General features: G+C 39.3%; 1 protein-coding gene across 8 annotated transcripts; it reads right to left on the bottom strand.

Annotated features, from left to right (window-relative positions):
• Positions 1–12,323: 12,323 nt before the first annotated feature.
• Positions 12,324–92,012, bottom strand: NFX1 (nuclear transcription factor, X-box binding 1). 8 transcript variants are annotated; one of them, XM_041471210.1, is made up of 25 exons: positions 91,903–92,012; positions 83,117–83,187; positions 82,141–82,561; positions 78,118–78,279; positions 66,945–67,022; positions 64,597–64,702; positions 56,681–56,752; positions 54,817–54,956; positions 53,508–53,607; positions 53,154–53,371; positions 52,335–52,432; positions 50,974–51,004; positions 49,748–49,830; positions 49,103–49,211; positions 43,881–44,000; positions 43,182–43,261; positions 42,618–42,848; positions 42,264–42,337; positions 39,168–39,269; positions 33,659–33,700; positions 33,202–33,300; positions 28,695–28,761; positions 21,726–21,871; positions 17,641–17,742; positions 12,324–16,168 (listed from the first exon to the last, which is right to left on the bottom strand). In XM_041471210.1, exons 1-25 carry the CDS (start codon positions 91,925–91,927, stop codon positions 16,093–16,095), a joined length of 2,853 nt encoding a protein of 950 aa, XP_041327144.1. In that variant the 5' UTR covers positions 91,928–92,012; the 3' UTR covers positions 12,324–16,092. The 8 variants fall into 8 exon arrangements, 4 of the variants coding, with proteins under 4 accessions (XP_041327144.1, XP_041327140.1, XP_041327142.1 ...); XM_041471206.1 differs by having other exon boundaries at positions 82,141–83,187; XR_005955440.1 differs by lacking the exon at positions 21,726–21,871 and having other exon boundaries at positions 82,141–83,187.
• Positions 92,013–126,788: the final 34,776 nt, after the last annotated feature.

Here is a 126,788-nt window from a genome sequence, read left to right as displayed (position 1 = left end):
GAAGAAGCATGAAGAAGAAACCCAGGAAAACACCCTCCATCTTGCTTCCATCCATAACATACTAAAAATCCCAAAACCTAAATTTCTCACCAAGTGATACACCTACACTTCTCTCTATAATCTATTTCACACTTTTGTGGACTCTACTCTATCTTGAAGTCTAGGAAACTTTCTCCATGAATGAGGGTCAAAGTCAGTGCTCCCCTGGGGATCAGGACACCCTAGAGCAGAAAGAGAAATATTCCCAGTGCTCTAGGTTTCCACAGTTTTGCTTGTGTACGTGGCTTTTGCTTTCCATATTAAAATATGAGTTTTATGAGTTTTCTAGCTTTTACCTGTCCAGCTCACTCCCTGATCCCACTGGTAGGGGAGTGAACGAGCAGCTGCGTGGGGCTTGGTTGCTGGCTGGGGTTAAGCCACAACAGTCCTTTTTGGCTCCCAATGTGAGGCACAAAGTGTTTAAGATAAAGACAGATTTGATTTGGATGTGCTAAATTGAATGTATAGCTATCAGTGCTGTTTAGCTGGTAATCAGCAGGCTCCTGTTCTTGCCATGGGGCTCCCTTCCCTTAATATACTAGACTGTATATTAGTCTAGTGCTCATTAGTGGTTGTTTTTTGCTTTTGCTGCTTGCTGTATTGCTGTACTGCATATCATTTCCCTGTATTGTACCTGGGAATATTTTGATAACAGCCTTAGTGATATACCTGGACTGGCAGAGGCCAGGGTGTTGCTGCTGTTTCTCTGTTGCTGTACTGGACAAGTGGAATTCCAGTGTGAACTTCAGCTGAATAAACTACGACATGAATCAGTCTAGATGGAGCAGAGACCCACCTGCAGCCTATGGAGGACCTTATGCCTGAGTAGGTGAATGCCTAAAGAAGACTGTACCCCATGAGCTGCTGGGATTGGAGCAGATTTGCTGACAAGGACTTGTGACCTCATGGGGGGCCCTGCTGGAGCAGTTAGTGAAGAACTGGAACCTGTGCAAATGCCCCACACTAGAGAAGTTCAAGGACTGTCTCCCATGGGTGTGGTCCCACATTGGAGCAGGGGCAGCAGAGATTCCCTCACAGACTATGATGAAGACCATGGTGAAGCAGTTATCTCCTGCAGTGCATGCAGGACTGTGAGGTGGACTACACTAGCAGCGGACTCCAGTGGGAACCCTTTGTTTTTAGCCAGACTGGGGACAAGGGGAGGAGTTCATGGCAATGATAAAAACACTATAACTTGGCTCAAAAGGACTAGGGATGGAGATTGTAATGGATATACCTTTAAATTGACATAAACTATGATTTGAATTGTGTGGTACAGGAATTAGTACAGCAGAAACCACCTGAGGCAGTGGAGGAGAAGACTTACAGGAAGCAGTGACTTGACCTGAGTTGGCTTTGGCACCCAGTAACAAGCAGCAAGAAATAGAGCCCAAAGCAACCGACTAAATGAATTCAATAGACATTTTTAACATATTTTATAGACATTTTGCAGGAGTGGTCTATAGGCTAAGGGAATAATATCTCTGTATTATATCAAAGAGTGGAAAGGGAAAAGTGGTTAATAAGGTTGTATAGAATAGTGTGGGACTTGAGTATGATGTAAATGGTACTAAATAAGAGTTCGAAGTCCCAGTTTTATGCATATACTTTATGTTATCAAAAACATAGCACTTCTCTGGCTCTTGTTTATTTTGACATGGGAATGAAGCACGGGTTTTGTTTAGGTTACAGATCAATCCATAATATGTTTCACTTTTTTAGCATTTTTATCTTTGATGTTTTCCTTGCAAACTTTTCATTTCTCATTAAAAAATCATAGCCAGATTAACAGTTTGTTTTCTAACAGCCAGGAGCCTGAGCTTCTGCAAGCATTTCCAGACATCAGTCTACAGCTTGGGCAAATTACTTTCACATTTACATTAGTTATATATGTGATAAGCACAGCTGGCAATATGTCTTTACAGACAGTTACTACCTGTAATACAAATACAGCACAAAAATTTCCTGCCCTAAGTAACCTTCTGACATCCCTAACCCTGTGATAATTTTCATCGTGTGAAAGGAAGAAGGAGGTCTTGGGAGATTTATGGTGTTTGTTTGGCTTAAAAATACCCCAACACTTCCCTCACCTATGATATAACATGCAGTGGGTCTTCAGGCAAGGAGATATCAATAAATATGACCTTCCTATGCACAGACCACCCCAATTTGTGAGACAATTCTTTTGCACAAATTTACATATGTACATGAGATCCATCACTTCTCTAAGTCCAGTGAGACTCTCAGCAAAACAAAGGTTATTGTTACCATTATCTAGCTCAATTAAAAAGTACCTCTGTCTATGGTTAAAGTGGCAGATGAACTACAGTCCTGCGTCTTATACTTCCAACTTCCTTTATAGTAATGATAGCCAAGAGGAAAATCTGATCAAAACCACAACTCACTTACTCTGTAGGAGAGGTACTGATGCAGTCTAAAACTCTCTCTGCTTTCATATTGTTTAAATTAGTAGTGGAAGAATATGGAGGATTGCACATGTTGAGAGCTTCAAGATGAAGCTGAACATAATCACCAGGTTTGAACAGTCGGCATGAATGGTTAAAACATCTCATATAATTCCAATAATGATACCTAAACGATAGCCTAAATGTACAAATCTGTATTCTTCTCCACATTGCCTAGCTCCAAACACCTGGATGTGTTTGCTGCACATATCCACCACAGATGCCTCCTGCTCTACCTCTTCTAGTACATTTGGGTATAAAAGTAACACTGAGCTTTTAAATACCCCCTCAGAAATAGTGTATGCTGCCAGTGGCCTCTCCTGGCAGACATATAGTCATTGTAAACTTGTGGGTATAGCCCCCTGTTCTATAAGGTAAGCACTGTATCCGGGGTGTTCCTTCCAGGAAGGAATTCCTGTCCTAGAAGGACACATGTCCACTGCCCAGCAGACTCAGAAAAGCAGTTTACACTTCTGGGAGTTACAGTTGCCTCAAACTCTCTCTTTCAAGATGCAGATTTTTTTAGCCTTAACTAACGACCAGTCTTTGTTGTAACAATATTATATGTTTTGCTGGGCCAGGAGTATTTGCAACACCAGCATTTTTATGCCTTCCTCCTTGCCTGCTACTCCTCCATACCCAGTAACAACCATGATCTTCAGCTCTGCAAAATCCCCACTACTTTTTTTGGCACCCTTTGGTTTTCAAATGTAACTGTAGTCTCCGGACCGTGTGTCTGTAGACTGCAACCCAGAGCCTCAGTCCTGCTGCTTCCACAGTAATTATGCTGTGATAATTAGTAATTATGGTCTAACAGTACAGTCTTTTTCATTCTTAGTCTTCTTAGTCTTTTCATTTGAAACATCAAACAAAATCATAAGCTCCCAACACAACTATTATTAGTCCTACAAGCTGTCATCTCCCCCACAGCTGTGTGTAAAGGATGCTTCCTCACAACCAACATTCTCAGAATGAAACTTGAAATTCAGTTCATGGCCCCAGCTCATGTGGTGTTTTATGAGAAGCCCTTCAGGTCTCATAACGATATCTGTAAAACATACAGCTCTCCTTGAGCAACAATCCGACTTTTCAGCCTCAAGATGGCCCAGACCACTGTTGTAGCCTATACTGCATGGTTACTAAGGTTGCTACCCGTGGCAGCAAAACTAAAAAATTTCATAGGAATGCTAATTGTGTGCAAATGTCTGTTCTCTCATTCCAGTAATAAGAGTGAGGAATGTCCTGGGGTTCTTCCCCTCCCTGTGTATTCAAACAGTACAATTTGTTTTCTTTTCTGTTGCCCTGTAAATACCAGAAGTCCAGGCACAATTCTATTGTGTTGCACAGCAAATAGAAAGTCATTAGGACAATCCAAAACATGAGCAGTCTTTTGAATTTGTTAATTCTAGCATTGATCTCATCTGCATTGAAAACTGCACAAGCTGTTGAGAAACCACGGTGTCTGGCCTTAGAACTTAAATCTCAATAAATTAAAGTCACTGGGGTTTATCAATAGTAGTGAAAATATTAAGTTACTATCTTTTGTAAGTGATGTTCTATAACCACAGGAACGTATGAATGATGTTTAGTGAAAGGAACAGTATCTCACAGAGATGACAGAGGATCCATTCTGTCATCTCTGGCTGCTCTCCAAGAATAGCATGGAATTTATATCTTCAGTGAGAGTACAAGTGATGATCAACCATAATTCACTGGTCCCCCTATCACTCATTGGTCTTAAGGATAAACAACATTTTCCCTCTAAATGATTTTTTTTTCTGTTTCTTGATAGATTGTAACTCCATGCTATTACCTGACACACTGTCCATCTTAAAACCAGGAAGTCTTCTGGTACTTGACTCAAGAAGCACTTTGTGCTTCTCCTGGGCTAATCTGTCAGAACTCAGAGCGCACTGTGAAATGTAACTAAATTGTTAGTGTATTGTTGTTCCCATCCACTCATCTGTGTTTTAGCTTACATTTCAAAGCAGGCCAGACTGTGGTTGAGTGTCCATCTCACATTTGGCAAGGGAGGGAGGTTTCACCAATGGTGCCTCATCAAAGTGTAACAAACAGCACATAAAGAGTCTGGAGAAATAGATCATCCCAATCTCTCCCCTCTTTTGTTGTCTACCATGCAAATCCTCTTCATCTTTGGTGCAATCATGAACTTCAAGCATAACTCACTTATATTTCTCCATTCATCAAAGTCTTCAGTCATTAGCTCATGCTTGCCTTAATCTCCCATTCTTATTTCAAGCTATTTTGTTCCTCAGTGTTATAAGTAAAAATAAAAATTGACCCAATCTTAATAAAAATAAAAACAACAAAATTTATTTGTGACCGTATTACAGTCCTGACAGCCACCAATAAAAAAATGACAGCGCAGACCCCAGGATACAGAGTGGGTGGACGCAGATCCGGCTTCTATCGCACCGATAGAAGTTCGTCCACACTTGCTGCTTCGCAGGGACAATTCTTATACTCTTTTTCTTGCCCACGGTATAGTCCTTCTTTTCTCCTTTCAAAGTCCATCATATTCATGTTGGTTTCTTTATTTACTCAAAGCTACACAAAACCTCATCTGGAAAGAGACAAATGTTCCTCCTTCGATTTCTGGAATCCTGTATTCAGGTTGGAGGTGTTGATGGCCCTGGCTCATGGGCCATCATCACTGGGCGTCCTGGGGTACATGCCACTATGAACGACCATCTCCTGTGCAGAGTTTTCTTCATATGTTAATGCAGATTTCCACCCTTGTCAGCCAGCCGAGGTTTCACTCTAGGATTAAACCCTGGTCTCCCTTTAATAGCATGTTTGATACATATATCTATAATCTATTGGCATGAATTTTTATCATATCCCAAACACTCAGTGTGTCACCAGAATGTCTGCCCACACTTCCCAAATGCCAGGGCCAGCTTAATTTGTTTTTAAGAAATATATTGTTGGCTGGCTGTTAGAAATACGGTTAGTAATTTGTGGAAATAAAAGATAAGATGGGCAAGGAGGCACCACAACATTTGCATTTGAAGAGAACTTCCGGTGGCACAGGAGATGGGAATTCATGAAGGCATGTGTCCAGTGACACCCAGGAGATGATGGCCCCGACGAGATACACATCTGAGATAACCAGAGCCATCAGCACCTGCTGTCTGAATGCCAGATTCCAGGAATCGGGGAAACGTATTGTTCAATTCCTGGACGAAGGCTTTGTGCAGCCTGGACCGAAGACAAGACCGAACATGAATATGAAGACCTCGAAAGGGAGACAAAGGGACTCTGCCGTGGGCAAATTAAAATATATAAGAACCACAGCCTGGGAACAGTCGGTGTGGGCGAGGGGGATTTGGTGCGATAGAAGCCAAATCCATGTCCACCCAGCTCACCATCCGGGGGTGGTATGCTGACGGATTGTTGGCTGTCGGGACTGTATTACGGTCGCGAAATAAATTTTATTTTAATTTTTTTAATTAAAATTGGCTATTTTTCATTTTTCATTTATAACAGTTGCTGTCCTGGCTGCAATATGCTCAGGAATACTACTGACTACGCATCCCTTTCCTCACTTTGTCCTGCTCTTTTCTCATCACTGTGAGACAATTTCCTCCCAGAAATAGAGCAAAGACTGATTTTCTGCCCTTTTAGCAGAAAATGCCAGAGCAACATTTTCTGCATTCCATGTTACTACCTTCTCTGAATAACTCATTGTTATATGTATTATGGTAATTCATGCTAGTAGAGAATATAGATACAGATGCATAAAATATGTCTAAGATATAAAATCCTAAAACACACTAGCAGGGGAAAAAGTGTTGCTTCACAGGGTGACGAAATTGAAGCTGGCAGCAGGAGAGGAGGTATGCAATTAGCATATGAAGAGAACCTAGCCCAGCACAGGAGATCCTTGTTCTCACTGGTATGAACAGGAGAATGACCAGCAATGATGGCCCATGAAGATGTCCAGCTTAGATAAATGGAGTCATCAGGGACATATCTCTGAATACCAAATTCCAGTAACCGAAGAATGAACACACATTGGTTCCAGGACAGGGCTTTGTCCAGCACAGGACAGAGAAAAGAAGTAACATTAATATGCAGAACACTGAAAGGAGAAAAAGAGACTCCGCCGCAGGCTAGAAAAAGGGTATAAGAACAGACTCTGCCAAGCCACATTCGTGAACTGTGGGGGATTTGATGTGATAGAGGCCGAATCTGTGTTCACCCAGTGCCAATCCTGGTGTCGACGCTGTCCCTTTGATTGTGGCTATTGAGACTGTATATCAGTAGTGAAATAAATTCTATTTTTGATTATTAAATTGGCTTGATCAATTTTTACCTATAACATCATGAACTCCTGGGCTGCTGGAATGACAATGCCTTTCTTCCTGAGAACATAGCCTATCCCTCCTGCTTTCTTACTCCCTTATCTCAGCCCAAACTGCTTTTTTCCTGGCCATTTTATAATTTAGACCTATTCTGGGGAAGCCAAGCTCAACAATACCATGCATATGACTCCAGACCAGTTTCACGTAATTCATGTGAAAAATGCCAAATCACTTGTTTTAAAATTTTACAAGTTTAATAGTAATAAAATGGTTATAAAAATAGTAATACAAATTAGAGCAATAAGAATTTGGACAGTCAAGTTAGGACAATAAAAGCAAAGAATTACGAACAAACGTTTGGATGCTTTCCTCTTGAAAGCATGACTCACTAAACAAAGGATTAACTCTTAAAAGTAATAGCCTCTTGCATATTCATATATCTCATACATGATTCAAAAATTCTTTTCAAACAAAGGGTGTTCTCTGGTTATTGTCAACTTCTCCTCCTTAATCCTGCTGGCACCTCAAAGACAAGACGGAGGTGGAAAAAGTTTGTCTTTTCTGATAAGGGAGCAATAATTCTTCTTGTGGAGATTTAGATGTCTTGTTGCTGTTATGTCTGTGTGAAGAACTTCTCTAACTAGTTAGAAAAAGTATCTTACATCGCATAGTTTTTATTTTAATATTATGTTATAACCTAAAACTATATTTAACACACTATTGAAAAGTATTAATACAGTATAACTTTTTAACATATATAATATCCATTTTAATATCTGCAAAACGCCAATCATAAAATACGCATTTTTCACATTCATCTACAGTGATGTAGAGATGTATGCTGCCTTCCTTACTACCTTCTTATCGTCAAGCATCAAGAAATCAATCATCCCCATACTCTTCCAGTATTCTCCATCTTTTTTGGCAATCTGTATGACAAAAAGACTGCTAGGTAAAATAAAACCTTCCAGGAACTCTGGAATTAAAACCACCAGCTATGTTCTGAGCCCATGTCTTTTTCCATGTCTTGCCCAATCTGTTTTCCTAAAACTACTCCTGTCACAGATTCATACAGGTCTATACTCCCACTCTGCACCTGCAATGGCCAAAGTTCCCACCCAGTAACAATCAGGGAGTCTAATACCCAGAGAAGGTAAAGAACATTACTGACATTACTGGTAGACTGAATTTGGTGAACATCCAAGGAGGAACCAGTAACTGATTAGAGCCAGTGAGCTATGGAGTAATTCCAAAACTGCACTTCTCAGCTGTGATATTAGTAGAAAAAATTGAAAGTCTTAGCTCTAAATGTACACAGTTGTAAAGTAGTTTCTATTGATAGTAATTTCTTTCACATAATTATGTTTTCAATTTATAGACCTGGATAATGTTTTGAAAAATATTTTACAGGGTACCAGTTTTTAGTTTATATTCATGTGAAGAGGTAAACATCTATCACTACACTAATTGCAAATAATTTTGCTTCTGAAAATAAGCCCTTTTTCTAACTTCTTGATACACATGGTAAGATGTCCATTCCACAGAATAAACTGACTTTGCTTCAGTTAGCTTTTGATGACAGAAACTGTTTGGCAATTAAATGTATGTCCTTATTAAGGAATTAAATATCAGCTAACACTTAAAGAATGCTTCATTAATCTCAGAAGAGCTCTCTCTTCAGGCCAATGTGTTTCTAAATTATTTCAATTTTATACATTCTTTGATGCAAAAGAAATGTTATGAAGCACTAAAATAACTTTTTTCATTTACTTAGAATGAATAAATGTTAATATTTGCTGCTCTTATCATTATCCCCAAAATTAATATTCAAATTTAACTATAGCAGTCAAAATCTACAAACACTGTAGCAACTGAAAAATTACAGCCTTATCATAACTGAGTTACAATATTGCATGCACAGCTGATAAGGTCCTAAGAAAACATGAAAATCTGATTTCCCTTCATTCACTCCTCTCTGTTCTACAAGAAGACATTTTACCCATAAATGTGTAAAAACCACTGAATTGGAAACATTAGAAGAGTACAAAAGCTTTATCAGAATAAACAACTGCAAAAGATTAGGAACTATCAAATTTGGCACAAAACAACCACCAAGGAGCTATGAGCATTGAACACACTTCAATGTGACTGCACAATTACCTCTTCTATCAATTAACCAATCATAATCTTTTTGAAAAAGACAAAATGTAGCACAGATATTAGCATATTGATAGAATTACTAATAATTTCTGGAGACTGCTGCATTCAAAAAGGTGAATAAAAAGACTAAGATGATAGAGAATCAACAGCCTGTTCAAAAGGGAACTCAGGGAGACAACCCAACAAAGACATGGAGAGAACTTTATTAATGCATCTCTACAAACACTTTTGACAGCTAATATTGTATGTAGAAAAAGAACTGCTAAAGCTCAGGGACAAAACTGAGTCAAATGCATACCTTCTTTAGGCTGGCCATGAATTGTAGGATCATATTGGTTGGAAGAGACTTCAGGGAGGTGATGTAGTCCAATTTCCTGCTCCAAGCATGTCCAGTTAAAGAAGGCTATTCAGGATCTCATACAGTTGAGTTCTTAATGTCCTCACAGAAGACAATTCTGTAACATATCTGACTAAACTCGTCCTGTATTTTACCACCTTCCTCGTGAAAGTGCGTATCAAGTAATAATATCTCATGTTTCATCTTCTGTTTCCTGTCATCCTTTTACAGTACACTCTGGCTCTGTCTTCTATATACGTCTTGTTAGATATTTGCGGACAGAAGTAAAGATTTCACTATTCTGCTTTCTGAAGCTGAACAAATCCAGTGCCTTCAACCTCTCCATTATGTCACATCATGTACTCCTGCCTCCTGACCAACTCGGTGGTCTTCTCCTTGAGTTGTTTCAGTCAAGGTCTTTTTTGTACTGTGGAGCCTGCAGCTGGACCCAGTATTACACGAATCATCTCACAAGTGCTGAATAGAGGAGAGTAATGACTTCCTTCGACCTGCTGTGTTTGTGCTTACGATCCAGGGCAGAGTGCATGATTTTGCCACAAGGGTGCCCTGATAACTCACAGTTAACTCGCTGTCCACCAGGATCCCCAGGCACCCAGTTCTTTTTACATAAAGCTGCTATCAAGACAATGAGCTCCAGCCTGTACAATTGCATTAGGTTATTCCATTCTAGGTCCATGGCTTTGTACACATTCAGGGTGAAGATTTAAACAATTTCTCATGGCCAGGGCTGGAAGAAGCAGGAAAGCCATGGACTAAAAAATTAACTTCATATGGTGCTTTATCAGTTCTTCGTAAGTACATTACTCACTTAGTAAGTAATTGGATATCAGCTGACAGCCAAGACATATACTCCTTAAATGCCTAATAAAGTTATCAAAAATACAACTTACATAAAAATTAATGATTTGATATTTCAATCCAATACCTGTTTAATCATTGCCTACTTCAGCACAATAGAATTAATATTGCAAAAGACTTTAATTGAAGATGCTGAACTGTCCTTCCTAAGCAATCACGCTTAACTAGAAACTTTCACACCTATTTATTTGATGCCAACATACTGAATTTAAACATCAACCTGAATCAGTACTCACTATGAGTTACTGAACTGACTGAAGATTTTAATTAGTACTTCCTGCAACAACATTTCTTTGTAAGAGGTATCTAACTTACTGTGATAGCAGTAAATTCTGAAAACTCCTTGAATTGCTTGTTTAAAAAAAAAGGTAAGCTGTCTAGGTGCCTTGAATGGACAGAATGTACTTTCCTGACTGTACTGTTTGATAAGTGACTATCCAACATCCAACGGTTTTCACCACAGCTTTTATTTCCCAAAACTTAAGATTTATAAGTAACGCTCCCTAGTAGAACATGTTAACTTACCCTACATACACATTTTGAAAGACAGCCTTTTGACTAGCATATAAAAAGTGTTCTATTAAGCTAGATTTTTCTTCATGCTGATGCTTTTAGTTTAGTTTCTTACATCTTACAAATCAAGCCGTCTAGTTCTCTGACTAGAATACATTTTCTATGCTTTAAATGTGAATGTAGTAAGATGACTGGATGCTGGAGTAAGCACACATTAGATCCATCAGAAAACCAAACCAGGGGAAGTTCCTGAACATTGCACAAAAAGTAAAGTTGAGAAGGGCAAGCATAGCTGAGCTCTACACAACAGACGTATTTTGCTCCTATTCCTTTCACTGAAAAGAAGGCAGCAGTAGCTCATAATGGCACCTAAACTGGTAAAAGGGTTGTCTGAAATACCAGAAAGATGATATGCCTTGATCTGTGCTCTTAAAAAGATTCTTTCAGTGATAAAAATATGTTTTGAAAGAGACATGTATTTCCCATAGAAATTCTAAATTAGACACCTTGACTTAGAAACATAATAAAAATACTGTGCTTGAAACAGCATTATTATCAATGGATAATAACAAAAGATTCCTAGGATCCTTCTGGGACCTTGCTTCTTGTAGGACAGCATCAACATGGTCTCTCCATCTTCTCAAGACACTACACTACTTTCTTCAAAAATCTTGAGATGACAAACACTAAGAAACCTGGTCTGAAGCTCAGGAGCGTCCAAAATACAGCGTCTCTACGTAAGACCTTTCTAATAGCTCTAATATTCTGGTTTATGGTTAAATAGTAAGTGTATAGACGTAGAAATTTGCACATCAACAATCTTAGGAATTCAGTATTTTAGTAAAGGATGAAAACATTTGCTAAATATGAAGGCTTCTGCTGGGAATTCAGTATCTACACAGGCTAAAATTCTTGAAACCCAACATTTGAACAATAGCATCTATCTAAACCTTTTCCAAACATGGAAAAGTGAACAGAAAGCAAAACCGATAGTCCCTTCTCCCACCATTTGCACACACTGACAAGGAAGACGTATTTAGTCTCCCTCTAGTCCATGACACACCAAACTGAAGTGCAGGCACTTTTTTCAGGCAAAGATTTCCAGTTAACATGTTTTCCAATGCTTGTAGACCTGCAGCATGCCATCCTCATCCTCCAAAAATATCCTGAAATTAAAGTCTAAAGTTAAAGGCAGTTGAAGCAGCAAGCTAAAAGGTTTTAGTCTGTCTTTCAAGACTCGTCAATCTCAGATCACTTCCTGAATTTCTATGAGCCATCTTGCACTTCATCTGAAATATCAGGTCAGGCTTTTGCTGAAAATGCATGACCTGGGACAAAAGTTTAGGGAGGAGCCAGTTCAAATTATTTCAAACTTCTGATTTTTCAGACTGCTTGCTTTTTGAGTCTTTCTGTCACTTACTGAACTGTGATGACAGAGTTCTTATATCATCACTCCACTCCCCATATATCATCCTGAATTTCTGGTATCTAATGCCCACAGAACTTTAATGTTACATTAGTCCTCAATTCCCCTCCCCCCACCTGCCTTATAGTTACCATTACCACTTAATGGTGAACAAACAACAATGAAGGGACCACAAGTTAAAATAACATATTTTATTGCCAAGTAGCATTTAGGCTGACATAATAAAAGGTTTTTCATATAACCAAAATGCACATTTCTATCCAGAATCATCTCTCCTGTAGCTCTGAATTCCAAGAAGGCAGCATACTCTTCATTTTCTGGGGAGCCTTCTTTACTTGCTTAATTCTCCACACAGCATTCATTTAAAAATCACTTCAAATCCAGGAAACCACATACTTTATTTAAAAATTTGAGGAAAAGGAACTTCCCAAATGTCAATTTAAATCTTTACACTTGTTTCTCTGTGATGTCTCAGTCTTCCAACTCTTGAATACCAAAATGAAGTTTGCAAACAATTCCAAAGCACTGAACTTTAAATTTAGATTTATTTTGGGTTTGTAAAGAAAGTAATTTTACATCAGTAACTTGAAAAAATTAAGTTAAATATAGATCTTTCAACAAATGACAAGTGTTGTAGAAAAACTTTGCTCATTTTGAGGCAGATACTGTAAAAACTGCACAGAAACAAGTGATTTTGAAGTTTATTTATGTATCTTATACAATTTTATGTTAAACCCAAATACTGAATATTCAGAGCACTTTAAATATTTTAAGCTATACAGACAGGTAACAGCACAGCCCAAATGCCAAATTATCTGCCTATTTTAAACACAATTTTAAAAGCATTTCATGAAGTTGCAGGAATTCCAATTGGTATCACATAACTTATTTCAAAAGATGCTTACTGAGATGTACATTATTCAAATATATTTACAGGAGACAATATTATTCTTAGGGCTATGGAAAATTGGTAGCATAGTGAAGCTGAAGTCATAAGTTACAGTGATATCACCATGATTTTTGCCACTGCCTTCACTGATGCAAAGATTTCTTTTATTTACTTATTCTTATATTAGATAAAAGGTGTAAATGCCAGCTCAGATTTAAAAAATAGCTATTTGAAAAGTATTTCCACAAGGAACACGTGCAATATGAAGCTAAGTTATCACAAAAATTTCCAGCCTTTATTACTACTCCATATTGCATACGAAAGTCACTGATACACTGCAGCAAAAGCAAAACAAAACAGAAACAACACCACTGTTAACCTTTGCTGAATTCCTTCTTAAGGCTATGTAGCTGAGCTTCCAGGGAAAATCACTTTCACGGGTAAACATATGGTATCACATTTTTAACCAAGTTACTAAAATGAATTAAAAAAAAAAAAAAAGATTTGGTACTTGTGAGTTGCTTCAATACTACAGGTATGGATTCCACAGCCTTGATTTAGAGATGTGGAACATACAGATCTATAAAAATGTTTTAACATTCACATAGTTAAGAGGCAAGTGATAAGAAGTATGGCTTCTCAGTATGAACACATTCGGTAATAATTATTAATCTTAGCTTGAGAAACTGAGATTACTTCCATTTTCTTATTACAAGCAGTGGCAAATTGACTGCTGAAGTGTGTCTCACCAAAGCTGCTGAGCTTTTATGTTAATGCCATAATCTGATAAAAATTCCACTAAACAGAGCTGAAAATAATACTACAAAAGCCTTTTAGGTTTTAAATTTCAAATCAGAGGCACAAATGTGATGGTTTTGGCTATATTCATGTGAAACTGTGAATAGTTAGCAGGCTTCAGCTTTATTTTATTTATTATCAACGAAACCACTTTGATTTTCTGTAATGTTAGGTCTACCTATAGTAAACCAACTGTGTGTGCTCCAGTATACATGCATCCGACTCAGTTCACTGGATATGTGTGCCAGCTCCTGTCTAGAACCTACCTGTGTGGTGTAACTACATACATTCTTAATAGAGGTCTTAGTAGCTTTAAGTCAGTGCTATATAAACATAGCTCCAAGTTTCAAAACCAGAAATAGCCTTTGTTTGGCCACATTGAGACAGCACTTGTCTGCAAGCACTGGTACAGATACAGTCCTCACACAGAAGGGACTGAAGAAATACATTCCTGGAAGTAACTTATTTATTTAGCTGAACTTAGCAATACACCTTGTAGAATCATACCATAATTTGCTTAAGAAATTAAGGGCAATGTAAGACATTGTGATTTAATTTTCATTTCCATTCACAAAGTATTAGACAAAAAAAGTAAAACAAATTTAAATCACTACATACAAATTTAAAGCTTGAACACTCTTGAAGGTACCTGTTTTACTTGAAACACTTCAAATGTTTAGTATCATTTCAGACTGCATTTTTAAAAATGTGAAATAATAAACTCCTACAAAAATATACAATAATAGCAAGCATTTTATTTTTAAAACACTTAGAAGGGCAGATATGGTTTGTGAGTTTTCAACTTGTTTTTCCATGTTTTATGAGCTGTTCAATTGAAATGTAGCCACGGAACACTTCATAGTTAAGGGACAGGGTCATATGACAACTCTAAGTGAATCTAAGCATGAGTAAATGCCTTCAATTTTTTGGCAACAAATCTCACACTACAATGTAGTGAGCCCCTATTTATCATCAGTCTCCTATGCTGTATAGGGGACTCACCTCAAGTATTACACGTAGCAGCCACAAGGAACAAGAATCAGAGTGCATCAGTGTCGGAGTTCCTAAAGCTATTAATATAAAAAACCTTCTCCTGAGGAGAACAGATATTACTCCAATTCAGAGCTGTACCACCTCTTCTGATCAGACCTACAATCTCCTCTCCCAGAGAGCTACTCACCTATCTTAAATCAAGATCTGGAAACAATTCACGATTATGAGACCACTCAGGTGTCTTTCAGTGTTTAAACTGTCATCCCATTTTGTTAATGGCATTTCCCATAAAACAAAGATTTTCCATTGTCAAATAGCTTAGGCAGATGGAATTATAAATTTTACAAGTATTATTCCAAATTCATAACATACTTAAAGCAAAATTCACATATTCATCTTATACTTGCACACTACAGAAAAAAATATAAACCACAATAAAACCATGCACAGAACACCAAAATAATATATGAAGTCTGATTTTGTTCAAGGTCTTGAATAAAAAAGTAGTAGTATTAGTAATCTCATGTTGTGGGGTTGGTTTTGTTGTTGTTTGGTTTGGGTTTTTTTCTTTGTTTTTGCTTGTTTTTCTTTTTAAACACATCAAATTTGAGATAAATTAGAGTAAGTTTTAATTCCCCACCTTCCCCAAATACTGTGTTCTTCAGATTCCAAAGCAATTATCTGTTCTTAATAGGCATTTATGTATATATTTATACTTAAATTTAGTATTTCTTTCCATGTAGAAGAGCAACTCAAATTCCCAAATTTACCACAATAACACAAAAGTGAATTAATAAAACATTAAAATACTTTAAGAATATCCCAACCAGTGTTTTTATCACAGATTATTTCTAGTCCATTTAAGTTGCGTGTGATACATCAAAATAAATGTTTGAGATTTATTGTTGTTCTTAATATTCCAAAAATATATCTGCTTACCACCAGTTCTTTTGCTTCAAAGTCATCAGTGAAAATCTAAATTATTCTGACTGCACATTAGATACAAAATTGCACCAAACCCAGATTTAATAAACCCATACTATTATTAGGCATTACGCAGTTACATAAACTGTTGAAATGCTTAACTTTTTAAACTACCATATCTAGCTAACTTTAGATGTTAAATTATGAATATGTTGAACAACTGGTCATTTGACAGATAACCAAAAAGCACCTCACACAATAACTTAGTATTTTCACCTCTAACCTTCTGTATCATAATCTATGTGATTCTTATTCATCTGAATGATTCTACATCAATCAATTCAGTCCTGGACATCAAAGTAGTCAATTACTGGCTCTTCCTTTAATGGTTTGGATAAACCACTGTTTCCATTAGTCCTGAAATTACAAGAATATTAAATATTACATGCATGTAAAAAAAGTTACAAAGTAAACTGAATCACAAACTCCCATAATATCTCAGTGTGCACATACACACTGCATTGGTCAACAGCATGTACTTCTAAACTAAGTTTTATTCAAAGTACCTTAATGCTCCTGAAAAACTTTGTTTACTGAATTTTGACAAAAACATATGACTGATTAAATTAATGTACATCAACATGTGTCTGAATGGATAAAATTCCTTTTGGGGTTTCACCAGAAAATGTAACTTGCCAGTAATATTTATTGCAAAAATGATACTGTACTGAAGACTAAATGTTCAAAATGCCTTTTTTAAGGAAACAGCAAAATAAATACTGTTAAAGTGAGCTGATGATCAAACCTGCTTGCTTTCAAAAACAAGAGTAACAAAAAAAATTCCAAACACTGTAAAGATTTTTTTCCGTAAGACAGCATGAGATCTTGCAAAAGATTTTGTAGTATTAAGAATTTCTAAAGAAACTTTACTTCTAATAATGAAAAATAAATGGCTAAGGCCCTCTATTTAATTTTGCTACATAACTCCTTAGCATTAATTAGGGTCACTGAAGACAGGCATCCCACAGAAGTGGAAACAAACCAACCTATTAAAAACTGACACCAAGTCACACCTTAATCAATCCTTCTAGAAACATGTTTTGCTCTAGATGCTTAGATCTGAAACAATTTAAATTTTTTCAGAACAGCCTACTTTGTATTCCAGCAGCACCTACCAACAGTAGTTACTGCAAAATTAAGCAGTCCCTTTCTGCAAAAGATATTTGAACATAACTTCAGATGCTTATCTGTGAAAAATTTGGGAGGAAAACACTTCTAAAAGGTAAATCCAAACAAATAACAAGCCAGCCATAAAAGAAAAAAATCGTAACTATGAGATAACTACAAATATCTGAAGCTGGCAGGTCATACAACATAAAGTCTGTCCTTTTAAGACTATTCACCATGATGCCTTATATATCCCATATTCAGTAATTCTCACTTTTTGACAAAAATTGTAGTTCACCTTTAATCAACTGTGTAGTCATATATACACAAGAAAAATACATTTAGTACCAGTCCAAATAAATAATTTTATGGCAGTAAGACATTGGTTAAAGGTAAAAGAAAAAAAAAAAAAAAGGAATCCCAAACCTTCAAAACAGCACTGTCTTCCCAACTATCTAATATTTATTAAAAAATAATTAAAAAACCCAATAGTATTTGTTACACTACTACTCCTATACCACACAGCCAATCTCATGTCTTCTTATCACTTCATTTCATGCTTACTTCTGTGGAAAGAACATCTTAGTGCATACTGCAAGCTCCAAAGCAGAAAAAAAGGAAAAAAGCAGAAACAGGGCATATGAAGTTGAAGCTCAGGAATATGCTCCTTGGGGAACTCAGCACAAAATTGAAGAATAAGGTTTTAAATCCAAATTCCTTACTTATCTGTTTGTTTGTAATGAAGAAGAGGAGGTGCAGGCCTGCTCTGCATTTCTTTATCTAGCACAGAAGTTAAGGTATTGCTTGGACAAATGGATTTCCCTCTAAAGAAATAAAAGAAAGAGTATTTAGTTCAATAGGAAATCATACTCATTAAGAAGTTGGGAATGTGCAATATTTGTATGTAGCAGTTTTGGTATCAGAGTTCACATTTGTATTCTTAAATCAACTATTCAAATATTTAATTTTCCAGCCATGGAGACCAACACTCCAAAAAGTACATTTTCATTACCAAAAATCTATCCAGTATTCTAAATGTCTCTTCACTGCTGTGTATAAAAGATGAAAGAAGCAGCTTACTAGATTTGAGCATTGGTACCCGGACTTCTTTTCCACGTGTGAGGTCCACAACTCCTTTCTACTATGAAATGCACTAAACGATCAACTGTTAAAATAGCAAAATCTTACTGAAAAAAGAAAATGTTCCTACATTTCAAGAAAGTAAATCAGCAGTTCTGCTCTAAAGTTAAATGTTCCCAGGATGTAGAAAGTTAATATAGCAAACCTTTAAAAATCAGGAGGGATCAAAGCCTTGTGAACAATCAGAGACGACCCTGAAACCAAATTTGCTTTGTAACATCAAGGCCTAGACATGTTTTAGCTTTGACAAAATTCAGCATCCCTCAAAAAAACAAAACAAAACAAAAAAACCCCCCCCCAAAAAAAAAAAAAAAAAAAACCAAACAAAAAAAAAACCCCAACAACAAAAAACACAACAAAAGCCCACAGGGAATTTAGAGACAAAAATCTATAAACCTACACTCCAGCAAAATTAACACCACCTTCTGTATACACTGGTGGCACATTGATTGGATAAAGAAAAAAAAAAAAAAAAAAGATTAAACAGTCACTCACATTTAGCCCATGTGGAAAAACCCCAAACAACTGAATTCAACTAAACAGATGTACAATGACAAAAAACCCTCTGATTAATTAATTACCAGAAATAAGAAAGAAAGCAGACCCTACCTAACCATGGTTATCCATCATCAGTTGTGAAAGAACTGTTGATATGAAAACAAAAGGCTCTGCAAGTATTTTGGACATTTTGATATGAAAGCTGCCATTCTTCATTTCATTATATTATTCTCAAAGTAAGGAAAACCAAGTGCCTGCCTCAAGCAACAAAGTTGAGATGACACATTTTTAATGGCAGTACAAGGAAAAGCATGAACATAAACCATTTGCTGATTTTATGGCAGTGCTAGTGCTGACAGGATGGCCTGTTGTATAAAACCGTAATGTGGAAATCATGATTCAATTTGTCTTCTTCAAGACTTCAAGCTCAATTTTTGTAACTACAGGATGGATCAGCATTGAACTGTTTTGGTATGAACTACTACAAAATTCTTTGCCCACCAATCTGTTTAGACTTATTCCATGTAGTCTTGCAAAAATGTGCCACCATCTTTCAGACAGAGCAGATTTTTGTGAAAAATGTCTCCAAAATCTGGTAGCAGCTGAGGTGGAATAATGAAGCAAATGTCTCTTTAACAATCTCCTGATTGTTTTAACTTCATATATTCTATGGAACACATACTATTCTCAGGGCAAACAATGTCAACAAGTTAAGGAAAAAAAACAGTAAGAAAAAGATGCAGCTTTCTTCTGAAGCAGGACTGCTGTTAAAACCACCTTGGCTGGTGACCTTAGAGCAGTATTTGTACTTAAATGTACCAGGATATGCAGTGCTTTCTTTCTCTGATGCAACTGTCATAATCTAATAAGGATGTTCCATGTGGTTACAGGGGGTTTAATTTCTTTAGGTCTTTGATTTTGCTAATTTTGTATAGCCTACATCTAGGTAACCATTTCAAAACCATTTTCAGACTGACCTAACTGAAAGGAAATAAAATCTTGGGAGAAAAAACACCAAAACACAGGACATGTCAATAAAACTACAATAGCACATAGCTTTCTCAGTGAGAACCATGAGGGACTTATCACCTTCTTGAAAAGTCCCCTTGTTCATGAGGAAAAACTGAGCCTAATGTTCTTCCTGGAAGTAGCAGGAAAAAGATCAGTCTTTCAGGAATAACTGCCCTCAAAACCACTTGTAGGATTTCTCAAGTCCATACACACTGCTTAAACACTGGCCACTACATAAAAACAAGCAGGCACCCCTTTAACAGGCTCTGGAATTGAGAGTTATTTGGAGAAGGAGGAAATTTTTACCCATCTAAGTAAAAAACTTAAAAAAAACCACTGATAGGTACAGTGAAACACAAGCGTGTACTTCGAAAAGAAATTTTTACCATTCTCATCACAACAGTATGGATATTACTTCTAAACCTTGTTCAGAAAGCATATGGTATTGCAACCATTCAAAAGATGGTGACTGCAAAGATGCCCATCAGGCAAGCACAGAGAAAGGCACTTGACAAACGACACCCAGAACGGTAATTCAGATTAAGCTTAACAATCAATACTGAGAATGATCCTCTCTGTGGTTATATGGGCAATGCTGTACATGAGTGATTCTAATGCAGCTAATATGACCAGCTTTTACTGATGGTGATGGAGGCAGAGGCTGAGGGCAAAGTTTTCCCCTAGATCTCCGGAATAGGAAGAAGCCTGGTTGGAGGAAGCTTTCTTAGCACCAAGGAGACTTTCTCACCCTCTAATGGACTTGAGTAGGGATGTTAACATTTGAATGATGCAATAGTCGAGTGTGAAGAGAAGGAATGGTCTTTTTGCTTGAACAAGTTTCATTTATTTATACATGAAAGAGCCCGTGATAAAAATACAAAGGCATTGCTGAGACAGAATGAAACTAAACCATTTTGACTTTCTGATGATTACTAGCTCTGAGAGTTGAAGAAGCCATTGTGAAATACTCAAAAACATTATCCTAGAACATGGGCTATTTCTCATGTGAGGCTACAATGTTTTTTATGTTTTAAAGAAGTGGCCAATAAAAAGAAAATTAAAAGAAACTTTAGAATAATCCATTAAATTAAGAAATACTGCTATGCAGCTGAAGACTAATCTCAGCAGACCACTCAAGTGTCTTTTAAGAGTGGCAGTAATGAAATAGAAGCATTTGCATTCTGCACAGTATGCTACTCCCTGAGAAACCCAAGAGAAGGATTGCACCCAAGTGTGCAATCTGTCCTAAAATCATACAGAGGAAGGCTGCCATACTTGAAACAAAAAGTATCTTACACTGTAAGATCAAAGTAATGTTCCATCTCTCTTGGAAGAAATCAAGATTGTAGCTAAACTACCAACTGATGAACAAGTTCAGGAATAGCTCATGGCACTCTAATAGCATGGAAGATGAGAGACTTCTTACAACTGCAGTCAACACTTAGAGTTAAAAACAACTGGTTGTTAAATAGTCAAAATTTGACAGCACTAAACTAAATATGCTGCTGAGTGAGGAGCACAATCAATGAAGCCCTGACACGAGAAACCTTCCCATACTATGTCTCTAGTGCAATCACCTTGTTTTTTTCCTAGCTGTATTCCCTTCATTTTCCTTCCTACTATGAACTGCCTTCTGTGAGTGTTCTCCAAAACATTTCATTTTTGCTACAAAGTCTCTTCCATTTGCAGTAATTCCTGTTCTTTGTCCATTAACTAAAGAGGAAGTATACTCTGTGATAGGTTCATATAGATGGAGAAACACATTACAATAACCCGATTTTTTGAAAGGTGGTGTAAATTTAAGTATGATTTCTCAACCCAGCAATTAGTTTTCATAAAATTTTATTACATACATTATTTTTGATACCTCTATCAAATCTAGCTGATGACAAAAAGTTACTGGTAAGATTAGTGGAAAACAATACTGCAAACTATTTTCTTAGCTTTTTTATTTCTAATGGTGTTTTCTTCTCTGAAGATTTACTTGAGTGAGCCCATGAAATGATCAATTCAAAAACTGCTTTAAAAATAATTCTACTGGAAATTACTGCATTTTGCAAATTGCACTGTAAATAAACTCCTTCTGGTAAGTGATAAAAACTCATCCAGTTATTTAAACTATACTGTAAAGATCTGAAAGTAACAATGAATTACATACTTCACTGCAGTGATAACAACATTGCGCTTTGGTTCGTTGTCATAGCTCACACTTTCAATGCCATAAACCTGAGCTAATTCATGGATGATTCTGCGGTGATCTCTGTTCATTGGTGGGTAACAATGACTCTTCTTTGTGTGCTTGCCCTGAATTCAACAGAAAAGGTTAAGAAAAAAAAAAAAAAAGAAAAAAAAAGGTGAAGTTTTCCTTCAGGAGAGCCAGGGGAAAGAAAACAATGAAAAAAGTGCTTCTACCTCTAAAATTTTGCTGTTAGGACAAAATCAACACCACAAATTGCTCAGACCTCTGTATTGACAGAAAGCTCATCTGAAATTATTAATTGAATACCCCAAAATTAAATTGTATGTTCTCTGTTTTTTCCATCACCTCAAAGTTCACACACGCCCACATAGGGATATGTTTTAAGTTTGAAATGTAAATCCTGATTACAGTCATTCTACTTAGATTCCAAAAAACAACACAAAATTATTTTTATCAGAATTTGTATTTTTTAAAATGATCTGCCAAGTTCACATCAGATCCAATTTTATTTTGCAGATTGGCTTCATAATACAAATACTGCAGATAGCTACAAAGATGTCAAATTTATCAATCACTTCCCTCTACCAAAGAAGCTATTTATCTGCAAGTTCCTCGTGTAATGTCATCAGTAGATTCTTTATTAAATAAAACCCAAAGTTCTATTTTTTATCTGTTAATAAAGACTGATAATGCTCGATTCAGCACTGATTATTTTATCAACAGTAAAAGAACAAACAAAAAAGCAGGACCCTACGAGCCCATGTCCTTAACGGGTTGGATCAATTTCTAACAACAAATGCATATAAGGATGTGTCACTCAGTGCTTCAGTCTGCTTTCACAGATTGAGGACACTGCTTCAGCTTTTGCCTTCATGATCACCAATGAAGTCTTCTAGGTTTCCAAGTCAACAGAAAGGATTCAAGAGGAAAATAAACTACCTGTAGTAGAATAAGTTTGAGTCAGGGACTTCTGGAGAAATCCCAACCTCTGTAAGTTCCTAGGACTGCAGGCAGAGCATTTAAGGTTACTGAGATATCCCACTTCTCTCTCCGTCACCTCTAAAAGATTGTAAGAATGGGGTGGGAACCCAATGACTATGGAAAGGTAATTGCTGCAACTATATACAAACAAACAAACAGAAAGAACCCAAGAACTATTGGCTGATCAGCTAAAATTCAAATCCATTTTTAGCTACATGGAGGACAAAAATCCCTGGGAACAATCAGTGTGGATTTACAAAAGGTCAGCCACCAAGATTAATGTAAAAATCACCACCTGTAACAGAACAAGCCACCAAGGGTACATTGCAGCTATCCTGAAAATAGAGAGTTAATATTTGTCTCTTAGATTATGAAATTGCTAAGTTACAAATAGTAACTGGACCAGAAACTGTGGTCAACCATTTCTGTAAGTCTTCAGGGTAATCACATGCTGACAGAATATTCTCTTTACTTTGCAATTAACAGTAATAAACCTCCCAGCTATTACAACACTTCCAGCATAGATATAACAATTTAAGAACTATATAGATTCTGCACCTATTTATGATGACTAGTGTGCTTGTTTTAAAAAAGTGGTGATAGGTCCATGCTCTGAAAAACATCACAATTCTTGTCCCTATGAACACAGAACTGGATATACATGTCCTCAGTCTTTTCTGCTTACATACATCAACCATGAAGACTCTACTACGCTAGATAGAGTACATAGTGGTGAATGTAGGGCAAGATATTTATGAGGCAAGCGAAGTCATATATGATAGACAGCTGAAAAATATTAATGCTGAATCATATTAATGCTAAAACTTTTCAGTATCAAAATCCTTTTTATTATTCATTTATCCAGTTAAGCTGAAGTGGGCATCTCCAATGGTAAAATGAAAAAAAAAAATTAAAAGCAGAAGCAGAATGTGTAAGCCTAAGTAACAGTAATCAGTAGGAAAGACATAGTACTGATACAGGCAGAGCTACATGAAACACCTGATAGATTAGCATGCAAAATACTTTTAATAAAAGTAACATTCTACATCTAGAAACAAAGAAAACAAGGCACATATTCAGTCAGAGAAATTTAGGAATCATAATAAACAAACAACCAAACACAGACTTAAGCATAAAGAAGACTTAAGAAGAGGACTTGAGATCATGGCAGAAGAACAACTAAAACCAGTCTCCCTGCATAATGCCACATCACACATATTAACTCAATCTTTCGCTACATAAACCAGTTGGTTGCAAGATAAAACATGATTCTCACAAGAGAGACATAAAGTCTTTGAGTCTTTCGCAAAAATAAAAAGTTATGCAAGAAGAACTGAGTATAAGGGCAAATTAACTTTACAGTGCATGGGAAATATTCCCATTTACATCCTATATGCCACAATTTTGAACAAAAAGAGTAGGAGTATGGCCTCCACACATGCTGTCACTTTAGCTTCAAGACAGACTAGGAGGACATAGGGAGCAACAGGCTGCTCAGCCTCATCTCAGTCCCTGGGAAATCTCCTCCCTTTTGAAACATAACTTGATTTCTGGGAGCTTTCTGGAAACTTTCATACTTTTAGGAAATAGTAATTCCCTACAACCTGATGGGTAGGACAGTACAGAACTGATCCTTGAGATATTCAATTATCATGTGGCCCTAAATGGTTCATCCTGATCATGATGGAAGATGGGTACACTGGGTCATTCTCCCCTTAGGTCAGGCAGGGAAAAGACTGAGATGTGTTTTGTTTTTGTATTTTTCTTGTCTTCTGCAATGTAGATGCTACTTAACAGACACTATTTGTCTGCTTTGTAGGATGGTTATTTAACAAACAGCTGGTTTGCACTGACAACTAAAGCACTGGAAATGCTCTTGAGTTCTCTAGTACTCTTGTTTTGGCATATTTGATGTCACTAATTGCAAATTCAAGACCTCTGGTTGCCCCTTTTTTAATACAATTAGATATCTTAGTTTGGTATTAGTATAAGCATATATTTGGTACATGCAATTATATCAAGAAAGTACATATGTGTACACACTTGTGTACATATGTGTGTCTGATAAAGCTAATGTACAAAGGAATATGTAAAATAGAATAACCACAGGCAACACAACACTATGCAAATTATTCTTAGGCAAAACAACATAGATAACAAAAAACAATTCTATGCATCTACTTTCCAAGTGTTTGAGGTTGGAGGGACCTGAGTATAATTAGCGTAATCTGTGCCCCAATGAACAAGAAACAGAGCACAGGAGGCATGAGACAAATGAACTCGGAACTCCTGTTAATACTCAAGCAGTAAATACTCAGGAGACTCAAGCAGTGTCAGTCCACTTGGGATGAACACAAGTTGTAAGAGTAAGCAGAAATGAGACAATGAAGGCCAAGGCCCATCTGGAATTACACCTGGCCAATTATGACAAGGACAGAAAGAAAGGCTTCAAATACATAAAAAATAACAATAGGAAAACTAAGGATAATGTGCACCTACTACCAAACAGAGGGGGGACCCTAGTAAGAGGACACAAGAGAAGATGGAGTATGTGAACACCTTCTTTGCACCCACAAGTCCATGGTGCCTGATGGAATGCATCCATTACTGCTGAGAGACATCACAGTGGTGGACATAATAGTGAGGCTGCTTATGATCATCTTTGAAAGGTCATGGTAGTCAGGAGAGGTGCATGAAAACTGAAAGAAAGCAAACATCACCCCAGTCTTTCTCAAAGGGCAAGAAGGACTCTGAGGAACTAGAGGCTAGTCAGTCTGTCATGGCTTGACACTGGCCAAACGGCAGGCACCCATGAAAAGCCACTCGCTCACCCTCCCTGGTACAGCTGGACAGAGGACAGAAAATTTAAAGAAGGTTCACAAGTTAAGGACCGGAAGAAAACACTCCAATGGAAAAATAGGCTCAACTTAAGAGACAGAAAGTGAATTTATTAATAACAAAACCAGAGCAGGATAATGAGAAATAAAATAGGTGGTTTTAAGGGCTTTTTTCCCCAACCACTCCCTCCTTCCCACTGCCCAGGGAGACAGGGGTGAGGGTTTTGGTCAATTCATCACCCTTTTCTTCCACTTGGCTCAAGGAGAGAAGTGGTTTCCCTGTGAGACCAAGGAGTCCCTTTCCACAGGAGACAGTTCTCCATTAAGTTCTCCACCATGGTTCCAATCTCACAAGCAGCTGTCCTCACAGCACTGCTGCAATGTAAATTCCTCCCATGGGCAAACAGTCCTTCTAAAACTGAGGTCACTCTTCCACAGGCAAACAGTCCTCCAAGGATAGGCTGCTCCAGCTGGAAAGCAGGGGCCCCTTCTGTCCTTCTGTCCACCAGCTCTCCCACTGGATCACAGCCTCCTCCAGATATTCACCTGCTCTGCTGTGGGCACCTCCCACATGGGCTGCAGATGGATCTCTGCATCCCCCATGGAACTCCAGGAGCTGCAAGGCTGCCTGCTTCATTATGGTCATCATCATGGCCTGCAGAGCAGTTGCAGCTCTGGCACCTGAAGCACCTCCTGCCCATCCTTCTCCACTGACCTTGGTGTCACCATGTTTTCTCCCTCACAAGCTTTCAACTCCTCCTCTTATCTAGCTGGAACAAAAACTGTGACACCACCTTCGTTTTGATTTCTTCTTAAATACGTTATTGCAAAGGTAATTAGAAATTACCATAATTTCTAATTGGCCCAGCCTTGGCCAGGGGCACATCCATCTTCAGAGCCATCAGGGATTGGCTCTGCTGGACACAGTGGAGGCTTCTAGCAGTTTCTCACAGAAGCCACCTCTGTGACCCCCACCCCACTACCAAAAACCAGTCCATGCAAAATCAACACACAGACTCACATGAGTCTCTGAAGAGGTGATGGGAATGGTTCATTCTCAAGGTCATTGTGGGATGACAGGAAGGTGATCAGGATTAGTCAGTATGGAGCCAGCAAAGGAAAATCATGCTTAACCAATCTGAATGTACAATAAAACAACTATCTATCCCCTGGACAGGTAAGGCGTGAGCACTGAATATTGTCTACCTGGACTTCAGGAAGATTTTTGACACTGTGTCCTCTGACACCCTCATAGGTTAACTCACAAAGTGCAACCTGGATGAGTGGACAGTGAGGTGTACTGAGAACTGGCTGAACAGCAGATCTCAGAGGATTGTGATCAGTGGCAGAGAGTCCAGCTGTAACTAGCGATGTTCCCCAGTGGTCAGTACTGGCTCTAATATTGTTTTAACTCATTCTTCAGTGACTTCGATGAAGGGGCAGATATCTCCTCAGCAAGTTCACTGATGACCCAAGGCTGGGAGAAGTGGCTGACACCCCAGAGCATTGTGCAGCCCTTCAAAAGTATCACAGCAGGCAGGAGGGATGGGCAGAGAGGAACCTTCTGAAATTCTTTAAAGGCAAGTACAGAGACCTGCACTTGGGGAAGAAGAGCTTCATGCACCAGTATAGGCTGACCTGCTGGAAAGCAGATCTTCAGACAAGGATCTGGAGGTGCTGGTAGGCAACAAGCTGTCATGAGACAGCATTGTGCCCTTGTGGCACAAGGCCAATGACATGGTACACTAGGAAGAGTGTGACCAGGAGGTCATGAGAGGTGATCCTGCTCCTGTACTCAGCCCTCATGAGGCCTCACCTGGAATTCTGTGTCCAGTACTGGGCTCCTCAGTACAAGAGTGGAATGGAGTGCCTGGAGCAAGTCCAGCAGAGGGCTACAAAGATGACAGGGGACTGGACCATCTCACAAAGACAGGCTGAAAAAGTTGGGCCTATTGTGCCTCAAGAAGAGATGACAAATATAATTTTATTTATTATTATTTCTTTTGCCAATTAGTATCTGAAGATAGAGTGTCAGGAGGATGGAGCCAGGCAGCTTAATAGTTGGCCACTTAATAGGTGGCCACTTAATAGTACTAACCAACAAGAAAGGAGGCATTAGGGAGTAAGTAAGTGATGCACCGGAAATTCCACATGAACATAAGAAAGAACTTCTTTACTGTGCAGGTGATTGAGGACTGAAACAGTTTGTCCAGAGAGACTGTGGAGTCTCTCTCACTGGAGATATTACAGAACTGTCCCATGCAATGTGCTCTAGGATGACCCTGCTTGAGCTCGGAGCTTGGACTGGATGACCCCACTGGGACCCCTTTGATAACTAGACATAGACTGACTCATATTAGTCTTCCATTCTAATGACAAAAACAATGGCCAAGAACATTATACAGATGGACAAGCACCAAGACTGTTTAAGAAACACCATCCATAATTTTTTGAAGGAATGAAGTAACTGTCCTTAGGGCCTAGGGGGGTCAAAATTATGCTTTTTATAGAAGATTAACTCCTTCTTGAGCTAAGGGCAACTGAGGATAGTATAGTTTACACGGTCCTTTGAACCACATTTACTGGGTCTTTCATGGAGTAGCAGCAAGCTAACCTGACAGACAGGAAGGTGGTATCACTGAAAAACATATGATTGTGTCTGTGGTATCAACCTCCCTAAGTATACTGGAGTCTGTCAAACACTGTGGCTGAATCCAGGTTTTCTTATAGAAGAAAGAGGACAATCTCATGCACTGGCAAGTATAGGAAGGTATCCAAAAATCTGTAAGCAAGTTCCACTACAGGGATCAGAAGTACCTAGGCTTTCCTTCTCAAAGTCTGAATGTTTAAACATCATCTTTGACAATATTTTATTAATGGAGATCCAAAAACTGACGATAAACCATTGATGCATTAAAGCCCAGCACTGCTTGAACCCTTAACCAAGGTTTGGCACCAAAGTAATCCTGAACTACTAGGTGTCCCAAAAATTTTGTTCTTTTTACAATAAACTGTGCACTATACTGGAGCCCAAAAAGATCTAGTGTCAACTCGTAACTATGAGTATTAATAATGTTTAGTAATATCAAACTCACATATGAATACTGACCTTATTCACAGCTTCCACAAGCATTCTCATTTCCTTCTCAATGTCACTGACAAATTTTATATCCTTCCTGCAAGAACAGCATTCTAGGTTAACAAGGCAAAAAAGTGAACAAAGATAAAATATCTTCATATTTTGTAGTATTTTTCAACAAGAACAAAATGAAAAAAAAACAAGAACAAAAATGACTCAAGCAAAAGCTTCATTCACATTAAAAGACTGTTAGTGTGTTATCACTATTACAAAAATAATTATTTCCTTTTCAACAACTGGGACCAAGAATAAAATTCTATGACATGGTTCTACCATCTGACAATACAATTCTACGTTTTCAAATGAATAATGTAGATTTTGAAGTGTCCATTTTGGTGTTTTTAAATTACGTGTCATTAATTTACTTAATTACAATATATGATGAGACACAAAAACGGGGATAGGGTAAACAAAGTGGAGCTCTTTTCCAAGACAAAGTTCATTGACTTTGGTCTTCAGCCCCCCATGCATAAAAAATGACGAAAAATTCAAGAAGCAGCATAAGGCTACTGGCAAGCAAATAAAACATTCTTGATGTGAGATACTAAGGATTTGTCTGAAGTATTTTTTGGTAACTACCTTCATCACAGTACTTCAAGTCTTTCACTTAAGGGTGAATTTTGTGCTCTGTCCTTAAATAATCTGGTAAACTAACTTTAAAAGTAAGGTTGCTATTTGTTAGGCCACGATCTCCATGGGGAAAAAAGGCTACATGAAGATTTCGTATCTCAAAGCTGGTTAGTAGTAAGTAATTCTTCAAAAACCAGGCATTATTCCATACCAACACAGTACTACCTTGTGAATGATGTCAGAATTTAACCAATTAAGAAGTGCCTACCAAAGTAAGTACAACCATCATTTGTAGATGACCTAACAAAGTTCTGAGTGCTGAAGTCGATGTATCACCAAAAGACCATAAAAATGGTCTCAAACAAATGCGCAAAATGACAACACTGAATAGCTCAGCTACCAAGATCACCTGATCAGATACTGTAGCTATGATATTTTATGAAAAATCCTTTGCTAGGATTTTTCCCTCCTGAGGAGCTGAGGGCCTCAGGAAAGAAATGTAAACAATAACTGTCTGCTGCTGTGGAATGCAACAGGTGCATCTGTGATTGGGGCATGTTGGTTGTTTCTAGTTAAGGGCCAATCACAGATGCAGCTGGCTCTCGGGGAGTCACAAGTCTGTTATTCATTCTATTCTTGTCCTTTCAAGCCTTCTGATCAATCTTTTTCTCTCTATTCTTTTAGTATAGTTTTAATGTAGTATTTTAATATAATATATATCATAATATAATAAACCAGCCTTCTGAAAACATGGAGTCAGAGCTTGCATCTCCACACATGGGGCATCAGACATGACAAGATATGATGGATTTAGACCATCACTAGTAAACAAACCTTCAAGGTTTAGCAAGAATACACAGGCACTGCATGTAGCTACAAGAATTCCTTGGTCTTCATTAGACAGAAGTATAACACTGGGAAAATTGGAAAAAGGACCTGAACTGGGTAGAATTAAAAAGAAAGCGACCTCCAGACACCTACGGTGTGAAATACAGCTCATATGGCATTAGGCTTTGGAAAAAATATTACAGCAATAAATTGAATTTTTAAAAAACCCCAATCCCCAAACAAAAAACTCAACTCAACAAAAAAAAAAACCTAACCAAACCCACTAGAAACACCCAAATTTCAAGTTGAAGTGATCATGGCAGGTAAAACACATGTATCAACAATCCAGTGAGAGGGTCCACAAGCATCTGGTATATAATATTTAAAAGCATACTAATGAACCAGCTAACACACTGGAGGATACATTAAAAAAACCCAAAAAAACCAAAACCAAACAAATACAAATGCCCTTCAGAAGCCTATAAAACCAGAGATTTTCATGGTCCATACAATGGTGTCTTGCACAGCCAGTAACTAAATAAGAAAATTCTTTTCTGTGTAGCTTCAAATGGCTAGATACTCCAGATGTTCTCTCCTTCTCCAGTAGTTTTAATTCATCAAACAGCAGCCTCAACATCATCAATGTCCAGTTGGACATTGATACTTGTGCTGATCTATCCTCCATGTCAACAGATCAACCTGAGCACTTGCTTATTCTCTATATGTATTTCTGAAGTTTCTTAGAAAGGTCAGTGCTGAGGTGTCCTGCCAGTGGATCTGTACCCCCTGATCTGTGCTCAGTTGTCAGCCATCTGCATGCTACAAGATGGATTCCCCTTGGCAGTAGAGTATCTCCTCATGTAAAGCTATAGGGTGGAGAGACTTGACTCCTTATCAGATCCTGACAAACACATCAGCAAGACTAGCATTACCATGCTCTTCCTGCTGCCCCCTTCTCCTGCCACTGTCCTACAAAGGAGACATATTATCTCAGCATGCTTACACTCACTTATCTTCTTCCTGTTACCTGGAGTTGTACTGCATTTTGGGAGGATTCTGTAATTAAGGATTACACCTCAAAATCAGGAGTTCCTAGAGCTTTCTCAAGTTTTCTTCATTTTTAGGTATATATTTCTTTCAGCTCTTGTCAATGTATTGGCTACACAGACCAATTAATTGCCTAAAGAAGATAATATAGCATTCTAGTAATGACTTTGGTAGCTGCTACCTTCTTGAGGCAGTGACTCTGAATGCACAGGGATGTCTGTGTCATGTTTCTCCATCATTCTAAGATCCCGCATATAACTTATGCTCTGTAGAAAGCCCTGAACTCCTGCATTACTGGAGTGATGCACTCAAGCAAGAATAAATCAATCTGTCAGAAATTATTCAGAATACTGAGCCACCTGAAAAACATACTGTAACAGATACAATATCTGGATCCTGCCATCTTGATGGACAGCCAAATCTTTTGCTAGACTACTGAGACAAAAGGTCATAAGGAGCAGTAAAGGAAGAAAATTCATAAAGCCATAGATTCACAATTGCAGATTGCTGCTCTTGTAAAAAGAGCTAGGTTACTATAAGTAGAAACTCATTTATCTTTAAAACTGGATAAATGAAATCCAGTAATTCAATGTACAAAGTAATTGACTTGAAGATTAAGAAAAACGTTTGCTTTCGCTATGACTCAGTAAGAATAGCCTTGGTGTATTTGTTTATTGTAAATTACCAGTGTAAAGAGGCTACAAAGGAAACACAAGTAAAATCACAGAAAGAATGAGGAGTGTGAAAGCATTAAGGCTGCTTTTCAAGGTATCTGTTCAACCATCTGCAGTACAGTGCATGGTCCTGGTCAATTCTGTACATGAAAGATGAACACTTGCATTATGGGTAGTGGCTGGCAGAAAGACGAGACAGAATTGTACTCCAAATAAACCACAGTAGACTACACAGTAGACTATACACACAATGCAAAACTTTCCCCTTCTTACTGTACTGAAAGTGTGTGCTGTGTTTTCTGAAGAAGATGAAGCAAAACATATTCTACACAGAACTAAGAGAATAGTCCCTATAAAATAGTACTTTTAAATGTAAATACTAATAAAACAGTAGCCCCACAATGAAAACATTCAGCTCCTATTTTGCAGTAGGTTTATCAGTTGTAAGTAAGAAGATGTAACTTACTCTTAAATTCTGAATGGTTGCTTATGTAAAATTTTCACTTATTTCAAAATATCAGCAAATCAAATAAAGGATTTTCAAGTAGCAAACACCCTTACAAAACAATGAAATTTATGCAGCATTAGAATACTGGAGGAAGAAGAAAACATACTAAGCTGTTCTACAAAACTTAGACCTGGTAAAAACTAATGTCATGTCTACAAACACACACAAGAGTAAAAACTCTCAGATGACACATCATCTCAACATCTTTTAAAAACGTGTCTGATCCCTTCTTGTCATTCCACATTACAAAGTATTTATCGGTGTGGTGGTTTTGATATTACCTTGATTTCACATTGCCTCATTTTGTTTCTGTCTAGCAACCCTCTATGCAGTCACATTGACACAGGCTTTGCTCTGTATCCAACATTTTAATAATTTCATTTCCTTATTTTTAAAATAAAAGCAGTAAGGCAAAAAAATAAATGGGACCTGGTAGAAAGAACAGTAGGCTATGAGAGTCTAAATTTTATAATTATAATAATAATTTAATTATTTAGTCATCACTTTTGTCTTTGTTTTGAAATGGAGCTCTGAGGTAGAAGTTGGTTCTCAGTAAAAGCAGTAGAAATGTGAGAAGTACAGGTACTGATTCATAGTGAGAATGGTGTAAAATAATGTTACCATTTTAAATCTGGTCCTATTACCCAAAAAAAGTAACCTGTCAGGCACTTCTTACTTTTCAGGTTCTCATTTGGGAGGTCTTGAGAAGTGCATATCAACTTCTTTGCTTTAACTGCCTTCTAATGCCAAGGCAGCTATTTTTAAGAAGAGTAAATAGAACTGTTCTGCATTTCCCATCTTGCTTTCAACACTGCTGACTTATGTCAGCTGCCATCACTAAAACACAAACCTTGCATCTTCTTTTAAAAGGTCACTGTACTTTGGTCCAGAAGAACGGATTTTAAAAGGATCAGAATTATCATCTATTTCAAGAGCTTCAGCAAGGCGCCTAAATTTGAGGGTCGGAGGAAAAAAACCCAAAATATAACAAAACATAAGCAAACAAAAAAAACCCTCATATAAATCCCCCCAACCTTCCACACATCATAGAAGAATTAAGTTACAGGTTATTAATAAAAATTAATAGCTTGCAAAATATATGGTCTGTACATTTGAAACTTCTCATTTAGAGCTAGAATATTCTAGCAAGACTTCTGATCATTCAATATAGATCTTTATAACAGGAATCATCTCCACATTTATCTGTTCTCTAGGACATGAAGAAAAATATTACTTCTTTACATAGCATTACCTTTCCAAACCTAGACTACTTCTGTTAAAAAAAAGTAAGCAAGTTAATTTCCCACCTGTTCCTCTGAATAGCTAAGCATTCTTCATCACATTGCAACCTGAATTATGAAAGAAAACTAAAATTAGAATCACTGCTACTCCTCATACCTTTCAAGCCTTGTTGGTGTCATATTATCACAGCCTAAAGAAGTAACAAGAGCATGTGAGAATATTTTATTGTATTAGCACAGACAGAGCTAAAAATAAATAAACAAGCAATAATCAAAGATCTTTGAGCACCGAATCTCTTCTCTAGGTCTTGAACAGCAGCAGCAGTTACCAAGGTTGTATAGGAACTGAGGAAAAAAGCTTCTGAACTAGATGTTATATTGGTAAATTGAAAGCAAAATAGTTTGGTAGAGTTCTGCCTTGAGGGAGGCCCACGAGGAGTCAGAGGACTCTCATGACTCCCACTGTCAGGCAATAGGAGGACACCTGGTGGATGAAGGGGAGTGGAAATGGGTCCCTACTCGGGGAGGTAACAGAAATTCCCCCCAACCCCCATCACCTGCCCAGGTGCCACTGCAGAATAGGTATGAGGCTCTGGATCTAGAGGGTCAGCCAGATGATGTAGAAGAAAATTATCTGCCCAGTAGGCCTCTCAATTATGCTTCCTCTAGGATCCATTCAGATGGATCACCACCTCTGACATTAATAAAAAAAAGAAGTGTAGTTGTAGTGGGTGACTCCCTTCTGAGGAGAACAGAGGGCCCCATAATGTTGACCGAACCTATCCCACAGGATAGGTTCTGCTGCCTTCCTGGGGCCCAGGTAAGGGATATTACTGAGAAACTCCCTGGGCTGATTCAGCCATCTGTTTATTACCCACTGTTGATACTCCAGGTTGGCAGTGATGAGATTGAAAAAAGGAGTGTCAGGAAAATTAAAAAGGACTTCAGGGCACTGGGTCAAGTTGTTAATAGGACAGGAGCACAGGTAGTGTTCTGCTCAGTCCCTTTGGTGGCAGTGAAAAATGGTGAAAGGAGCAGGAGAGCCCACATTGTCAACAAGTGGCTCAAGGGTGTCATCAGCAGAATTTTTGGGTTCTTTGATCATGGGGCAACTTTTGCGGCACCTGGCTGCTAGAACTGGATGGGTTCCATCCCTCTGTTAAGGGCAGAAGGATTTTAGCTCATGAACTGGCAGACCCCATTGAAAGGCTTTAAACTAGGTTTGAAGGGGGAATGATGTAGCTGGGCTGTCTGGAAGCAGGCCCAAGGGTGGTAAACCTGAGTTAGGGGTGAAATCAATAGCCCAGCTGAGCCTGCATGTATACTGCTGCATGCAGTTCGGGTAACAAACAAGAAGAGCTGGAAGCCATGGTACAGCAAGAAAGCTATGATGTAGTCACCATCATGGAAATGTGGGACAACTCACATATTTGGAGCGTTGCACTGGATGGCTATAAGCTCTTTAGAAGAGACAGGGAACGGAAAAGAGGTGAAGGCATGGTCCTTTGTGTTAGGGAGGCTTTTGATCCCATGTGTATTGAAACTAATGATGATGAAGTTGAATGTCTCTGGGTAAGAATTAAGGGGAAGGCCAACAAGGCTGACATCCCACTGGGAGTCTGTTATCACCCACCAACATGGAAGAAGAGGTGGACAACTTATTCTATGAGCAGCTGGAGAATGTTTCAGGATCACCAGCCCTTGTTCTTGTAGGTGACTTCAACCAACCAGACATCTGCTGGGAACTTAATACAACAGAAAAGAGGCAGTCCAGGAAGTTTTTAGAGTGCATGGAGGACAACTTTTTGTTGTTGTAGCTGGTGAGTAAGCCCACCAGGGGAGGGACTACGTTAGACCTACTGTTAGCAAACAAAGATGGGCTGGTGGGAGATGTGGTGGTTGAAGGCCACTTGGGGCATAGTGATCATGAAATTACAGAGTTCTTGCTATTTGGTGAAATCAGGGGGATTTCAGTAAGACTTTTACATTGGACTTCCAGAGGGTAGACTTTGGCCTATTTAAGAGATTATTCAGAGAGCACCTTGGCAAGCAACCCTTAAAAACAAAGGAGTTCAGGAAAGCTAGGAGTGCTTCAAAACAGAGATCTGGAGGGCAGAAGAACAGACTGTTCCTGTGTGCCAAAAGATGAGCTGACAAGGCAAATGTTCAGCCTGGATGGACAACGAGGTTTTGAAAGGAATTAGGAATAAAAAGAGGATGTATCATCTTTGGAATGAGGGTCAGGGCTCTCAGAAAGTATTTAATGGGGGTGGTAGGGCACGTAGGAAAAAATTAGGGAGGTCAAAGCTCAGTTCGAACTTAATTTGGCAACTTTTGTAAAGGATAATAAAAAATGTTTTTACAAATATACTAATGGCAAAAGAACTGGACTTCCAGAGGGTAGACTTTGGCCTATTTAAGAGATTATTCAGAGAGCACCTTGGCAAGCAACCCTTAAAAACAAAGGAGTTCAGGAAAGCTAGGAGTGCTTCAAAACAGAGATCTGGAGGGCAGAAGAACAGACTGTTCCTGTGTGCCAAAAGATGAGCTGACAAGGCAAATGTTCAGCCTGGATGGACAACGAGGTTTTGAAAGGAATTAGGAATAAAAAGAGGATGTATCATCTTTGGAATGAGGGTCAGGGCTCTCAGAAAGTATTTAATGGGGGTGGTAGGGCACGTAGGAAAAAATTAGGGAGGTCAAAGCTCAGTTCGAACTTAATTTGGCAACTTTTGTAAAGGATAATAAAAAATGTTTTTACAAATATACTAATGGCAAAAGAAAGGGTAAGACCAACCTTTGTTCTCTATTGGATGAGGGAGGCAACTTAGTAACTGCAGATGAGGAGAAGGTGGAAGTACTTAACACATTCTTTACCTCAGTCCTTAGTGGGAAGATGGCTTGCCCTCAGGACAACTGTCCTTCTGGGCTGGTAGGTGGTATCAGGGAACAGAATAGCCCACCTGTTATCCAGGAGAAGGCAGTCAGAGAATTGCTGAGCCGCTTGGATGTTCATAAATTTATGGGACCAGAGGGGATCCATCCCAGGGTGATGAGGGAGCTGGCAGATGAGCTTGAAGCTGCTTTCCATCATTTACCAACAGTCCTGGCTCACTGGTGAGGTTCCGGATGACTGGAAGCGAGCAAGTGTGACACCCATTTACAAAAAGGGTGGGAAGGAGGACCCTGGTAAGTACAGGCCAGTTAGCCCAACCTCAGTACTCAGTAAGATGATGGAGCAGTTTATACTGAGTCTCATCACACAGAACTTATGGAATGGCCAGGGTATCAGACCCAGCCAGCATGGGTTTAGGAGGGGTAACCAAAGAGAGAACAACCTGATCAGGAGATCAGGAGACCAACCTGATCTCCTTCTATGACCAAGTGACCTGCCTGGTGGATGCAGGAAAGGCTGTAGGTCTTGTCTACCTGAATTTCAGCAAGGCCTTTGACACTGAATCTCACAGCATACTCCTGCAAAAGCTGGCAGCCCACGGGCTTGGACAGGAGCATTCTTGCTGGGTTAAGAATTAGCTGGATGGCTGGGCCCAGAGAGTGGTGGTGAACGGTGCTGCAATCCAGCTGGTGGCCAGTTACCAGTGGTGTCCCTCAGCGGTCTGTGCTGGGACCAGTTCTGTTCAATATCTTTATTGATGACATGGATGAGGGGATTGAGTCTTTCATTGGTAAATTTGCAGACAACACTAAGCTGGAAGCATGTGTTGATCTGCTGGAAGGTAGGAGGGCTCTACAGAGAGATCTGGAATGGTTGGATGGATGGGCAGAGTCCAATAAGATGACTTTTTTTTACTAAGTCCAGGCGCAGAGTCCTGCATTTTGGCCACAATAACCCCCTGCAATGTTACAGGCTGGGGACAGTGTGGCTGGACAGCGCTCAGGCAGAAAGGGACCTTGGGGTACTGGTCAACAGGTGACTGAACATGAGCCAGCAGTGTGCTCTGGTGGCCAAGAAGGTCAACAGCATCCTGGCCTGTATCAGGAATAGTGTGGCCAGCAGGACCAGGGAGGTCATCCTTCCCCTACACTCGGCACTGGTGAGGCTGCATTTTGAGTACTGTGTCCAGTTCTGGGCCCCTCAGTTTAGGAAGGTCATTGAGATGCTTGAGTGCATCCAGAGAAGGGCAGCTATTTTGGGGAGGGGCTTGGAACACAAGCCCTATGAGGAACGACTGAGTGAGCTGGGGTTGTTTAGCCTGGAGAAAAGGAGACTCAGGGGTGACCTTGTCACTCTACAGCTTCCTGAAAGGTGGTTGTAGTCACGTGGGGCTTGGTCTCTTTCTCCAGGCAGCAACTGACAGAACAAGAGGACACAGTCTTAAGCTGTGTCAAGGGAAATATAGGTTGGATATTAGGAAGAAGTTTTTTACAGAAAGGGTGATAAAGTTCTGGAATGGTCTGCCTGCAGAGGTGGTAGAGTCACCATCCCTGGGATGTGTTTAAAAAAAGACCGGATGTGGCACTCAGTGCCATGGTTTAACTGAGGTGTTAGGGCATGGGTTGGACTTGATGATCTTGAAGGTCTCTTCCAACATAGTGATTCTGTGAATAAAGGCTACCTACCACAGTTAAGTTATGATATTAGGAAAGACTTGTACAAAGAAAAGCCATCTCTGGTAATTTCAACTGTTCAAGGAAAGGGCAGTGTGTGTCCATACAGAAAGATATGTATTAGTGACTACAACACAATAGCAAAAGTTCTTAAGATACTGGCACTAGCTTTGGTACAGGAAATCATGAAGCAACTATATGGGAAATGTCATTATTTTGACTTTACACAATATAAAGGAACATTAGATTTTAACACACATAATAGACTGACTCTGAAATAATCAAATGCAACATCAAGAAAGAAGACATGATAATAGAAATAAACTAAAACCAGAGATTAGGGACTTCAAAGGCAAAGACTTCAGTAAGTCAAGATTCTGACAGATGGATGCTGGAGAAAGTTGAAAACTTCATAAAGAAATTATACTATAAGTAAAGGGACAAGCTATTTCAGTCCTGAGGAACATCAGGAAAACTTATGTCACAAAATTAAAATCAGGTTTGTGGTGCCAGCCAGGATGACACACCAAAGTACCAATCAAACTGAAATACAAATATGAAAAATTCTAAAACAGGTAATACAAAGACATTGTAAATAGTTAAGATGATGACTAGGAGAAAATATGGCCTATCAATAATCCAGAAAGGAACGCTGGATTGCAGAAACAGAAGATAAAGTTTATTGCCCTGTCTAGAAATCTGAAAAAATCCAGAGGAACGCCAGTGAGTTGGCAGAGTAGGAAAAAAAACTCTGAAACCACAGTTGTATTGTCCCATGCTTAATTATAACAACCAACCATACAATGACCGAGATCTCATTCTACATGAAAAAAAAAACCATGTATCACCACAGAACTGCAAAATACTCTTTAAGCATATTGCTAAAGTAGAGTCAAACTGGTATTACAGCTAGCATTTTTATCACCATATTAATATATTTTGCATGTCACTTATGCTTCAGGTACACACAAAGGCTTCAAATATGTTATTACATGTATGTCCTTACCTGGCTTGCTTCATTTCTTTTTTTGTAATAAGCCTACTGATTTCCACTGAATCCCCAAGCTGTAGATCTGTTAGCTTAGTTGCTATAGATATAGCAGCTATTCTGAAAAAAAGAGTAGTAGATTTCATTTAAGGCAACACATAAACTTTTGAAAAGGTATATAAGGGTGCAGATTTAATCTCTAGGTGGAAGAAGTAAGACAGACTGATCATTTTCTCTTTAGACTGGAACTCTAGTTCTACATCACCAGCTTTTAGGAGTTTAATCCAGTTACATAAATCCAGAGTCTACTCTCATCTCCCTCAACTAGGAGTAACTCTAACAAATGGACGTGCTTCTTATGCAAGTTGAAGTTATGCAAGGTAATTACTCTTTCTCCTCACTTGCTAATTATACAAGTTACAGCTGACCATATGGCTTTAAGTATAGTTTTATCTGATTCTTCCCTGACTGTGTGCAACAAAATCTGTCAATTGAATTTATAAAGTACTTAGAAATTTGTTTGGAAAATATGGTTAACACAATCCACAAGGAAAGGACAAAATGCCAACCAAAATCATTACCATTTCCTTTATAAAGAGTCTTCCTAATTCCCTTCAATATCAAGTCTTCCCAGTCTCCTTTGCTAAAATTTGTATAACTAAAATATACAGGAATTTTTTATGGAAACATCCCACAAAATTTCAAACCAACTCCTAAAAATGAAACATTGTATCCTCTTGAACTAGCTTTTCTGTTACATTAAAATAAAAGGATATGTTTGTTTCTGTATGTTTATCTCTTTATGTTTTTCATCACATTCAAAGACCAACCACCTATCAGGAAGGAGGCTAATCACACTACATAAAACAAAAAAATTATTTAGAGGCACTTCATATTAATCTGTGTTGTATTCCATTTTATTTAAATGGTATGCTCTGTCTCACCCCTCCAAAATGTATGGTATATTCTAAGCCTGTGGTCCTGCCCTGAACTATCCTGTACCTGTCATCCCATTGGCCCAGTGTGATTCCGCGCCCACTTCAATTCCCCTCTTAAGCTGTGCTATGACATCAGTCGCTCTCTTAGCCCTTCCTCTCTCTCAGCCTCTTCCCCTCCTCTTGCCCCTTCCCTCCCCTCGGCTCCCCCTCCTTCCCCCTTCCCCCTTTTCCCTCAGTAACCATGCGGTTCCCGGGGTTGGGATCCCAAATAAACCTTCATCTCATCAGCACCCTCAGAAGCCGTGTGGAGTCTCCTTGCCTGCCTGCTGCTGCCAGCCAGCACACAGCCTAGGGGGCCCTCCGGGGACATCCCCGGGGTGCCCCCACCCCAAAACGCACCGCAACAAATCAGTTGATGCCAAAGTCTAGATAGTGGGACATTAGATGATATGACATCGTTTATGCTATATGTACAGATATTAGCAGCACAGGTATTTCCTGTTCCCTTGGGCATTCTTTCACCAACATTCACTGACAAAGCCCAAAGCTGTTTTATCATTTCTCTAAAATTTTTGAGAAAACTTGGATATTCCCCTAATTTGCTGACCTTTACTTTGTTGCAGGGTTTTTTTTAATGGCTTTTGTTATCATTGTTTTGGCTTAATGATAGGTAGGAAAAATGGCAAACTTATCTTCACAAAATTAGAATAATCTTTCAGGAACCTGAACTGCTGGAGTTATCAAACTTAGCTGGCATGTTACTACCACAAGTCAAGAGTGATTTATAAGCACATATGAACACATTTTAACTGACACAAACATCTCCTTTAAATAGAAGAGTTTCCCTTCCTCTAGATTTGGGCTCTGATCAGAGAAATAAGTACATATGTATTCACCTTACACATGCAAGATCTCTCATTGGCTTCAAAGAAGCATTTTCCTTGCATGAATATTTAGACAGTGCCTGAGTTATAAAACAGCAGAGAAAGAACTTCAAAAATCTGGACTTGTATGTTATCTTCTGAACTTATCATTAATGACAAGCATTTGTCAATTTAAACTGGTATTTCAACATTGAGTCAATCTTCTGATTTGTATTTATAGTGATGAAAATACCAAAAAAAACCAAACTTCTGTACATGTATCTTGCATTCAACTTAGTATTGACTACAACTGTTCTTGATTGTTTCTAATTAGCATATTTTTCTCCTTGTTTTCATTAGGTAGCATTAAGCATCTAAGCTAAACTATTTTCTGTCAGAGCTTGAATATGGACAGTGTTCAGCAGAAACCAAGCAGCACACCCTAAGCTGGGCTAGGATGAAAAAAAGGCCCTCCAATACCAATTCCAAATAAACCCATCATTAAGAAACTTTCTCTGAAAGACAGGAAGAATCTCAGACTTTGGTTGCCTAACAAGCAGGATACAGAGCAGAACTCTGATCATATACCAACTCTTTAGACTAACTTTTTTTACTCCCTTTCAATCACAGCCTAAGAGTAAGATTTTTAAAATTATTATTACTGTTTTGCTATATTCATTTCAAAAGTTCCAAAGCCCCACTTTTCTTCTTTTCCTTGCTCTCTCTCCTATGAGAGAGAAAATTAAGTATAGACATAGGATCTGGAGATTTTTGCAATAAATGCAGTTGGGTAGGGCTCAGTTTGCCCAAGATTAAAACCCAAGATTTAGATGCCAAAGCTCTCCTGCCTAAATTTAGCTATTTCAGAATTACTTTAAATCACTCTTCAGCATCCATCATCTCTACTGACTAGGTTCCATCATACATGACTGGAAAAATGGACAGCAAGTCACACATGGACTGCAATCGCCTACATTCAGGAGCCTGAATCTGGACTCTACAAATTCATCTGTACCTAATTGCTCTGTGTGGGTAAAATAGAGTTCCACATATGGAAGAGTCAAGCTTTGACATACCAACAGCAAAAAAAAAAAAGAGTTCTAATACAGCATAGCTGGTATAAAAACTCAGGGAAATACCAACCTCTGCCGCCACCCCCCCACCTCCCCCAAAACTACCACATGTCAAAGTACAAAAAAGTCAAAAAAGCTTGTGAACTAAATATATTTAGTCAAGTCTAACCACCTGCAATTTAACCAAACTGTGAAGCAGTAGGTCCAGTAAGGAATTGAAAGAATTATTAATGTACCAACCTTTGATATGTATTGGATGCTTCGGAGCATATCATACTCTCCTTTCTTCTTCCACATTCACACTGAAGATCAACCTGCCATATCACATAAGTGAACAGCTTTTTAAAGTTTTGTCTATTTACTGCCATAGAGGGTGTGAAGGATATAAACTTATTCATTTTAGAAGGCCTATTTTAGTGGAATAATGGCTAACTAAAAGTGATGAACAGTTTTATTTTTTAAAAAATCAGTAGTTTAATTTTACAGACAAAATGTTATGCTATCAATATACAAACATGTCACAACTGTTACTGGCTGATAATTAAACCATTTAATTCACCTAACTTTGCAGAGAATTTTCTTTAGGTAGCTAACCTTTGCACAGCAGGATGTTGTCGGGCAGCGTGAAGAAGGATGACATGGAGCCATACATGGATGATTACAATATAGCCTTGGAATAATACATGGCTGTTTACATTCTTCATCTATAAGACATTCTCCTTTATGACAAATTCTTTTACATTTGTGCATTCCACATTTTAACATTTGATTGCAGCGAAGTCCACAGGAAATGTCAGTGAGATGACAAGGAATATTACTTCGCAGCTGAAAGAGGAAAGGAAGAAGACGACAACTATCAGTAAAAATTATCAATGGAACTCTCCAAGTGCTTTTACTGTTCACACCTTCATTGGCATTGTCCACATAAGAATCTTAATACTAAAAGATCTTAGGTCAAAGAATGAGTTTTGTTTTATACTATAGTCCAATACAGTAGTTGGTTTGCATGCATATGGAATAAAAGATATACTTCTCCAATTTAACCACATTAAACTCCAACTCCAGTAATATACTCCATTTCAAACATGACACAAAAATCCAAGCCTACAGTTGTAAAAAATTGTTTAGTATTCAAAAACATTAATTGTCCCGACTTACTTCATGCCTGCCCATACACCATTTCTGAGTGAGATAGGTACAGGGGGGACATTTCTCCTCACTATGACATGAATGGTACACTGCAATCACAGAAATAAAAGTAATAGAAGTTTTATTAATATACTTCAGTTGAATGCATTAAAGAAGACAGAGAGTGCAAAACTACACAATTTATGCAAAGGATTACGCATCACAAAAAATCAGGACGCCAAGTGTTTATGTGAATAATCTCTATACACTCTAAATTAAAGTACAGGTAGTTTTCTAACTTGTGAGTAGGGTTATACTCTCAGGCAAAATTGTCAGAAACTGTTCGACCCACACTATTTATTTTGTGATCAGCCAATGAGTTTCCAAGCAACATAGAAACTAACTGTTCCCTAGATTATCCTACTGTTTCAATAGAGCACTTGATCTTTGGAATACAGCAATTAATGTGTTGTGCTTAATAAGAAAAAACACCACTGTTTTTACCAGTGAGAAGTACCATTAGTAGTTTTCATTACAAGTTTTTAGCTGGTTGGCTTGGATATATATTTTCAAACAGACCTATATACACTTTTCTACATTTTGATTAAAAGAACGCCAAATTAAAAAAAAAAACAAAAAAAAACAAGCAAACAAAAAAACCCACCACCAAACAAAAATCAATAACAAAACCCCAAAAAACCCCGATCAGAACTGAATGGCTTGGCTTACCTGGATGATCACAGTCATGTGGCCTGGTGCATGTTTTTTTACACTCTGGTGGCTGAGTGCCACAGGGAACAGGGGGGTAAATCACAGATTCACCACAATAACAAGTTAACTCGTCAAAACCTGAAAAAAGAGTCAAATATATCCTAATGACTAGATATATTTGTATGTTTCCTCTATGAGAAATCTTTACATAACATGTAAATATTTTATTCCAGCTTAGTTTTTTAATATTAAGCACTAATATTTGAAATTAGTGAATTTATTAGCTTTTGTGGCTCCTACAAGAAAACTAGACTATGACGATTTGGTTAGGCATTATGCTTTGCTTTTAGAGCGGTTCTTTCACATCAATATTTTGAACCAGAGCAAGCAAAATGCTCATGTCAAGTTGAAAGCTTTGCTGTTCTACCTTTGATTTAAAAAGGGGAGGTATCTCTTGAATTCCCTTCCAGAAGGCCCACCATTGAAATTTCGTGTTCCAAACTTCCTGACATCACTTTTTCAGACCAGTGTTTAGATTTTGTCATTTTGCTAAGCCCTGCATATAGTACTATAAAGATTCCAAAGAAAATTACCAAAAGACAACAAGTCTTCTTTATGGTATTTATTATTACATGGATCCTCATAAGCGTTCATTATGAACATGTCCAAATACTTCAAATCCAGCTTTGTATGTTTTGGAAGTTCTCTGTCTCAGGCAGTACCCATTTTATTCTGAGTGCATTTTTTTATCTTCCGTGTTTGGGAAACAAGTTTTAAACTCCTACAAGATCCAAATCTCAGTAATAAACAAAGTAATAGAAGTACTTACATACACCACCCCAATGAAACACTGCACAAAAATTAATACAATTCACTGCTTTTTTCAGACTGTAGAAAAACTGGCAAACTGGAACGCAAACTACAGTTCAAACAGATAAATGCTTAGAAAAACAGAACACTAAGAACACTGACATCATACAGAAGGAGATCTGAGAACAAAAAGAGAATATGATTGGTCTATAAGCAAATAAAGAGGTAGTGGAAAACAACAGAAAATGGTGGAGGAGGTAAGAGAATAAAAGGGCAACAAAAATACAAACCAACAATTTTAACCTGAAGAGAAGTGTGTTAAGGGAGCTTTGGAATTCAGCAAGTTCTCTGACTCTAACTCTGGAATCACAGGATTCTTCCCTCCTAGTCTACCAAAGCACAACTTGTTGAACTCCCAAATGTTCCTACTGTCCCACCTCTATAGCTACTGATGGCTGCTAGATCAATATGCAGATCCAGCCTAGTGCAGGACTGAACACACATTCCAGAGAGACGAGACACACAATACATACATGGCAATTACATGACCAGACACACAGACTAACACAAAGCCAACCGAATTACGAGATTCAAGTAAAGAGGAATACCAATAGCTAAGTCCTCTTCCTTCTCTTCAGCTCATCAGGACTGAAGCTTATTAGTGAAGACACACACATACACACAATTCACTCCAAATTCACATGCACATTCATGAATCTGAAATACTAGCACAGGCTGCCTAATATCCATGCCTGGACAGACTCCTTTCCCAGGTACTGGCTGAAACCTTGGGTAATTCCAGAGGTGGATCTACTAGCTATTCAATCCAGCTTTGAAGCAAGCTTGTTAGAAAATTGCAAACAAACCCTCATCCATCCATGTGCTGGCACCCAGATCAAGTGGTCTTTATAACTTAAGATCCCATTCTCCAGCTGTTCGCACATAGCTGTTCACACATCAATCTGGTATCTTAGTTGCTAACATAAAGACTATGTGCTCCATGATGTGCAGCCAAGCCTCCAGCTGCTGGCACTCAAGAACTCTCACACACAGAACAGAGAATGAGACTATACTGAAAGATATTAAATCTTAACTATGACAGGATAAACAATAGACATGAGGTGCACAGATATCTATCAGATAATTAAGTTGACCAACAGCTTCATTTGTGCAAATGGTGTCTATTTTGCCTTCCCTCCGTTTGTCCATGCATCCACCTTGATTCCTCCCAAGTAATCTAACAAAATAATTTTTTCCCCATTAAAGTTACTTTAACCTGGCTGGATGTCCTGCACCCACCAAAGCTGTTCTATCATTCCCATCCACAGGCAGGGAAAAGAAAATATAATGACTTGAGATAAGGGCCAGGAGAGGTCATTCACCAAATACCATAATGGGCAAAACACAGATGCCACTTGGGCATCCTGAGTTTATTTCTAACAAAATCAGAGCAGGATACTGAGAAGTAAAATAAATCTTAAAAACACTTCCCCCCCACCCCTCCCTCTTTCCCAGGCTCCAGCTCCTGCCCCCCAGTGGTGCAGTGGTCAGGGAGTGGGGGTGGTATCACACATTTTTCCCCATTGCTGCTCAGGGATAAGAGTCCTTCCCTGTTCCATAGCTGGGTCCCTCCCACAGGGAGCTCTCCATGAACATCTCCAACGGGAGTCCATCCTGCATGCAACAGTTCTCCACAAACTGCTCTAGCGTAGGTCACTGTTCCAAAGGGTGCAGCCCTTTTCAGGCAAAACCTGGTTGAATGTGGGGTCCACCAGAGTCACAGTCCTACCAGAAAACCTGCTCTAGCGCTCTCCACAGGTCTGCTGGCTCCTGCCAGGAGCTTGTTCCAGCACAGGACTCCCAGCAGTTCACAGCCTCTTTCAGACATCCACCCGCTCCAGTGTGGGAGTGTGGGGCTCCTCTGTGGGCTGCAGGTGGATCTCTGTACCCCTGTTGACCTCCATGGGCTGCAGGGCCACAGCTGCTTCACCATGGTCTTCCCGAACAGCGGCTCTGCTTCAGCACCTGAGCACCTCCTCCCCCCTCCTTTTTCACTGATCTTAAGTGTCTGCATAGTTGCCTCCTCTCCTCTCCAGCTGCAATTACATCTGTTCAATATTTTTTTTTACTTCTTAAATACATTATCACAGAGGTGTTACTGTTATTCCTCATCAGCTTGACCTTGGCCAGTGGTGGATCCATCTTAGAACCAGCTGGCATTGACCCTGCTGGACATAGGGTAGCTTCTAGCAGCTTCACACAGAAGCCAATTCTGTAGCCCCTTGCTTCCAAACCGTGGATGCAAACCCAGTACAGCCACTGGCCACTCAGTTACATCTGTATCCAAATCTGCTACTTCTGCTATTATTAGTGTGGTTATATCAGCATCACAACTACCTACTGGCCCTGAGAAGTTCCACTGTCAAAAAGGTTCCCTATACCTCACTCGTCCAATTACTTGTGAAGCTCAGACATCTCTCACCCTTTTTGGTGAGGAACAGAGGTGAAATTCCCTATCTGAAACTTCTTTCACTTTTTCAATGATTTTTGCTATGTTCAGAAATTTCTCAAGTCTGGTTATTTTTTATGATCTATCCCATCAGTTAAATCTCAGGCCAGATCCTACTCATTTGCCCATGTATTTTGAAGTACAGCAGTTAGTAAAAAAAAAAAAAAATTGCAATTTTTGTCTAAGGAGACTAAATTACAATAAATTACAGCAAATAAGAATGCTAGGGTGAACAAAATGTTAGAAAAAAGAAGTAGAAAGCAAAAGCAGAAAAGACTCAGAATGTCAACAGAAAGGAAGGTCCTCTGGAAAGGAAGCATGGGAAAGAGCTTTGTTGTCCCTTACTACAGGTCTTGAAACCTGGTCTTCAGAAGACCTGAATGTTAAGACAGCTACACTGGACACTTGCTATTGATGAGAAATGGTAAGTGAAGAATCTTATAATGAGAAGTCCCTTAGTTGCACTAATCAGGATAATGGGGACAGAGTGCAGAGAGGTCTGGATCCAAAGGGCAGAAATACAGCATCTGAAATTTTTTTTTTAATGCACTGTCTCTAATGCTGACATTATTTATTTTCCCGAAGAGATGTACTCATGTCTTGAAGTAGACTGTGCATGCATAAAGAAACCCTAGCACAAGAAAGGGACCACACTTATCAGCACTGAGGAAATTACACTGGAAAGTGAAGTACCTAGGAAGCACACAGAGGTGTAGATGCACTGTAGTATTGCAAGTTGATGTCAGCCCTCACCATTCCTAGCAAAAGCAGTAATGGAGATGAAAGCAGGGGCAAGAAATCCAATCTAATGAGTAGGCAAATGACTTACAGCTGACCATGCATTTGATATCATGGTTGATATAAACCACCTGCAAATTGCTGGCTAGACAGGTGAATCAGAGTCAAAATGGTCCTTGGAGTGCTGAGAGGGACTCACCATCAACTACAGGGTCAGAATCATACAATGTATGCCTCTGTAATCTCAACAAGCAGCACCAAGAGAAAGCAGGTAAGAAATCTTTAAAGATACTGCTTAGTTGATTTACCTCTGGACAGATTCACATGGGAAACTTCAGGAGCACAGAGGTTTAAGCCAAATTATCATAATAATCAGGTTTCTGAAGTATGTAACTGCTTTTCCTGTATTCAGAAAAAAGATCAGCATAGAAGATTGACCTCTAGATTTTATCACATTCAACAGTGGAGCAATTTACAGTGGAGGCCTCCCATTTAACAATGGAGGCAATCCTTAAGTCTCCTTTAATCTAAGAGTGAAATACAATCCTCAAAAATATTGCAGCAATGTGGATAAGTTTAACGACCTTAAATATTAAACCTGTGGAATTCAGTGAAGAAAAACAACTGCTCAGAAAAACCATGCATTTTGACTCGACTACACCAGAAGTTACTAACAGGACCTCTGAGACACCTCACTCTCAACATCAGCTAGCTGGGGAAAGTAAAGCGGCAACTAAGATTACTATTTTGCTTTGTTAAGAGAAATGTTTGCACACAGAAATATCTATTTTTCTAATGAGAGATGCAGTCAACACACACATCATATTCATAGGCTATTAAGACAGACTACAATGCTTACTCAAGCACAGTGAGCTTCAGAGGCTCTAGCACCTTCTTTTTCCCAGGATGATTCCATGAAAAGTTGGTCTCCATAAAATTGAGGTCTTTGACTATGTCTATGTGCATATAACACAGGAAAGATACATGTACTACTGCAGCAAAGCCACTTCAATCTGCAGCAAAGCCACTTCAATCTGTAAACAGTATCCTTACAATCTACATCACCTGTCTTTCTCCTTTTTTACCAATGTAAAATAGATCACATTAACTGCCTAAAGCTAGACAGAGATATTAATGTATTCCTAGAAAAAATGAAAATTATGTATTTTTGCACATAACTCACTTGTTTGCCAGCATGTTTGACAACTGCCGCGATGGCAGGGTTCTTCACATCTATGAATCCCACAGTTGAGTTTACGACCACAAACCAAAGAGCACTTATGTTCTGTGTCCTAAGAAATGGCAAAGAAGAAAAACCAGAATTTAACTATAAGCCCTATTGGGTATTTTTTTCTCTTTGAGGTTCCAATCTACTTCTAATAATAGACAGACAAAACTGTATAGTGCAAAAAATAGCTTAGTCCAAATCTATACAGTTTTTCCATCACTGTATGGATACACAATTTTTAATGAAGATTCTGTTAAGACTTCTGTTACAGACACAGCTACAAGGTTTATGCTTCTTCTATTAAGCAATATGCTTTCCCTCTCCATTCTTCCTGGAATCACTGCATTGACAAAAAAGCACCTTTACACTGATTTAACTGCATTTAGGCTGAAATTTGGCTTCACATTTATAATGACACCTATAAAACAAAACTTGCAAAATAAATGCACACACACAAACTTTGTGAGCATAACAAACACAACAAATAGAGAATGAAGATGCACAAAAATGAAAAAAAAAGAAAAAAAGACTGTTAACATCACAACCAGAATTAAACACGCATCACATCAAGCAATTTTATAAAACCACAGGTACACTTACCACACAGCAAACTTCATTACACTTGTGTCGTCCACATGATCTCTTCTTGTTGCATCGCTTGTCACACATGAATGTAATAGCAGCTATTAAAAAAAAATCCCCCCAAATTCCTAACTTTTAGGTCTTTGCATATGCTGAGAATAAAACCTGTAATTACAGTATTATGCTAAGGCTGTTGCAGGGCATGGTCTAGGAGAGACTAACACGTGGTAAGCCAGCAAGCAAACTTTTAAATTACTTGCTCTCCCTCACAATTATTCCCATGTGGGCACTTGCCTTTCTTTAAACCCTGATTCAAAAGGATTTTGGAAAGCAGAATACATGAAGCTAGTTAATTTCCCCTTAACCTTCACACCATAAACTCCACACAACAGAACAAAGAAAACAGGATATTCTGACACACTGAAGTACCATAAACATCCAATTTAAGACTGATTAAACTGGGGTGGTTTTAGCTGTTTTAGTCAGCTAAAAACAACTACTGCTATATGCTCATGAAACTACTACTAGCAAAGAACATACTTATTACCATAAACAGCTTACAAAAGAGAATCACTTCTGGATTCCATAAGAGCAAAGTCTTCATAGACAAAAGGTCAAATTAGAAAATATGCATATTACTCCCTTATGTATCTTGTAAATAAATACCGCAGTAGACAGGGGTCAATCAAGTAAAGATTTCACTGAGAGGAATTTTGAGATGTTACATCCTGAATACCAAGAAGCATCAAATGGGAACACTCTGCCGTGGTCAGATGCAAAGACCAGCTGCAAAGATCACCACTATACAATGTGAAGTAGAATCAAAGCTTGTATTTCCCCAGAAACATAGGCATCAGAGCAAAACTATTACACTGAATCCGAGCTGTGCAAGTTGACCAAAAGTTATACAGGACGATGGGGAAGTAGGAGGGGGATGTCAACCTATTGAATATGGCAGGTGGTGTAAGAAACTGCTCAAAATAAAACAGATATCATCTTTGAGATCAAACGTGAAGAAGTCTTTCCTTATGTAAAAGATGAAAGAAACCTTCAAACCTTCTCCCAAACATAGCAGCATGAGCAGTACCATGAACAAGCAGCAGAAATTACCAACTTGGCATGAAAGCATGGATAAAAGATGCAGTACAGATCAGCTATTTGCCAACTTTGTAAATCCCCAAATTACTATGAGCTGTGATAATTTTTAAACAATTTTACATTATATATATATCATTATCTTGTACCTTTATTTCTGAGAAGAGCACATGGGATTTCCTAGGAAACAAACAAGCAGCCATTGGATTAAAATAAATGAAACAACTGAAACATACTTATCTCGAAAACACTTGGTCACATGAAAAAAGAAGCACACTCAGTTTTCATGTGTATGACACACCTGCACACAAAAGTGAAATAAAAACTGGAAAAAAATCCTCAAATCTTTTAACACAGTATTTGTTCCTTAAAGATTCAATATCAATTTTTAAAAAAATGTAGTTTTGTATTCTTCACTTAATTCAGCAGTATCAAGTGTCACCGTAAACTGAGAGAATCAGGCTTGTCCCAAGAAACCAATAGAGCTCTCCCAGAGAATACTGATAGGAGTGCATAAATTTGTGCTTTGACCAACTGTTCTAAAACTCAAGTCTGACGAAAGAAAAGAAGAAAGCCTATTGTTACGATTACAAAGTTATACCTAAAGACCTCAACATGAAAATAAAATGTGATGGATGAAAATAATGTTGTTGACATTTGAAGCATTCACCAAAAGTTTACATTCTGTCATTTCTGACTATCACATTTTTCATAATTTATTGAAATTATCACTGTAGTTAACTCTTTTTATAGAAGCATCTTTCTGGTGTGTGAGAAACTTCATAAACTAAACCCAAAACCTCACTACTTTATTTCAAGATTCAAAATGCAATCTAAAGCCTTCTACCCCATAACTACCTTCAGCAAACTTCTAGGGGAAAGCAGTTCCAACCTCCAGCAAACTCTCGGTCATTTCCATGCACTTACAGACATATATATTCAGAAGCCGCCTCTACTTGCAGATGATATATAACAGGTCAAAAAAGTCATCAAAGCTTCTGTGATAGTAGCCAAAACTTTCAAAGCTATGATTACAGAAAGTAGCATGGTTTAAAAATATAATAATTACTAAATAACAATAGCTGAGGACCTGCAGGATCACTATATAAATGTACAAAGAAAAGGAATCAGTAAAAATGTAGTCTCTACTAAAACATCTACAAGGAGACTACAAGCTATAGAGTTTTAATTAGGCTGCCTTTCTTCTCTCAGTTTACTCTTGGCAACACTACCAATTCCTTATGCTATAAAAATACTCCAGAATAATACAGGATTTTGCAGAATGTTTACACTAACAGAACTCTGTTCAAACTCTGCCAAAATACTTTAAATCTTGCCTTCATAGTAAAAGCATGTTGCCACTTCACAGTATAAGCTAGATACCATCAGTTAGTATACAATACAGGTTCTTGCAGCTAAGAAGCACAGTACTTCTTTATACTTCTTCAGTTCCTTTTTCTCCACAGCTTTAAAAAGCAAAGATTACCTGTTTCTGCAGTTACACACTCACCTTTTTTTTGAAGCCACACCTACAAAAAATATTTGATGTGTGAGAACATGGTCTACAGTCTCCTTCGTGGCAAAGGCTTTCACATGTATGAATGAACTCTAGCAAAATGAAAATACAAGTATTAAGAATATAAAAAATCTATGACCTGTAACATTATATTATTAGGAGCATCACTGATCAATGACACTAAGCTTATGCACAGCTGAGTTTTATTTCCTTATTTTAAAGCATTATTATGAACACACAGCTAGATTGAAGTCTCTGCAGTGGTTTTTACACCCATTTTGGTTAAAACCCAAAAGTGCTAATAAAATATTATTTTACTGAAATTAAATATTTAAAGACCACTTTTTGTTTTGTTTTCAAAATATTGATATCAAAACGGTTAGTCTGTGAACAAACACTTCATCTGTGTACTTTTAACAAAGAAACAGGCATGCCCTGCCTCCAGAGCAAGGACAGAGGGAAGATAAAGGGACTGGGGGAGTAAGTACATCTGGCTTAAGAATGCAACCACAGCCAAAATAAGACCATAAAAAGACTAAGCCAGGAGGAGAGTTTTATGGTAATGAGCAATTATAATATGTATGAGATTTCTGCAAATTGTGAAGCATATTATGTAATTTAAGTATATAAGCAACACACTTGCAGAGAATCGGAATATGTGATTCTGGGTGAACTTATCCTGCCTACAGCTGGTACCGCAATAAAGAATGCCTACTTCTTAATGCTGCATTGGTGTTCAGGAGTTCTATTCACCTGACTTTTGGTGACACTATGAGACACTTAGAATACTCTGATACAGAAATTTCTAATTACCATAGCTACCACAAGAAAGAGGTTTGCCACATGTTTTTCCACACGATGGGATAGGATCTGTGCAAATTTTACGTTCAACACATCCTAGTTCCAGTAACTTGCTGAGAGGAGTCTGACCACAGGGACAACGGTACACAACTTGTGGAAGTCGTGGACAGAGCTGGCAAGGCTGAGGATGGCATACTTGCTTACAGTTGTGCCTCCCACAATTTAATTTTCTGGAAAAAAAATAATCAAAGAAACAAAATAGAAAACAAGAAAAATATTAAAAGGGGAATTATCTAAGAGTATCACAGTAAGTAATTGTGAATAGAATTACCTTCTTTTTAAAAGTGTAAGTCATAGTGATCTTACTTGCCACATATATTCTGACATGAGAAACTCCCAAAACCGTCAGAGAATTCTTCCTTTGATCCACACAATACTTCTCTAAAGTTGCTTCCACAGTAACACACTGAAAGAAAGCAATATTCCACAGAAAACAATACAAGAGAATATCAGTGACAAAACACCTCCAGCAAATATAAAAAGGTAAAAAGTGAAAAATTGTTAGTCAGTTTTTAGAAGGATAAAGAAGTTACTCCTCTTTAGATTTATTTCATCACTGAAAGAGTTTTGTCCTACAGAAGTTGGAATTCCAGCATCATTTATTTTGATAAAGTGGTACCATGTGCACAAAAAGTTTATTTATTAAAGCAGTATAAATAACAAGTTAATTATTACCTTAGAAACTGAGAAAATTAACTTGCAATTTTCTGTATAAACTGTTCTATAAAGTTATTTCTATACTGGCATACCTACTCAGACAATTTAATTTCCATTCAAGACTCAGTTTAGAAAATTTTAACAGAAATCGTGAGAAGCTTGTTGAAATGTACTTTCCTGTGGGCCTGGAATCCCTGGGTGGGCAGGGATAGGTTGGATTCAATCTGCACAGGGACCCTCAGCCAATGTCATTCAGCTCTAAACGCAGATGTATCATTGGCCAGAGAGCTGGATGGGGCTAAGACCTCAACAAATCACATGTGTAACTGGAGCTCCTATAAAATGAGCTGGAGGAATAAACTCAAGGCTGTTTGTCACAAGAACTCTGGAGTGTGAGTCTCTGTATCTGACCCACACACCCCATGCAAGTTACACTTTCCTATACCTTCTTGTATTTTTCTTTCATTTACTGTCTAATTAATTCTTATAGTAAAAAATTCAGTAGGGTCAGAGGATAATTCAGGTAAGAAAGGATTAGTTAGTCCAAGCCCTTACCTAAAGTACAGTCAGCAATGAGATCAGACCACATTACTCAAGTGTTTTATTCAGTTGGTCTTGAAAATCCCAAGAAAAGAGGTTTTCCTTACAGCTAGTTACAAGGAATTTAAGCTCATTGACTCTCATCCTTCACACATGCATAACCCATCTCTGTCTTCTTAAATTACTTATTAGCTACTGAAAGGCCACTACTCAGCCCTCTCAAGATAAGGAAGTCCAGTATCACCAGCCTGTCCTAATAAGACATATGCTCTAACAGCCTAATCATCATGGCAGGATTCCAGCAATAGATTTTGGCTGTGTTAAGGAAAAACTGACACCTGCCTCTTGGTACTGATCTTTTCCACCCCCATGTTCTCACTGTATAGGGTGGATATCTGTAGAGCATTTCAGTACTTACCTTGCTGTACTGTTAACTGGCAAGGTGAACATTTTCCTGAGTGGCACACTTGAGTACAGCTGTGCTTTCCACAGTTTAAAGTACTTCCACATACATTAGAACAATGAATTTCTGTTGATTGACCACAGCGAACTGAATGACTGTAGAGAAATTACACCATAGCCTGTCAGCTACATGACATCTATACAGTATTTAATAAAAAGGGAAAAGCATTTTCAGAAAAATGCCAAAATCTTCAAAAGGCAGCATAATTTACTAATGAAAGTCTTTAGGAAATAACACCCCTAGTTTTTCCCTTGCTTCTCCTCTTCCACCTTACTACAGTAAAACACCTGTAACAGTAGTCAGTCTACAGAAGTTTTCCTGAAGAAAATGGGGGAAAACAACCCAAGGTGACACTAAAATTTGAACTAATGCATGAACTCATGTATGCATTTTCAGAAAAGCAGATATTTCCAATACAGACATCTTTCTGAACAGTTAAACAATCCTAAATCCATTGTACACAAAGAAGATTGGGGTATGGGGCTTAACAGTGGGTCAGATGTCTATGAAAACAACTGAGTTTTTCATTAAATTGACAAAAAATGTGACAAAATCAATTCTCTTATTTTTTCAACTCTGGATGGCTCATACAATGGCTGTAAAACATGTACTTGAAATCCTTAAGTTGGTGATGCTATGCCATACACCCTGGATGCTTATACAGTACATATGAAATGCTATTTTGAAGCAGGTTTTAAGTATCAAATGTATTATTACAAAAATCAGCAATCTGGTGAAGTAATCTGACATCTGGAAAAAAATCTGACATCTGGAAAAAAAAATAAAACAAAGTTGTCACATCTATTAAACTTTCAAATGAAATAAGAAGTCAGAAAAACAATGAAAAAACCAAACCAAACCAAAAAAAAACAAAAAACAAAACAACAAAAAAGTACACCCAAAAAACCCTAAATAATAAAAGCATCTTACTATGGAAGATGAAATTCAGTAATCTACAAGCAATCCATTTTTCTGCTGAAGACAAAGTGTTTTTATCTACAAATACTGCCACAGAAATTGCAGTACCTTCTTCTGAAAAATTATGATTGTGTAGAATTAGATTCAAACTCTGAGCAATAATTGCAAAAAACTGAAAGATCTTTTTTCCAGAGCAAGAATGTAACACTGAAATTGGTTTATGGCTTTTTTGGTTCTGTAAACAAACTCAGGCAAACAATTTCTCACACAGAATCAGTTCTACGTAACTACAAAAAGGGACTCTAAAGACTCAGGCAAACTGATTATGAGTGAGCACACATAGTATGGGCAGTACCATATTGCTATTGGCAATAATACTATATGCACCAAACATGTAAGGAAAAGATAGCTTTCAAGTCTGGAATACACTATAGACTTCTCTGTACAGTTTCTGAGAAAAGCACATTATTTTTGAAATTATTATTTCTGAAATTAAGTAATTCAAGATCTTGTTTCATTCAGATAGAAAATATATGAACATTTTTCTATTAAATTCTTGGAGTCTTCTAGCAAATAAAATTAACAAATACTAGTATGAGATTTCAAAATCGAATCAACTTATAGACTGCTCAAACAATTCAGCTACATGTATCATAAACTGACAAGTATTTTTTTGTTATTTTTATTTTTTTTCTAGTAAAATAAGAAGTAACTGCATTTTTTTCAAAATATAAAATTCTTCAAATCATTTTAACGACAAATTCAAGTTACAGATCAGATTAAACTTTGTTCTGCATATTTTTAATAAATTATAAGAAAAAAAAATTAGTATATAGAGTTTTAAACTGTTCTTTTGTTTATAATAACTAAACTTATGTTCGCATAATAGAAGCATTCTTACCTTGTTTGTCCACATTCACATGTTTTTGTCACAAAGGCTGGGCATGAAGGGCATGGTCCTGGGTGGCACAGACTTAGAAGTAAGTAAAAAAAGTGAATTTAACTTGAGCTTTATTACACTCGCAGAGACACAATCCACCATGACCCAACATCAATGCATTATCAAAACATTATACACGACTCCTACACTCACTCCTGCAGAGTGTGAAAGCAGTCTTAACACAAGAAAAAAGAATCTGATTATTACAATTGCATCAGTCTCAAAGACCACTAATGTTGAAGGAAAAACTGCATTCCTGCTGCTGTCAAATCAACAGTACTACTAACAAATCAATTCTGCTACTGACACATTTGATATTTTGCATTTCACCAGCAAACATGCATCAACTCAACTGTGTTCATCATTGATAACATCCAAAACAATCATCTTATCTCCAGAGCATTAACATATTTATTTCTTCAGTGATCTTAAACACAACAGAGATAAAAATTTCTCTAATAATTTCTTGGTTTGAGCTGGTGGTTTTATTTTTGAACTCAGCACTTCTAGTGCCACCAGTAAGAGGTGTTGCTCCTCCTCCTGTAAGGTAACACATGGGAGACACAGCAAGTCTGCCTAAGTTTTTTTCTTACTATCAAGGGCAATTTCCTGTGGGGGTCATCAATTCCAGTCCTTTACATATCAGATCTTACCTCCTACTTCAAGAAAAACTAGATGTTCCCTATCTGCATGTAAGACCTTAGTTGTGCACAGACAAGCCCAGGTTTGTGAAATTATACTTAACTATCTAGTCTGCACTCTTCCTTAGCCAACTCCCAGTTCCCTTCATCTGCAAAAACAGCAGCTCTCATTTGGAGCAATTATTACTGGCTGGAACTGACCAGCACAGACATCCTAGACCAAAGAAAAAACTCAGAAACATCAGAAAACCCCATAAACACAGACTACCCACTTACTTGGTAACTACTGAATTCCTCAAGGATAGTAACTATACAAGTACTAATTAGTACACCAGTTACTACAGTCATACGCGATATAGTTGAGTCATGCCTCCAGCTTGTCAACAGTGTTCTGGCTTCCTTTCTTCCTCTACCACACCTCCTATTTGACAATAAGGCCTAACCTATCACTAAACCTATGCCAGCTCTAACAGTAAAGCCAAGCAATTGCGCAATAAACCAGTTCAAAACAATGAAAAATCCTCCATCACATAAAGCAAATCCAAAAAACAAACCACAAAAACCACCATAACCCTCTGTTTTTTAATAGGTCAGTTTTATGACACAGTGAAGAGTTGAAAAAGCAGGCACAAGGAAAGGGAGAAAAAAAGAAAAACTGGATGGATACACAGTAAAGCAGGAAGACAGCAAAACCACTGAATTAACTAAAACTGTATTGTGGAACTTCAGACAATGAGAATTAACATGAATTCTGTAACATACAAGAAAACCTATCTTACAAGAAAACCTCTTGTAAAAGGACTGTACCATATATTGCACTGTCTTGACTTCAGTTCTCACAGATCCATGTAGGATTCTAAAGGTTGAATGCCAATTTATGAACTAAGAATCAGATTAAGGTAAATATAAATTCAAAATACTATTATCTAGGTCATAACTTGGAAAAGCGAGAAGGCACATCATCTTCAGAAGTCTTGTCATGTTAAGTTTTTTACCTGGTGTATTATTTCTCTCAACATTCTCATATACAAGCAATGCTAAGATTTCTTCCATAACCCCACTCCTGGCACACTTTCTGATGATACTGTATCTCACAACAGCAATTTGTATTGATGACAAATATTTTAAAGTTATAAGTACCAGTAATAATAGACTGCAGTCTTATAGCAAGATTCCTTTCGTTAGAACAGTATCAGACAATTAATTTTCAGACATCTGAAAGTTTGGACAACATATGTTTCTGAGACAGTTTTCTGACCTTTTGTTAATAAGAACAGAAACATTCTAGAAATGCAAAAACTAATGCTTTGAAATCAAACTTCTGACTTTTGAAGTAAGTGTTCCTTATGCATCCCTACAGATACACATGCAAAAGTCTCTGGCACTATTTAGTTAGACAGAAGTTACAGTATGACTATAGTTCTAGGATATACTTGATCCATACAACAACAATTAAGATTGAAATTCAACTTTCATTCAGCATAGAGACATGCACAGGAAGTGCAAAAAATGCTCCTTAAATGATAAAGATGGGTGATACCTTTAGAGTTTTAGTCTTGGTTTAGGGGATTAAGCAAAAAACTAAGTTAAATGACTTGACAATGTTGCAAACTGAACTCAAAAATGCTGAAGACTTCAGTATTCTGTTTGATGAATGCAGAGGTTTTTTTAACTGTCATTAGCAAGGAGGATTATTTTGCAATTTACTGCTGCTGCTCTAGAGAACTGGCATACAAGAAAAGTGGTAAAGACAGATACATCTAGACAGAGGAAAAATTAAACTTCCATTTGCCTGACAGTGAAAATATTAGATACTATAACAGAACAAAAAAAGGGACTTTTCTTCTACTAAGTAAAGATTACAGTACCAAAGATCTATGAAGGAAGTCCAGCAACTAAAATTTAAATTAAGAAAGATGTGGGAAATGGATTTGTAGAGTTCTCAGGGCCTGACAGAAGGCCCACACAGTATGCATCTGTACGCAAACTTTGAGATAAGAAATGTTGACTTAGAAATGCCATGGAATAGGACAGATATTTTTGAGAGAGAAATGGAGCTAGAAAAAAAAGTTTCAATGGATGGCCTGGCAAATAAGACTAGATACTTTGGAGAAATAGAACTATGAAAGATGCCATGTACTAGGACCCATGAGGGGTAGTTTTAGATGACTGGCTTTAAGGCATCTGCAACATGGTGTAGCAAAAACCTGATAGGCCAAGAAACACTTATACTGTATTGTAATTGGGAAATAGCTGGCTTCTGATTGTGATGATGTGAATTATAACATCTGTATTGTCTCACCCTTCTCATGAGACTGAAAACGGAATAAAAGTTTTTAAAACACCTCTCAGTTGCCCCATCTCTGGGTCAGAAAAAGTGTATTGTCTGACAGAGAAATTTCATTTACTGCCTTTGTAAGACCTTTTTCAAATGCTCTCAAGGCCTTGCATAGTTTCAGCTGGCAGGGAGAACTTCAGAGCCTTAAAAAAAGTTTTGCTTTGTTAAGAAGTTTATTATCAGGAACATTTTATTGAGGGTTAAGCTAGATGTTTCTTTAATGTAGAACCTAACACTGTAAAATAAATGTCAGTGTTTTTAAACTAAAAATGTGAAGAGAACTCACCTTGAGAAGTGTTATGCATGCCACAGCACAACACTAGCAAAAGGTCTGCCAAGCATTCCCCTTTCAAATAGCTGCTTACCTGTTCCTCAGCTCTGCCAAATCAGCTGTTTATATAAATGGTTAGCATTTCAATAAATCTGAGTAAATATTAGATGTATTACTAAACCAGTTGATGTGCTCAGGCCTGAGCAGCAGGCTTAAGCCAGAGTTGACTTACCAGATGGATCCTGGCAGCACTGTGTGACTACTGACACCCTTAGTATTATTTAGCTAAAAACAGATGACCAAGATCTTATACCCACTGTTTAAAACCAAACCGCCTGCTTTAAAAACTTTCACATAACCTTATCTGCAAGAAATGTATCATTTTAAGAAATTTTCCCAACTAACATGAATAGAAGCTTGCTTGTAGGGTATTTTAGGGGAAAACCCTCCCAACCAAGGCCTGGGCTCTGGCTAAGCCCTGGTCCTGGCTGGTCAGCAAGTATTCCATCAGATTCAGGTGTTTTTGTGCTAAAAATACAATCAAGTCATTCTGACTTGCTGATTTGGGCCTACAAAAGCTGGACCCACTTTCAGGGCAAATTTGGAGGCCTCACCTAGGGGTGGACTGACCATGCAGGATTTTCCTAATTGCTGGGAAGGGTTCTCCAGGTCCTCAATGCAAAACAGAGCTTCCCAGCGACTGCGGACTCTGGGTGACAGTAGAGTATTTAGGCAATTGATGATGTATCTAACTTTCTCAATCACTATTCTTTCTCTCGCAAAGTAATAACTAGGTACACTACCTTGCTTATTTTTGCTTGTTGCTAGAGCCAAGCATGTTGTTTTATTGAATGTATAATTTTACTTTTGTATTACCTTAATATTCATTGTAAAATAAGAAGACCATTCTTTCCATTGGTGTCTGCGTCCTTTAAATTGCCCCTGTCAATTGGCAGTGTAAATCACCTTTACTTATTTTCCCCAAAATGGGGTGTGGTGTTGAAAAGGAAAAACAGAAAAGCTTTTAGGATATCTGCAAACAGAATGACAGTTCTGGTTTAAACCTTATCACCTTATGGGAAAACGTGGGAGGAGGGGAAAATGTCACACAGCAAATCCACAATCCAAAGAAATAAATGCTTGCAAGAAGTTCTGAGATCATCTAAACTTAAGAAAGAATCATGAAATAGAGCGCTCTCTTCAGGAAAATCTCTGCCCAGACATACATAATGATCCAGACTTATTATCTGCATTCAAATACTAGAACCCTGCATCTCTAACTCCACCACTGATACAACAAGAGGGAACAAAGTTCCTACTTGCTTTTTAATACAGCACATGATGGTGGCCTGTGTCACACACACTAAAGATTCCCACATGGGAGAAAGAAGTGTCCAAAATGTGATGAACATCCAAAACTGGGTAACACTGTTGTTGAAAGTGCATTCCTCTCCAGTTCACCATCATAAGTTAGAGAGCGTCAAGAACATCCATTATCTTGATCTGCATGCCTACTGTTGCCTTACCTCTGGGACTGGATAATCTCATCGCGGTTTTATTCATGTGAAACATAAAGTTGAATGATAACATTTTTAAATATGCTACAACTGGTCACAAATTGGGACTTAATTTTCACAGCTTTCCAGAAGAGAATGCCAAAGACTGAACCTCTACTGTAGACTAGGACAGGAAAGAAGATAAGAACATCTGCTTCCAAGCCCTACAGGAAAGTTTGTCAGGCAACAAATTGCAGTCACGGAGTTCTCAAAGTGGTTAAGAAGTCTGCTTATTTCTGACTGGGCAAAAGATATGTCCATGAACATATGCCTCTCCTGAGATGGAGGCCTGTAGCTGGTCTCCAAGAGAATCAGTGTTCTGTTCAGGGTATCAGCTACCTCAAGTGTAGTGTGAAAGTTGAAAGTAAATTAAGAAAACAGCCATGACACTTAAATGAAATAAAACATAAATCTGCATGCATAAATACATAATGCATAAATATAAATTAAATCTAATATCAAAAAGAAATCTCATGAACATTTTCATGTATGGGAAACAAGTATTAAAGAATTATTCTGACATTCAATAAAATGTTGAAATATATTTGAAGCAGAACACATTAAATATAAAGTTCAGAGTAAAGTTCGGAGCTTTAGCAAATCTTGGCAAAATTGTCAGGTGACAATCTGTTTGTTGGAATGGGTGAAGTTTCTGACCAAGAGCAGAAAACTGCTTCTATCAAAAATTTCCAAAACCAGAAATATTAACAGATGTTAAGGACCAACTTCCATGGAAATTGAAGCTAGACACAATAGGAACAACATATAATTTATGTTTCTGACAAACAACCATATTTATACACTGAAAAAAAATCAGTGTGTTAATGGTGTTAATTTTATCAATGCAACTACACTACTAAAAAAAAAATCTAATGTAAAAAATCCAAAATTGAAAACAGAGACGCCCTCCTGTAGTGGTCTGGATTTATTAATTTAAGATTTGCGTAATTTTAAAATTTCCCAACCAGTGTGTTGATGAGTGTGGTGGGCTTCAGTACTGGCTAATTACCAGTGCACTCATTTCCTGCTGTGAGATAGGATTAGGAGAAAGGTAAAGTAGGTTCAAAACCTTTAAAAGGGTATAAAGAAAAATTTATTAAAAGTAACTAAAAGAAAAAAAAAGTGGTAAGAATCAGAACAAACCCTTCAGAACACTTCTTCATCCCCCACAACCTTTTCTTTCCCATGATAAAGTAAAGAAACAAAACCTAAAATTTCTAGTTAGTTTACCACCTCTAAAATAGTCTTTATTTAGTTCACTTAGGGAGAGAAGTTCCTCTTGTTAAGGTTATGAAGACTTCTTCACAAGAGAAAAAAACCAGCTCTCTCATGGCTCTCATTTTTGTCACGAATAAGAGCTGTTATCTTGAAGTCCTTCCCATTTCCACAAATCTTCCCACAGCTTGTCAATGGGTTATGTTGACTTATGGAGTATTGTTTTAAAGATGAACTGTTCAAAGGTAAAAATTCTCATTATTTATCTCTAAAATCATCTTCATCCCTGGGAACAGAGATCTTCTCTTTCTCCTCCTGGGGGCACAGGATTACCCTCTCTCTGCTAAAACTTCTCATGGGATTACAACTACTTTAACATCTGTTTATTTTGGCACAGAGGTCTTTACTTGGTATCTATAATTTGAACACTTTCATCGCTCCATAGTTTCCTGTGTTATAAGGAAAAAGAGGTTTTTTTCCATAGCTTACAAGAGGATTTGAGCCCTAAGATCAAGGCATCTTCCCCTCCCTCCCATCTGAGACTTAAATCTTCTTCACTGACCATGATGTTTTCATGTTGTTCTTTTACATGCTTGCATCTTGTTCCTTTCTCTCACTCGAGGGAGGATTAAAGCATTGAAAGGGTAACATCCCACCTGGAGCCCGGTAGGGGTCAGACTGGGCGCTACAGTAGCAGGACTTGTAATTAGGAAAGTGGTTCAGATCGAATCGAATCAGCCAGGCTAGAACCCAGCAGCAGCAGCACACTGGGAGTGGGGGGTGGCTTCTCCTCCCCCCTGCCCGATGGTTGAGGGCGGCTTCCACGGGAGTAAAATCCCGGCACCAGTCCAGGGCTGCTCCCGGGGATCGGCTGGGCTCCTGGGCTGGAGGGGGGGGAGGGTGTAGTAGGCAGTCAGATGTTAGCAAGGCCGGCTCCATCCAGCCCCGCGGCACCCCCTCTCCCTGCCCAACAGCCGATGTTGAGGGCTGGCAGACGGCCCGGGGAAGTGGGTTCAACCCCGCGGCAGGGCCGGCCGGCCCGGCCCCATGGCAGGGGCCGCCCAGCCGTGTTACCTCGCTCCTTGCCGGAACGGAAAGAAAAAGTTCCCGGGTTTCTTCCGTCTTTAACATGTGTCTTTCATAGAGGCGTGTCCAGCTTCTCAGTGGTAACACTGTCAGTTACACAAAAAGCTTTTGTCTCACTTCCCTAAATTTTCCTCCCATTCCAAACCACGACAACTCCTTTGCCCCTCTTCACTGAATTATACCAATAAAATGTTAGCAGAACCAATCTGAGTTACATATACGGATTAAAATTTCCATGAGGGATTCTGGTTAAACTATCTGATGGTCTCAACAAATAAAAAAATACAAATGCCCTTTTATCCTCAACAGTTTGCAAGCCAAAAAAAAAAAAAAGAAAGAAGTGGTCTTTCAGTTTAAACAAGTAGCACTGATCCCAAATAAAGATATTCAAACACTTTCACATGAATAACAGCGCCTGAAAAATCTGGTGGACCACTGGACATGTTCAGAGTTACTTTCAGACATATTATTTCTTTATTTCAATGAAAATTCTTGAAACCAAGTCAGATAGCTGGTTCAGTTCCTAAAATATGATAGAAATGTTGCTACAACTATTGTAGACATCCTGTTCATGCTCTCATGAACTCACTTTAGACATACCAACACAAAAACACTTCAGGCTTTTAATTTCTTTCAGGCTTCAGCTGAACTGTAAACCTCTATAGGTTCTAAATCTCTAAGCATATCCTGGAATCAAAAAATAATCAAATATAGTCTTCAGAAATTTTCTCTAAATAATTTCAGTGTTTATATAATAAACATTTACTTACATGTTGCAAAGATGTGGACAGTCCAAACACTGCCTCTTCTTTCCACAAAGTTCCCCACAGCTATGTGGGATTTCATTTCTATTCCATTCAGGATTATGCACCTTACCTAAACCATGTCAAAGACAAAAAGGTATTTATTGCTTTGAATACCAGACTGCATTTGTGAAAGATAGCATACCAAAGAGAAAAAGTGGTACTTTAAATACTGGCAAGTAGTCTTCTTTGACAAAAAATTTACACAAATGTTAATATTATTCTGTACTGATACAAATTCAGCTTTTTTAAAAGAACATGCCATTGCAATAGCAAGCTCCAGAATATTCTTTCCTTCTGTACTCTCAATCAGCAGACATGCAGGTAGCTGATACATTAAATTAAACTGATAAAATACATGAAAACTAAAAGCTCCCTGCAGCTGGTCAGGCTGCACAGTAGCTAAGAAAATTGAAGGGTGAAACTCCCTTGCTGTCTCAATGCAGCAGGGAAGGAAAAAAAAACGAACAAAGTAATAAGACACCAATCCCAGAAAGTAAGATCTACCTGACATGGTGATGGGGAATAGCGAGTTGAATAAGTGGGTGAATTATGAAAGTCGCTTCTATAAAAAGAAGCAGACTCTATATTAATAAAAATATTAAAGGTTAATGAATTTTGATGAATGAAGTCTTAAGAAGCATGTTAGCTTCAAGTATTCTGTATTTCAGATAAGCAATAAACCATATCTTATTAATCTGAGATATTATCATCAAATCTCACAGCTCTAAGTTCATGGTCAACAGGGTTAAGGTTAATTGCCATCATTAACCCTGTCTTGACTTTCTGCAAGAGGGGAATTAAATTAACAGTGAAGCAATTGAGCCAATGTTGCAAATTTGAGTTGTGACAATCAAAACCAACAAGAAAATGTATTTTTCGTGACACAGTCACATAATTTTAATTTTTTAATATACGTCTGTATAGTCTACAGTATTAAGTTAGAAAAATATGAACAAACACTACAGACAGCATTTATTCACCTGAGTTTCAATTAAACTAATTGAGCACCCAGGAAAGTCCCAAAGTTCTGAAGCTTCAAAAGAAAAACAAGACAGGAATTTCCTCATGGGTGAAAGTGAGGAAAAAAAAAAAAATCACACTTAACCACACTCAGCACACAGTTAGTACTTTGCATCAAATACAAGATAGGTTTGCATAAGTGACTGATGATGTCCAAATTATATATTATTAATGTAAAATTATCTGCAGAAGATTGAACTCTTATGTTACTGCATGGTGCTCTGCGAGTAATAATTCTGCAGACAATTTAAAGTTCTTACTGTAGATCTCCTAAACCATGAAACATCTTTAGGCTAAGGAGAATTTCTTCCCTATTTAACAGACAGATGTCCTGTCTTTTTAAACAGTCTAATTTTCATTTGGTCTAATTTTCATTCATGGTCAGTTCATTCTGACTGCACTATTATCTCTAATAACTGAATTATTATCCTTATATTAATAAAATTTCACACATTGTTGTACAAAAACTCTGTATTAACTGCATTGCACTGTTTCTAACTGATTCACTAACACATTTAGATAAAAAGATAAAACTCTATATTTTAGCAAATCTTGCTTCTTTAGACAGGTTTACTGACACAGTTTCTGTCTCAAATTCAGAACATTCTGTTTTCTAAAAAGTGAGGTGAAAGTTTCCAGTGACTCTGATTTAGGGAAAAGAAAGCTATGTGAAAACAATACAGATCACAGAAGTATAGCTTTCAAACAAAACTTATTCATATCTGTGCAATTAAGTAACATAATTTCTCCTGTTTTATATTTATGGCTTGGTGAGTGCTGTACTCATGCCATTTACCTTTTTTATTAAACACATATCTACACAAAGGTGTGAAAAGACTGAATATTTTTTTCCTATTTAAGCTCCATGTATCTCTGAACAACATAAATCACAAAACTGCTAAATCAATAGAAAGGTTTAGGTAGTTGTAGCCTTGAGTTGTGGATTATTTTGGTCTTGCCACAAAGACATAAACATGCAGGTTATTCCATTTCTTCTACAAAAGGAAAGCTCATAAGATACCAGCCAAAATCTATCATTATTCCATAAAAATCGCTATTTCTACATAATTATGTGAAAATATTTACCACTTGGGACTTATTATTTTATTTTCATTTTTCAAGCGGCACATGTATGATTCTCTGTGCAGCCACCTTCCAGTGTCAATAACATTTTCTAAAAATTGAGTTTCAGGCATGTAAGCAAACAAGCATCAATACTGAAACTCATATTAAGAAAAAGGAATCAAAATGACAAAACTGTTTTTCTTTGCAAAAGCAAATGAGAAACTCACCACAGAAACAAGTGTAAGTTTTAGGAACTTGCACAGAAGCATTCTGACAAGCTGGACATCTCCAACCACTATTGCCATCTGTAGGTAATAAAAAGACAAAAAGGACTTGAAGTAAATAAAAGACCTAATCTGCAAGCCTAGAATAAGTTATTCTACTTTGTTTTTTAACACAGTTGCAAATAAATTAATTTTTCCACTTACTCAGAAGCGGTGAGAAAACACACTTATAAGAATACATTTTATACAGTATGAACATCAACACAGCCATGGTATTTCATTTCAACAGGTTACAACTTTTTATTGAAGCAAAGCCAGATTTTAAACTCCCAATTTTTCTATTATCATATGCCCTGTTATATGACATACAGCTAGAATATAGACAGACTTCACCATATCTAAAGCTGTGAGGGAAAAGAAGTGTTAAGAGAGGGAAATTGGTGAGGAATACATAATTACATCACACAAATCAATACCTGTACTTTCCTTTTCACTATCCTCTCATGAGTTTATGTGTTTTGTAGAAGACAAATTTAGTGTTGCCTCACATTCAGACAAAATCAGTGTTATACAAACCAGAATAATCTAATTTATTCATTTACATTATTCTTCAAGTTGTTATTTTAATAAATAGTAGTTATCTTTTTTCTGTGTTTCAGGAGGGTGCTTTAGCAGTAGAGGAAAAACAGTAAAGTGGAAAAAAAGCAACATTAATTTTCCCCAATTCAGTACGTATCGTGCCATTAAGAATATGGGTCTGGGAACGCTACAGAACACAAAAGAGGTCACAGACAAGAGGGATATGTTTTTATATCTATATATAGATATTAAGAAGAAAAAAACTGATTAACATGTTCTGTCTCTCTTAACTGAATCAATTCAGTGCTGGTAAATTGATAAATCTGTGATTTTAGAACTATTCTTCACTATTAAGAAATCTGACCACAATTCATGATAATTTCATGTTATGAAAGCAGAAGAGATTGCAAACAGGAAACTCTGCCTATGACAAGACAACTGCAGTGCAACTAGAGGCACACCTTGGTTCACCTTCAACTGGATTGAACAACTTATGTTCCCCATCATAATGTACAATGGAAATTATTTTCACTAATTGAAATTATTCAAATTACAGACTGCCTTGACAATCTAGAAATGCAAACCTAATGCATGTCTGTTCTTTCCAGTACTTCATGCCTATTCACACCCCTCTTTATCCCGGCTCATATTACTGTGCCACCAAGATTGCTGCAGAGATCTGTACAATTATAGGCTGAGCAGCTCTACAACAGTGGCACAAGGCATATACTCTCATATTCATGGTCAAGACCAACCTGCATTTCCTGACCAAGACTTTTTTCCTTTTGACAGCTAGAAACTAAAGGAACTCAGAAGAAGCAACTCAGAGAGAAGTGTAAGGAGGAAGGCAAAAACAGGCAGTTGACAACTAAATGGCATATTTCTGAGAAAACTGTAAGCACCCTATGTGGCTCCTCCTAAAGCCAGCATACTAAATACTACAGGATTCCCTATGAGATTACAGTATAGTACAGTACCTCATACTTAATTACAGCATTAACAATTTCTTTCATTCTTATTCCATGTTATGTTTTCAAAAGCTGTGAAGATAAGTCTACCCTGAAAGCTTCAGGAGCCAATAGAAGACCTCTCCTATCAACAACTCCCCTGAAGCTGGATACCTAGTCCTCTACAAGCAACAGTTTCTCCAGAGTATAGTGAAGGTCCCCAAAAAATAGGAAGCTATTTAAAACAGACTTGGCAAGATATATTTCCTTCTTCATTGTCATGATCTTCCGTCAAAGCACATTAATGTATATTCACCCACAAGGGACATGCATGATTGCCTTCCTCCAAAATCAGGAGTAATAAAAGTTTTGTTCCAGGATTCAGGTGCAATTAGAGCAGTATAGAATGACAGTAGGATGGCTCCTGGCATACACATTTGTAAGAAGTGGTCCTGTAAATACTCCTTTAAAATCCTGATTACTAAGGAAAGTGAGAATGAGGATGATCCTACAGAAAGAACATTCCACTTTCATGAATCTTCCCATGAACAGAGGTGAATTAGGCAGAACCCCAACCAAAGACACCACAAGGACAGTTGTCTAAGCAGAATCAAGACACCTCATTCCTTTCTACTAGAGATTGTTTTAGTAATTACTATCCTCTCCTTCCTTCTGGGATAAAAAAATTCCTTACTTGAAACTATTTACCAACATTTTTGTTAACTTCGATTCTGATCACTGAAACTCAGAAGTTTAGAAGTGCTGTGTTAGAGGCCAGCACTGGACTGGTATGGATCTGGTACACTTGGAAGTGGAGCCCAAGGGCAGAACAGAAAGAGACAGCTGTAATAACTCAAATTTCTCCAATTCTTACAGTCAAAATGAAGATACCAGTGAAACTATTTTCCTACAAAGAAGGGACAAAATTACTTAAATGTTTGTTCTATCAATATAAGGGCACAAGTTAAACACCACTTAAACATCAGTTTTTAAAAGAAGCAGAAGAAAGAAAGGGGTAAGCGACAATTCCCCCTTAATAAACAGATCTTGTGTACAGTGCAGGTATTTTTTGTCAGATTGACCTTAGCTATGTGATACCTTAAGGTCACATTCCTTCAAGAAATGTTAGTAAAATGCTTGTTGCCTTACAGGAAAGAATCTTTCCACTTGATGGCAAAGTGATGCCCAGCAGAGCTTCTCCTCCTGACCAGGATATCTCTAGATAGAATAAAAATCCATTCTGTAGTTCTGAGCGTTGCTGACAGTCTACATTGTGGAAATAAAGATGGGAAAAATGTCTTCACAAATTACTTGATCTGAAAGGACCAATCAGGTTCTGGAAGAATGGGTGTAGGGGTCATTACACACATCTAGCCGCCCAAGTTTGTTATAGAGCCAAGCACAGCTTGAATTTCTGAACTTTGGGGAAAAATGCACAGGCTTAATTAAGAGACAGAAATTTGCTTCTCCACCTAGGATGGGCTTACAGCTTGTTTTAATGGTCATATGTGTGATGGGGGCAGGGGGGGAGTATACACATCCAAGAGGGAATATTTAGTAGGCAGTTGGGGAAGTCTGTACCTTCCTAGCACCTCAAATCAATGGGAAAAGGGGGAGGGGAACATGCAGCTGGGAGTTTAGGATAAAAGGAGGCTGCATCCTACAAAAACTCAAGGGACCCCACAGGGGCATGGCCTAGTGGACTCTCTCCCTTCATTTGAATAAAGTTGCAGGACTCATCTGTCTCCTTTATGGGCACTGGCTTTTCACAGCGTGATTTTCCACACAGTAGTGTTATAGGTAATAAATGATAAAGCCGAATTAATAAAATAGGTTTTATTTCGTGACCAAAATTCGGTCTCCGATAGCCACAATCAAAGGGACAGCATCGAGCCCGGGATCGGTGCTGGGTAAACTCCGATCTGAACTCTACCGCTTCAGCTCCCCTCTGTTCACAAAGGCTGTCTCTGTCCGGGTAGTTTTTATACTGTTTTTTTTCCGCCTGGAGCAGAGTTTCTCTTACTGCAGGACTCATCTGTCTCCTTTATGGGCACTGGCTTTTCACAGCGTGATTTTCCACACAGTAGTGTTATAGGTAATAAATGATAAAGCCGAATTAATAAAATAGGTTTTATTTCGTGACCAAAATTCGGTCTCCGATAGCCACAATCAAAGGGACAGCATCGAGCCCGGGATCGGTGCTGGGTAAACTCCGATCTGAACTCTACCGCTTCAGCTCCCCTCTGTTCACAAAGGCTGTCTCTGTCCGGGTAGTTTTTATACTGTTTTTTTTCCGCCTGGAGCAGAGTTTCTCTTACTCTTTTCGTGGCTTCACATATTCATGTAGTCTCCTTTCTCTGTGGTGGGCTGGACAAAACCATTTCTGGGAAGCAATGAATGCTGATCTTCGAGTTACAGGAACCTGGTATCTGGCTATCTGGATCCGTAGATGCTTATTGAGTATTCATCGCCTGGGCGTTTCCTAGACTGTCCCGAGAAAGGGACATACAGAGCCACTGTCTTTTTGTTTGTTAATTAGGTCTTTGTCTTTTATGTTTGTTAATTAGGTCTTTCTCTCCGCTGCCATCTGTGGTTTTGCAATTTGTGAAGCTATCTCTCCCCTGCTCCAGCCTGTGTGTTTAAAACTTTAAGAATTTTTCTTACAAGCATAATTTATTTCATGTATATTTCACATAAGCATAAATTATTCCAAATCATATACTACAGTAGGGAGTCAAGCGAAGCACCCACTGGCTCCCTCCAGCTGTCCACTGTGAAAGGGCTTTGGCCTCCCTTCACAGGTGTTGAGAGTATGACTGCTAGAGGGTCTTGTGAATGGCAGGACTAGGAAGGTTCCTTAACACACCACAGAGCAAGCCGACCAAGAAGACAGCAATGCCTTGACTCCCCATGTTATGAGTAAAAGTTATCCAATTTTTTTAAGGTAAAAAGTTATCCCCCCCCCCCCCCCCCCCACCGCCCCCGCCATGCTTCGTCCCGGGGAGTGACACCGGACCCCGCAGGTAGCAGGGGAGGGGTGACGTCAGAGCTAGTATGCAGATGAGAATGCATTTCACCAAAATTTGCAATTTTCCAGGAAAAAAACCCTAAAAACAACAAGCCAACATGGAATTAAAAGACCTAATCTGAAGGTGAGGAACTTAATCCAGTATCTGCTAAAATCCTTTTTACTTCTCACCCTAACCTAAAAAGATGTTAACTAGAAAGAGGACCTGGAATGTTAGACCGAAGAAGCGGAATTCCCACTACTCCCTGGAGGACAGAAGCTCCAGCTCTGCCTGCATACCAGCGGACACAGCTGCATCATCCTCCTCTGGCAGCAGCGGTGGCACGGGCAACCTGTCATTTCTCCCCAACCTGAGCTGAATCGTTTTAATAAAGGCATTAAAAAGGAGAAAGATGTCCTGCCTTGTTTATTTCACCCACAGATAATCAGGAGATTCTTTCACTTGCCTTGGCCAAAACAGCTATCATTTTTCAGGTGACTGTCAAGACAATAGAAGGCAAAGAAATTTCTGATGGAACACATCTTGAATATAGCCTGAGAAGGGAGATACTGTAGAGTGTGAGAAGACTTTGTTACAGCAACCTAGTTCTAGAACAGGTTTCTGGAAACTAAAAATGTAGACCTAAGACAGTTCACTGCTTCTTCCCACCCAAGTACGTAGAGCCATAAGAACATTTTATCACACTGACATGGTAATCCAGAATACTTCCCTTTCCTTTTCAACTGCACCCACCTTTACATTGATGCCAATCTGATGGCCTGCTCTGGATCTCAAACTTCAGAAAATAATACTGGCATTACATAAGTGAGTTTGGAATGAGCAAAACATACATACAATGTGTTAATAAGCACAAATTATTAAATTATTAAAGAGAGCTCTATGCTCCTGTTTTTCCCTTCCAATAAATGTTCTGTCACATAGTGTCCCAACATTTAATTAGCGTTGGTGTCCCAGGACTCCCATCCTGGTAATGCCTTGCTTTCATTAATACCAAAGCTTCCCCTTACTGAGCATTGTGCCTTGTCCTCAAAGGATCCATACATCCTTTTCTCTTGTAACAGACACAAGTCACTATTGTTCTGGAAGATGAAACTATAGGAGATCCCCATGAGGGATGTTACCTACTTCATCCAAATATTCAGGATTTCTCTGATCCAATTCTGTGATCATAAAAAATTGTGAGAAATTATGCACACACGCTTTCAGTCTTCTAGTATGAATCACAGAGGTTAAGAGCTGCTGCAAGGCCCTATAAGGATGGCAATTTTCACTGAAACACCAGTTGAAGGACAGCATCTTTCCTCTTTTTTTTTCCCCTTCCTTTTCTTTGTCTTGTGGGATTTAGTCCCATTTGTTGCTAAAAGAAAATAACAACTGGTACTTGTGGTAAAAGAAATGACCAAGGTGGCGTAAGGGTGCAGCTGGCTCCTCTCTTACCTGAGGAGCTTTCTCTTGGGAAGGGCAGAGATACTGCAAGATTTCGACTGGGGGGCTGGGGGGAGGGCGCGGGGAGGTGGTGAGCGGCTTGGTTTAGCCCATAGCTCTCTCTCACTCTTGGTATCAGAGGACAGTTGAGCTGCTGTGGGGAGAATTCACTGCCACAAGAGTGCCCAGCCCTGCACTGGGTCTCCTTACTGTGGGTGAGCCTTTGCTCATAAGAGCAGCCATTGAACTGGGAACTTATTAACACCTGATCTGATTTGAAAGGACCCTCACCATCTATTCAGGTGCCACAGGTGAAAATCCAGGACTCTGACCCCCTCCCCCGTCCTGGAGGGTACATCTCTCCGGCTCTGTGTGGCAGTTGCTATGGAGAACTCCAGCTGCCACTGCCCAGCCCCACTGCTTTCCGCTGCAGCCTAAGGCTTTTTTCGCTACACTCTAACCTGTCTAACAACCCCTAAGTTTTCTGTTACATTTGTTTACCATCTTAGGGGGTGTGCTTGCTTCTGCCATCCCAACTGCCACTCTGAGGTTCTGGCTGCAGCCGACTTCACCATCGAGCCTGTCTGCCATTACCACGTCAGGGAAACACAGCGGAACTTGTGCCATGGCATCTCCTGCAGCTGCGAGGGAATCACTGTACCTGCCCTGCCTGGCTAGGAGCTAACAGTGCCCCTGCCGGCTGTGATCGTAACTACAGCATAGGGGAAAGTGCCTGAAGCCAAGTGCCTGAAGGCTGTTGCTGGGTTTCTGGCTTTTTGCTGGGCTGCTGTTGTGCTTGCTTTGTTATACATACTAGTATCAATAACTGTTATTTCTTTCCACATACCTTTGCCTGAAAGCCCCTTAATTTCAAAGTTATAAGAACTCAGATGAAAGAGGGTCATACCCTCCAAGCAAGGATCCCTCCAACCAAGGGAGGTTCCTGCCTTCCTTTCAAACCAAGACACACTGCTGCAAAAACATAAAATGAATACTCAAAACTCATCTTATTAGCAAACAGGCTGCAAGTGAAACATACCAGTGAAAACTCTGGTTGCTGAATTAGGTAAGATTTTCTGGAATTCATTATAACATTCGCAGAATCAAAGGAAATAGTGTCCAAAAATTAAAAAACAAACAAAACAAAACAAAAAACCCAAATCAAAAAACAAAAAACAAAAAACAAAAAAAAAAAAAAAAAAAAAAAAAAAAAAAAAAAACAAAAAAAAAAAAAAAAAAAAAAAAAAAAAAAAAAAAAAAAAAAAAAAAAAAAAAAAAAAAACACCCCACAACTTTTTCCCCCCCCCTCCCCCTTCCAAAACCCAGTAAATTATGGAGTTAGGTAGATTACAATGTCCCATTTTTCCTACAGCAGACCGTAATAACTGCCAGTTTTGTAGTGAAATCCTCATTATCCAAAGCCTGAAATGTAGTACATATACTGTCACAACCTATGGTAAAACAAATACACTCTGGATTACAAAATCTAAACAAGATGGGGTAGCAGAGTCTGCAGGTCAAGAAATACGTACTGGTGTCTTTACTGGAGCTATGGTATCAGTTCTACTGAGCCTACAACCTTTAACTTCAGTTAATGATTAGCTCTAGTTCTCTCATATGCAGAATACAGTAACATATTTAGCCCACGAATTCTCACATGAAAAGCAAATGGCCCAAAAGTAAATGTCTTAGGTTGGAAATGCAAGATGTGGCTGGGGGTGTGTATTCTATTGCCATCTGTTAGAGATGAGGCAGTTATCTTCTGTTAATTGGAAAATTAACACTGAAAACCAGGTGGGGCAGTTGTTTTCGTTCTTCCACAACCAATCCTCCCTCCGGAAAACATCTTCTGTTAATAGGCCATTGAGTCTCACTGCATGACTGATAAAATTACATCATTTCAAGATGCTCTGCCCAGGGGGAGAAGACAAGCATTCCTACCTGAATGTAATCTGATATTTGGAACACCACAGCCAGCCTTTTCCCACTGGATTCCCAGAGGAAGGCCAGGCCCATATATACCACCACTGGACCTTCAGAGGAAAACTACACCCTTCTACAGGATCACTGCTTCAACAGAACCACATTTGTCACTCCAGAACTGCAGCTACCATTTAATTGGACTGCTACGAACACCCTGACCAACAGGGTGTCAGATCATGTTCTGACTCTGTCAATGTTGTTTTTTATTACTGAATTTTTTAAAAAAATTTTGTTCTAATAACTGTTATTCTTACTCCCGTATCTTTGGATACAGCCTCTGAATTTCAAAATTAGTATAACTCAGAGAGAGGGAGTTTGCATTTTCCTTTTCAAGAGAGGCTCCTACCTTCCTTAGAAAACACCTGTCTTTTCAAACCAAGACAGTAAAGTAGTACCTCAAGCCCCTTTGAAATAAACTCACCAAGTGAGAACTGGGGCTCACAACCAGCCCTTCCCAGAAGTCTGACTACAAATCTTTTGTAAAAAGAAATTTGAAACCAACCCTTTCTGCAGGAGATTTACAGTCTGCAAGAACTTCTGTCAAAAATTTGGAACTAGATGACATTGACTAGATGACATATTTCCTCGGTCTGCCCAGAGAGATACAGAAAGACACACAAAGAATGGCAAATGCTGAACAAGCAGGGTACAGAAAAAAATAAAGCCTACTTCAGGATTATCATCTTCAGAGTGTCTACACCACTCAATTGAACTGAGCAGTAGCTGCAATTCAGCCTTAGCTTAGAGTAAAGGATTCAAAGGGCATAACATACTGGTTTAAGAGTTTCAAAAAGTGGTAAAATACAAGGAATCTGAAACAGTTTAAGCTGATGACAAAGGCTGAAGCTTTCTGTTTTCTCTGAACTCCCTTTCATTGCGTGGCATGAGGGATTGTGGTAAATAGATAGGATTTGTGCTGACAAAATTGAAACAGTAATCAATATTGATACAGTAATTAATAGTTGAAAATAAAACAGTTAAAGGCGTAATGCCAAGAAAGGGAGAGGAGGGATTCCCCCTGTCGCCCTGATTTTTAAGATTTTCTAAGCCTTCTGAAGTTTGCATTCTTGTAGAAAACTCTCTCACACACTTTCTGTAAACAACTTATTGTTTTGCATTCTTTTATGGAGGACAAGAAACTTGATGGACTGTTGGTTTGTCCAGTGTCATTGGAGAGGTGGCACTTTCACCCTCCAATCCACTGTCACCTTTGGAAATCTATAAATGTTGGAGTCAGAAAATAAACTTCCTTTTTTCCTGCCTTAAGAGCAGCAGCCTGTCTGTGTCGTGTTGTCTCATGTCCTATAGTGACATCCCCCCACCTTGTCCTGCAGATGTTCAGAACAGGAAGAAGCAAGAGATAACGATTACTAAATTTAGTTGGAAGAGAGGAGAATTTGGTTAGACACCAGGAAAATGTTAATTATATGAGATTTATTGCTTTAATGTTAGAACATAATATTAGCTTATACTATACCAGCTTGGTGCGTATGTGTAATCCAAAAGGTGAATTAAAGGACACTGAGAAAGAGGAGAGGCCTTCCTCAAAGAAGACCCCCAAAGAGTGGTGCGACCTCCTAAAAGAATGGTGGAGCATGCATGGTAAAGGTGATGATGAGGGTGGTCATACAGGTGTGACGAATTGAAAACAGGAGGAGATGCTAATGATAGACAGCATAAAAGGGGGAATTTTGGCTTGACAAGATTGTACATGAGGCGAAAGAGTTCAAGCCCTGCACTCCGTACTCTGTGCAGTTATTTTTGCTTATGAGCTACTATCAAAACCAAATTATTCCTTATTTTAACCAAATTATATTGTCAACATTTTGAATGTATTCAATTTTATATATATTAAGCTATTTAATTAAAATTGCTGTTACATTTAATTTTGTTTGTTTTTTTTTTTTTAATTGGGTAATTGGGCAAATATTAACAGGATGAATTTCAGGACTATTTTATCTGAGAAACAAACTCAAAAGTGGTTGAGTAAAAGCAGACAACTAATGCATGAAGTGCATCTTCTGCTTGACTGCTCAGCAAAGCACAGATAAAGAGATGAGATGTTTCTTGGTGTGTAAAAACATAGCCACAGAGTTTTGCATCCTGATGCACTGATTTCATGATCTTATGCATCCAAATCTGGAAATTAGGTTTAGCTAGAATACTGAAAAGAATTGAGTTATGAGGATTATATAAGGCATACACAGAACTGTTGGAAAAAATTTATTTAAAACCTGTTTACAGCTTACCGCTTGTAGTGAACCATTTGCCGCTTATGGCTAAATTTTGCCTTAAACAAGCTGTTTAAGTTTGTTTAACTGAAGGAGAAACTTTGAACTAAAGGAGAAGCCACTGTAAGGAATGGATACTACAGACGAATGGTAGAGGGGTTTTTAATGCCAATTTCTCTCCATCACAAGCCACTACCATACAGCCGCAAAACCCTGAACTTGGAACATTTGTTCAGAAAATTTTTCCAGGCATGTACACTCAAGCCCCCTGTTTGACACTGCCAGACTTCCAGAACCTTCCAACAAGAAGACTGTGCATAACCAGAATTCTCCTTGGAGGAGGTACTGGAGTGTTTACTAGAAGAATCAGGGTTATAAACCCCTCAGTTTTTGATACATATGCCTGCCCCCATCTCCAATGGACTTGGACTGCGTATCACAGCCACGGACCCTCGCCATGATCCCTCGCCATGTCACTGGGGCCATGGGTGGTGAAAGATCTCTCTTTGGACTGCTGTAACGTCTTGGATGTAATAAACTGCATTTGGAAGAGCCACCTGGAGTCCCGCATCTCTCATTCAGGCTCTTACACTTTTCCTCTGTTTTTCTCTTTCCTGTTTTCCTCTCTTAGGGTGATCATATGCTCCAGAATGCCTACAGTACCCCTTTTTGAACCCGTTAAGTCTTTTTCCACTAAAGGTTTCAAAAGAGTTCTAATAAAATTTGTTGTTGTATCAGTTACTTAGTCTCGTTTTGCTTTAATCCACCCCCAGGAATCCCTTTAACAATGAATTTGGTTACCTTGCCTCAGAGGCGGGTCACATTGTTAACTTAACCAATATTTCTAAATAGTTTTCACTACATAAGCAACACATGAATTTGGCTACTATATTAATTTGAAAATATATCATATACATTATAGATACAATATATATACATAATATAGAATATGTATAAAATATATATTTGAGAAAATACCAACCTTCAGCTTGTGAAGCTGGTGACCGCGCCCATTTCTTGATGCAATTCAGGTGGAATACATGGTAACAATTCTGACAGCTCCACACTGGGGCTACTATTCGGACCACCTCACAGCATACCATGCACTCATACTTCTCTGTGGTCAGCTGTTCAATCAATGACCCTGCAAATCAAATATATTACTTGTGTTAGCTGAGAAACAAAACTCAAATTAAATTCAAAGATTTCATTTAAATTATAGTGAAATTTATTTTAGCTCTGTGGCTATTTTAGCTCAGTGACTATAAATAAGACATTAGTTTACTCATGGAAGATTCCAGCTATGCATTTTTTTCACTTCAGAGCAGAAAGAAGGAATATAAGATCCTTATTAAAGTGGCAAAGCAAATTCCACTTTGACAAATAGCACTTATTCTGATCTTATGAAGTAATTAATACTTTTAAGATTCACAGAAGTTTGAGATTTTACTCACCACTTTATATAAGAAATTCACCTTTGTATACACTTTAAACCCAAAATATGAATGCTCTTAAATACAGAAAGCTCTGCCAAAATTACATTTAATTCCTATCCTTAAGTATTCCCAGGAGATGACACAATAAATATTAATACTAAATTAATATTAAAACAATAAATATTAATAGCGAAGCACCTGGATTATGGGAATAAGCCCTTTATAAAGTGAGTGCTTTAGGAGTGGAATTACTGGGAACAACAGTCAAAGTACACGGTCTTTCAAGCCATATGAACAAATGTGAAAAAGTACTTTGAAAATAAAGCAAGAACCCCACATTGGAGTCAACACAGCCTTATGTGCAACCATAAGAAAGGTACCACATAAAGCTTCATTTCTGTCAGATTACTTCTCGTTAAGGTAAAACTACCAAATACACCTTAGAAATGTCCACAGGATTTTAAAATATATTAACTACAAGCGTACAGTGTAAAAATGTAGCATTTTAACATTGTGCCAATACAAGCATCAGAGACTGAAATGTTATGGTTTATGGCTTAAACATTTTTATGAAGGTCTTTTTCCCTATTATAGCAAATTGTGTAACAAAAACTGCATGGGAGACCACTGCACCCTAAATGAGGTCTCTGGGCTGAGGCCCTCAACTCTGAGTTAAACTGCCTAAGGGGCAGAGATAATGCGTCTGGGAAATGATGGATAGGACTGGAAGAGCATACATCCATGGCAGGGATGTCCAGAAGCTTCAGAGTGAGGCTATAGCCCCAGGTTTATCTGCTGCCAGACTTGCATAGACCTTGACACCAAACCGAGGAGGAAGTGAGGAAGTTCTTTTGGATGTGTGGCATAGCTTCCAGTCAGAGGCAGTGAACATCCATCCAGCTGCTGTGCAGACTTGCCTAACTGCAGGCCCCCCACCCTGGGAAAGCCACATCTACCAGAGGGACAGCAGATGGGATGTCATGGCCCATCAAAGGCCCACTCCAAGGGTCCCCAGACCCTGCACCAGAAAACACTGCACATGATGCAACATGATGCAACAGACCCACAGTCCTACAGGCACCAATGTCAAACCTGCCCCCCTTAGGGAAGGCACCTGGGCATTCCCACCTGGCCCATGATTGATCCACTGGATTCTATACTTTTCAGCAGGGGACTGTCACCACCAAGGAGACAAGAGGGAGGGGAACAAGACGTCGCTGGAACCCATGAAGGGGTGATATGTTTCTATTTAATCTGTCTCTGTCACTCTCCCCATCCCCTCTCCTACCAGCCCCCTTTTTCTATTTATTTCTTTCTTTTCTCTTTCTTTCTCTTTCTTTCTCTTTGCCTCTTTTTACTATTAAATAAAATATATAATTTTTTTGGTATTAACATCTAACCTTGTTTGTGTTTTCATCTCATTTTTGTGAACATTCGAACTCAAGTACATTCAGCTTTATTCAGAGAGTTCTCTTTGCTCCTTTGTGATTAGACCAGATCACAACAACAAGGAAAGTTCAAATCCACAATGAAGGAAATAAAAAAGGAAAATAATAGAAAGAAATTACTGTCAATTCAAAATGTGCTTCTACCACATCTGATTGCAAGCAAGCCCACGGCTTGCAAGTGTTAACATTGCTTGTCCTCCTCAATATGATTTTCAAATTTGTTTTCTAGCCCTCATGCATCAAGCCCCACAACATTTAGGATTAACAGTAATTTCTACTTGTTATCCCATAATTATTATCTGCTGTAAAGGAATATTCTCATGTAAAACATCCTTTTTTTCTCCAGAAGACTAAAGCTATACCATACGCAGAATCTGTAGCTGTCCAAGAAATAGTTAAAAACCCACAATCCTAGTTCCCTGAAAACACTGGCAGACAGTGTTTCCAAAAGAGCTCCCAAATAAAGCATGCAAATAAACTACTGTTTTGGAGGGGGAAGTTCCTTAAATTCCCTGGGAAAGACTATTACTTATCTTTCTGCTTATTGCATGTGATGTTTTTCATTTAATAATAATGCTGGGAAAAACACTGAGGTACCTTCAATTTTATGATTCAAATAGAACCCAGGAGCATGACAGTTAATTTATGTAGGTTAGAGAGGATCAAGGAAGATCCTGATCCTCCTAAGAGAAGAAAGCTTCCAACTAGATGTATCCTATACTTCCTGATTACGCTATTACTTTCTCAGTTGTGAAACAGGAGATGCTGAGAAGTAAAGTCTTCAATAGATTTGATACCACAGTTAAGATAATTGGAACTAGTCTACCCACCCCTATCATTCTGTGCAGCAGAAGGTAAGGTTGAGATGCTTTGTAAAATACCAAATAAATATAATTCTTGGTGTTTCTCCTTATTGCAACTGAACATTTAAGTCTCTTAACACTTAGTGCTTAAGCTTATGCAAAACAGTAAGAATAATCTACCTAAGCTGTTGTTGAAACAGAAACCAGTATCGTAGCCCTGAAGAGATTAAGCTGATTTCCATTCAATGTTTTCAGTCACTAATGGTATGAGTCAGCATAATATTCACTCAGATAGCCAAAAACTGTGTGTCTGGTTTACACTGTAAACAGCACATGCTTCTATTCTCAAATTTCCAAAAACAGTATCTAGATATTGCCTCTATTTCTAATTACCTTTTGAGGTGATGCCTATTTTTAGTCTTTTTTCTTCTATTCCCTGTATTCTTCACACACATATTTGGAGCTCTGTAGCCTATTATTGCATTCATAGCTAGTTTTCCCCAGTACTTCCCCCTGCCCTGATAGCCAGAAAGACAAAACACATTCCAAGACCCCTATGCTATCTTGGTTCTCCTTAGAAATCAAGCTTGAAAAACAGCTCTTTGAGACACATTTTCATCAACAAGGTTCAATCTTGAACTGTGGGGGGAACAGCCTCACCACTTATGCTCCTAATTGGTGATTTTTGTCAATTATGCTAATTTACTTATAATATCCTATGCACCCAGGGGAAGAGGTTTGTGGACATTTTCCGTATTTGCCCATGGAGGCCTCCAATAAAGACCAGGTTTTACATTACCTCCTATACTAATATTATCTCAGAAGTATGTGTTGTTTCATTTATAGGTTCTTTAAGGCATCAAAGGTGCATAAAAAAACACATAAAATTCAGTTATGAGTAGAATACCGTTTCTCTGTCTGGCATTTTCCTACTTCTACATAAAACATGAAAAGACCTATTCTGCAAAACTCAGTTTCAGCATTATCCTTCTCAAGTCCCATTATTTAGAATGCTCAGAATTTTACTCCAATACACACATTTTAAAATGGTACCTGACTAGGTCATTGTTTGCAGTTTGGTAGCAAAAACAGAAAAAACTTTAAACAAAATCTGTTGTTCTCTAGTAAACTTACAGAATATGTTCCCACTGAAATACCAGGCGTCTATATTTACTTCTACTCTCTGATCCCAATAACAATTTAATGTGAAATAATAAGCTTCTTCAGCTACTCAAGGCAGGAGCTGAAGCAAAGACTGCTTAAATTATTCAAGATCATATCTTTCATATGGGAGTCCAGGACAGTCTCAAAAACTTACCTGTATGAGTTTCTTTGTTTTTTGGTACATCACTTTGCTTCTTCCAGTACTGGGTCCAGCTGAAATGAAGTGAAGGTACTTGATCCCCCTTTAGCAAGAACTTTCTTCCACTGAGAGACTGAGACAACTGATGTCTGAGTTCACTGGTCAAGTTTTCATCATTTTTGTGAGCAATGAGTTCTTTCTTCCTTTCATTTTTATCTTTTGGAGTATATGCAACAGAAGACTTCTTACCTACTTTTGTATTTTTATTACGGTGAGAATCATGTCTTCTCTGACACTCCTTATCTACTGGGGGTTTATTCCACACAGGCTTCCGCGGATATCTTTTGTTTACATTATTGTAGCCTTTTTGCTCATCCCCACTTCCAAAAGGTGCATCACTGAATGCCTTTCCACCAGATGATTCTGAAGAGTCAGACTGCATCAAATCCAAAGATGGAAAATTTTCAAACAGCTCTACTTTCTGTTTAGAGCTCACTCGCTTTTCACGGTCATGTATCTGCTTTCCCTTTTCCCTGAAACCTCTCCCAGATATATGTATCAGATGTGTTTTCTTCGGCTTTGCTCCTCTGCTATCCGCATTAGGTACTTCCCTGTCACTCTCTGATGAGAGAAAATCACTGTATCCTCTAGGAGGTGCTCTTCTACCAGGTACTAGTGCAGCATCTGAAATTCCTGGACCTGCAGCAGTATCAGTAGTACTTGGCCTTGTCTTATTTCTAGAAGCACATGTGCTATCATTTCTTAATCTGTGCAATCTCTGGCTTTGCAAGCTGCGATTCTTCAAACTTTTACTGGTACCAAAATATTGGTGGAAGTCTTCAGAATTCCCACACTGACTTTCCAGATTATAAAAGCCGTGATGCTTTGTGGAAGAGCTTTCATAATCTGTACCTCTTTCAGAATACAGACTAGTACTTGGTATATTACTTCTATTCTGATTACTGTTACAGTCTTTCCTATCTTTATTTACCCAGTTTAAATCTGTCAGTTGTCCTTCTCCAGGAATGGAATCAGCAGCACCAGGGCTGAAATTCAATGTACCTAAAACATAAATAAATACAAACTCATAAAACTTAAACAGTACATACTTCTTTTCAACCAAATTACCATACATACAAAGGTCCAGAAGTTCCTTCAATCCCACACTTGACAGAATAACTGGAAACAAGTGTTCAGAAACTAGAAGTGAATCATACAGTGCTTTGCAGAAGCTTTCTTGTCATCTTTACAGGACTGTGATGACCCAGAATTAAGAATATAAAAATAAAAGGTGAAAGAAAACTTCCAAAGCAGTACAAGACATGCAAGTGTGATAATCAGTGTTTAACATATAAAGTTTTTCCTAGCATGTTTACATAAATACAAGAAACTGAAAAAATGGGTCCTTTAAATACAATGTCTACATCTGAGATTTGAATATTATACAAAACTTTTAATAGAAATTAAAAGTAGCAGTAGAAAATATTTGCATCAATTCTGACTATACTGTTCTAGAGACAGACATATTAAATGGCACAGGACAGCTGTGCAAAACTATTTTTCTGAGGCCATCAACATGAACCATGCTTCTACTTCAGCAGTCTTCTGTAATTTCCATGCCTCTAGATAAAAGAAAGATAAATCCTATGTTACTCAATTTCCTGTAACATTGTGCCAGTAGAGTCTGCCTGCCATAGAAATTATTAGGTGAATATCAGGGATAGTTTAATTTGCTGTAGCATATTGGTTAAATTTCACACAGTAAGATAAACAAAAGTAGTTGATAAAATCTCATGGATCTCATTTTACTGGTTGGGTAGGTTACCTCACATGGTAGGACAGAGCGCAATTTATTCCTGGTTCATAACAATTAAAAGAGATAATCAAACACTTAGGCCATGACTTAGGCCAGAAGACTCTCCAAAAGGCTAATGCAATCTAGGTTCCTGAATTACCCACTATTTTTTTCAATAAAGACTGTGGAAATTAACATTTTGAAGAGAAGAATAAACCAGAACATTTCAAGGCACTAACATGCTTTTTTTCCCCAACTAATTTAATTTGTTTTTAAATGAAAAAAGGTTTTCTCAAAACCTCTAGGAATGGTCATAGCTGCAATGTGAAGTTGGCAGCCAAAGGAAAAACTATAACATACGACTTTGTGGAAGTGAAGCTTTAACCTTAATAAAAATTAAGACTTTAAAATTACATTTCAGGATGTTTTAACCACATTTCCTAATTCATACTTTAGTTTTTAAAGAGCAGTTGAAATTACTTTGGGGATTTTTGTCTTTGCAAAAACTATATTATATATTATTTATATAATATATACAATTTAATATTATCTATATTTACTGTATTAACATTACAATGTTACATTACAAGATAGTCTACGTTATTAATATAGTATATTATATATTATTATATGCCACTCTATACAGTATTAAATGTTATAAATAAACTAGATACAAATGGCAAATACAAATAGTTTGGGGTTTTTTAAAGCTGAAATACTAATCTGATTTTGAGACAACAAAATGAAAATACCAGACAGAAGTCTGGTCTTCAAAACAGCTCAAAACTGAATTAAGAATCAGTGAAAAAGCTAAATTAGTTCAGGCAAAAAAGAAGCAGAGACACAAGTGCTGATCTTTTCTTCCTGGTACCCAGCGCCAGCACATGTGGGAATAATTCAAAGCTGTGACCCTCCCCCGCCCCGGGGGATAAGGAAGAGGAGTGGGGAGGTGTTCAGACTCTACATGAGGAGACATTTCTTTGCAAAGAGCATGGTCAAAACTTTTAACAGGCTTTCCAAAAGGGTGGTTAATACCCCATGTCTGCCAGTGTCCAAGAGGCAACTGGACAACACTCTCAATATGCTTCAACTTTTGGTCAGCCCTGAAGTGGTCAGGTCAGGATTCAATGACCATTGTAGGCCCCTCCCAGTTGAACTATTCTATCATTAGGACTGCAGACCCTACTAGGTACCAACATTAGGCTTATACATATGAAAGATTCTGGACTGAAAGCAGCTTCCCTAGAAACATTCTATTTTTCTCAGCACATGTATCCTGTGCAAAGAATTGCAAATGTAAAGCTGCCATTTTATTTTCTACAGCTACGCTTATTTCCAGTTTTCTCAGTGTTAAGTCAGTTTTTTTCCTACCACTAATAAAGAGCAGTACAATTGTAAACTATGCACTGTAATGTTGACGGCAGTGATTCAGCATAGACTACTTAAATTTCACACATTTTGATCTGAAAACAGAATGCAATCCTACAATCACATGCAAACCTTATTTGAAACAACCCATTCTATTAGCTGTTTTAAGTTTCCTTTTGTATACTCTAAAATTTAAAATCTGATGGATAGCTATAGTTTAATAAATAAATAGGTTTGCAGGAAAAGAAGTCTGCAGGAAAAAATTAGAAACTGGGATTCAGATATTTAAAAGCACCTCCAAAATATGAATAATTCATTAGAGCTTTTTACATCAATAAGATTCCTATTCTTGCTGTCAGCTTCTACATAATGAAGAAAATTCCAGACTGGTAAATTCTACTAAAACTGATTTCTGTCTGCCAAAACAAGAAACTGCAAAATAAATGTAAAAGTGTAATAATAAGTACCTAACACTGGCTGAAATTGTCTCTGACATGCTTACATATACATACACAAAAATTCATAGTAAAAGGGATGCCCCAAAGCTAAAGTCCAGCCTGTATTTCTATAAAATAAACATAGAATATCATAATACATTTAGAAAAAACTTCTGTATTGTCTCACCTCTGTGCCTGAGAACATCATGGAACAGATCCTCCTAGAAGTTACACTAAGGCACATAGAGGACAGGGAGGTGATTTGGGACAGCCAGCAGAGCTTGACCAAGGACAAGTCCCACCTGACCAACATAGTGGCCTTCTTTGATGGAGTGACTGCGTTAGTGGACAAGGGAAAGGCTGCAGATATTATTTATCTGGATTCATGTAAAGACTTTGATATGGTCTCTCCCAACATCCTGCTCTCTCAATCAGAGAGATGGGTGTACTATTATGCAAATAAAAAACTGGCTGGAAAGTAACATCCAGAGAGTAGTGGTCAATGGCTCAGAGTCCTGATGGACATCAGTGACAAGTGATGTCCCTCAGGGGTCTGTATTGCAACCACTGTTGTTTAGTATCTTCATTAATTATATACTCAAAGAGATACATTGTACCCTCAGCAAATTTGCAGATGCTGTCAAGCTGAGTGGTGCAATTGACACAGCTTGAGAATGGAATGCCATCCTGAAGGACCTGAACAAGCTCAAGAAGTGGGCCCACAGGAATCTCATGAAGTTAAACAAGACCAAGGGCAAAGTGCTGCACCTGGGTCAGGGCAACCCTGAGTATCAATAAAGGCTGCGGGATGAACAGCCCTGCTGAGAAGACTTGGTGAATGAGAAACAGACATGACCTGAAAACATGTGCTCACAGCCCAGAAGACCAACTGCAACCTGGGCCACATCAGAAAAAGTGTGGCCAGCAAGTCAAATGAGTTGATTCATCCCCTCTACTCTGAGTACCCCACACCTGGAGTACTGCATCCAGCTATGGGGTTCCCCCAGGACATGAAGGTCATCAACTTGTTGAATTGAAGCAAGTGTGGAGGACACCAAGATGGCTGGAAGGATGGAGCATATCTCCTGTGAGGAAAGGCTAAGAGAATTGGATTTGTTCTACTTGGAGAAGGGGCTCCAAGTTGACCTAACTGTGACTTTCCAGTACCTGAAGGGAGCCCACAAGAAAATGGGCAGAGATTTTTTTACAAAGGCATGTAGGGACAGGACAAGGGGGGTCTGGCTTCAAGCTGGAAGAGGAGAGATTTAGGTTAGATATAAAGAAGAAAATCTTTACTGTGACAGTGGTAAGACACTGGAACAGGTTGCCCAAAGCAGAGGTCCCATCCCTGGAAGTGTTTAAGGCCACACTGGATGGGGCTCTGAATAAGCAGATCTAGTGGAAGATGTCCTTGCCCGTAACAGGGGGTTAGATGACTTTTAAGGTCCCTTCTAGCCCAAGCCAATCTATGATTCTATGATTTTAACACCCCTAGGAACTTTGGTTTGAATTAGAATACAGCATATGAAAACAAAACGGTTTCATGCCTGTTCTACCATAGCATAAAATCCCTTGAGCATTAACTGTTGACAGAGCCAGAATGTCCTGGCAAAGAGGTAGTCCTTGTGAACAATCTTTCAGAAAAATAATTTGATAAGAACACATTAAAAAATATGAAGCAAATTAGTAAGTACTTCTTTCAACAAGTACAAGCTCATCTTCAAAAACAGACCTTGTACTTGGGAACAGTGCCACCAATACCTTAGGTACTTTTTTATGAATCCACTAAGGATGACATTTGCAGGTGCCACTTAAAGACATTATGCCTAAGTGACATATTTTAGAACAGTTTCACAGTTTCAGGAAGCTATATTCAATTAGATTTTTAAGAACCATTACATAATGTACTTTAACTAATATGAAGTTGATAATTAAAAACAAGTATAAGAGAGAAAATATATATTGACAAAGTTAATCAGAAAAAAATATAACCATCCACAGAACAGCCCTTTAGGCATCAGACTTAGTACTTCTTTCTTCTTAAATTAATTCAGCTTTACTTCCTAGACAGGAAGAACTGATTTCCTTCTGAAGTTTCCTATCAGTATAAAACTGGAATGAAACAAACAATACTGATTATTACCATTCTTTCTAAATGGACTTCAGACATCTTTTAACTGACTGCTTTTAATGAGATAACCATAAATTCAGCCAAAAATAGTGTCTTGCATTGTGTGCAAAAACAGTTTCTTCAGTACTGTGTGTTTGGCTCCACAATGCAAAAAAGGATATAAAAATATTAGGTGTCCAAAGGAGGACAACAAAGATGGTAAAAAGACTAAATTACATGAGCAGCTGAAAATACTAGCTTTGTTGAGCTTGGAGGAGACTGAGGGGTCACCTTATTGCAGCCTACAGTTTTTTCATGAGAGCAAGTGGAGAGGCAGTTGCTGATTTCTTCTCCCCAGTATCCAGTGATAGGAAGTGAAGGAAAGCTTAAAGCTTGGTCACAGAGAGGTCAGATTGGAGAGTATCAGGAAAAACTTCAATTAAAGGGTGGTCAAGTACTAGAAAAAGCTTTATAGGAAAGTGGTCATGACCCCAAGCTTTTCAGTATTCAAGAACTGTTTTAATAATGTGTTTAGATATCTTATTTAATTTTTAGGTTGCCCTGTGTGAAATCAAGCATTTGACTCAATGACTCTTGTGAGTCCCTTTCCACTGAGAATATTCTATTAATAGATGTTCTATTTATATACTGTCTCTCATCTATAAGACAAAGCCGATTTTTCAGGATGGATGCCTTCATTTTTAAAGCAATTCAAATAACCTATTCTTTCACCCAAAGATAGATGACAGTAGAAAGTGCACACAACAATCTATTCATGTCAGCATTACATATATCCAGACAAGATGATTCAGTCATCTGCATACAAAGCACAAGTTACACAGAGGACACTCCCTGCAGCTCTTAAAACGCCTGCATTAAACAGAACAACAACCAAAAAAAATATAAATAAATAAAAACCCACAAACAAACAAAAAATGAATGGTCCATTATGGAAATCTGAGGCTTTGCTCATAGCACTAGAAGCTTTAAACCAGACTACCAAGTTTATATTTTCTGTCTTCTCTGATCATTTTATACATTCACCTACTGCATATTATTATTTTCAAGAGGACACAGATTTACAAAATGTTTAATTTCTTCCTAAACGGGAGTACATGGTTTCAGGCTTATCGACTCAAGTAGTGCAACCAATTTCCAGGCAAAACAATCTGCATGCCCAAAACCCATTGTTTATTTCAACGGTATTAGCTCATGTCATAAAAGATATGCTCCCTTCCTACAATGCTTCCCAGAAATTAATAGAGAATAAAATCCAAAACCAGCCTAACCAAAGAATTACAGAATGGCTCATTTTGAGACTTCTATAGATCATCTAGTTCAAAAATCCTACTCAAAAAGCTGGACTGAGAGGCCATGACCCCTCTCAGCAACCCGTTCTAGTGTTATTATCATTCTCACAGTAAGAAGGCTTTTCCTTGTGTTCAGCTGGAATTTTGTTTTATACCTGTGGCCTCTTATCTTTTAATTTAACACCACTATGAAGAATCTGGTTCCATATTCTTTATTCCCACCCTTTCAGTATTTGTACACAACACTAATACCTGAGACTTCTTACGACTAAACATATCCAGCTCTTTCTACCTCTCCTCATGTAAGGGATGCTCCAATTCCTTAATGGTCTTTATGGCCCTTTGCTGGACTCAGTCCAGTATGTACAGGTCCTCCTTGTACACACAGAGCCCAGAACTGAACACAGTGCTTGAGGGGTAGCCACTTCTCACCTTTTCTACAAAGCTATTTTCCAGCTAGCTAGTCCCCTGTGTATATTGGTGCAGTGTGGTGTTACTGTCTTTTTTGATATTGCCATTTCACGTCCAATTCAGTGCATCCACACTTTAAACGGACCTTTAAAATTTTACCAGCCCATTTCAAGATGACATGCAGGAAAACTTGAAAGTAGGATTTTGTCATAAGTAGTTTCACCATCCCAACAAAAGGACCTACTACGGAATAGATTTTGCATATGGAAAACAAGTACATTTTAAGTTTCCACTTTCTTCTTCTCCCTTACATTAGGCAATGTTTTATTGCTATTCCCTGGTTATCTTCAGCTTAATGATGCATTGTACCATGTATAACACCCAGCTGTCATTGTGATGGCAAAAAAGCAAAACTACATTCAACAGCAATTACAACAACTGATGGCAAAAAATCCATTAACAGCTACTAAATAGAATACATTTGTCCCTTCTAGGTGCACAGGGACTGAAACTAGAAAGATGCATCTGTGTGACAATTGCTTTGCTGCTTATAGTTTTCCTCTTTGTCTTTTGTAATCATTTCCTGGGTCTCAATAATTCTTCACTATTGACAAAATATCTTGGATGAGCAACCCATCTGTAGTGACCCAAAACTGTCACTCTTCAACCCCCTGTTGTACTCTGAGAGCAGAAATGTCTTTCAATTTTAAGCTTTCAAAATCAGACACTTACTCCATCCATGAACCTGCAGTGCAAAACCCAGTTTCCATTCTAATACTGCACATGTACAACTCAAAACTTACCTATGAGATTTTTCCTGAGAACACAAAAAACGACCCAACTCCAGAATTTAATCCCAAGTAACAATATCTGTGTTATTTTGTTATGCCTTATTATAAAGCAAATGTAGAAATGGTGCCCCATGCAGACTAATCTACTGCTTTAAAGCAATTTTTTAGCCCAGTATACCTCTCTATTCCAACACATATATACTATACAAAAAGATTTCACAATCAGAGTTGACCCACAGCCTGACAGCATGAAACATAAACAAACAAGAAGAAATTTGACTGCATGAGCTTTACTGAAGCTATGTCTCTGCTCTCTGTACCACATCCCAGGCCATTTCACTTCCAACAAGGCAGTCAGTGGATTCTCATACCACCAAAAAATGAACTCATGTAACCTCTCCATCATGATAGCCAGACTGCCAAGAACAGGGGATGTTATTAAGGACAATGGCTGTAGATAATCTTCATCTGAATAAACATCAGGATGCTGCAAAAATAGAGAGATACTTTCTTTTTCACCTAAAACACAAAAGTCCAGGATTTCCCTTGACAGAAATCCAACAACTATGAATAATGAAATTAGTCAGCTCATCAATTGACCTCAATGTGACATTGATTACCGGATAAGGTCTACTGGACTACAGTAAAATTAAGCAACATAATGAAAAAGCTAAATGTCATTGATTACTCTCAGCAACAGTGTTATTTCTAAATACATATTCGTGACAAAATTACTTAAGAGTTCTTCTATTGTTAAGTACCCGAAATACAGGACAAATAATTAAATGCAAGGCTGAAATATCCACCTTGAAAGGTTTCCTCCCCACTCCTCAGCAACCACAGCTAATAAAACTAAAGTTAATCTGAACCTGTATCATACAAGTAAGCACGGCAAAACAAAGGAAAAACTGGTTTTTTGCATGCTGCACTTGAGTCCCTAAGGTGCCCTCCATCTGTGAGCTCCTGCCTAGATTCCTCAGAACAGGTAGCACCTGCTCTAACCAGTAACCTCCTGCATGTCCACGACTTCTACTTAGAGATCCCTCTGACACCCCTCAAAAAGACGCGGCTTTACAGCAGCTTGTGGACCTGAGACGTTGTCATTGTCACTGCTCAGTGCGGGCAGCCTGATACCTGGGTTTCAAGGATATGGGTGGGCAGACAGCACACAGGTTTTCCAGTAACCAAGCTCTTCTTTATGTATTTTCTCTGGCGTTACCACAGACGTTACATTCGTTTGTCCCATACTAGGATCAAGCACGTTCCTCCCCGGGAAAGTTCTTCCTACCGGGCTCTGCGGCACAGGCGAGCCCCGCCATTTTGGGCGCGACAGGCACCGCTAAGTCGCGCCGGGCAGGAGCGGGCCAGCCGCAACAGGTGGTGCCACAGCCCGCACCCTTCGACAAGCCAGAGTTCGGTGGCGACCGCTTCGGCGCGACTTTCTACCTGGCAGTATCGCTGGGGAGTGATGACTGCTCCTCCCCTTCACTGCGCCCACCCAATCCTACAGTCCCTCTTCTCAGTCCCGCTGCCCCAGAGCAGCAGCCACGCTCACCTGAGCCAGGCCGTGCCTCCGCCATGCCAGCACCAGCCCCACTCCGCGGTCCGGCGTCCCAGCTGCCGCGCACGCGCACAGCTCACGCATGCGCCACCAATTGAGCCTTATCATCTCTCCGCACGCAGCCTGCACCTCAGTGGCGAGACAGAGAGCAGAACCAAGCGCGAGGCGGGAAGGGCGGAGCCGGGGGCGGGCCGAGCACAAGCCGGGTGTTTGCTTGTGTGGCGTTGTAGCTGCCGGAGTGCTGCTTTTCCCGTACCCGGAAAGAGCTGGAAATCGGAAACCTTGTTTGATACTGCGAAGGAGGAAGAAAGGAAGACAAACAGCGAGAAAGAAACACTAGGTCTGGCAATTAATGGACCTTTTGGTTTGCAATCGGCTTGTCTCCAGCATTTCAGAGCCCGGCTGAGCGGGCCAAGAGCAGGAGGGTGGGTATAGGACAGCTAGGCCCTCTGTCTCCTTGTGTAAAAGAGGTGCGTTCTCTAGGCACAGGATAGAAAGCAGGGATCTGTTATCAGGCTATCTTGAAGGAGGTAGCAGAGGCATAAAAAAAGTCCACACAAGGATTCCCATACTGCAGCTGGTGCAGACAAATCTTATGTTCCAGCTACAAACACTCCATAGAACTGCATGATTCGTCATACTGCGGGTTTCAGCACCAGTGTTTAACCATTTTATGATTCACACCTTCCTGCAGAGGTCTGCAGTGCCATGGTTACCGTACATCTACTGAACAGCTCAGAGGCCTTACAGAACTGCTGATTTTTACAGAGACTGCAGAGAATGCTCATAGTTCAGCAACTCCGAAGAACGACACCTCAGGAGCACTGCTACACACAGCCTGTTGGCATTTTAACCTTCACACCCCACCCTCCTAGTGAAATTCTCCATTCAAAGTTCCAGTAGCTGCATAGTGCTACTGTTCATTGTGGGCAAAGTTCATGGCTTCAAAGACCTTAAAGAATTTGTGGGTTATTGCAGAAACACTAGCCACTGAAATGCCCCCCAGACTCATGCCATTGCTGCAAAGGAAGCTTGCAAACCAGTATGGCAATGGCCTTATGAAGATGCTACATTATTGTCATGTATTTTGAATGTTTATTAAGTGCTTTGCTGAATGTAAATATGGTGGCCATCCAAGGCTGCGAAGAAAGGTATGTGTCAGTAACATCCTTTCAGAGATGGTGTGTGGTTTTCCTGCTGCTGTCAAGAAGCTTGCATTAGTCCCTATAGACTTCTCTGTCACTACTGTAAATATGTGACCATAATATTCACATAGAACTACTACAAAATTTCAACACTGCTTTTCATGAATACCACAACATTTCAGTATGCACACTTTTTTTTTTTTTGTTATCACCAAGAAACCAGTCATTGCCTGGAAAGCACTAATGAAATTTTCCTGTATGTTCTGCTGCACAACTGCTAATGGTTAGGTCTGTACAGGTTTTCCTTTGTTCCCCATTTTCCCTTTTTATCTAAACAGTTCTGGGTTTTTTCCCCCTTTCTTGTCTTAAATTTGCATTGAGCCAATTCCAGCCATTCCTGATAGCCTAACTTAACTGCCCAGCATTTCTCTACAGGCATCTGTTTTTATTTTCTTCTTTAGTTTAGCCAAAGTAGCCTTTCTATCTTTTCCTCATAATTTCTTCTCTTCGGGGATAGTGGTTCTCCCCACTGTATCATACACCCTCTCTTAAAACATGTATTTTGTTCCTACTTTGTCATGCTTGAATATTTATCTTCCAATCCTTTTGCCATTTTTTCACTCATTTCTTTGCTCAGTGGCTGCTTCTTTTCATCTGAACAGTATGACTGTCAGAATGTAGCAGGGACAGACTGCTCCATGTAGAAGATAGAGCTGGGAGCTAAGAGTCAGCAAATTCAATACCTGAGCAAGAAGAGCAAAGTAGGTTCATCAACACCCCAGGCAACAGGCCAGGTTGCCATGCACGCCTGTAGTGACAGGGCAGCTTAAGACACAAGTCAAGACAGTGGGTAAAAGTCAGTGGGGTTAGGTACAAGCATACCTGCAACATAGTTTAGGCAGAAATAGAGCAGATGTTTTAAAGCAGAGAGGGAAATAACAAAGGGTAGGCTCTCTGAAGTTGGTGTGAGCTCATCCAGACAAACACCCAGGATGCTGGGGGTAGAGACATGGGAGAAATGTACTTGAGGCTCTTACAGTCATCTCTCCTATATGCAGCAGAGATGACAGTAAACAGCCTTGCCTTTCAAGGGAGAGGGGGAGATGAGGCAGGGAAGCAGAAGGAAGGGAAGCCCTAGCCTAGGTCTGTGTCAGCATGCATGCCAAGGAGGACAAATCTCTAACAGAAACACATTCACTTCCAAACAGTCATCATGGTGTAGTCATTTCTAAAAACCTATTTTCATTTAATCATTTAGTCTTCAACCTATAGTCATTTCTCAAAACCAGCCCATGGTGGGGTCAGTGATTGCTCAGGACATGCCTTGACATGAAGACAGCAAGGTTGTCATGATGTGGAGATTCTGGTGAGGAAGATGAAATGGACTACAGCCAATAAACTACAAGTCTAGATTTTCAGCATGAGTCTCCTGCATACATGCTGTACCCTTTTGTGTGAAGTATTTCCTGGAGTTCCTGATTTTTAAATAAGCTGTTCCTAGGTATTTCAAATGCCATTGGGGTTACAATCCCTGCAGGCAGAAGCAGTAGTTTAATACAGTACTGTGTCCACCTCCAGAAGGCACGGGAGGAGTTACAAGGTGCTGCAGGCACAGTCAATTGCAGCACACTGTGATGCTCTCTCTCTTTTGTTCTTTCCTTCGTTACATAAAGCCCTTATAAACAAGAAAAAAAAAAAAAAAAAAGGAAAAAAAAAAAGAAAAAAAATCATCCACCAATAAGTGCTTTCATTTAAAAAAATGCGTGTTGCTGGGGACAGCTTTTTAGAAGCATCCTTCCAAAAGCTAGGTTTGGGTATAAAATTGAAAATAGAATCCAAACTTGTGACAGATAAAAAGTAAACCATACCATGAGGCAGTCTAAAATAATTTGAGGAATAGCTTGCATAAGGAATAAAATCTAATAATAAATCCCCTTTCAAACACACACTTCAGGCCCTGGCTGTCTGCCCGACAGACTGCAGTACCAGGAAAATTGAAAGAAATGTAAAAGAGCATACAAACAAAATAACAGAAAATCTAAATTAATTTGTTACATCTGTGTTCACTACAGCAGAGATGGATGAGATACCCAAGCCAGCTCTTCTTTTTTATGAGGGGACTCAGTAGGGGTTGTGTCTTGAAAGATTCCATATGGAACATATAGGTTATGGAATATATAAGCAAAATTAATAAATCACAAGGACCAGGCAGTATATAACCAGCAATTCTAAAAGAATTCAAGAGTGAACTACAAACTGTCCTGAAAAATCTCTAGTACAAAACTGATTTAGTAGCAGAAGGCAGGGTTGTATCTGCAACAGCTGACTCTTGAAAGATGATTTTAAAAGAATACCATAAGAAAACTAGAAAAGTACAATCCTGATGTCCATAGCAGGCAATTTAGTGGAAACTGTAAAATAGATTAGAATTGGCGAGCATATGCATAAAGATGTTGTAATAGGGTTGAGTCATAAGGGCTTTTGTAAAGGGAAGAGCTGCCTCACAATCTCACAGTCCTACTGAAATACTTATTAGTCCCTCATGGCTAAGGGAGATAGATCCTGGAATACTGACTATGGATTTCTGGAGGGAATTTGGAGAGGTCAGTCATCAAAATCTCTTAAAAGTTACACTGCCAAGAAATAAATAATTCCAGGTGTAAATAACTGACTGAAAGACAGCAAATGAGGCAGTCAATAGTCCTTTTTCACAGGAAAAGGAAGTCATCAATAGAGTCACAACACAAAGTCCAAAACACAAGGAAGTGTTTTGGAACCTGATTGGTGCAACATATTTCTCAAAGTTCTGGAAATGGCACTGTTAGAGTCTGCTGACAGTGCAGTGTTACTTAGGGAAATGTAGGCAATGGCAGGCTGAGAAGAACTGCAAGCAGAAGAATCTTTGAGTACTGAGTATATAGGCAAAAAGATGGAATTTAGGGAGGCTCACTGGAGGGGCATGTGGGAAGAAGCCATCCCACCTTCACACTTAAAAGGAAGAGCCCTGAACTGTTACAAGACAGGTAGTTGTATGAAAATGTCTTATCTATGCTCAGTAGTGTGAAAAAAAAGAAAATCAAATTATTAAACTTTTCTAAGAAAGGAGTAAAGAATAAGTAGAGATAACACCAAGACAGTGTATAAATTGATAAGTATTATACACAAACATGGGTCCTCCTTCTCAGAGGACAAAGGAATGGGGAAAGGACTTTGAGAGGTGACATAGAATTAAAGATCATTTAGAGTCCTGTCCAGGAAACAGTGACAGAGAGTAAAATATAAAATAAAATAAGTTAAACTGCACTTAAACTACCAAAAAAGTTTGAAGCGGAAAACCGTGATGGTAGGGTATTAACAGCATGTTACTAGTAACAGAATGACAAGTTTGGTTTGAGAAATCTGAGTGTCAGTAAAAAGACAGTGGCCCTGATGAGAGTCGCAGACATGAATTTTCAGATGTTGAAATTCTGTACCCATGTGAGGAATGGACTCAGCCATTTTAAACAACTGTGGTATTGCAGGAAGACAAGAACAGTAGCAGAATATTGCCGCAGGCAGCAGAATTGCTGCGAACAGCCAGTGGGATGGTGGATAGTAGTGCAATATTGCCATAGCAAAAAATTGCTGTGAACAGCTGGTGGGACAGCAGAAAGTGGTGGAATTGCTGCAGGCAGAGGAAAAATGCTGTGAAATCCCAGCGATAAACGGCAGAGCATGCCGCGTGGTTTCAAATCCACCTTTGTAGATTGGAATTATGGCCAGGAACATAGGAGCATGGGCTCCCTTCCAAGTATGAACTTTTCTTTTTAACATTATAAAACTGTGGAAGCTTATGGAACAAGCTTTAAAAGCCGTTATAGGCATTATAAAATCATGGAGACCCATTTCAAACTGTCTGGGGCAGTTAGAAGCCAAGAAAAATGCAAAAGCAGTGACTAGAATGCCAGTGCTGATCACTCAAAATGGCGAAGAGCACATGGCGCAAGAGACACTCACACAAAACAGCAGAGAAGCTGGGAGCTCCACTGTCAGATTCTGGGACTTTGAAGAGGAGTGGATGTACAACCCTCTCAAAGTTCTCGAGTGTTCTCATGTTCTCATATTTTTCTCATATCTTTCAATCAATTCACAACAAAAGGAACAACAAATGGAACAACAAATTGTTTTTCCTGTTTACAAATTGTTTCATCTGTAAGGTTGGTTCTCACAGTTCTAAAGTTGGATGTTTCAAAGTTGTAATTTCAGTTTGGTGTTAAGATGTAACTCTGTTTACAAATTGTTTTTCTAGTAGTTGGGCTCTTTCTAAAGGTTCTAATGGTTAAATGGTCTCTTGCTTTTAGTGTTAAGTTGTAACTTTGTAACTTCTAAGAAAAATAGCCTGTGACATGTTAGCCTGAAAGACTGTAAGATTAGTAATTCTCGCCTAACAGCTCCTAGACATGAATGCTGCAGCTCCAGTGATACATGGCCTCATGCAAATTAAACCCATGCTGTCTTCTGTCACCCTGTTAGCAAAGGGCCCTTGCAGATAGGCAACAGAGAGCAGGTTGCAATTTTCAACAAAGAAAGAAAGGAGGAGATGCTACAGTACAAGCTGGCTTGTACTGGGCGATTAATTTGGCTATAAATAAGAAACCCAGCTTGATTCCATAAACAAGTCCCTGGCTGAGCGATGATAAGATAGATTTGAATACACACAGGGACTTCACCCAATCATGTTCCACCCTAAGCTGCAGACATCTCACTGGTTGGGGAGCTAGGTGGTGTTAAAGTCAGAGCAATGAGCTATCTAGACGAAGAGATTCAAAACCTGCTATTTAAGGAGAGTGCGGATAATAAAACATGCTGTTGTCGCAGGAAGACCTAGGGTATGTGTTGTCTGTGTCTCCAACCACCAACTCTACATAATAAATCAACCAGTCTGGAGGTATAAAGTATCATTTTCGTGTGGCATCCATAGGGAGGTAAGGAAAAGGAGATGTACATGGCGTATTAGGAAGACATGGTGGCAAATAGGACCAAAGGCCTTCATGCGAAAGGACTCCTGGCAGCTGACTTCTGTTATGATCCAGTTATTAAAATTATTAGAGACATGCCTCTGCTTGAATTAAGGTGCAGATGAGACCATATGCTGAAGTCAGTAGTATCCATTTTATTTAACAGTGAATATGAGAGGGAGGGGGGAGAGGGGAGAGTGTGTGAGAGAGAGAAAGAAATAGGAGAATAGTGGGGGAGAGAAAGAGAGTGACAGAGATGACAGATTAAGTAGAAAATATCACCACCCCCTGGATACCAATGGTGTCCCCATTGATCCTCTTCTTCTGGTCTTCTTGGTGGTGAGAGTCCTGCAAAACAGAGTTCAATGGATTAATATACCTTTGGGCCAGATGGGTATGCCAAGCTACCTCCCCTGGGAGCAGGGGGAAAGTTTGACATTGTCTCTTGCAACAGACTCTGCATCTGTTGCATCAGTTTGCATAGCAGGCAGTCCTCTGGTGCAAAGCCTCAGGAATGAGTCTGAGGGACTCTTTCGGGGTCTAATGGTTTATGAAACCTCCTCAGCTGCCTCTCATATGAATGTCCTTTGTGGATGAGACCTTCCCAGGGTGTGGGGGAGTTTACAACTGAGTCAATTAGTATAAGGGAGGATGGGTGTTAACTTTCTCTGACTAGAGATTATGCCACACACACAAAACTCTCCTCCTTTCCCCCTTGTTTGGGGTAGTGTATGCAGACCTGGTCTCAGGAAATGAGTTTGTGGGCTATGGCCTCCCCACTCCAAACCCAGTCACAGCTGATTTTCAGGACATATGCTGTGTTTGGCTTCCTTTGTAGATACATTCTTCTCCCTCAGCCTTGTTACTTCCTTCTAGACCTGAGATTATTGGATATTAGTGTCACCTTTATGTTATCTCAAGCTCCCTTTATGTGGCTTAACTCACAGTCCAAACTTTCAGTCAAGAAGAATATTCAAGGAGGGGTGGACTTAGGTGGTGGTAACTCCTTTATAGTTTTGCCATAATGGGCAAAAAATCTTTCATAACAATGTTTAAGCCATTAACCATAACATTTCAGTCTGTCACAACTTCTGATTTGCTTGGAGCAGCCAACCTATTTTTGGTGAAGAATTTAGCTGTAAACTATATCTTGCCTCAAAGTTTCTGAACATCCATAGTTCTGCCTGGAAAATCTGGATGAGTAGTAGTATGTGCTGCTGAGATCCCCAGTATGAACAAAAAGCATTTCCAATGTCCATGTGAAATCCAACATATTTGGCTTACTATGTGTGCCAGCAGCTCTCTGGCCACAGAGAGCAGGCACAGACTTTCCCAGGCATTTTCCTGGGGAAGGCTGTGAGAAGATCAGAGAAAAGAATGAGAAATAATTCTTATCTCCACTTGCTGCACCTGTTGTTGTGCACATGTGGAATGTTTTACGGAGATTTGTTTACTGAAGGGTGATTTCTTAATTGGACACTGGATGGTGTTTGAATTGATTGACCAATTAGGTCAAAGCTGTATCAGACTGTTTGTAAGGGTTACGAACTTCTTAATACATATAGTATAATATAGAATAGAATAAAGCAATTGATCAGCCTTCTGCAATCATTAAGTCAATGCTGATTATTACCCGGCTGGGGGCCTGCGGTGACAACCATGTATATATTTTTCAGAACTATACTTCTAACCAACACATAAGGTACTTGTTCCATTGCATCTGTAATATATACAGCTGACATGTGGTGGATCTAGCAGAGTAGTGACATCTCTGTGCTTTCTAGTCAACTCTTCCTACTTTCTGTAATTTCAAGGAAAAGAATACAAGAGGATTCTACCAATGTTTTGTCACAGAATTCACTGCAATAAAAGTGAACTTTTATCCAAGAAAGATCTTAAAGTTTAATCACGAGAGATTTTAAATAGATCATTGTAACCAGTACTCTCCTTCCCTTATAATGTAAACCATGTAAAATAATTAACTGCATACAGTAAAACTGTACAGAAGGACCATGCCAGATAATTTACCATTGGATGTCCTCCCAATACTGAGAAGAGGCACTAAGAATGATGCTTCAGAAATTACACATAGAAAATCTTTGATGTCATGGTAACAGAATGAAGAACCAAAGCCCCTCTCAGAGTTATTTTCATAATCAAAAGAAAGTGTACCTCTAAATTAGCAATCATGAGTGGCAACAGAGCTGCTTTCCAGTATCTGACAAATCAGAGAAAAAGAAAATAAGATCTAAAAAAAAGGTATTGCAGTACTGAAGAAATATGCACAGAACATTCATAAAATATGGTAAAGAAGGAGAAAGTTTGAGAAGGGAGATAAAAATATATCGTTGGCACTCTGAACTAGGTGTTGACTCTCCCAGATTCCTACACAATGCCCATGAGACTACAGGAAGCAGAAGCTTTTTGTGTCCTGTAGTACACTCACCTGAAAAAACTACATATTCATTTTCAGCCCTCTGAACACTATGCAGTGATAACCCAGTAGATGAGTTCAGTTGGTGTGTCTATTTGTCTTATACTTGAGCAAAAATCCAAAAGAGCAGGTGAAAATTGAACAGAAAAGCAAAAATTAGAATATTCTTTGTCAAATTCCTTTACTGCTTTACTGTCAATTTATGTAACAGAAACTCATAATTCTGCAGAATGTGTGTGTACATATCTGTAAAAAGAGGGGGGGAGAGAGAGAGAGAGAGAGAGAAGTAAAATAAGAGAATGCTTGGTTATACCAGATAGCCAAAGGTAAATAACTTCATTATGACTAACTGCAAGTGATCATAGAGCTGGCAGCCCAGTTAAACAGGGTTTCTTAAGGGTCAACACTGAGGCTGACACTGTTTCACATCATCACCAATGTCCTGGAAAAGGGGACAGAAGGGCCCTAGGACCCTGAGCAAGTTGGCATATGACACAAAACTGCACAGAGCACATGACATTCAAAGGCAGGCCTGTGATTCACATTGACCTTGACAAGCAGGAGGAATGGTCCACTAGGGGGCTTATATACAGGGAGAGGCTGATCTACCTGGGTTTACCCAACCAAGAGAAGACAAAACCTGATTGCTGTCTTCAATTATCCACATTGTTTTATAGAGAAGAGTGAGCCAACCAATTCTCTGAGATGCTCAACAAGAAGCAATAGACTGAAACAGAAACAACAGGAATTCTGACTGGAGAGGATAAAAGATTCTTCAATCTTAGAACAGTTGAGCAGGTTGGCCAGTGTCCTGCATAACCCAGAATGTTATTATTTTCTATCTCTAGCTGTGCTATGTCATCTGCCTAAAATTTTTACTGTCTCTTTAAGAGATGATGTCCAGAAATGGAACTGCAGAGGTGTCTCAGTTTAGAGACAAATTTGGGAGAAAACACTCTGGAATGAGTTGTCTCCTCCAAAAGGGTCCCGAGAATCCCTTTCCACCAATATGAAAGGAATGTGAGGGAGGTGGCTTTACAAACAAACTGTAGGCCTGCTGGTAGATAAAGTCAAATACTGATAGGTGAAAGAAGCAATGGTAGGAACCATACCTTCCATAGGAATTCCACTAATTTACATAGACCTTTGCTCACCCAAAGCTGTGCTAAATTCCTGGACTTATAGAAAAAGAATAGAGACACAAAGAAAAGGAAGGAAGGGGTATGGGGGAATGCACATTAGAAGGGCATCTCATGCGATTCAGAAAGCCTGTACCTCTCATGTACTTTCAGTTGGGAAAAAGAGAGGGAAATGCAGCCTGGAAATTAGGATAAAAAGGAGGCTGCATTCTCTAACAATTTGAGAGACCACATAGGATATGCACCATGGCCTCTCCATTTATTCAAATAAAGTTACAGGATTCCTCTGTCTCCTTTTTGGACATAAATTGCTGACATTGTGGATTAATTTTCTTGACAAATAGGAAATGAATGGATCCACATGAGTGGATGAAAGTGAGAAAACAAAAACTGAACAGTTTATTAACAAACAGAATGTCCACAAGGCACAGTAAAAATAGTAAATTAAATGCTAGATATTTAAACTTTCAGACCTTGTCCTCCCCACCCACCTGAACTGTGAGAAACGAAGCCCACTCCTCAGTTAAAATTTAAAGAAAATTTAATAAGAGACAATAGGGGACAAAAAAGGAACAGCGCTGGGTGCTTAGCTCCAGCCAGAGGCACACCAGTCAACACAGCAACACCTCTTTTATACTGTGGGTATTGCATCAGCCAAATACATAATCATAAATAATCATACATATTCAATAATTTTAACATAGTTCCTCCTCTGTCCCTACCCTTCACAGCATGTGCAGTCATCCTCCTTGTGGTCATCTGCTACTTTTCCATACGTTCACCAGGCCTGGATTTTTTCATTAGTTAGATGTTAACATTACAACAACTCCCAACCAACATTAGCATCACAACACAACATTCAGACTGAAAGATCTCTAAGCTTTTTTACAAAGGTCAACATTATGAAACACATAGTATTCAATCTAACAATTGTGAAAGCCAGCACTGTAATATATTTATCATACAAACAAAAACCCAAAACACCAAGGAATAAGTACTGGCTCATGCCACATGGTAGAAGATGGTGCCAGCTTCTCTCTCAAGAAAAGAAACCAAAGAGGAGCTTCATACTGTAGTTCAGGCAAACAGATGAAAATTTAGTGACTCACTAGCACTAATCTCCTCTCCACAGCAGATGAAGCAGGTGGGCTAGAGCCCCTCAGTGTGCGTTCTCTCCTCAGCTTGGCTTTCCCAAGGTCTGGGGCCAAAACCAGAGCAGGCCCCTCTGTCACGGGTCCCATTTTCTCTGGTCTCAGACTAAACAAACTGTCCAGTTTACCTGTGTCATAGATAAGTAATGCAATGATTGACTCTCACAATTAACAGACAAATATCCTGTTAATGAAAAACACCAATCACTTGTTTTAAAATTTTAAAAGTTTAATAGTAATAAAATAGTTATAAAAATAGTAATAAAAATTAGAGCAGTAAGAATTTGGACAATCAGATTTAGGACAATAAAAGCAAAGAATTACAGACATCTGGATGCTTCCTGGGCATTAAGCCCCCAAAAAGCATAACTTGCTAACAAAGGATTAACCCTTAAAAGCAATAGCCTGTTGCATATTCATGTATCTCATACATGATGTAAACATTCCTTTCAAACTAAGGATTTTTCTGTTGTCAACTTCTCCCCTTCATTTTGTAAATCAGTCACTGAGCCTTCCTGATAAGGAGGTAATAATTCTTTTCTTGGAATCCTGTTATATCTCCATCCAGAGAGGATAATGAGAAGAATTTCTTGGTTAGCTTTTCCATTTCTTGGGTCAGTTACAAAAAAGTATCTTGCATCACATAATTTCTATTTTAATATTATGCTATACCATAAAAACTATATTTACCACATTACTTAAAAGAGATTACTACAACATAACTTTCCAACATAACACATACAGTATTCATTTTAATATTTGCAAAGAGCCAATCATATAATATGCATTTTTTACAATGTACATAGGTTAAGAAAATGTTACAGATTTATAGTTATGTTTTACTCCCTTGTGTTGTTATCAAGGGATTGCTAGGGTTGGGACATTTGGGAGGGTCAGCTTGTCACTATGGTGACATCTGCCCTCCAATCAGGATTCAAGGAAGTAAACTCCATCACTGGACAATGAAGAAGGAGTCAATGGACAGAACTTTGAGAGGGGCAAAGGAGAAACCTCCATTGTGAGGGCAAGCACATGGCGGGAAAAATCCTTTTGCTCCCGGTGCCATAATATTTTCTCTATTCAGTCCTCTGTTGTATTTTTGATAAGGTTCAATAAACCTTTCTAAATTTATGAAAAGTGAGTAGCTATTTCTCACACCTCGAAAAGTTGCCAAAGGATTGCTGCTGCAGCTTCTCTGAAGTCAAGAAGGTCAAGAAGGAAAGAAAAACTTCTGCCTGCATTAATAAAAACCAAGCTAGCCAAGCAACAAATAAACCCAAAAAATAAACAACCCAGACTGCACCACACCCCCACCCAGACACCTGGTGAGTGAGGCTTTGAAAAACCCCACCAACAAGCCCAAGGCTCACCTCTCCCCCAGGACCCATCTTAAAGATACAGCAACGATTTTTGGGCATAAAGCAGAGGGCCAGGGAATAGACTATCATAAATCATCCCAAGACAAGAAGTCAGAGGGTGCCAGGGTCTTCTTAAGGTTGGGAGTACTTAGCCAGAAGCTCTATTGCCTTTCTCTTTCAGTCTTGTGGGGAAGCTGGGATGGTGCAAGGCAGAAGCCTTTTTTGTCTCTCTCTGGGCTCCTGAAGAGGCTGCTTCAGGCACATCTGCGAGTAGCAACTGGGCCACTCTTCTTTGATGCCTGACAGTTCTGCTTCTCTGCCCTCTTTCCCTTTGGAACAGCAACCTGTGACAGCAGCACCAACACTGGCTGAGTGCAGCAGGTGGCTGGAGGAGGCAGTGAGAAGCTGCACTGACCACACCCATAGACACACAATGCCACAGTCACCAAAGGGAAGCTGAGGAGCTGACACTATGGGGTCAGAGGCGCCAGGCAATGCCAGATCACCCTATCTGCCACCAGAACCACTTCATAAGCTCCTACCTTCCCATTTTTTCCCAGGGAAAAGTTGACCTGAGCAGGGATTGTCCACCATCTTTGTCTCTCAGACCGCATGCTTGTCTGTAGAGGGTGCCATTTTGTGGGAAGAGGGTTTGTCTGCCATTTCTGCCTTTGTCTCTCAGACCACAGGGTCATTATTGAAGGGTGCCATCTTGGTGGAGAGGCTTCTCCACCATTTTGTTTCTCTTTGTTTCTGGGGAGTCCATGAGATTCAGCAACTTTGTATCTAGTGACTATCACTGTTATTTTTGCCTGTTGCTGTTTCATTTTTTAGTAAACTTATTTTTTCACTTATATCTTCTTACATTCGTCTCTCCTATTGGTGAAAAGGGAAGTAGTTAAAACTAAAAAGGGAGGTACCTTACTTTGAAGTGTCTGCTCTTTAAATTGTCTTCAAATAAGAGACAGAATTGTTTTCAAATAAGATAGCCAGAGAGATGGTAGGATCTACATCTGTGAAGTTGTGACACCAGGCCAAGACAATGTTGCCCCATCACCCTCCCTGTTTTGCCCCCACTTCTTTTCCTTCCTTTATATGCCTAGGCAACAAGATAATGCTTGAACTCTGCAAAAAGTTGTAGCTCTGCAGAAAGAAGTATAGTTTGTAACAGGGTATGTGAATGAAAGCACCTTTTAGAAATCAGCAAATTTAGCAGAACAAGCTAACTGCAAAAAGCTAACCACTAGCTATTTGAGCAATCTTATCGAGTATGCACAGAAACAAATGTGGAAAAGTTCAAGCCCAAGGAAGACTTCTGAGCCTTCATCCAAAACAACCACCAGGAGGCTGATGACCACCTCATGCAGAAACAGCATATGTAATAATGTAATTAGAAAATATGTTGCAATATGAAGGTTAGGAAAGCATAATGTGCACATTAAGTAAAAAAGTATAAAAGATTGTACTTTGTGAAGAATGGATGAGGGAGTTTGTGGTGGAGCTAACCCCTTCACTCCTGGCATCAAATAAACAAATACCTGCTCTATAAGCCCTACACTATGGAATACTGTTTTCTTGCCTAGTTTTTGAGCATCAGATGTAAAAAAAACCACTTGGACATGACCTTGTGCAACATTATCTAGCTTGTAGTTAAATTCACTTTGAGCAGGTTGGACTATGGACTTTCAGGGGTGCCTTGAAAGCTATTTTTTCCCTATAGTGCAGTAATATTTAAAGTACGAAAATTATAATATGCTTGTCTGCTAACATCTAAATAAAATAGCTGCTTCTTGTCTGTCTTAAAATAATTGCTTCTTTGCCATTATTGCATCCCAGAGTACTATGGATAGGAAGTAAGAAAAACTGATACTTGCAATTCCACCCTGATGTGTTATCTTTTTAGCAAAAAGACTGGGATTCTATGCTAGAGGTGTAAAGTATTTCAGATATCTTGTACATTAGACTGCCATTACAGAACTGACAAGAATCTGAAACCGGCAAAAGCTGCTAAAACAAGAGATTCCACTGAAATATTGCATAGAAGTTTTGCACAGGAAGTCACTGTGCATATGATTACAGCTAAGATAGATGAACACCTTCACTATACCTGAATACATCTTCACGAAGTAATATTAAAATAATAGAATCATAGAATCATTAAGGTTGAAAAAGACCTTTAGGATTGTACAAAGAATCACTCTATGAAAAGCCAGTGTCCATAAAGGAGATAGAGGAATCCTGCAACTTTATTCAAATAAAGGGAGAGAGCCCACTGGGGCACACACCCGTGGGGTTTTCTCTCTTGAGGTTCAGAGGGCACAGCCTCCTTTTATCCAAAATTCCCGTCTGCATGTTGCCCTCTTCCTTTCCCCATTGGCTGAGGTACGAGGAAGGTACAGCCTTCCCGAAGTGCCTACCACATATTCCCCCCTTGAACCTGTTCAGAAACTCAAGCTTGTACAGACCCACCTGTCTCTTTCAGGAGAAGCTGTCAGGGCTCTGTAACAAACCTGATGCTCAGAGTCAGTAGAGACATTAAGACCCATTTCAAAGACGTTCAAACCCATACCTTCACCTATCAAATTATTTATAAATACATTAGTACACATTTCCCTCTCAGGGTAGTCACATTCAGCTGTTAACTTAGTACCTCCAAGTTCTACCACTAAACTGTATCTGTAAGTGTTAGATCTACATGGCCTTTAAATACCTCCAGGCACAGTGACTCAAACACTTCCCTGGGCATCCTGTTCCAATGCTTGACAACCCTTTTTTGGTGAACTAATACCTAATCTAACCACGCTAGATTTCTTTTATACTTACTATAGTTAATAACAAAATTTTCTGATATAAAGCTGAGAGTGCCAGAGACCATGATTTTGTCATGTTGACAAGCTATGAAGATGGTTAAGCATCTTCATTTTCTCTTCAGTCTCTCTAATTCCACCTATCACCAATATTGCCTTCAGTTACTGGTGATGAAATGATGACACTTTTGAATGCTATAAATGACCACCCAAGGCTTTTTTTTGTGCAGAAATTCTTTGGGAACATCAACACCTTTATGTTCACCGTTCATGAAAACCAAGAAGGACATTTTATGTTGTCTCTATAAGGAATAGTAAAGAAATCATGTTTATGTGCTGCTGCATATTTCAGTTCTGATAAATAAATACAAAACCCTGCAGGCATAATTTCATTCTTTTTTAATGGCCCCTTTCAGTGATGAGGAGATTCACAGGTAAAAAAGAGACTAATTTTCTGGTTTATCACCAAGAAAAGAGACCAAAGTTGTCGGAACCCAGGACATTCCTCTGACTGCCCTGGATGATTTGAGACCCTGGCAAGGGGTTCAGAGACCTTGGCGTGGAGTCAAAAACACCTGTGCATTTGATTTTAGCCCATGGAAAAAATTACCAACTTTGTGTGAAAATTTACAAGCCACAAGAGTTTGAGTAGAATGATAGTTAATTTGTCACAGGGTGAAAAAGTAGGATTTTGGGGTTTTAGAATGGGATTCAAGAGGCTAGATGGAGGAATTTGGACATGCCCTGTCCTTCTTCTCCTGCTTCTTGCCCTCCATCTTCTGCTGTGATGGTGACACTTTTGGACTGGTGTAAAGACAGACTGTTTAAATAGGTGATAGGTATTGGAAAATTAATGTAAAGAAAATATACGTAGTTTTTAGTATAAAATGTTAAAACCATCCCAAGGGCTATCACAGCAGCAGATAGTAATTGTTTACCTTTCTCTCCTGAGGTTCCTCAGCTTCTCAGGAGAGGAAAAACCCCAGCAAAGGATTTTTCATAATATCATGGCTACAATAGATAAGGAAAAATAGACAACCTTGAAAAGCAGGACCGACGAACCTCAACTTCTTTGGCCACGGGGCTGGGAGAAAAGAGACTTTCTAATACCTCGGGGTCACCTCAACCCGAGAACCCTGTCAACTGGCATCCCTGTGTGGGCTTGAGGTGGGCACAAGCTCCACAAGACTCGAGTTGGCACCACTGAACATCAGACGTCGAATCCCAGCCTGAGAAAACGCACACTGCCAGAGAAGAATTCCGGAGCAGACAACTTGACCTCTGCAGAGACAAGTCACTTCAAACTCGACCCAGAAAGGAGAAAGACCCAAGGCGCCTGGGAATCCCCCACTTGAGATCTGCTGGCCAGTGACCAGGGAAACCTCCGGATCAATTTTGCAGACGATACAGCTCTTGGTAAGACAGATCAAAATTAAGAACATGGGGGAAACATATTCCCAGAAGCAACTTAGCATCTTGTCTGCCCTACGGAGCATGACAGCCACCTATCCCGTGGAAATTCCTGAGAAGGAGCTCAGGGCTCTTTTACTATGGGTGCGTTTTAATTATCTGCACTCAGAATCCCATTTGTTATTTAAGCCAGGGTTTTGGCAAGAAATTAAGACACCTTTATCACTTAGCAACAAAAAAAGATAAAACGGCCTTGAAACTTCTAGCTCCAGGGAGAGCAATGCTGGAGGCGATTTAGCGGAATACCGCGGGAGCTACCTGCCATCAGAAGTCAGCAAGCACTCCCTCCAGGGCGAGGGGAGGAGAATCGGCTTGCCAACCGCAAGCAGGGGTTACTCTTAATCAGTTAGGAGGAGCAGAAATTACTCCCACCAAAAAGGTGCGGGGGGGAACCCTCAGGGTCTCCACACACATCTCCACCGGTCCTGGGAAAGCTTAAGTTAACTATTTTCCCAAGCAAGTTGGAGGACTGAGATTTTGCCTTTTCTGAAGCTTGTTCTCCTGAATCGCAGACACCGATGCGCAGTCTCATTCAAAGGCGGGACCATCGGGGGAGGAAGCAGTCGTGGGACCCCAGCGGGAGCTGCCTTTCGACTAGCAAAGCCGTGCCGTGGCAGCGCCGGGCGGCCAGCAGCCGCTCGGGGAGAGTGCGGCCGGGGAGGCCGCGGGGACGAATGGGAGCGAGGCAGCGGTGGCGGGCGGCGGCCAGCCGCCCGGAGGATGCGCGGCCGTTGTGGAAGCAGAGCCCAGCGGGTCTGGGCCGGGTGGAGCAGAGCGTGGGTCCTCGGCAGCGGCGAGATGCGACGGGCGCGCGTTGATGACGCAAAACCCGGAAGCTGGCGCGGGGAAAGTTTTGTCTCGCTACGCGGACTCGGCAAAAACCCCGGTGGGGCAGGGGTTGCGCACACCGGGTGCGGGCGTTGTCACGGAGCCAGGAGGGGGCAAGCCCCGGCGGGGATGACGCGGACACAGAATGGTATCGGGGCAGCGCGAGTGTTGGTCAGGGGGAGGAAGGGGACGGCTCCGAAAACGCGGCTGCACCAGAGCAGGCTGAGGTGGGGCGTGGCCAAGGCGTGGGCATTCCTTTCCATACCCCCGTGGTGGCACGGACAGAGACTGGGTGTGGTCAGGGCGGAGACGTTTCTCAAGGCGCCCCCCTGCCGCAGCTCCCATGCCAGCCCCAGCAGCCAGCACACAGCCAGCCCCAGTCAAAATTTCAAGCTGAAGGTCTTTCACAAATGCAGCAAATGTTACATGAGGCACTCAAAGACCTGAGTTAAAGATCTTAGCCGGGATATGTTGCCGCCACAGCCATTTGGCGTGCCGAGCCCAGCCGGTCGGGCAACAGCGCCACCCAGTGGCGGGACTATAACATTACAGCATTTTTTTTCCAGTTCATGTAAGAGAAAAGCTGTTTCAAGAAGGACGTGTCCCGTGCAACAAGCAGAACGCTTGTCAACTCCTGAACGCCACGAGGCTCAGGACTTTCCTGCTGAAGCGCAGCAACAGGATGACACAGTGCACGTTACTGCTTCAGAGGGTTTCCCGGTTTGGATGATTGCAACATAAGGAATCTGGCTCATCCAGCCAGAGACAGTAAATTTTGATATCGAAGGATGTCATGAGACAATTTCTTTTTCTTTTACAGTACATAGACACAACTCCAGATTTGTTGGTTCAATTCTCACAGATTTTTCATTCAATGCAAAGTAGCCACACTTTTTCTTCATCAGCAAATATTCTTCTTTCATTTATGAATGTTGGATCTTCATCCTCACAGAGTTTGCATACTGCACAAGATTCTCAAATCCCTGTTCCTCATCCAGGACCACGGGAAACACCAAGAGTGTCAACATTCTTTGGGAATGAAGTGGTCACAGCTCAGCAAGGTGTGCAAATACCACTGATGCCAGCAAATCCCAAGATGGGAGAGACTGCAGCATGGCAGCAGGCACAAGAGTTGACTCCATTCTATAGGCAAATGCTCATGGAAGCACAAGTACCTACAGCATAGACACCTACAATGACAGACTGGGCAGAAATCAGGAGGAAAACATTGAAAGAAAGAGATTTCCTTATGATTGGCACAGGAGATGTTGCAATACCAGTGAATTATGATGCGTAGGGTCAAAATCCAAGATGGGAATGATTAGATCATGATTAGGTCATCAAATATCTAATCAAAGCAATCAGAGATAATGGACTAGGATCTTCATATTTCAAACAGCTTTTAAAAAGAACCTTCAACATATATGATTTGACACCATATGATATCAGGTCCCTTGTGTCAATGATTCTCACAGATATGCAAGCCCTCGTATGGGACACAAGACGGAGAAGAGCTCTTGGTGAGCTGAGAGCCAGGTATCAAGATGGGCCAAATGCAGCTATCACCATGACACAGTTGGCAGGTGATCCTCCTGATTACAATCCAGCTCAACAAGCAAGACTTCCATGAGGGGTGTTGAGCAACATCAAGGAAGGAGCACGAAAAGCAATTATGCAGATTGCACCAGCAGGAGTTCATGAAACCATTTATACAGATACCAGGCAAGGTCCTTCAGAACCTTTCTCTTCATTCACTGACCATCTCACACAAGCAGTGGACAGACAAGTAACTGAGGAAACAGTGAAACCAAATATCCTTCAAAGCCTTGCATTTGCCAATGCAAATCCAGAATGCAAATGTGTCATCAGTGCAATGCCAGGCCAGCCCTCTCTGGCAGAGATGGTGGAAGCATGCAGCAAGGTGGGAACACCTCAACATGTTGCATCCATCTGGGGAGAACAGATGGAGAAAATCATCAAAGCACAAAATGAGAACTTCAAAAAAGTTCTCTCAACGCTTCAAAAGCATAACAACACAGAAGGACAATGCTACAAGTGCAGGGCTCCATGTTTTGGTTGACACTTTTTCAGGAGCAATTTTTGCATCATTGCACACAGGAGAAACTGCACAACATGCCTGTCGACATTTTTACAAGTATTTGCATCATTAGGGTTGCCACAAGAAATAAAAACATATATAGGTAAAGTGCTTGACAAATTTTTGAAAAAGTGGGGTGTCAAACATACCTTTGGTATTCCCCACTCTCCCACAGTCAAGCAGTCATTGAAAGAACACCCTGAAATCCATTTTGGACAGACAGAAAAGAGGAGAGGCAGAAGCAACACCTCACATGCGGTTGAACAAAGCTTTACAAAGTCACTGTGACTTGGGCTTCATGGCACACATGCCTTAGCCCTGAATAAACTGAACTCACAAGAGTTTTTAAATTCCAGATTTATAACCCTCCTCTTTTAGGTCATGTTTGCCCTTTCCCATGCATCCCCATGCATCTTCTCTGAACTCTGAGGTGCTCATCACTTGAGATATAATGAAGCAGAATCTGGAATTCCATAACCACAATCTCCTTCTTGGCCTAATCAAGTACAATTTTTACAAAAACATATAATTTGCATTATTATTTCATACTTGGTTAAAAATTTTTAAATTTTAAAATTTTAGATTTTTGAAGGAAATGGTTTTAGTAACTAGTTTTTGTACAGTGTGTTAAAACAGTTTTAAAACATTTTGTTGTTGTCAAGGAATGGGAATGTGACACAAAGAAAAGGAAATACAAAATTTTCATAAATTTACTTGCCTAATTCTGCCTTGTATTTAGAGTCTGAAGCATTAAAACTTAAGACCTTTTTTAGAATAAGTGTACATTAGGGAGTGTTTCAACTGTAAAGAGCACAGAGCTAATGATGACAAGGCTGAGTGCATATGGGTAAGAGTCAGGAGGAAGGCAGACATCCTGATGGAAGTCTGTAACAGACTACCTGACCAGGATGAAGAAGCAGATTAAGTATTCTATAAAAGGCTTGCTGATGATTCATGATCCCTAGACCTTGTTCTTGCCAGACTTGCCAAGTATGTGTTGGAAACTCAACACAGCACAGAGAAGGCTTTCTAGGAATTCCCTGGATTGTGTGGAAGAGAATTCCCTGACAAAGCTGGTAAGCAAGCCTGTAAGGGCCCTGACAGGCCAGTGTACCTCTAGATGTGCTGTTTACAAACAGAGAAGGGCTCGTGGGAAATACGGCGGTTGTAGGCTGTCTTGGGCACAGTAACCACAAAAATGAGATGAGTTTTCAATTCTTGGTGAAGTAATGAAGGGGGTAAGCAAAACCTGTACCTTGGAATTCCACTGGGCACACTTTGGCCTGATCAGGACACTGGTTCAGAGAGCCACCTAGGAAACAATCATTAAGAACAAAGGAGTCATAGGGAGGGTGGACACATTTTAAGAAGAAAATCTTATAGGAGCAGGAGCATGCTGTCCCTATATGGCAAAAGAAGTGTTGGTGGAGGAAAAAAGGCCTGGCTGAGCAGAATTTTCACAGGAACTCAGGGGGAAAAAAGTTTATGATCTTTGGAAGAAAGGGCAGGCAACTCAGGAAGAGTACAAGGATGTCATTAGATGTAGAGAGGAAATTAGAAAGGAGAAAGTTCAGCTAGAATTCAATATAGCCACTGCTGTTAAAGATAATAAAAAGTGTTTATTACAAATACATTAAAAACAAAAGGATAGCCAAGGAAGATCTCCATCCTTTATTGAACATGGGGGCAAACATTGTAATCAAGAAAGAGATAAAGGCTGAAGTACTTAAGGCCTTCTTTGCTTCAGTCTTTAACAGTAAGACCAATTATCCTCAAGGCAACCAGCCCTCTGAGCTGGTAGACAGGAATGGGGAGCAGAACAGTATTGCATACAGGTAAAACCTTATAAAATCAGGCCTTGGTCAGCTGAATTAACAGCTAGCCTGTTAATTCCCCATGAGAAAGAATCGTAAGAATGAAAATCAGTTTGCATAAAGTTATAGATGGATAATGAGATGACAGGCTCTTGTAATTAAGGGATGAATATTGTGTGAATATTAAGAGAAGCTTTATAGATGTATAGTTATGTTATTGTAGTTTAGATGTCCTCTGTTCTCCCCATAGTTCCCTTCCCATCCTGCCCTGTGTTGTTGCCATCAGACAGCCTGGGTTGCCTAGGACAGGTAGAGAGAAGACATGCACATGTGCCCCTTATATGGGGCAGTTGGGAATAGAAATGCGTGTTGCTGGGGGGGCTTGGCATGACAACACCTGACCCTCCAATCAAGTTACAGGAAAGCAGTCTCCACCAATAAACGGCAAAGAAGAGCTGACTGAGAGACTTTGGAAAGGGCCAGGGTTGGCTGATGCAACCCCCAGGGGTATAAAAGACTGAGCATCCATCTTGAAGATGAACTGGCCAGTGGTAGACAGCCACATGGGCAGTTCCTGGTGCTGCAATTTTTCCTTATTTAATAATTTTGTAGAATTTTTGTTAAGGTTTAATAAACCTTTTAAAATTTTTGAAGTGAGCATTTTTCTCACACATAACAATCTATTCTTGTGAGAAAAACATGTTATACCTATGAAAAATAAAGAGTCTATTCCATGAGAATCCACAAACAAAATTGTAAACACCTGTGTAAAGAGAGAGTCTTAGCACATACATACACAAGCACCTTCTAACCAATGAACTCAGTGGCAAGAAATTTACTAACCAATTAGAATGAAACATGATGACTTGGAAAACTGGATAAAAATAGGCTGTAACATTAAAGGGGACTTTTTGCTGCTGAAACTTGGAAGTGTCATGCCCGTCTTTATTTGCCGGTATTGTTATAGAATAGCCCTGCTATAATTATGCTTCCAGAAGGAAGTAGTTAGTGACCAGCTGAACAACTTACACACTCATAAGTCTATGAGTTCAGATGGACTGCATGAGAGGGTACTGAGGGAGCTGGCAGAAAAGCTTGCCAAGCTGCTCTCTATCGTTTATAACCATATCTGATTAACCAGGGAGGTCCCAGATGACTGGAGGCTGGCCAATGGCCCATACACAAGCAGTGTTGGAAGGAAGATCCAAGGAACTACAGGCCTGACCTTGGTGTCCAGGAAGGTTATGAAACAAATCATCTTCAGTGCAATCAAGTTGGGACTCTCCCTCCCCGCTTGAAACTGGCACCTCTGATACTGAAGAGCCATCAACCTCCCCCCTGCCCAGACAAAGGAGGGGAAGACATCCTTTCTCATGGTCATTAGCAGTTTATATTGTTGACTGAGGCTCTAGCAGTGAGGAGTAGGGGGAGCCCTTCAATCCAGGACCGATAGATTCAGATGAGACTGATCCATTCCCTCCTGACCCTCATGATAAGCGGCTGCAACTAAAGAAAAAGACTATTAAGGAGAGGGACGCCCAAACTTTGCTCCAGTGCAGGAAATCTCGGCATTTGAAAAAGGACTGTTTCAAAAAGGGGGAGGCCAGATCCAAAATTCCCGGTATTTTCCCTTGGTGCCATAATCAATGTCGGTCCAAGTATGATTTTGAAGGGTGTCCAGTATCGGGAAACCAGAGCCAGAGCGCAGCACCACACAAAGACACAGATGCCCCAGCCGATCCCTCAGAGTGGACCAAGCCTCAGCCCAGCTGCCGCCCCAAGCAGCCTTCACCAGACCACAAACAGCCCTGGCTGGACCATCACCAATCAGCTGAAATGAATGGGCAGGAGATCTTTCTCCTTTTTAATGCCTTTATTAAAAAGAATCAGCTCAGGTGGGGAGAAACTGACAGGTTGCGCCCATGCCACAGTCGCTCCCAGGAGTGGCACGGAGGAGGAGGGTGATGCAGCTTTGTCCGCTGGTCTGCAGGCAGAGCTGGGGACTCCGCCCTCACAAGCGATTAGGAGATTCCGTCTTTTCGGTCCAACACCTCGCGTCCTCTCCCTAGTCAACATCTTTTCAGGTTAGGGTGAGAAGCAAAAAGGATCCAAGCAGGCACTGGACTACGCGCCCATCCTTAGACATCACCTAGGTCCCCTAGTTCTATGTTGGCTCATTGTTTTTAGGGGTTTTCCTGGAAAATTGTAAAATTTAGTGCAATGCATTTCTCATCTGCATACTAGCTCTGATGCCACTCCTCTGCCCTGCTGTTTGCAGGGTCCCGGTGTCACTCCCTGGCAAGCACCAGGGGGACAATGGCTAATCACCAGCCATTAACAGGAAATTGAAGAAGAACTCTTAACATGAAGCTAACTTAATAGCAACTGGTCCAACCGGTTTTAACTCTGCAACCTTAAAAAAAAATAGATAACTTTTTATTCATAACATCAGCCACCCCAGGCAGCACAGGAATGGACCTGGCAACCTCCAACACAGTAACTTTGCTTGATTCATCTGTTCATTTGCTTCCCACAGGAGTTTTTGGACCACCTAGACAGTGTATGAAAACTTTGTTTGTTCTCTGTAATATATGTTATAAAATAATTCATGATAAAGGAAATTAAAAACCACAGCATTTTGTGTACTATAGCCAGTGTCAGTCAACAAGCAGTAATAGGCTCAAACACCAGAAGGATGACTGTCTCCAGAGATGTATATTTCAAGGGATTTTTTCATCTGACAAGACCCCAGCAGGAGGCATTTGATAGGCATCATCAATAAGATAATATTCGACGCCAGAATTTTATCCCAGAAGATTTTCACCTGGCAGGATTTCAGCAATTGTTCACCAGTTTCAAGAAACACGGCAGCAAGAAAGAAAAAAACTATGATAATATGCTGAAGAAGGGCCCCTTCCAGAGCCCAAAAGACTAAAACAAAGCCCTTAGAAATGACATTTGGAGACCCACAGGGACTTTGGTGCGATAGAGGCCAAATCCTGGGTTTCCCCGACTCTGATGACCTGGCTCAGAGTCGAATTGCTTGTGGCTTTTTCCATTTATACTTTGATTATTTAATAAATTTCCTTAATTATTATGATAAATATTAGCATAAATTTGTGCTCATATATATATATATATATATAATAAATTATGCTTGTAGAATATCTGTTACAAAAAGCATCAAGGTTTAGAAATCTTACACAGGGGTTGTGTAAGAGGGAAAGAGATTACCTCACTGGATTGTGAAAACAGGTGGTCACTGAAAATAGAGGTCCTAATTAGCACGTGAAGGAGCTAGCTCCTGGAGAAACTCTGGGCGAGTCTTGGAACACCCAAGCCATCATCAGCCGAGGACAGCCCTGGACTCACATTTGAATGACTAGTTCCCTGTAAGCTGGAATTTTCATGTATCTGTTCCCGGACTCTATATTGTTTTCCCAAAGACAGCTTTGTCCGACCAGGAGACAGGATTTGTCCAACACAGGACAGAGGACAGAGAACTACATGAATATTTAGGGAAAAGAATAGAACAACAGAAACTTTGCTCTGGGCAAGAAAAACAGTATATAGCCAAGGCTCACCAAATCGACTTTGTGAACTTGATAGGTCTGATGTGACAGGGGGTCAGATCTGTGTTCACCCAGTGTCCCAGGCTTGGCGCTGTCCCTTTGATTGTGGCTGTCAGAGATTGTATTTTGATTCATGAAATAAAATCTATCTTCTTTTAATCTTAATTTGGCTTTATCAAATTATTGATTCAGCCTTATCTGGTTGCTATCTATAACAATTATTAAATTGGAGTATTCATTTATAACATTCTTCCTGGAGCTATTGACTCTGACTCATGTCATGGACTCCCCAGCCACCCTGTGTAGTCCCGGCCAGGAGCAATATAGCCCAACTCATATTTTTTCCATCAGCACCCCTATCTACATCCCTGATAACTGAGAAGATGGAGGGGGGTTTCGGTTCTACAGGGGTCCTGCAGATTTTTTGCTTCAACAGGTCTCAGTGTCCCATGTACCAATGCAAAGTTACTCTGCAAGGCAGAGACACTTCTAACAGGACTCATTGATACGGGAGCCAGTGTGACAGTTATCTCAAAAAACCAATGGCCCAGTGATTGGGTGTGAAAACCTGCAAAGCCAACACTTGTCGCAAATAACAGGGCCTGGTGGGTGGATACTACAGTTAAACTTCTTGTGCTGTCTGTCCCCCTGGTTTTGTGGGGGAAGGATGTGTTAATGCAGTGGGGAATCTTTATGTGTTCAGATTTTGTATAGGAGTCATTGGGACACCCACACAATGGTCCCTAGCTAAACTGCCCCAGGCATTTGCAAGCATCGGAAGGAGCAGCAGCTACCAAAGGGACACTTGATACAGGCCCAAAGCCCTGAGGTGTCCCCGTCTCTCTGGGTGCCCCTCAAGAACCCCAGCCAGCCCCAACTCGGCAGACAGCGGGGGGGCAGCCCCGACATGGCCGACAGTGGGAGGGGGGGGGGAGGGGGGACACTCTCTTGTGCCCCGAGGGTACCAAAGGCAGCTAGGCTAGTTGCCTTTGCAGCAGAGGAGACACTCGAGACATCGGCAGAGGATAAAACGGGCCGACTCTTAGCAAGGGTTAATCTAAGGTTTTATTTGGAGCTCCTGGGAGCTCCTGTAACCTCAGGGGACCTCCTGCTGAAAGCTCCGGGAGAGGTGCCAAAGTTACATTTAAAGGGAGGGTGGAAATCAAAAGTAGATACCTTTGCTGACCAACAAAGAAACTTAAGGGATGGTGTTGTGTCCAGTGCCCCATGTGTGGAGACGCGAATCTCGACTCCATGTTTCAGAAGGCTGGTTTATTATATTATGATATATATTATATTAAAATATATATTTTTTTAATATAAAATATATTTTACTACACTAAAAACTATACTAAAAACTCTTACTAGAAGAATAGAGAGAAAAGAATTCATCAGAAAGCTAGAAAGAACAAGAAGGAATGCATAACAAAGACTTGTGACTCTCAGAGTCCGATGCAGCTGCATCTGTGATTGGCCATCAATTAGAAACAACCAACATGCCCCAATCACAGATGCACCTGTTGCATTCCACAGCAGCAGACAGTTATTGTTTACATTTCTTTCCTGAGGCACTCAGCTCCTCAGGAGGGAAAAATCCTAGCAAAGGATTTTTCATAAAATATCATGGCTACGGATGGAGACTAAGGGAATGGACATATGGGATAGTGTATGGCATAGCACTTGGGGGGTTGACCCCTGGCCTCTGACTAATCACTCGACGACCTGGTACGAAAGTTCTAGATAGATGGGATGGTATGCCGAGTGACAGAGAGCCAGGGTGGGGATTTGGGGATGATCTCAGCAAAGGAGAGGGATTACACAGGTAGAGGGAGTGTCTACAATCTGGGGTAAGCCATTTGGGAAAAATAAGGGGATACAAAGACAAAACCATTACAAAGTACAAAAACACACTACAACACTGAGGGACAACTAGCCCTGGTCAAACTCGTTAAAGTACTAGTAGCTTGGTTTTTTTTAACAATGTATTTTGTTGTGAATTTTTTGGTACAGCTATTTAATACTATGTAACTAAATCTGTTTTTGTTTTAGCCTTCAGTGTTTATATCTCATTACTCTTATTAAGCTAAACTTAAAATCTATTATTATAGATGCATATTATAATATTGGCTTTTCGCAAATATTAAAATAGATTTGAGAGGAATAGTGGATTTGTCTTTACAAACAAGCTGTGGGTCTGCTGGTAGATAAAACTAGCACTAGGAGATAAAAGACACAATGGGAAAGATTCCACTGGTTGATGAATAGAAAAAGATATTTGTCTTTACAAATAAGCTTTAGGTTTGCTGATAAATGAAATTAGACATTGAAAGATGAAAGAAACAATGGGGGAAAAAAAACCCCTAAATTCTGTAAGAATTAAAAATTAAAAGGGAAGGTTATACATTAGAGGGAAATCTTTGGTATCAAGTGTATCGGGAAGTCTGTACCTCTCAAGTACCTCAGCCGATGGGGAAAGAGAAAAGGGAAATGCGGCCGGAAAATTAGGATAAAAAGGAGGCTGCGTCCTCCAAAACTTTGAGAGATCCCAGGGGAATGCCCCACAGTCTCTCCCTTTATTTGAATAAAGCCAAAAAGGACTCCTCTGTCTCCTTTTTGGACATAAACTTCTGGTGCTTGTGGATTAATTTTCCTAACAGATTTTATATGTATGATGTTAAAGTACTTTGTTATAAAGATATAGTTTGTATTTCTCTGTTAATTAAGCTTAGACATAGTAGTGAAATAGCTATGCTTGTGTTAAAATGCCTGCTTGGATAGGATAACATCCAGTGAACACAGGACGGAGGACACTTGCTACAGATATGCCAACTATCAGGACTCACCATCTGAAGAAAGCATGGACCAAGGCCCAAACTGAAAGCAATAAGGAGCTAAAACCACAGCCAAGAAATATAGCCATGGTATTTTCTGAAAAATCCTTTTGCCAGGATTTTTTCTCCTGAGAAGCTGAGGACCCTCAGGAAAGAAAAGGAAACAATAATTATCTGCTGCTGTAGAATGCAACAGGTGCACCTGTGATTGGATCCTTTTCTTTCTATTCTTTTAGTATAGTTTTAATATAGCATTTTAATATAATATATATCATAATATAATAAATCAGCCTTCTGAAACATGGAGTCAAGATTCAGATCTCTTCACTTGTCCCGGGAGCCCCCGTCGGTTCAAACATAAAGAAACACGCATGCTCTAAAAAGGTGGACCCGAGGAGGGGCCATGTAAAATAGTTTCTGGAAAATGTAAATTAGTTTATGGATATGCATAAGGGTCTATGTATATGCAACAGGCAGATGTAAAGGAAAAAGTCATTAAGGGGTATCCCCAAAGGTAACAGTGTGATCTTGGCTGAGTGCCAAGATGCACCTGGCCATAATAACCTTTGCTTTATGGTCCTTGTCACCTACTGTCCTTTAATAAACTTCTAAAATTTTCACAGGAGAGTGAATGTGTTTTTCACAGTATCCTATCAGCAATCTTTAAAAGCTGCTGCAAGGGGTGCAGCCCTCCTTGCCTGGCACCAACCAGTGTTGAGATTTACCTTCTAATTTTAATAAATTATGATTTGTGATTTTTAACAGGATTGTAACTAGAAAAATTCAAAGGTGTTGGTATAAAGGTGGTGGGTTCTTTTACATATTAGTAATATACCTACATAGTTCACCAAGAAGAATTTCATAAGTTTTAAATTCAAGATTCTTTAGCTCACATTCAAGACAAACTTGAACTTTATCTGCAGTAGTTGTTTGCGATTTAGCCATAATTAGTTCATGAAACTTCACTGCCAGCTTTACCAGTTCCTTGTCTTTTACTCCACAGTTGTAGCAAAGTGTTTTTGTTGTAAATTTTTCAGAACAGTTTTTGTTTACCTTGCTGTTTAACTGTTATACAAAAAAATTTCAGTAACTTTTGTAATAATAGAGGTTAAATAAGTTAATTCTCATTAAGATTGATTTTTGTTTAGTCTCAGTGATGTTAACTGTAAGTTCCTTTAGATATATTTTATTAAGGTTAGATTTTAGTGAAGCTGATTAAGTTTTGTTGAAGTATATCTATTTGAATTATAAGATAGAATTCCTTTGCTATACAAGTGAATGACATAAAATCTGAATGAGTTTTTGTTAAAATTTGCTCATTTAATTTACAAGATAGCACTATTTTGTTACAGAAATAAGAACCATTTTTGCTGTTGTATTTTTTATAAGTAGTACTGAACAATGAGTAACAATTTTATGAATTATTTAATGCTTTCTTTTTTACTTTTTTGTTTTAATGTCATATATGCATAAATGTCTAGGAAAACATAACTTCAATTTCTTAAGACAGTTTTTACTGATATATTAGTTGCTGTTAATTTTATAATTTGAATTCACTGACTTTTTATAACAAGTATTACTTCATTCATTTGCTGTTTGTCTATGGCACGATTGTCTAACTAACAATAAAACCAATTACTACAGACTCTAAGTAATAGTACAATATTTAAGAAATTGATAATGTATTGTTTTAAATCACCATTTTATTTTTCACATACTACTAATTGTATCTATTATCTGATTTTTTTTTTTACTTGGTATAAGTTTATTGTTTTATTACATATTCTTATGCCTTTATGTTACCTTCATGTTCATAATGAGAAACACACATGTTATTAAAAACCAAAAAATAAGGGGGGAATATAGCTCCTTCAGAATTTCACACTAATATTTACAGTAACATTTTTTGAAAGCAAACTGCATCATATCAAATACCCTCCTGAAACATCCTTGGTGGAACCCCAAGAATTAGAATTCCTGGGTTCTGTGAAATTGGATTTTTGTGTTAATTTTAAATACATGGGAAGGGATCTGTAGCAGGCCCAGGGCCTGCAATGGCTCCTTGGTGGTCAGAAGTCTAAGCTAGGAAATGCCAAGTTATGATGACTGGACCTCAGAAGCCCCTCTCTTCTGCCTTAGGACTTGTGCTTATCTCACTGTAAGCCACTTTCCTTTGACCCTTACTGTTGGACAATTTCCAAAACCCCTGTAAACTATATAATCCCCTACTCCTGCCCAGTTCAGTAGAAGAGCTGTCACTGAGAACCTTCATGGAAGACCGCAATAAAGAATTCTTCAGAACCTCACACAGTACTTCTCCTCTCTCTCCCGGCATCTGCTGCGGCACCTAGCAAGCTAAAGAGCTGAAATCACAAAGAGCTGATAATCACTAAGAGCTGATATCACTTGAGCTTGCAAAGGTTGCCTGCGGCTGGGAGCTGCTTGGGAACTCGGACATGCTGGGCTGAGCACCACTGAGCTATCCTGGTCAAGGCAACCCACCGGCCACAGCCCAGCTGGAAGCCACCAATAGGAATCTGTCTAAAAATGTTTCTCCCTATCACCCTATGTATAAGACTCAAACCTTTTGGCACAATTACACTTCTGGCACCCTTTCTAAATCTAGTAATATGGCTGCCTCAGGAATGTCTTTAGTTTGTAAAGATCAAGCCTGAGCCTTTTAGTGGCTGGAGTTTTTAACTAAAAGATTCTTTTTAGGATATGTGGTAGGATAGGATATAGGCATGTATGTGGTAATTCTGATAATAATTGTATTAATCATGATACCTTTCTATCATGGCAGGTTCCAGCCGGGCTGCGCCCGGTGGGGTGCTGCGGCCAGGATAACTCAGTGGAGGCTCAGAACAGCGTCTGAACTCCCAAGCAGGTCCCAGCTGCAGGCAGCCAAGCAAGCTTAAGTGATTTCAGCTCCTAGTGATTATCAGCTCTCTGTAATATCAGCTCTTTTGCTTGCTAGGTGCCACAGCAGCAGACACAGGGAGAGAGAGGAGAAGGCTGTTTGAAGATTCCGCAAGATTCTTTATTAGGGTCTTCCACTAAGGTTCTCAGTGACAGCTCTTCTGCCGAACCAGGCAGAATTAGGGGTTTTTGTACCCTACAGGCGTTTTGGAAATTGTCCAATAGTAAGGGTCAATGGAAAGTGACCTATAGGCTTACAGGGAGATAAGCAGGGTCCGAAAGGCGGAAGAGAGGGGCTTCTAGGGCCCAGTCATCATGACTTGGCATTTCCTAGCTCAGGCTTCTGACCGCCAAGGAGGCCTTGCAGGCCCTGTGCCTGCTACACCTTTCAGTGTGTGCAGAGATTAATTAATAAGGTCATTAAAAGAGTAATTTTTGTCAAAAGGAAAGGGGGGGATTTTTGGATATTAGGGGACAAAACACAGATGATGGACTTTGGACCTGGTTAACATAAGAGATTTGATAACAGGATGCCTTGGCAAAAGCAAACAGAACTTTGAAAATTAGACCTAGATTGCAAGAAGATGAAATCAGACAGGTTTACCAGAAAAAGAAAATCCCATTAAACTTTGCAAGCAAGAGATATTGCTATATGCATAAGTTTGTGTATGTGATTGTAACCTAATCATTGTAGTACACATTACTAGTCTCCCTAAAATAGTATCTAAGCATTTGTATCTCACAAATAAATCAGATTCTGATAATTGAATCAGTCCATCGCCAACACAGGACAACCAAGGGCTCAGGCCCAGCCAGCATGGGTTTAGGAAAGGCATACTTGACCAAATTCGTCTTTTATGACCAGATAGCCCACCTAGCGGATGGGAGAAAGGCTGTGGAGGTGTCTACCTGGACTTCAGCAAAGCCTTTGATACTGTCTCCCAACAAATTCTCCTGTAGAAGCTGGCAGCCCACGGCTTGGACAGATGCAGTCTTTGCTGGGTTAAGAACTGACTAGATGGCTGGGCCAAGAGAGGTGCGGTGAGTGGTGCACATCCAGTTGGTGGGTGGTCACTAGAGGGGTTCCCTGAGGCTCAGTATTGGGCCCAGCCCTGTTTAATATCTTTATTAATGGTCTGGATGGGAGAATCAAATGCACTCAAAATTGTCCACTCATGGACAACACTAAGTTGTTGGGCAGGAGTGTATGATCTGTTGGACAGTGGAAAGGCTCTGCAGAGGGATTTGGACAGGTTGGATTGATGGGCCAAGGCCAGCTGTATGAGGTTCAAGAAGGCAAACTACCAGGTCCAGCATTTGGTCACAGCAACCCCATGGAACTCTACAGGCTGGGGGAAGAGTGGCTGGAAAGCTGCCTAGGAGTAAAGGATGTGGGGGTGTAAGTCAACAGCTGGCTGTAAATACATTTTTCAATGTGACCAGATAGCCAAGAAGGCCAATGGTATCGTGACCTGTATTAGCAATAGTGTGACCAGCAGGACTAGGGAAGTGATTGCCATCCTGTACTTGGAACTGTTGAGTACTTGTGTACTGTGTCTCAATTCAAGAAAGACATTGAGGTGCTGGAGTGTGTCAGAGAAGAGCAAAAAAGGTGCTGAAGAGTTTAGAGCATGAGTCCATGGAGGAGCAGCTGAGGGAGCTGGGTTGTTCAGTGTGAAGAAAAGGCTTAGGGGGACCTTTATTGTGCTCTACAACTGCCTGAAAGGAGGTTGTAGCAAGGTGGGGTCAGCGTTTTTTTCTCCCAGGCAACTAGCAACAGGACAAGAGGACATAGCCTTGGGCTGTGCCAGGGGAGGATTAGATTGGACATAAGAAGAATTTTTTCATGGAAAGAGTTGTTGAGGATCGGAATAGGCTGCACAAGGAGGCAGTAGTATCATCAATCCCTGGAGGCATTCAAGCAAATATTGGATGTGGCACTTAATGCCATGGCCTAGTTGACAAGGTGGGGATTTATAAAAACTGGACTTGATGATCTTGGAGGTCTTTTCTGACTTAAATGATTCTGTGAAGTCTAAACAACCAGAAAATTTGGACATCTTTAATGTTAAACCAAAATTTTGGTAACCTTTTCACTTTAACCATGAATAGTTACAAGAAACATTGAATTCTTCTGAAAACATCTTATCTATTAATTTCTTTCAGATATAGCATTGTTTCTTTCTGCAGAACCTTGTCCTTAAGAAACTCACCTAATATAGTGCCTTGTTACCTGACCTGACTACAGCCCCAAATTCTCAAATCTAAAACAAGTAGTACTCAGCTCCATTCCCTTGGAAGGGCACTTCACATGGGAAATTTACTCAGCCCAGATGGTAAATTCATTCCAGTGATACTGACACACAAATTCTATTGTTATTCTAAAAGGTATTTTATTATACTGTTGTAAGGCTCTCAAAGTAGAAAGAGAAAGCCTGAAATACTATGTTTCATCAGAGCACTTATGCAGGAGTTACAAGTTTCAATGTCTTCATCAAAGTCCAGGTAACTGTGCAACTGTATACATTACTGTTCATCAGAAGGAAGATTTAACATGGTCTTCAGAACTAGAAATGAATATCGATTCCCCTAAGGAATATGCACAAACTACAAGGAAGACAATAGTGAAAAAGCAACTGGATAAATTGTAAGCCAGAGGAAGTTTCAAGTAGACTAGAAGTGTAAGCAGCAGCATGTAGTGAATAAAGTCCAACACCATAAGCTGAATAGAAAAAAAACCCACAAACTAATGTCGTTATAGAGCCCCACTTGGCGCAAAGCACCAGGACTCCATCAGAAGGCTGTATAGATCTATTTATTAAAGCAACATGTTGCCTTTATAGTTTTACAAGATATTTTACATTTGCTTAACAAACACATACACTGCCCATTAGTTCATAAAAAGAAAACACTAGGTGAAAAGGAGCCATGTCACTCTGTGAGCCAACCAAAGTCCATATCTTTATTTTTTCTCTTTCTTCACATTGTCATGGTGATAGCCTTGGTATCTTCCTTAAGAGAGACAGGAGGCTTTCCTTATCTTCAGGAAGCCTTCGCTGGCTCACAAGAACAGAAATGTCTTTCCTACAAACTAATTTGCACTTTGTGCAACCATGTGTCCTGTCTGCTGAGTGATAAATACTGAGTGATTTCTATGTACCTCAAATGGTGACACAGCGTGGCACAATACAGTGTGAAAAGGACATACTACATGACTGGCTCTCCGCAGATATTAAAAGGAATACTATATGTGTTACGTTGTATTAATTAGTAGTACTGTATTTTTTTAAGTAGTGTGGTAAATTTAGTTTAGGTTATAACGTAATGTTAAAATAGAAACTATGCAATGTAAGATACTTTCTTAACTAGCTCAAGAAAGGGATGAGATAATCAAGAAATTCTTTGCACTGAGATAACAGCAACAAGACACCTAAATCCCCAAGAGAAAAATTATTGCCTCCTTATCAGAAAAAACCAACTTTCTCCCACCACCTTCCCGACTTTGCGGAGCCAACAGGATTAAGGGGGAGAAGTTGATAATAACCAGAGAACACGCTTTGTTTGAAAAAAATTTATGCACCATGTATGAGATATATGAATACGCAACAGGCTATTGCTTTTAAGAGTTAATCCTTTGTTAGTGTGTGTGCTTTCGGAGCTTAATTGCCCAGGAGGCACCTGGACTGTCCATATGTCTTTGTTTTTATTGTTCTTTATTGTCCTAACTCTGTCCAAATTCTTATTACTCTAATTTTTATTACTGTTTTTATAACCATTTTATTACTATTAAACTTTAAAAAACTTAAAACAAGCAATTAACGTTTTCCACAACAGTAAGCAGTTACTACTTTAACTTCTGTGTCTCTAAGTGATTGAAAGCATGGCCTGAAACACATAAGCAACCTGGTCTAACAGAACGTGTCCCTGCCCATGGCAGAGGCCTTGGAACTACATGATTTTTAAGGTCCCTTTTAAGTCAAACCATTCTGTAATTCTATAAAGTCTTTCCCAAGCTTACTCGCTATAGAAAGACGTAGTGTAAGTGGTAAATGCAGGCAGTCATGACAAGCAATGCTAAATATTAAGTGTTTACAAATGCTTGGACGAAATAAAAAGCTTGATCTCTTCCCATAAGTATTATGATTCCACAAGATGCTGTCTGAGTGAGCTGAACTGGTATGCTCCCATTTGAAAAAGTAGGTGGGGGTGTGTGTGTGTGTCAGGGAATGGCAACAGCTACACATGCCCTTGTCTAGAAGGCAGCTCTAGCTTGGCAGCATGGGAGCAGAGAGAAGGCAGCAAGGGTGATTAGCTTCT

The sequence above is a fragment of the Pyrgilauda ruficollis genome, unplaced genomic scaffold (genome assembly GCF_017590135.1).
Source record: "Pyrgilauda ruficollis isolate IOZ18807 unplaced genomic scaffold, ASM1759013v1 scaffold259, whole genome shotgun sequence".
Taxonomy (NCBI): Eukaryota; Metazoa; Chordata; class Aves; order Passeriformes; family Passeridae; genus Pyrgilauda; species Pyrgilauda ruficollis.
The sequence above is the reverse complement of the archived record's forward strand: the minus strand, read 5'-3'. Positions and strand labels throughout refer to the sequence as shown.

Bases quoted from the DNA above. Each gene is read 5' to 3' on its own strand.
- NFX1 (XM_041471206.1), bottom strand. From the start codon at position 91,927: ATGGCGGAGGCACGGCCTGGCTCAG. The intron at 56,753-64,596 runs GTAAGTAAATGT...CTTACTTCTAAG, and splicing joins TGTCCACATCTTTGCAACAT to TCTGTGCCACCCAGGACCAT. The intron at 33,301-33,658 runs GTGGGAAATTAA...CCTCAAATTTAG, and splicing joins TTAGCTATTCAGAGGAACAG to GCGCCTTGCTGAAGCTCTTG.